This window comes from Pleurodeles waltl, chromosome 6, assembly GCF_031143425.1.
Source record: "Pleurodeles waltl isolate 20211129_DDA chromosome 6, aPleWal1.hap1.20221129, whole genome shotgun sequence".
Taxonomy (NCBI): domain Eukaryota; kingdom Metazoa; phylum Chordata; class Amphibia; order Caudata; family Salamandridae; genus Pleurodeles; species Pleurodeles waltl.
The window spans coordinates 1,146,429,809-1,146,573,987 of record NC_090445.1 but is presented as its reverse complement, the minus strand read 5'-3'; the positions used below and the strand labels follow the sequence as shown (position 1 = coordinate 1,146,573,987).

The 144,179-nt window shown below is 43.8% G+C and overlaps 1 protein-coding gene across 1 annotated transcript; it reads right to left on the bottom strand.

Moving 5' to 3' along the window:
- Window positions 1–46,182: 46,182 nt before the first annotated feature.
- On the bottom strand, window positions 46,183–130,107 carry LOC138302107 (glutathione peroxidase 3-like). Its single transcript, XM_069242487.1, has 6 exons — window positions 129,934–130,107; window positions 129,377–129,547; window positions 109,831–109,924; window positions 94,015–94,145; window positions 79,430–79,560; window positions 46,183–46,507 (listed from the first exon to the last, which is right to left on the bottom strand). The coding sequence occupies exons 3-6, from the start codon at window positions 109,901–109,903 to the stop codon at window positions 46,417–46,419; spliced, it is 426 nt and encodes a 141-aa protein (XP_069098588.1). The 5' UTR covers window positions 109,904–109,924; window positions 129,377–129,547; window positions 129,934–130,107; the 3' UTR covers window positions 46,183–46,416.
- Between the last annotated feature and the right edge of the window lie 14,072 nt (window positions 130,108–144,179).

The window sequence follows — 144,179 nt, the reverse complement described above, 5'->3', positions numbered from 1 at the left end:
TCTTAGTCATGTTAAAAAGGTTAACCAGTTTAGAAGCAAGGTCTTCCACATAGGTGGCGTACAGCTCCATCAGAAATCTAGCAGTACCCGGTGTTCTCCCTCTAGCCATATCCTTTATTGCAGCTCGGATCTCAGGTAGTGTAATCTTGGGTTAGAGCCGGTAGTGTGAGAGGCATCAAAAATGTTTATATCTTGACTGTACAGCAAGTTAAGAGGCTACAATACAGTGTGTAATAGTACTTTTGAAAGTTTTTATTAATATCCGCCTGCCTGATTTGTTTATGGCCAGCATCTGATTCTATCTCCAATATGACTGATCCCTGTTTGGCAGGGTTTGCCAACTAAGCCAGTAGCGTCCCTGTGTGATATCGCTTAGCATGAGCCCTAGTCCACCTTTTCTGCTATGGCTTCCCTATCTTTTAATAGTTCCTCTTGCATTCCTGGAGTGTCCACTCTTTGCATCTCAAACTTCTGCAGCACCTCCTCAGCGGTGGAGATATCCTGAAGTAATGTATGTCTTACACCCTATGGATTCAGCTATGGACTTGCCTCTGAGAACCACTTTGAAAGTATCCCGCTCTACTAATAGTGAGGAGGCAGAGTCCTCATTATTGATGAAGTATTGCTGGATATGGCTACCTATACTCTCCCGGGATACTAGGTCTTCGAGAGATTTCAGTTTCAGCTTCCACAAGATGCAAGGGTGTGCTGTTTCCCACCTTAGTATCAATAAAAGTGGGTTATGATCAGACACTGTGTGAGATGGGTACTCCACCTTCTGCACAGAGCTTTGCACATTAGGGGTACAGAGAAATGTATCCAGTCACACATGAAGTTTGTGTAGTGCCAAAAAGAAAAAGTAGTCCTTTTCCTGTGGGTGAAGGGAGCACCAGAAATCCACTAGTCCCCACTGCGTCTGCCAGGCTGCCAGACTGTGAATGTGTGGGCAGGCTGAGTAATAGGAGAGTCATGATTGATCCCGGCCTTGATTGGCAATGCAATTAAAGTCTCCCCCATGATCTCACTACCCACCAAACAAGGGGCAAATACATGTGATCATTCAGTAAAGAACGTTTTTGATTGATGTTGAGGGCATAAATGCTAATGAGTGTGACATCACTACTATCTAACGGACCCATAAGCGCAACATATCTGGTCTTTGAGTCAATGATATCCCCAGTGTGTTGGATGGGAGTCCCATGTCAATGTGCCTCGGGCCAAGGCTGAATAAGTGGTATAATGTGCTTGTTACCTCCATCTGCGCTGCAGTGCTGCACCCTCTTTGGCAGTTAGATGGATCTCCTATAGAAGTGCTATCTGTAGTCCCCCTCTATTGAGGTTTGAAAATATTTTGTACCTCTTGGTCATAGTATGCCCCCCTAATGTTCCAGTAGTAATTTCGTAAGTTAAAGGTCTCTCCATCTTAAATGCATTGGTACATGGTATACTCTCAGGTGTGTCTTAAGCATGGCCACAAGCAAAGATGTCCATCTGTACAACAGTGTAGGAGGCTAAAAGTACACTTAGAATCCCCTGCAACCAAATGCCAAACACCCCACCTCCCACACCCCATAACAAGCAAGCAAACTCCTCCCATTCAAAACACAAATGAACGCTGGAGTACCCGTGGCTATGACATTCGGGGGGAGGGACGTGAAAGCACAAGGGAACACCCACTACCCATCCCACCCAAAGAAATAATACAATTCTGGAACAAAGCCTGTATCAAAATAAGTGTTTCCTGGGTCTCTGACAATAGAAACAGGTGGATAGTGGTAAGAGAAGGAGAAGAAAAAGGGGGTAAAGAATGAACAGGAGAAACCCCGCCCCCATCAAATACATCATCCGGTCCATGTTACATACGTTCATCAGCAATGCCAGGCATCGCCAAAGGCAGTTCAGCGTCAGAGTCAGCATGCGAGTGGGGTTCATCCTCTGATACCAAAAGATGATCAACCTCATCCCCCATAATTGAGGGCGGGCTCGACCCTCTACCACTCAACACTGCCACTACCTCCAAGGCTCTCTGCTGCTCCAGAAGAACCTCTTCCCCTAAGGGGCACCCCGCGAGGGTCCTTTTTCTTGGGATTCGGTCCTAGTCATCTCCATTTCGCCCTAGGGAAGACATGGCTGTGTCCAGCCTATGCGTGCTGATCAGTCCGTTCCAACACCTCTTGCGGAGTTTTGATGAACTGTGTGCCATCTGCTGTCACATTCCTGAGTCTAGCAGGGAACAACATTGCGTACGTTACTCCCACTTGACAGAAGCACCTCTTAGCTTCCCGAAACATTGTACGTTGTTTCTGTACTTCTTTGGTGAAATCTGGAAAAATCATTATTTTTCTGTTTTCCAACTTGAGCTCACCCTTCCGCCGAGCTTGGGCTAATATATGATCCCGGTCCTTGTAGTGTAGAAGTCTGGCCACCATGGGCTGTGAGGCTGCACTTAGCAGTAGGGGAACGCCTGTACTCTGTGGACTCTTTTCAAAGCATAAAATTGTGAAAGCCCTTCAGGGGCTAATTCATCCCTCAACCATTTCTCCAGAAACATCAGCATGCCACTCCCCTCAATACACTCAGGCAGCCCCAAAACTCAAATGTTGTTTCTCCGGGATCTGTGTTTGGCATCCTTCGCTCGAAGTTCCAGCATCTGAACCTTCCCCTTCATAGTAGTAAGCCTCTCATGAAGAGCTAATAATTCTGCAGGAACCTCAGTGAGCATTAGTTCAGCTGTCGTGACTCGCTCAGCCAGTCATTGGTCATTGTCTTTAAGGATACCTAGATCTGCACCTAGCGTGTAATTTTTAGTTTCTAGTGTTTCCCTGGAGGCTGTAATGGCCTGGAGGATATCTTGTAACATGGGACCTCCCATGGGGCTTTGTGACTACATAGGCAATCTGAAATCCATTGTCGGTAGAGTATCACCAATCGAGTGAGGCCCTGGAGAATCAGCGTTGCGTTTCTTAGTGACTTTGCCCATTATGCTATATATAGAGCAGTAATAAGGATAGACAAAACAACTCATCTCTCCTTACCAATGGTCTCCCTGAGAGGGCACCTTGCAATTCCCCAAAGGGAACACCCTCAGAAATTGGGTCACAGTTGGTACATACACTATTCAGCTGGGAAAAGTCCATCCTGGGTAGACCATTTGTCAGCAGTTCCAAATACAATTTGCAGAGCAGCAGTCACCCAGCAGCACAGGCCCAGAGATGTCTCAGCGTCAGCTCATAACAATTCAGCGCCCCCTCGTAGGTCCAAACAGCAAAATAGTATTCCCCCAGATTCACAAGCAAGGATTAGGCTGGGATGCTTTCCTCTAATGGGGGGGGGAGGGTCAAAAGCTTTAGTATGCTGCAGTACACAATCAGTTCAAGGTCCCCGTTTATGTAGGAGTCAGCTGCATGTGGGTTGTCACAACATTAAGAGTGCTAAGCGGGCAAGCAGCTCCAACATTCAGTGACCCGCTTTGATCTTGGTCATGGCAGAACTCTCTAGGTCCGTGGGAGCCGGGTCCGGCAGCCAATATAGCTTCAGGAGTGCCACATGGACAGCAGGATTCAGGGTTGTGTTAAGTCTCATTTAAGCAAAGTTTTAAATAGCGCTCTTCTCAGAAGCTAGATTGGGGCCCAGGTAGCTTTCAGCAAAGTTTCAGTATCTCCCCTATGGGTCCGAATTGTTGCACAAATCCAGGCCAATGTTTCATAGGGCCAATTGCATCAAGCCCTCCTCTGCTCTCACCTCAGGTTGGAGCATGGCTTTCCAATCACTGTCCCCCAGGGGAGAAAGTCCACTAAAGATTTGCAACAATTTCAGGGGGCCTCCATTGCGGGCGCTGCAAGTTGCTGGAGCAGGGGCTCTGCACCCTGAATAACATCAGCCCAGCGGCTTCCCCAGTAAGCTTCACAATAGGCCTGTGGACATTAGGTACGGCACCTCCACACACCGCCACTGTGCCCTCTACTTGCCCGGCTTCCTGGGCAGAAGCCCCTTGTCCTCGGGTCCAGTAGTCCGAACCACACTCAGCAATACAGCGGGCTTCCAGGCAGCCCCACCAGGAAAACGTTCCATCTCTCCTCTCTCTCCGGTTGCACCCCGACTCCGCACCACTCTCAGATGCCACCTACCACCACCACCACCATATTGCTCCCTGCTCATTTGGGGAACCGTGGCTCAAGGGATGCTGTAATCTGTTTTCAGAGCCTTCTTTGACAAGCTTGGTATCAGAAGTGGGGAGAGGAGGAAGGGATTGCTGGACGGTGGCCCCAGGCCTTATGTAATTTGCAGGATGGATTCAGATTTGAAGGGAACAGCAGGAGTTTTGAAGGGGCGTTCCTCACTCCTTTGTGGCATGGCCACGCCCCCCCATAATTCTCATCCTATGGCAGTTAATGTTAAAAGACAACACAGTGTCTGTTCCAGCACCAGACTCACTCGTTCTGACTCCCCATCGGTTTTTGGGTGATAAGCAGGTGAGAGTCGAGGGTTGATGTCCAAGTATGTTTTTAGACCCCACCAAAACCGGGAAATGAATTGCGGGCTTCTGTGAGAAATAATGACATCAGAGAGGTCATGCAGTCGCATGATTTGCTGAACGAATAATGTGGGGAGAGTCCTGTCATTTGGTATCTGTCTTAGAAGCATGAAATGTGCCATCTTATAAAAGAGGTCAACTACTACCCAATTAGCATTATAGACATTGGGCTTGGGTAAATCTGTGCTAAAGCCAATACTGATAGTATGCCAGGGGTGTTGGGGTACAGGCAGGATTTGTAAGGAACCCGCAGTGGCAGAATGAGACATATTGTTCTGTGAACTAATGGGGCGGGTCTGGACATATTCATGCACATCCTTAGACAGTGTTGGCCACCAAAACATTGAGGACAATTAGCCAAAGTCTTGTGAATCCCAAGATGTCCAGCTAATGGGGTGTTACCAGAACACTGTACATTCCGTTGCACTAACCTGGTATATGATCCTTACCCAGCGGGAGGGATGCTCACAGACAGTCCAACCACACACTCTTAAGCTACGCAAACTGCATAACTGCTGGCCCGGGTCATAATAAAGAGAATGGGACAAAATAATAAACACAATCTGGTCCGCTGCTTCACTGTCACCCTCCTTTGATGTTATTGGATAGCAGTTGCCCTCATTCATGTTTGTCAGGTGGCATTGAGGATGTAGTGACCTCTATAAGATAAGCATAAAAAAATACTACTCTGCTCAAAACTTCTCCCTCACTCTCTCTCCTGTGTACAATCACTCATTCCTCATTATTACCTCTTACGTGACCAGATCGGGATATAAACAATGATGTCTGCATATTGTCCATAATGTCTGCAGACCTTTGGCAACAGTTACTTCACTGGCTCCAGCTCCTCACAAGTAAATGTCTAAGTGCTTTGCGTACAAATCTTCTTGGCCATACCACTTGCAGCTGGTCATCTATCGTATCCTATGTAGATGCTGTATCCATATACCTTGAGACATTAGAAATAACACACTAGCAAACAAGTCTTTCTTGTGTTAGTCTGCATGCATGAAGGTCATTGTCTGGGTGTTTTTTTTTAAAGACCGGAACGACTGACAATATGCTATGCCCATGTTAAGTTGGAATTTAAGGTGCTCTGTTCTTGCAGTGGGATGCGTGGTCAGAGTGACCGGCCTCTGTCAGGAAATGCTCACAGTGGTGTACGACTTACTGTGGTCTTTGTCCTTACTCTTGAGTCTGTATGCAGGTAGGATCAGAGCCAGTAGGAGCGCTGAGCTCAACTGGGGGTACTGTCCTAAAGGCAATATGCTGCTTGACCAGCTGAGTGCAGAACATTCAAATGAACCAACGAGGTGTTGTGCAGCTTGATTGCCTAGCAAATATGTGTGCGGCCGAGGCATGGCTATTTATAGACTCAGTCTTGCCAAAATGGCATCTGACAGCTAATAGTCTTGTGCCCCGATTGCTTAGTCTTCAGGCAACCTCCTGATTGTTTACTCATCAGGCAACCTCCTGATTGCTTAGTCATCAGACAACCTTCTGATTGCTTAGTGATCAAGCAAATCATCAGGCAACCTCCTGATTGTTTACTCATCAGGCAACCTCCTGATTGTTTAGTCATCATTCTACCCAATCTAGGCACATTGAGAACATAGCGCTATACATACAATGATTTCATCAACTAGTACTGCAACTAAACAGACTCATACTGGTAGGGTTGCCTCATGTATACATGCACACATTAAAACATGTGTGTGAAATCGTGCAGCATCCATGAATGAACTATGTTGGTCCAGGAATTCATGGTAGGGCATGCTATATACTTCTCGAGGGAATCAGTGGTGTATATGCCCATAACAGTTGTCATGATACCAAGTCATAGCTTCTTGTCTTAATTCCTGTTGCAAGCCACTCACCTGAACTCCAGGTGGTTCAGATGGGGTGATGATAATCCCTGAATCCCAATGAGAACTGACAAGGAATTATCATGTACAAGGATTTCACTGGGAGAAAATAATTGGGCCAACTACTTCAAATTCTTCAGTAGTTCAAGAGTTTCGAGAGTTCAAGGTTCATATGCAAATATGCAGTGGCAATCATATTATAGTTCTCAATTGTCACAAAAGTCTTTAGAACACCAACTTCAGATTCTGATTGAGATAACACATATTGAAAACCAACTATGAGTACAAGACCTAGGAAGGCACAGGTATTACAAAAAATACAACTTTTCTGTAATGTCTTTTCAGTCACAAGATTGAGCCGAATATTATTTCTGACTTTAGATAAGTTCAATTAATCAGCACTGATCAAGATCCCAATTTAAACAGAAAAACTTGTGTTACCTTATTTAGGATGATGCATGTCTTTTTGAAAGTGCAATGTGAGAGAGGAATTACAAGCTGCCTGCCTTTTATAGGTACTCTGGTAACTGCGGAGAAGATAGGAAATACTAGGTTGGAACTTAGGAAGCACATTGCTTTGAGGAAAAGCCTGTCGCTGTGAAGGTATAGATGGCACTGCAAAGAGAGGACTGCCGCTACGAAGGGAAGGTTGCTGAAGACTGGAGACATGTAAATGTTGCTTCCAAGTTAAACAAGGCTAAATAGGATTTAGGCTGAAACGCCGGCTTCTATAGCTTGCCTGAACTAGGTGCAAGGAAACACATAGAGAAAACAGAGGAACTCGTTAGTCATTATTGTAATTGCACATGATTCTCAACTGTCTTTTTCCATTATGAGGATCAATTAAAGAACTGGCAGTTGTTGACAGTTGACATGTGCTTCCTGGATTACCCGGGTGAGGCCCAGGTGGCTGTAGAAACTTGACATATGCTTCCTAGATTACCTGGGTGAGGTACAAGTATTCAGACGTTATCTTGACAACAAACATTGGTCCAGATTTTGTTTAAACATTGGAGTTATATTAATAATTGAGTTGCCAAGTTACACAAGCTTTCAAAAGCATGACATGATTCAAACTGGTACTGTGATGAAAAGAAACTAGCAATAAGGAGGAATAAGGCATGCCTGGGGCATGACTAGCCCTCTCACAGCTGGGACATGACAGTTTCTTCGTAGAGATATATAAGGTGGTTTCATGGTAAGGGAGATCATTATTATAGATATGTATATCCTTGCCAGCTAACCAAGAGGCTAAATCTTCCTGACTCATGCTCTGCCTCAACCTGTTGAGGAATGATTATTTGCAAAGACCTATAATGCTTTCTGTAGCTGTGGTGGTTTGAGGTGTCTGTTCCTGAGGGTTCTGACCTGAGTAACCCCACCTAGATAACATATCGGCCTTAGTTTGTTGTGTGCCTGGACGATAGGTGATGATTGAATTGTATTCACTGAAAAACAATAACCACCATACTTGTATTGGAGTATATGCGTATAATGACCATAGGAACTAAAGATTCTTATGATTAGTGCATATAGTGATAGTGTGTTGAGCCACTCATAGATATTTCCACCACTCCGGGAAGCATAGTTTAATGGACAATAATTCTCATTTTGCAACTGTATAGTTCTTTTCAGCTAGCAACAATTTTTGGGGAAACAAGGCAACTGGGTGCATGTGTCCTGTTGTAGTATCGTTTTGTGACAGAATATCTCCTACTGCCACCTGAGAGGCGCCTGCCTCTACAAAATAAGGCGTGGTGGGGTCAGGGTGTCTAAGTACCGGTAATTTCTCCTTAAGTAAATTAAATGCATCATTAGTTTCCTATGACCACACAAAAGTTGTGTGATATGGCTTACAATATCACAACAATGGGTGATGAATCAGCTATAAAAAATTTAAAAGCCTATGAAACTGTCAACATCAGGACAGTGCGCACTCTACGGGCGACTAAACTGCAAAAACCCAGCCTTTATGCAAGAGCATAATTCATGCATTGTGTTTATATGTAGTATGTTAACTTTTTGCATTGCAGACGTTAACCTTGAAAAAACACTATTACTGATGTTTGCAATAACTGTTCATTTGCAAGGTATTGCTACAGACGTACTGAGTGTGTTAGGGTGTGGTCCCCTTCTAGGACCTTCTAGAAGCTTTCTCTGCAGCATTGACTGGGTGTGGTTTGTGGGCTGGGCCAGACTCTATATAAGGGAGCCAGCCCAGCCCCACGTGCTCACTATTCAGAAGTCCCGGTGCAGAGCAGCAGCAATTTCATGAGCTCCTGTTCCGAAGGCCTACCTTGACGTTACAGGCCTGCCCCGCATTATTCTGGTGACCCTTGAGCAGGGTGGTAAGGTGGAGATCAGGCTTGGCCCACCTCCCCGTTCTAAAAGACTCTTGAGTTTTGGGCTTACTTGTGAAACTTTCAGAGTACGAAAATCATTGCTCTAATGTAAATCTTGGTTTTCAGATCGGCAAGAGCTTGCGCGATCATTTCATGGCATTTACATATTCTTGTTAGAATCAGCAGTGTGCGCGATTCATTTTCCGTATGTAAAACTTGCTGTTCAGATCGGCAAGAGATTGCGCGATCATTTCATGGCATTTACATCTTCTTGTTAGAATCGGCAGTGTGCGCGATTCATTTTTCGTATGTAAAATTTGGTGTTCAGATCGACAACAGCTTGCGCAATAATTTCATGGCATTTACATATTCTTGTTAGAATTGGCAGTGTGCGCGATTCATTTTCCGTATGTAAAACTTGGTGTTCAGATCGGCAACGGCTTGCGCGATTCTTTCATGGCATTTACATATTCTTGTTAGAATCGGCAGTGTGCGCAATTCATTTCCCGTCTGTAAAACTTGGTGTTCAGATCGGCAACGGCTTGCGCAATCATTTGATGGCATTTACATATTCTTGTAAGAATCGGCAGTGTGCGCAATTCATTTTCCGTATGTAAAACTTGGTGTTCAGATCGGCAACCGCTTGCGCGATCCTTTCATGGCATTTACATATTCTTGTTAGAATCGGCAGTGTGCGCAATTCATTTTCCGTATGTAAAACTTGGTGTTCAGATCGGCAACGGCTTGCGCGATCATTTTATGCCATTTGCATATTTTTGTTAGAATCAACAGTGTGCGTGATTCATTTCCAGCATGTAAAACTTGATGTTCAGATCGGCAACAGTGTGCGCGATCATTTCATGGCAATTTGTGCATATTAAGTCCCTAGTACTATTCCTATTGTTTTTCCAGAGAATGTTTCAGATTGTATTTTGTCCTTATGTTAAAGATGCAATGTTTTGTTCTGAAACATTATTCTAGAAGGTTCTTGTATTCCTAGACATTATGTGACATTTCATGCATGGCTCATATGAAACATTGTATTAACCCATTCTTGATTTTTTCCAGGTACCTAGATTTTTTGAGGCCTAGTTGAAGTTTTGTTCTAGTTTCAGGGCCACACATGTCAAAAGAGAAAAAACGTCCTGGGGTCCTTTATAACAATGCGTTCAACAGTATTGGGAACGCAGGGTGACAAGGCGGAGAAACCAATCAATAAAGGGTTTGTGAAGTTGAAGCCACTAATATTGCACCAAAGGTGGATGTATCAATAAGATCAAAGGCCACGGTCTTTGTATGCCCATTCTCACATATTAGAGTTATATGGGCAGTTTCATATGTAATCAACCCAGATGAGAACTCTGAAACATCCACAACAGTAACTGATTCAGGTTCACGTTTCTTAACATGTGGTATATGTAACAAACTATCCAAGGCTAGGTCTAAGAAGTTTCTAGTAGCCCCAGAATCTAAGAGTATAGGTAATACCTTTCACTGTTGGGGAGAAAGAATTAGGGTGAATAGAATAGTAAAATATTGTGGAATTTAATTTGAAGTTTTGCCAAGTATTCGGGGCTCTCCTCTAGGACCACACCCAACTGGGTGATCCCTGTGTCAGCTGGGCTCTCTCATTTTCCTGGATTGAATCAGACATTACAGCAACGTTCTTTCGAATCCCTTTTGGTTTGACAGTGCACTCACGAGCAAAATGCCCTACCTTACCACAATATAAGTTTAACCTTTTCCTTCGGTCTTTTTCTTCTGCTGTCAGAGGACCGTGCAAGCCCCCATATGTATAGGTTCTGCATTATCTTGATTGTTGGACTTGGTCTCTTTTTGCTTGGGATGTAGTAGTAACAATTTAGGTTCTTCCTGAGGGTGTTCTCCCTTGTGTTACATTAACCCATGATCTAACTAGTGAACTAAATCAATGAAGTGGAGCAATCCAATGGGAGATCTACACTGCGCAACAAAGAATCTTTTAAATCATCTCAATATTGCCTGTAAAAGAGGAAAGTTCTTTTTTCTTCTGGCCATTGGGTTTCTGTAACTAGTCTACAAAAGATTGTAATGTAATCCAGAAGAGCCTTATTGCCCAGTCATGAGTTTAAGAACTCATTGTCACTGGCCTGAACAAATGTGTGTTTAAGAAAGAGATGGCACATTGTCTCTTTAAGGCTTCAAAAATAATGTAAGACTGGGTCATTATTTCAACAAGTGGGACAGCCAAGTTAGCAACTGTACCCCCAAGATAGTATATGATAGAGGCAATCTTAGCTGTGCCTGAAGATAACACTCCTGTTTTTAAAGAAATTACAACTGGCACTGACTCCAGAATGCATTGGATTTAATACAATCCCCAAAAACCCTTTCCGTCAAAGCCAGGGGCACGGGGACTGGAGTGGCTATAATGACATGAACCGGATCAACAGTTCTAGTGGGGGAAGTGCTTGTAGGATTGCCATATCACCAATATGTGTGGGTTTGAGAATAGAACATGTACTTTCGGGAATCATCCCTGCCCCTACATAAGATAACCAAGGTGAGTGGCGAGGGCAATATCAGACTATCTCATCCTTAAGCAATAGACTCTCCTGTCTTAAGGTCTGGACTTCACTTTGTACATCAGACAGAGCCCTTGCTAATTTTCATGCACTTGAGGTGTCTTCTTACAAGGCCTGAACTAAGGGGGTTATTCTAACTTTGGAGGAGTGTTAATCCGTCCCAAAAGTGACGGTAAAGTGACGGATATACCACCAGCCGTATTACGAGTTCCATAGGATATAATGGACTCGTAATACGGCTGGTGGTAAATCTGTCACTTTTACGTCACTTTTGGGACGGATTAACACCTCCTCCAAAGTTAGAATAACCCCCTAAGTCTTGAATATGTAATTGATCGTCCATATTGTCTGAGTGGTGGAAAGTGCTCAGCTTGACCTTCTGTCACACACTCACATAATTCCAACCGCGGAGATGCTGGTGGACCTCTAATCCCGCCTGAGTCAGAGAATGAAATCAAGTAACCACAATCTTAAATTACTGTCTCTACCGGGATGTGGGTTGGAATAAAGCAAGAACAAAAAGCACTTGCATCACTGGGTCCGCTCTGCTGCTTAACAACATTGCACAAGAAGATCTGTACTCTCTGGACCTTTTAGTGTTGATATGAGTGCAGAGACTGGGAACAACAAGAAGAATTGTTTGCTAACAGTTCTCAGCATATGGTATTTAAACAGTTATTTACAACAATACCACTTACAGGATTCATCACAAGTTAAGCTTGAGAGCAGATACAAGTTCAAAGGGATACCAGAGTTTTCTGGTACTCCACTGAATGTCTAAAACAATGTTTAGTTTGAAACTTGAAAGCCAAGATTGTGCACTAAAGTCTTTCCGTGTTCTTAATACAAAAAATTGTCATGAATGCAAGCATGAAGATCTTCAATTCTGAGTCAAATGAAGTTTGAAGCACCCACGAGGAAAAATGTCCAGAGGGCTAAGACTTTCAAAATGTAGAAATACATACAAGAATGGTTTTTTCTCCTTGAAAGAACTCAGGGGGTCAGTCTGACCCCGGCGGGCGGCGGTTGCCGCCCGCCTGGAGGGAACCGCCATTCGGCCACCCCGCGGTCAAAAGACCGCTGGGGCCATTCCAACTTTCCCGCTGGGCCGGCGGGCGCTACCTAAGGTAGCGCCCGCCGGCCCAGCGGGAAAGGGGCCTGCAACACAGAAGCCGGCTCCGAATGGAGCCGGCGGTGTTGCAGGTGTGCGACGGGTGCAGTTGCACCCGTCGTGCTTTTCACTGTCTGCTAGGCAGACAGTGAAAAGCATGCTGGGGCCCTGTTAGGGGCCCCTGCACTGCCCATGCCAGTGGCATGGGCAGTGCAGGGGCCCCCAGGACACCCGTTCCCACCATCCTGTTCCTGGCAGTGAAAACCGCCAGAAACAGGCTGGCGGGAAGGGGGTCGGAATCCCCATGGCGGCGCTGCTTGCAGCGCCGCCATGGAGGATTAGCCCAGCCGGGGGAAATACGGCGGGAAACCGCCGGAACTGGTTTTCCAACCGCGGCTTTACCGCCAAGGTCGGAATGGGCTTTGAAGCACCGCCAGCCTGTTGGCGGTGCTTCAGTCATCCGCGACCCTGGCGGTCAGAATGACCCCCTCAATCTTAGATAGATCTCAAAACGTAACTAAGAATTAGTGCGCATTAAAACAAGAATTAAGTACTTAGGTTAGTCTAAGTTTCTTAAACTGGAATCTGGAGAAAGGCTGAAGGCTGAGGAGCAGGAAGCCCAAGAGGAAGTAGAATCGTAGCTCTGGATGTGAAGACACTGGAAACATTGACGGAGTCAGGATGACAGGATCAACAGGAAGACTTGGAAGACTAGAGCGCTGGAGGGTCCCGGCGACTCAGAAGGTGTGTGAAGGGAAGATGCTTGCACAGGACTGGAACAAGTCCAAGCCCCGACTCTGGTTCAGAAGAGGTATTTATACCTGATGGGAAGCCTGTTCCAGAAGGGCACATGGCTCAGATAGAAGGCTGGAAAGTTCCAATGGAAACGTGGGGAAAAAACATGTGTTAATCTAACAGATGTGACCTTTGCTAATGGCAGGTACAAGAGATGGTTGGAATCAATTAAACAGCTGTTACCAAGAGCATTAGCCTAGGTCACACCAGTTGGTTCCCGTATCCAAGGCAGGTGGAAAAATATCCCCAAATGGTAACATGCAATAAGTAATGACGGATGGAGTTAATAAACTAGCAAACATGTGATAGTCATACAAGAGTGCAACCAGGGGGAGCAACGGTACAGGAGGTTCAAAGGGGTGAAGAGCTCTGGGAGGGAAACAGTGGTTTGCAGGAGGTTGTGATGTGCCACAGTGGAAACACAACATGAGCCCTGTAAGCAAAATACACAGTACAGAGGGCAGAAGAGAGGTTTGTGACAATGATTATGTCACAGTGGGCAATTGTTATGCTGATGAGGTCACCTGATATTTTGCATATGGGTCACAAACATTCAATGATGTATATGTAATTGAGTCTGAAGGTGAGACCAACTATAACCTTTTGTTGTAGACAAATGATACCTGGGAGGAAGTGAGGAGATTACAGGAGAAAATGACAGAGGATGAGCAGCAAGGTGCGATCAGAGATGGATGTGTGAAAAAGGATGATGATATATGGGTTTCTGTAGATGGCAGACCAGTGTTGAAGGCAGCATGCAATCCCCAATGGCAAGACATTTTCATGGACCCCCCCATATTGGGAGGGACGCCATGGTGCGGTTGTTTAAGCAGTATTAGTTTAAGCCATGATTTAGCCTGGTGACGTAAGAATTGTCACAGATGTGTTATGTGTAAATAGATGAACATAGGAAAAAGTCCTCCTGTGACACTCAGCCACATAGGAAAATCAGGGAGGGAGGATTCAAACAAACGCAGTTGGACTTCATTGAAATGCCTGTGTGTAACGGGCTGAGATATGTCCTCATGATTGTGTGCATTGCCTTGCCTTGGGTAGAGGCCAACCAGAGTAGGAGAAATGAGTCTCACAGTAGCCAAATTGTTGATGAGGGAATTGATACCTAGGTTTGGATTCACAACTTTGCTGGAATCAGACCAAGAAACTCATTTAAAAAATGAGGTCCTGAGAATGTTGTGTGCAGCAGGTGAATGGCATGTTGAAAGCATTAGCCAAAGTGTGTGTATAAACATCTCTGAAGTGGCCACACGCATTGCCTCTAGTGTTGATGAGTCTTCACACTGTTCCTGACAAAAAGATAGGATTTTCACCTCATGAGATAATCATGGGGAGAGCCCTGAGATTGCCTGCAATGCATACAAATGGGAAACATCACGTACAACGCAGTAAATGTGACGAGATGCATTTATCACAATGCCTTTACAACGCATATGCGTTTACCACGCATGGCTGTACCACAAATATACCTTTACAATGCATGCCTTTACAACTAATTCGTTGAAAAAGCATGAATGGAAACGGTGTATACTTACATACAAGAGTACACTGTTCCAGAACAAGGAAGGATAAGTCCACAGGGGCACTCCTAAAGTAGAAGCAAATGCCCTCACACATCCAGTCGGATGTCATGCTTCATCATATGGCTTGCTCCTCGTCAGACTGGCGATGCGATGCCTGACAGGCACCCTATAGAGGGGGCACTTTGCCAGAGATCTTTTTATCAGAAATATGTGCTGTTGTGTAAGCTATGGGGCAGAAATTCAACCTACATATAAGCAGACAAAGGGAGAGCAGAAAAAATGAATAAAAGTGAAAAAGAGATAATGCTCGATCACTCTCTCAACACTTATCACATAGGGGTGACCATCATCCCCTATACTAGGTCAACATGTTTCACGTCTAAGGGGTCCATATGGCTCCAGTGACGCTTCATCAGGACCAACTAACAAAGAAAAATATTTCTCCTCAGTATTACAAAAGAAAACCACAATGTAACTGAAGTGGTAAGTCAAAGTACTCCAATCACTTACTTATAGAAAGACCCTATACGATAACAAGCACGTCCTTGGAGTCCCCGGGGTAGGTCTTCAGGTGAAGGACTGGCGAGTTAAAAATATTATGCCAATCCTATGCTACGCAGCTTCCCATGGAGCCTTATCACCCCCATAAATGACTAAATTATCGTGCTTTTGGGGTGCATAAACAGTGGCCCTGGGAGGAAGTGGCAAAGTTCCAGTCGCTTCAGAGGCTCAGGGTGAGGCAGGCCAATGAGGACAAGGAAGTAGTGGGTGGTGTAGGAAAATAGGATGTTTCTGACATAGTTACCCCCACTTCTTGCCTGGTGTAGGTGTGTTTTGACTGTAGTACACTGGGACCCTGCTAGCCAGGACCCAAGTGTTGGTGTTTTCTCCCCTAAATTTAGTTGGTAAGCAACTTTTACACCCTACAATTGGCATACTAGTATACCCCTGTAAGTATATGGTACTTGGGTACCAAGGGCATTAGTACACCAGGGGGCCCCCATTGGCTGCAACATGTTTTTGCCACCCACAAGAGTACATGCAAACAGTGGCTACAGGCCTGCCATTGCAGTCTGTGTGAAATGGTGCATGCACCTTTCACCCCAGATAGGTTCATCTTATATCATGATCACTGCACTCTGACCATTTAAGTCACCCCTAAGGTAGGCCCTTCAACCCAATGGAAGGGTGCATGGTTCTAGGTGTGAGGGCACCCCTGCATGAGCAGAGGTGCTCCTACTAACCCCAAACTCTATTTTCTGGGTTTTGTAAGTGCAGGGAAGCCATATTAAGGTATGTAGTGGACACTGGTTATCACAAGATATCTCAACTACATAACAACTTCACCTAACCTAGTCTTGTTTGGTATCAAACATGTTGCAATCATGCAATTGCACCGATTCCAGTGTTAGTTGCATGATACCATGCATTGTGGGGGGTTCATTGAAGGATCCCCCTTGTCTGCCTGTGCAGCCTTGTAGGATCTACGTGCACCCCTGTGCGCCGCTGACCCCAGACACTGTTCAGCCATCCTGCTGCTGAGCTTAACACGGGCAGGGGAAGGCAGAACAAAGAATGTCCTGTAGAGGAGAGATGTTACCATCTCTCCTTTAGAAATAGGTGTGTCTGGGCCACATTGGGGGTGCTCCTGAGCACCACCAGACTGCTTTAAAGGGCACATTTGGTACCCTTCTTGCATTATCTGGTTTACTCCAGTGCAGGAACCCCTGGCTCCCGCTCTGGCGCAAAACCACACAAAGGACAGGGGAATGACCATCCAGGTTGAAGTTGTTGCCGCCACTCGAAGTCTGGAGCAGTGCCATGACCTCAGTCCTGCCCACTGGGTCTTGATGAAGAAGCACTTCGAAAACATCTCTTGAGCTTAGGTGGTGGCCAGGTTATCTAATTGACGAACATTGCTGTCAAGTGTGGGGGTCTTCCTAACTGGATTCATGCAGCCCAAATTCGTAGAGTGGAGTGTCTTCTTGAGGATGTGACATTAACTGTTCCTGAACTGCAACCCACAGTTGAGAGACCACAAAAAGAGGGTGCACAAAGTCACCACAGTCTGCAGGAGCCTGTGACTGCACATCCTCACCCAAGGGGTTCTTGATGCACTGACAGTTGAGGAGTCTTAGCCTGAACTGCTACCTGAGTCAAACTCAGAACCTGAGCAAGCGCCTAGTATTGTGTCACACAAACAGAATCTGAGGACAGTTGGCAGAGGAGGCAAGAAAGCTAAAGATTGCGATTTTCCTTCAAACGAGGACTGAGCACTGTCCCAGGGGATACTGAGGAGTCTGATCTGAGTGACACATTAAGTGAACAACCCGTACCAAGGAGATAAAAAAAAGCTAAAGTGCCATGTCAGAGGTTCTCAACCACTCAATAGACATGCTGTGCTAACTATAAAGAAGAAACTTGTCATTTGAAAGACCAAAGAGAAATTTCATTTGAGCCTCCGTTAATGTGAACTGCACCATGAATGGAACTTACAACTGCAGACTCATTGAACAAACTGAGTTGAGAAAATTTACTGATCATTTGAACTGAACTTTGATTTGTCAATAATAAAAAAAACATTGCTCAAAAGAATAAAAAAGGGTCCCCAGGTCCGAGGCAGCAGAAAGAGCGTAATGGTGTCATTTAGAAAAAGACGGAGTAGGGCTAAAGAAGTCTCACAAAGATATTGTACGTAATTTTGTTGCACATTGCATGAACTTTGTTTTGCCATTGCACAAGTAGAGTAGACTCTGTTTGCTGCTAATTTCTACTTAATGGTCTGATTCTAGAGAAGTTATGGAAACTAATAACAGACATTGACACAAATATGCATTAGTAAGAGTATTGTTTGTCGCTATTGTAGTACTAATTGCTCTTCTTGTAGGACTATTCTCATACACACCTTCCTCAGCCTAGTGTTACTACTTTGACCCTGAGTCCTATAGACAATAGTTTACACGCACTAGATGATAGAGAATTACATATAGAGTGTCAACATCTGGGCAGTGCGCGCTCTACAGGCGACTGGAATGCAAAAACTCAGCACTTATGAGATGACATAATTCATGCATTATGTTGATATGCTGTTGCTTAACCTTTTGCATTGCAGAGTTTAATCCTGAAGACTTATATTCAAGGTGCTTGTAAATACTGTTCATTTGCAATGTATTGCTGCAGGCTTTCAGAGTGTGTCAGGGTGTGGTCCCTTTTCAGGGCCTTCTAGAAACTTCCTCTGCAGCATGCCTGGGTGTGGTTTGTGGGCTGGGCCAAGACTCTATATAAGGGAGCCAGCCCAGCTCCACGTGCTCACTATTCAGAGGTCCCGGTGCAGAGCAGCACAACTTCCTGAGCTCCTGTTCTGGAGAACCTACTTTGATCTTCCAGGCCTCGCCCTTTCACTTGGCTGGGTGATTCTTGATCAGGGCGGTAAGACGGAGGTCGGGTTGGGCCCCCAATCCCGTTCTCGAAGGATTTTGAGTTCTTGGGCCTAATTAGTATGATAAATCTATTTGGCTCTTGGGCGTGTGAAAGTGCGCTTGATGTTTAATTACATTTACATGCTGACATTTGAATCGGCTAGACGCGCGATTCTTTCCTCGTGTACAAATCTAGATATTCATTGTGCACAACCATTTTCTGACATTTACAAGGGTGCATTCGAATCGACAAGGCGTGCGATTCTTTACTCGCGGACAAATCTAGATATTCATTGTGCGCAACCATTTTATGACATTTACAAGGTTGCATTCGAATCGGCAAGACGCGCGATTCTTTACTCGCGTACAAATCTAGATATTCATTGTGCGCAACCATTTTATCACATTTACAAGGTTGCATTCGAATCAGCAAGACGCGTGATTCTTTACTCGCGTACAAATCTATATATTCATTGTGCGCAACCATTTTATGGCATTTACAAGGTTGCCTTTGAATCAGCAAGTCGCGTGATTCATTTCCTGTGCTTAATTCATGTTACTTATTGTGCGTGCTACCATTTCTTGGCATTCACCTGGTGGCCTTCGAATCGGCACGACGCTCGATTCATTTCCTGTGCTGAATTCATGATATTTAGTGTGCACTACCATTTTACGGCATTCACACGCTGGCAGTCGAATCAGCAAGATGCGCAATTCATTTCTTGTGGTTAATTCATGTTATTCATTGTGCGCAACTATTTCATGGCATTTACAAACTCTTGTGGAAATCTTCAATGTGCGCAATTCGTGTTCTTGCATTCCAAGAATCTAAAGTGTTAGAATTCTGGATATTATATTCTATGTCCCTGTAAGGTCTTTAGTACAATGCCTATTGTTTTCCAAGGAATGTTTGGATGGCCTTTATCCTCATGTAATGAGGCCGTGTTTGTTCTGGGACATTGTTCTGGAAGGTTCTTGTATTCCTAGAACAGTATGTTTCAACTCATAAAAATTCCATATGAAACATTGTACTGACCATTTTCTGATTCTTTTCCAGGTACCTAGATATAGTGAGGCCTAATTAGAGTCTAGTTCTAGGCCATTCATGTTTCCTTAGTTTTAGGTATTATTTCATGTTTCAAGTATCACTGAATTCTAGACTTAACAGTGTGTTATTTCATGTTTCAAGTATCACTGAACTCTAGACTCAACAGTGTGTTATTTCGTGTTCCGAGTATCACTGAACTCTAGACTCAACAGAGTGTTATTTCATGTTTCAAGTATCACTGAACTCTAGACTCAACAGAGTGTTGTTTCATGTTCCAAGTATCACTGAACTCTAGACTCCACAGAGTGTTATTTCATGTTTCAAGTATCACTGAACTTGAGGAAATTCGATTTTTAATACGATCGTATCGACCCGCCATTTTGTGGCCCGCCGCCATTTTATGTTGCCTTCACTCAGGCAGCACAGCGAACGAAGTCCATTCTGCCTTTTCTGCTTATTCTGCAACATGGTGTTCAAAACAGCCTTCTGCCTCTATCTTTACAAGGCTGGTATTAAGGTCTGACCGAGTACACTAATCCCTGTCTGGTTTTCTAATCCTTGTTTCAACTATCTGTAGGCTCACACTATTCTCCGCCGATCTTATCTTATCGTCTGGCCTTCGCTGTCCTTTGCTAGTATTCTCTCATTTCACAACTGTCCTCCAAACGCACACAAACTTATCGCACCACATGCAACTTCGTTGTGGATCGGTTAATGAATTAGTTCAAGGGAGGGGTGACAAACACAGCTGGAGGGGAGGCAACCTTAAGTCACTTGATACTTTGTTTTCCAATTCCTTCTATTGGTGCTGTCTTGTTTTCCGACATTTCTATTGGCTCTGTTCTATCTTTACATTATTCTTACTGGCTCCTTTCTATGTGTTCTGGGAGTGTATGTAGTTAATAAATGGTTTTTATACGGTATATAAGATTGTGCGCCACAAAGTAAAGTGGCAGTCTCCTGAGAACATACCTTGTGTACTTCTTGGACAACTGTACTAGCTGCAGCTAATAAAATCTGATCTTTTACGCCTGACAGAGTGTCCCGTGTCTCTGTTAGTTGAGGCAGGTGAATCCAAGGAGATTTCAGGCGTACCCTGCGCCGCCAGGCCCATAAGGTTCTGGTTCTTCAACTGGCGCCCAACGTGGGGTGGCTTCAGCGGTACCGGTTCTGCCTGAAGGTCGTGAGGAACCCCGCAAGAAAATTCTGGAGGAATCGCGAGCCACGTCAAGCGACCCCTGTATGTCGAAGTGGTCCGAAGGTCTTTTTCAGCGCGGTTACTCCTTCCTGACGGCTACTGATGACTGCTGCCCTGACTGCCGCCCTGCCTTGGCCCTTTCTTTGATGATGTATGGTAAAGCGAGACGATAGACGGGCCTCTGTTGGTGTAAGAAGACATCCTTAGTTAAGTATTTGGTGGGTCGCGCCCACAAATTTTGGTCTTTGTTTTGTCCTTAGGTCCTTAGATTTGGCCATTGCAGTGGCCAAAGCCGAGGGGTAAGTGCATTTGTGCTGTGTAAACTGAAAGTTTTACCCCCTTGATGTTTGTGAACAGCCAGTAAAAATCGTGAGATGTCTGGTCTGACTAAGTTTGGAAAACTTTGTTGCTTTGGTTGTAATAGGGACTCCCAGCTTGAGGACTCCTGTCCGATTCCTTCGGTTGGAACTCCCACATATGAGCTCTATTCTAAACATGGTGTTGGTCCTATTGCCTTTAATAAGACATGGACCCGATATACAAAGAAAGATGGTGTTTTAAAATGGCCAGAAAATGGTAGTTTCGAAACTGATGTGCTAGATAATTTAGAAGCAACGTTATTTAAAAGAAAAGCCCGGCCGGCAATGTTTGACTCTTTTCGCCTTTGGCGTAAGGAAGCCAAACAGAGAGAAATTAAACAAGCGAAACGGGATAGGAAAACACAGGGAATGACGATTATACAGGCTGCTCAGCAATTCAAAGATGATGAAATAGATAATGCAATGGAAATTTCAGACAGACAGCATCGAATGGCAATAGATAAATGCTATCCGACGTTGCCTATCTCTTCCCTTGATAAGAGAAAAGATTTTGAGGAAGATTCCTTAATGTCCCACTTATTGAAATTGCCTCCGCCCTATGTACAAGGTGCTAATGCACCCCCGATGTTACAGCCTGTTCAGCCGACAGTTGTGCTTCCGCCTGCTCCAGCTTTTCCACAATTGCCTCCTCAAGTATTGCCTATGCCAGCTTTGCCTTTAACTCCTTTGCCTTCTGCTCCCTTGGCAATTCCTAATGCTCTTTTAGTTAATTCACCTAATACCTTGTCCCCTATCCTTATGTCAAATTCTCCATCTATGCGTAAGCGATTTGCAGATACTGTCTCTGGTCTCTTATCACCTTTCTTTGAAGCTTTAAATGTGTCTCCAGCTTTTTCTCGAAGACAGTCTCGTAGTCAATTCCCAGACTCCGAAGAGCGAGAAAAATTGGACTCACTTGCTTGTAGATGGATCAAGAAGGGTCCCCAATATAGTACGTCTGATATTATGTCCACCTTTTTGCAATGGAATGCACCTACGCAGAGATATGTTTTTAAAGTTATGTGCGATACTCTCGCTAAAGAATGGGAGGACATGAATTTGGGTTCGGTCCCACAGGATCTGTTAGATGTTCAGGCTGACTTTGACAAAGGACTTATTGTGGGTCCTAAGGTTGAAAACGCTGTCAGAACACTTATTTCTTTCAGATCCCTATTGTTCTCACAGACTTTTCCTGATTCTGATCCTTCAGTTAGGACAGCACTGAAAAACTATCCCATGAGAGAGGTTTCTCCAATATGGAAGGAAGAAGTTGCAGCAGCAGGTGCTAATCCAGCTATTCCTGCGCATTTTCAGCGCATATGGATACATGTCCCCTGGAAAAGGTCTGAAGTTTTAGCACTTAAACAGTCACTACCAGATTCACGCAAAAATCCTGCTGGTTACTATAAAGAGTTGTCGCAAACAGTTAATGCATGTACTATGAATCTAGCAGATATTGACATGTTGATGGGAAATGTAGTTCCACAGACAATATGGGCTAAAATTCGTAGAGAGGATCACGCTCAAGAATTAGGCGGCGATTGGAACGCTATTATTGCCGCAGATAGAGGTCAAGTAGGTGGTGCAAAGCCCGACGCTTTGATCTCAGAACTCCCTGGTAGGATTATTACATTAATGAAAACAATGATGCCTGCTTTGAGAGTTAATTGGGATAAGCTAGCAGCATGTAAACAAAAGAAAGATGAAAGTGTTTCCGATTTCTTTACCCGATTCGAGGAGACATTCATTGATCACAGTGGTCAAGATATGGCTACAGAAGGGGGACAGCGATTATTTGTGGATAAGTTCGTATATAACTTGCTTCCTGAACTATCACACAAGCTAAAAGACTCCGAGAGTTCATGGGCAGTTTCTTCTTCCGCCCAGATATTGGCTACTGCACAATATTATGAAAATAGAGACAAAGAAGAAAGGGAAAAACAAGAGAAAAAGACGAAAGAATTAAAAACTAAAGTTCTCTTGCAACAGGCTTATCCTCCTCGTTATGTTCAGCCTCAGTTTCAACAGCCTCCGCAGTTTCAGAGGTTGTATCAAAAGCCTGAACCATTCATTTCAAGACCTTTGCTAGGTCCCAATCAATGTGCTTATTGTAGGGAGGAAGGTCATTTTAAGAACAGTTGTCCGGCATTGTTGCAGCGTAATGGAGCAACATCTGCTTCACGAGGTCGTGGTGGTCCTCAGTCAGCAAATAGAGGTAGAGGTCGAGGTGTGTTAACCCAAGAGCAGCGTTCTTTTGTTCCTCCAAATTCCGGAAATTACTTTGACCAGCAAAATGTTAGGTCTACACAGTATTACAGTGAGGATCAGTATATTGAAGGAGGGAATGAAAGTCTTCATTTTGAATAGGACAGCCATGGACAAAGTAAGGGGGTTACGTCAATTCCAGTGGATCAGAATGGACCTTATGTTAATGTCACTACAATGGGTGTTTCAGAGCCATTTCTTTTAGACACTGGTGCCATGAGAAGCTCTATCATTCATTCTAAACTCCCTGGCGCACCTTTGTCTGGCTTAACGAATGTATCTGTAGGATTTTCTGGCGCCCCTGTTCGCAATCCAGTTTCTTGCCCTTTGCCTGTTTCAATAGGCCCTTATGATTTAGAAGCTCCGCTTCTTCTGACGAATGGTTGTGGTGAAAATCTGTTGGGTTTAGATCTATTAAAAAGAATGCATGCTACGATATATTGTTCACCTTCTGGTGTATACCTCACTCTAGGACAGAAAATGACTAGTCCAATGTACTTATCAAAAGATCAATTCCCACCTGAATTGCTTTCTCTTCCCGAAACGCTTTGGGCTACGGGTCCGAATGACGTTGGTTGTCTTGAGATCCCACCTTATGTTGTTACTCTTAAGCCCAATGCTGAAATGCCACGTATTCCGCAATACAGAATCTCTACTGAAGGTGAGAAAGCACTTCTGGAAATTGTCCATGATTTGATTCAGAAGGGTGTGGTTGAGGAAACGAGAGGAAATACATGTAACAGTCCTGTTCTTCCGGTTCTTAAACGCACTGATCCTTCTCAGCCTCCTGTTTATCGTTTTGTAATTGATCTTCGGGAGGTAAACAAGATTGTCGTACCGCAGTTTCCTGTAGTCCCAGATATCACTGCTCTGTTGACGATGATACCTTCTACAGCGACTTGGTTTTCAGTTATTGATCTAAAGAATGCTTTCTTTAGTATTCCCATCGCCGAAGAGAGTAGAGATATTTTTGTTTTTTCCCTCGGAGGCCGAAGCTTCCGGTTTAAACGCGCACCTCAAGGTTATTGTGAAAGTCCCTCTATTTACAGTCAAGCTCTAAAATGTCATCTTGATGCCTTTTCCTTACCGTCCGGTGCCGCTCTCATTCAGTACATGGATGACTTATTAGTTGCAGCTGATTCAGAGGAGATTTGCAAAAACGTGACCGTTGCACTGTTGCGTCATTTGTTTGATCTGAATCACAAGGTTTCTCCTTCTAAATTACAATATGTCTGTCGCGAGGTGACTTATTTGGGTCATCTCTTGTCAAAGGAGGGACGACGATTGACCCCCGAACGAATTCAGGCAATTGCACAAATGTCAGTGCCATCCACACAAAGAGAGGTACGTGCCTTTTTGGGCATTACTTCTTATTGTAGACAGTGGATTCCGAGTTTCTCTTTATTGGCTAAACCGCTGTTGGCGCTAACTTTAAAAGATACGCCTCAGCCTCTTCCGTGGACTGACGAGTGTCAGAAGAGTTTTACTGATTTGCGTATTGCTTTGTGTTCTGCTCCTGTATTGGGTACTCCTGATTACAGTAAGCCCTTTACGCTCTATGTCCACGAAAGAGAGGGTTGTGCATTGTCAGTCTTAACGCAGCGTTTTGGAGATCAACAGCGACCATGCGCATATTTCTCAGCTACGTTAGATCCAGTAGCTAAAGCATTGCCTAGTTGTCTTAAGGCAACAGCGGCAGCAGCAATTTCTATTCGACAGTCTGCTGGAGTAGTGCTAGATAATACTCTCATTGTTATGGTGCCACATGCAGTGGATACTTTACTAAATAGGACAAAAACGCAGCATCTTACGAGTGCTCGGTTGTCCGGATATGAGCTGACGCTTTTGGCTAGTCACATACACATCAAACGATGTAATACCCTGAATCCAGCTACTTTGTTGCCTCTTCCAGAAGAGAGAGATGTCTCTGAACAGCATGATTGTTTTCTCCGTACTGAAGAAGAGACTAAGGGTAGAATTGACCTAAAAGACACGCCATTAGTGAATCCAGATGGAACACTATGGGTAGATGGTTCTTGTTTCAAGCTCCCGAATGGAGATACAGTTTCAGCCTACGCTATTACTACTTTGCATACGATTGTGGAGACAGCACGCATTAGACATAATTCAGCTCAGGCAGCTGAATTGATAGCCTTAACTAGAGCGTGTGTGTTATCCAAAGAAAAAAGAGTAAACGTGTACACTGATAGCCAATACGCTTTTGGTGTAGCGTTTAACTTTGGGCGCTTATGGAAGGAAAGAGGATTCTTTACTTCCCATGGTACTAAGATACAACATGGTCAATTAGTGACTGAACTTCTTGAGTCACTTACAATGCCTACTCAGATAGCGATCGTGAAGTGTAGTGCACACAAAAAGATTGTGGACGATGTTGGTCGAGGAAATGCATTTGCAGATGAGGTAGCGAAAAAGACAGCCAGAGACAACACAAGTCGAATGTATGTTGCAGGTCCCGCAAACTGCGTAAGAGAAAAGGGAATGTGTGAAGATACAGTAGAGAGTGTGAAAACAATTCAAGGAGAGGCTACGGAGAATGAGTTGAGAAAGTGGAAGGAAAGTACAGGAATGTTAGATGAGATGGGATGTTGGGTTGAATTATCAGAACATCAACGTTGGCTGTTACCAGATGCTTATGTACTACCTGTAGTTACTATGGCACATGGTCCAGCTCACCTAAGTGCAAAAGGAATATGTAAACTTCTGGCTCCAGTGTGGCAAAATGAGGGGATCCCAAAGTGTGCAAATAATGTAGTAAAACATTGTATTGTTTGCTTGATGTACAATCCGGGAAAGGGAACCCCAACTCCAGCAGGTCATTTTGCTCCTCCAACATATCCATTTGAGGTGTTGCAGATCGATTATATTCACATGGAACGATGCAACAACCTCAAATATGTTCTGGTGGTAGTATGTGCTTTTTCTAGATGGGTAGAAGCCTACCCTCTGAAGGACAATACTGCTTTATCAACTGCCAAAATACTTTTGAAAGAATTCTTCCCTAGGTTTGGTTTGCCGCGCATTGTCTGGAGTGACAATGGGAGCGAATTTGTGGGTCAAGTCATGCAAAAAGTTTGTGCAGGTCTTGGCATAAAACAGAAGTTCCACGCGGCGAATCACCCACAGTCGGCTGGTTTAGTAGAATGCTACAATGGAACCTTGAAGCTTAAAATTGCTAAGGTGCAAGCTAGCACAGGACTTAATTGGCCTGATGCTTTACCATTGGCTCTTCTGTCCACCAGAACAGCAGTACACTCTCGTTTGGGGCTTAGCCCTTACGAAGTGATATTTGGTCGCCCAGCTAATGTATGGGGAGTTCCTCGCCCTAAGAAATACTCAGACTTGCCATACCCGATGTTGATTGACTACTTGCATGACCTTACAACTAAATTGCGTGTTCTACATCAACAGGTTCAGAGTGCTCTACCAGAGGCTTCCACAGACCCAGGTCATTCCATCCGACCAGGTGACTGGGTCTGCACGAAAAATTTCCAACGACAGAGAAATTTGGAGCCCAGATGGAGAGAGCCACGCCTGGTTCTTTTGACCACAAGAACAGCAGTTAAAGTCGAAGGAAAGAAAAACTGGGTGCATGCCGTGCACTGCAAGAAAGTGCCTTTGCCCTTGCCTTTCGATCAGTGGGTCCGTAGAGGCATCAGTGACTCTGAAAGTGAGAAAGTTCCGCAATTTGTACCATTCAGTGATGCGCGTCTAATTGGAACACTTTCTGAGAAAGAGGACGACGACATCCTTCAAGAAGCAATACCATCGCATCGTCGCTTGAACACGACAAATCCAGGAACATTGTTTCAAAACCAGACTGCCTCTGGACAGGAACGCTATAATTTGAGACCAAGACCAAAGAACTTGTAAATTTCTCTCCTATGTAGTACTCTATCCCGGTTGCAGGGTCACGGTAGGAGTCTTAGTTACGACCTGAGTAAGTGGCAATAGGCCTGCAGGACCTCACAGTGTCATAGGACGGTAGATAATCGTGACTACAGTGATTGAGGAAGATTGCCGTGAGCATCCACTTAGAAAGATGGAGGCTACATTAGATAAAAGAGAAAGTAAAAATGTAAAGAATAATTGTAAAGAAATATGTAGTCGTTGTAGTATTGCTCTATGCGTCATTATATTGTCGTGTATTCTTTTGGCATCTGTAAACTGGATCATTATTACTCTGCAGCAAAAAGTTGTCTCTTCTCCTACCTCTACATCTTCTTCTACTATCTCTCCGCACCTATTTCACACTCTTCCCCAGCATGAACTCATCAGAAGAACTGAATACTTTAACAATTCCTTCGTCCAGTTGTTACATCAACATCAGTTAGTGATCAATACAACTGACTGTTGGGTGTGTGGACTCATACCACATACGGTAGAAAAAGGAATGCCATATTTAGTTCTTCCATTCTCCTATGAAGGTTCCGCTTGGGCTTATTTTGTCATTTTCAATAATGCATATCAAAGTAAAATTAAACAACCTGTCAGTTCACATAGTGTTGGTTCAAATTTCAGTCATAGTTTATTGATAAAGGGAATGGTAGCTATGGCTAAAATCATGGAAAAAAGTGAAGCTTCCATAGATGAAAGAAAAGCATATAGCAATTGGAACATAACTAATTACATTTCCAGCCTCAATGATAAGGTTAAGCAAGGAAAATCTCCTCCGATACGGGTCATACCCCAACAAGGAAATTTCTGTCTGCAAATAAATGGTAGAACTCCAAACACCGGACAAAGAGAAAGTTTATGTTCCCATACATATGTTTATTCAGCCCTGAATTCACTGCCGTTAGTACCATCTCAAGGTACATACTTCGTTTGCCACGATAGGGCTTATACATGGTTGCCAGCTGATTTCTCTGGTACTTGTTATATAGCCTTTCTTCTTCCCCCTACATACACCGCTCCTGCGAACCATCATAAAAATAGATATGGCAGAGGGATTGTGGATTCGAAAGACACAGCAGGACAAGAGGGAGGAGATTTCCTCAAAGGATTTCTTCCCTTCTGGGGTCCAATGGCCAACAGCAGAAATATAAGGCAATTGGTTCGTGTCGTAGAAACCACCATAGACATCACTGTAGGAGCTTTAAGTAACATTACAGCTGAACTACAGGCTGATCGTCTTATGACCTTGCAGAACCGTGTTGCCTTAGACTTTGTCCTTGCGGACCGTGGTGGAGTATGCAAATTGATCGGATCAAGTTGCTGTATTTTCATACCTAATGACGCTCCGACAGTATACCAAGCTATCTCTAAGTTACACATAATCTCCGAGTCGATTCATCAGGACGAAGGAGATTGGTCCTTTTCAGAGTGGTTTTGGGGATTACTGTCCAAATGGGGTTGGAAGGTATTGACATTCTTTGGAGTAATTTTAGCTTTTATATTCTCTTGTTGTCTTTGTATGCACTGCGGTCCTGCCATCTGCAACCTATGTGCTACTGCATGTATTCCCAAACCCAAGTCACAAAGAGCAGAGAATATCAAAATGATGGTACAGCAACAGCTTGATGACCTCATGGCCATAGACATCGACTCAGATTAACATGAGTTTGTGTATCTTGCCTGAGTTCTGGCAAAAGGAGGGTCTGAGGAAATTCGATTTTTAATACGATCGTATCGACCCGCCATTTTGTGGCCCGCCGCCATTTTATGTTGCCTTCACTCAGGCAGCACAGCGAACGAAGTCCATTCTGCCTTTTCTGCTTATTCTGCAACATGGTGTTCAAAACAGCCTTCTGCCTCTATCTTTACAAGGCTGGTATTAAGGTCTGACCGAGTACACTAATCCCTGTCTGGTTTTCTAATCCTTGTTTCAACTATCTGTAGGCTCACACTATTCTCCGCCGATCTTATCTTATCGTCTGGCCTTCGCTGTCCTTTGCTAGTATTCTCTCATTTCACAACTGTCCTCCAAACGCACACAAACTTATCGCACCACATGCAACTTCGTTGTGGATTGGTTAATGAATTAGTTCAAGGGAGGGGTGACAAACACAGCTGGAGGGGAGGCAACCTTAAGTCACTTGATACTTTGTTTTCCAATTCCTTCTATTGGTGCTGTCTTGTTTTCCGACATTTCTATTGGCTCTGTTCTATCTTTACATTATTCTTATTGGCTCCTTTCTATGTGTTCTGGGAGTGTATGTAGTTAATAAATGGTTTTTATACGGTATATAAGATTGTGCGCCACAAAGTAAAGTGGCAGTCTCCTGAGAACATACCTTGTGTACTTCTTGGACAACTGTACTAGCTGCAGCTAATAAAATCTGATCTTTTACGCCTGACAGAGTGTCCCGTGTCTCTGTTAGTTGAGGCAGGTGAATCCAAGGAGATTTCAGGCGTACCCTGCGCCGCCAGGCCCATAAGGTTCTGGTTCTTCAAACTCTAGATTCAACAGAGTTTTGTTTTATGTTCCGAGTATCAATGAACTCTGGACTCAATAGAGTGTTATTTCATGTTCCAAGTATCATTGAACCCTAGATTCAACAGATAGTTTGAATTAATCTAAATGTGGTTTTGAATCAGATGTTGTGTTGTTTAATCTTTTGCTTCCCACAGGTCTCCTTCCCATCTGTCCCCTTCCTAATCCCCTCTTCCCCTCTTGAACTCTCTTAGCCTCTGTGATTCATCTATCAGAGTCTTGGAGCTGTTCAGTGGTGGACGTGTTGGGAACGTGCGCAGACCCCGAGGATCTGGTGACTCTGACACAGACACATATAAAGGAGATTTTTCTCCAAATGTTTATTTTAAATTACTTTATGAATACATTGCCGCTATGGATCACAGGATGGCCATATATTGCTATGTATGGTATGCAATTGCCTGTATCAGCCGCAGAGGGCATCATGTACCATCATATTCCTTTGACTTATGGTGTTACCTTGTAGTCTAATATTGAGTGTTTTGTATGGATAGGATCATTTTCAATATTATTCTTCAAATTATGATTTAGTTCTTTCAGAAGTTCCCATTCTTGAACATTTTAAACGTTGTCCTGTTCTTAAAGAGTTAAGGATAAATATGAGGGTCTTTAAAAACACCACAACTTTGAATATTGTCTATGCCCACCAAAACAATTGGGCTTAAATTTTGATAGTTAAGAAGAAATTTCTCAATTTAGTTGAAGACAGGAGGAGGGATTTGGAATCTAAGTCAAAGACAGACAAGGACCCTCCAAAACAGCATAAGTGGACTGGAGAACAAATTGAACATCAAGGGCCTGATTTAGAGCTTGGCGGATAGATTTATTCTGTCACAAACTGAATAAATATCCTGTCCGCCATATTATGGCCTCATTATATCCTATAGGAATAAAGATAATGTGGACAGGATATCCGTCACGTTTGTGACAGAATAACCCATCTGCCAAAATCTAAATCGGGTCCCAAGTGGCAGGAAATCAAGTAGCATTGACTTTGAATTGGAAACATAAAAGGAAATTGTGCATAACTAGATAAATCTAAAGAACATTACTGACCAGAAGGGAGATTTACATGAATTGAGAGATACAGGTATTTGGGAAGCAGTTGGAGATGGGTTTTCTAAGACTGGAAGATGGTTTGGAAACCTAGGAAGTGGAATAGTCGGTTGTTTTTAGAACGATTATCATTTTAGCATCTGTGCAATATGTCTGTTTATTATATTTAAATGATATAATTATATAAAGGCAAGGAGGGAAATGCAACAATTGAAAGGGTTGAATAGTACTAGAAGAGATACTGAAATTGAGGAGAATCAGTATAGATTCCATGATGACATGAAACACCTTGAAAGTACTAGATGAAAGTTGATGAGAACTTCAAGGTTTTGACTTGATCTCCCCTGATATGGATTCATAGGAGTGTTATTGTGATGGCTTACATCGCGATCAGAAAGTGGATCGGAATAGCGCAAATTTAGACCTCATCCTTTACACGTCATTGTTGCGCAAATATGAATTTATACTTGACATTATATTTACTGTTTACTTCAATATTATTTTTTAATTTCAAAATTGTTTTAATTAAGATTTTACATTTGTAGTAAAGTACAACATATAATGAGTGAACAGTTCTTGATAGGGTGTCATAGAAGGGTATGCATTCATCATGTTGAGGGAGTCTTATATAACTGCATGAACGTGTGTAGCAGGGTGTATGTGAGGTTAGTGAATTAGGGTCTACTGTTGTTTATGTGGTTGTGAGCTTAAAGAAATTTAGTGGATGAATTGTTGGACTACACTGGTTGGTAGCATAAGACAGATGGAAAGAAAGAGAGAAAGAGAAAAAAGAGAATAAAAGATACAGAAGAAGAGACAGGAAGGTGAAAGTATAGGTGGTGGGTAGGAATGGGGAGTTATTGTGGTGTTGGGGGAAGGAGGATGGGGGTGACAACTCATGAGGAGAAATGCTAGAGACAAATGAGTCTAATTTGGACCAGAATTTATCTTTTTATCCTTGAAGGTGAAGAACTGACCGCTCTGTGCCTGCTGTGAGTCTGTCAGTCCTGACTGTGAGCTTGAGAGAGATTGCGCTGGCCTGTGTGGCCAAAGTGTTGTGGGCCACTGTTGTAAACCAAATCCTGCCCTGGATGTCCCCACCCCGTATCCAGCTCCTGACCCCATAAGCTCCATCCATTCTTCCGCCTCCCTCTGATCCCACTACATGCCTGGCGCCACCTCCATGCACTGGTGAAAGGCTAAGTCATATTGCAGCCAACCCATACCTCCAAAACCCCTGAACCTCTCCTGAATAGCCTGATTGTACCTGATCAAGGCTGGACCCTGTTCCGGGTACCTCTCCAAAAATATGGCTGCTAACAAGGCAAATGCATCCAGCCAGTTCATAATATTCTCCTCTGGTATGACCCTTTTCCTATCCTTGCCCTCCTTGCCCTGTCCAGAACTTTTAAACGTATCACTGCCCCTCCGTGCATGCTCTAGTAAGGTGAAAATATCAATGAATTCTCTGTTCCACACTCTTTCCTTAACCCCTTGTGGAATATACCATGCAAGTGACCGCCTCCCACTCAATCCTAACACCCCTCCATCCTTGGGTGGTGCAGGAGTAAGTCTATTAACCTCTGCATGTGTGACAGGGGGTCCTCAGCGGGTGTCCTGGAGTTACCTCTACCTGTCCTCTCAAGCACATATTGAACTGTCAGTTTATAACCCCCATGTTCCTTCATCCCCACCTCCCACACATCTGTTGGGCTCCCCTCGCCTGAGTCACCTGCCCTCAACCCTTTCTTGCTGTTCCCCACCCCTGTTGTTGCATTTTCTGTATGCCCATTCCATTCCTTAAAAAATGTCATCATCATTTTTGAGAACTCACCCAAGTCACCAGCCTTTGGTGTTAGTGTACTTCCTTTGTTAGAAGGTTCTTGCTCGTCACCAATTGGCCGAATTGGCACTGGCACCCGCACAAGGGAGGTTCCCACCTTGTGGTCAATACTAACCCCCATTGCCAATCTATTCTCTTCTTGTGCCTTTTTTGTTTTCTTTGCTTTTGATGTCCCACTACCCCTCACCCTTTTGACCTTCCCCTTAGCCTCAGGCTGCTCCCCGTGTGGTAATGAGTACGTATGACCAGTCACTTCTACCATTCCTGCCAATAACTCCTCCTTGTCCACGGACTGTCCTCTTCCATGGGAGGTGGGTGCTCGCATATGGGCCATGACCATCTCCCAACCTCCCCAACCGTTGGCTTTGGCTGTTGCTACAAAGTTGGCCCAAAAGTGCTCCGATTCTCTCCATCCAGATGATTCACCTCCTGGGACACCCCCTCTAGCTCTCGCCTCCTCCTCTGTGGCCAAATCTATGTCAATACTGTGGTGTGCTCCATCCTCCACCATCCTTTCTCTGTACCGGTGTAGTGCAGGCCCCCTTCCCAGGTGACCTTGCGTACTTATCCCCAGGAGAAAGAGGGCGCGGTGCCAGGCACCTGCCATTAAATACCTCCCACCCCCCCAGCCACATTCCTCCCATTTAATTTATGACTGGGCTAGCCCCAGTGTCTCCCCTCCTATCCATACTTCTCTGCCTGCCTTACACCCCCCCCCCTTCATTCCTGACAAGCCCGGGTTCTGCTCCCTGGGGGTGGCCTCCACTAAGGCTCATGTTCCAGCTATGTCCCCCCCCTATTGGGTGGGGGCGGTACCAAGGGGCAGAGCATTGACAAAGACTCTTAGTGTATTCTCTATAGAACACCATTGCCACAGCCTCTGTCCAACGTATCACCACGGCTTCCAGGCCATGCTACTGTGGGACTGCACTTTTCCAGCTCATTGTCACAACACGCTTTGCAGGACAAGGGCCAGTTGAGTGAAGAGAACCGCTGTTTTATACTTCTGATGCTTATATACATGCCGCTTCCACCTACTTTCCATTCTTCGTTCTATATTCTTTTATTCCTTCCCAGTACTCCTTTACTCTTGTTTCTTCCTTCCTACCTTCTTTTCCTCCTATCAGTTTTTTCCTTCTCCTTTTCCTCCCTTTCTCCTACTTTCCTTTTTCCATCCCACCCCAATTTCTTCCACTGCTCTCCCCTCTCACTACAACTTTCATCCTCCCTTCCAATCTTCCTTCCTATTTACGTCTTCCTATGTTTTTTAGGTTTAGCATGTATTGTGCTATTCATATAAAACATGTTGTATCTATACATACATAACATAATACATTTACAATGAGACTTCAGATCAGCCCCATCATCCATTGAAGTGTTACATCATCAACCACATTTTGGATCAACACAGAGGACACTAACAAGCAATGGCAAAGTCAATAGGCCTTGCCTCTGGGAAAGCTATTTGCTTTGGCAATGTGTCTTAGCCATGTTGTGCACCAGTATGGCTACGGAACACCATGACTAAAAATTAGTGGGGTGGGGTAGATTGGGATAGATTGGGGTGGGGTATATAGGAGTGTGGTAGTATGGGTTGGATAATTTGGGGTGGGTAGATTTGGGTAGGGTGGGGTAGATTGAGGTGAGTAGATTGGGTATGGTGGGGTAGATTGTGGTGGACGGACTGGGGTGGGGTAGATTGGGGTGGGGCAGATTGAGTTAGATTGGAGTGGGGTAGACTGAAGCAGGGTAAACCGGAGCAGATTAGGGTAGATTGGGTTGGGCATATTAGGGTGGGGTAGATTGGTGCAGGGAAGACTGAGGTGGGGTAAAGTGGGGCAGATTAAGGTAGACCGGAGTGCAGCAGACTGGATTGGGGTAGACTGGAATGGCGTAGATGTGGGTAAACTGGAGTGGTGTAGATTAGGTGGGGTAGATTGGAGTAGGGTAGATTGGAGATGTGCAGAATGGGATCAATTGGGGCAGACTGAAGTGGGGTGGAGTGGGGTAGCAAAACTGCAATACTGAAAGATTATGTTCCACTGCATATCAGGGTCATTTCTTACTAGTCCGTAACTGCAATATCAAGAGGGCCGTTCCAGAGTCCATCTGAATGCCCAGAATGCCATCAGCTCAGATTGCCTGTTTCCTCCTTTTTAATTATCTTGGATTGCAAAGTCAAAAAAAGCACAAAAAAGTAAACAAAATGATGGCCTATTGTCAATAACTAAAAACATATATCCAGTTCATCGTTTTATTTCAATTATCATGTTGTTTACTAATTCCCATTTGAGGAAAGGTGAGATACTGCCTATGGAGCATGGGAGGAGTCACGTTACGAAAAATGAAATAGGATGAGAAGCTCTGAGATTTGTAACATTTACTAACCTAGAAAACCTGGTGTATCGGCATGAAGAATGTTTGATCCATTTTAAATGTTATCAAGCCTCTGCATGTTCTGCCCTGGTATTGTAATTGGAACTATATAGGCAAAGCATTGAAATTATCTAATGAAATGCCAATAATTTGTTTTAAACAAAATGTAATTTTGCTGCTCCATAAGCTTATGGAGGGGGACAAAGGATTAAATACAACAGAAAGCAAGCATTTGCAATGCAAGGGGTCTCGCATTTCTCCGAGTTAGAGCTATAAGCAGTTATAAACTCCCTACCAGACTTTTCCTACCACATTAAATGGAAAAAAAGAGCGCGATCGTGCTGCTACAGTTCACTCGTAGTGAAGCCTATAGGCAGAAGTGCAATTATCTACATAACCAGCAAAAGTGCAAGTACCTATGTAACAGGGTTGATGTCATGCAAAGCGCTCAACTTCTGCCAAGCGAGATCGTGCTGCAAAAAAAGATAAAAAGTAGTTCACAAACCGGATGGAAAACGGGGAGCCTTGCATGTTTTCAGTACTTGGTCGATGCGCTTGATGAGGGCTAACCACCGGAAAAGGCATGACATATGCATGCCTTCCACTAATGAAAGCAAGCAGATTTTAAAAGGCAAGCCCACGAACCAATGAAAGATACTGACGTGACATGGACCAGGCTCCGAGCCCTTTTCTAACTACTAAAGCATCTCGCAAGCAATACACATGCGCAAGCGCATGCGACGCAGGCTCGACCCTAAAAATGACTGAACTGAAGAGGTTGGAAAGCTGCTGTGCGGTTTAGTAGCATACATTTCAACTTTGTAAATGCAAGGCTAAACTCCCAATGTACACAATGCCAGTGGGTAAGAAGACTTTTTTGCACATGTGTCAAAGTACTAGTGGCTTTTGAAGTACTCCATTTATTTATAAATAAAGAACTGAGAAATTAGTGTGCATGAACATGGAAAGCTTCTACACAGCAAGCTGAACCTGAAAAAAAAATAGTATGACAGTCCAAATAAAATATAGATTTGTTGATGTTAAAGTAAAACCTTAATTAGTGCAAGATTGGGGTGTGTAAGCCACCCAATTTTTCATCCACAAGCCACAAGGGGGCACTTGTTCACCCTCCGTCTCTTTCAGCATAGTCTCATTCAGCCTCCATTACCCTAAAGTAATATACTGCATAAAATTAGACATCTTCATTGAAATCATTGACTCAGGTAAGATCACACGGAGAAAGCGAAAATGAAAAAGAGAAAGTGCTATGGAAGTGGCAGCAGCAGCCTCAGCAGGATGCTTAATTCATGTTAAAAGCAAGCACAACAGAGGATAAAGCAGGCATTGGGAATGGGGCAAAATAGAACTGAATCACGTCGGAAGCAGCGGACGGGCACTGAATTAAGTTGAATTAGTCTGTGCTTCGTCCGTGCTCCACTAGAAGCGTCGGAAATGATGTTTCAGATGAAGTATCTAATTAGGGATGCTGCACAGAAGAGTGATGCTGATGTGCACAAATGGTTAGTGACAGGCGGGCTCCAACCCCTTTTTTGTAAACAAGAGAGTCTCGCAAGTGCAAGTGCACGCACTCACAGGCTTCATCCTAACAAGCGAGACGCATGCACTAGCGCATGCACTCACAGGCTCCATCCTAACAAGCGAGACGCATGCACTAGCGCATGCACTCGCATGCTCAACCCTAAAAACAGAGTGTGCATGGGTTCTGCATCCTTCAGCCATTTGCGTGCTAGCCTAAATCACATTTGTATTAGCCTGTATAACAGCCGTTCTATGTTTGAAGTGTCCGGCAGGGTAAATGATGTCAGTTTTAATCTCTTACTTTGCCTCTGCATTACAAAGCGTAAACATCAGGAGGAAAACGTATTCCGCTTCGAGAGAAAGTTTATTTCTGCCAGGCTGTTTATTTATTCTGCACTGGCAAAAGGAGTGTGCTTTGGAGAAAGTTTCTTTATTCCAAGCCTCTCACTATGCAGAGTGACCGCAACCCCAGAAAATCTTAATGGTCCCTCAGTACATATACAGAGCAACTGACAGCCTCCACATCACCTCTACTGGGTGGCTGCTCATTCAAACCAGAGCAATAGTGTGCAGCAGGGTTTGCTTAGGTGATGCTGTCAGTTCCACTGATGCACAAACTTTGGCTGTGGAATCAAAGACGATGTGGAGATGGAAGACTGGTTTGGTTTTGGTTTTGTTTGTATGTTGATTATCTTTCTGCCTATTCTTTGCAAGTTATACGTTTCTATCTCTCTGTTTGACTTTCAGTTCATACATCCGTTTTATATGCCTGTCTGTATCCCTCTCTATTCACATATCTGTCTTTCGGATTATCTACATGATTGTCTGTCTGGCTGCATATTTATCTGATTGCCAACATGCTCATCTGTCTGCTGCTAACCACCTTTGTCATAATATCTACCCATATGGTCTAATGTCTCGCCAATCTAGCTTATTTCCATTAGAAGACTTTGAAAATCTTGCAGTTCGAGAACATAAAAGGAGCTTCATTATTTTTATTGCTGCCTGAGATTGTGGTGGCAGGTCAGTATTCTTTACCCTGCCCACTTCTGTATATATTTCTTTTTGAAACACAAACCTTACCATTTGCTCAGTAGGGTCAAAGAGTGACCCCAGTTGCGTGATCATCAGCAATGCACCACAATGTGCGCATATCTGTTTGGCTGGCCATATCGCTACGGGCAAACCGACATGCGCACTTTGCATGTTCTCAACCCGGCTATATTGCATAGCCTAGTGGAGAACATGCACAGGCTCACACTCTCAGTGCAAGCAGCGAAGCAGGCCACTCAGTACAATCACTGTTATTCTGGTGACAACAGCCTCGTGATTGGCTGGGAGCCTGTGTGCACCTGGGAACCGGAAGAGGTCGGAGAGGAGATGAACGGATCTCCCGTCGAAGGTAAGTGTTTTTTAAAACATTTTGTTTAACACCCCTCTCATCCCGTTGTGCGCCCTCCCACCCCGCCACCCCGTTCAGTGACAACTGCCACTGCCCTGGAGGAGGGCCGGGCTGCGAACCCAAAGCAACCCTGGCAAATGTTTGTCAGACCAGCCCCCGTAGGGTGCAAGGCAAGCAAGTCTGACCACTACAGTGGGGCTTAAGGGGCTCTTCCCCACAAAGGAAATTTGGGAAAAATGGCAAAACATGGTGCATTCTACAACACATTTTTTAATTGATATTTAATGGCATTCGTTTTTAAAGCATATTGAACGATGACCTTAAAGTGCACAGGATACTGCAATCTTTACTGGAGTTCTTCAATTATTCCTGCTCCATCACCCTCTAACAATGCCTCTTATCTCTCAATAGCCCCTCTCACATGTATTTCATTTGTTTTATAGCGTCCCTCTTACCAGCATAGGGGGTTGGAGCACTTTATATCACACAAACATACAGAAGCAGTGAGTCATATATGTATAAATCAGTGTATACAAAATGTTCACAAATGGAACTCCAAGGTGTAGGATTCATGTCATCCATACTGGTAGGCATTTTACAAGAGTGCTTGGTCTAGGGAAGCATGAACTCAGGATTCAGAATGTAAAACAGTGTTTGGGGTGAACTTTCCTAATAACAATTTATATCTACCCAAGCAAAACCTTTTTTTTAAAAGTAGGATAATCAAAGTCTGGGGAAAAACATAACTGCCTAACCTGTACCATGCAGTTGCATGCAGCTCTTTGATGGCAGCGCATAGCTCACTGTGCTAGTTTATGATTGTAACTTATGAACTGCACAGTAACAAAGGGAGTTCTGTGACAAAAGCAGTATCCAACTGTCTGAGGCTGGCCTGGTTTGTAGTGGTACCAATGGGTACTTACACTCTGCACCAGGTCCAGTTATCCCTTATTAGTGTAGAAGAGGTGTCTAGCAGCTTAGGCTGATAGAAAAGGGTAGCTTAGCAGAGCAGCTGAGGCTGAACTAGGAGACGTGTAAAGCTCCCACTATACCACTGGTGTCATATGCACAATATCATAAGAAAACACAATACACAGATATACTAAAAATAAAGGTACTTTATTTTTATGACAATATGCCAAAAGTATCTCAGTGAGTACCCTCAGTATGAGGATAGCAAATATACACAAGATATATGTACACAATACCAAAAATATGCAGTAATAGCAATAGAAAGCAATGCAAGCAATGTACAGTCACAATAGATTGCAATGAGAGCACATAGGTATAGGGGCAACACAAACCATATACTCCAAAAGTGGAATGCGAATCACGAATGGACCCCAAACCTATGTGACCTTGTAGAAGGTTGCTGGGACTGTAAGAAAACAGTGAGGGTTAGAAAAATAGTCCACCCCAAGACCCTGAAAAGTGGGTGCAAAGTGCACCTAAGTTCCCCAAAGAGCACATAAGTCGTGATAGGGGAATTCTGCAAGGAAGACCAACACCAGCAATGCAACAACGATGGATTTCCAGACGAGAGTACCTGTGGAACAAGGGGACCAAGTCCAAAAGTCACGATCAAGTCGGGAGTGGGCAGATGCCCAGGAAATGCCAGCTGTGGGTGCAAAGAAGCTGCCACCGGATGGTAGAAGCTGTGGATTCTGCAAGAATGAAGAGGACTAGGAACTTCCCCTTTGGAGGATGGATGTCCCACGTCGTGAAGAAGCTTGCAGAGGTGTTTCCGTGCAGAAAGACCACAAACAAGCCTTGCTAGCTGCAAGTGTCGCAGTTAGGGTTTTTGGATGCTGCTGTGGCCCAGGAGGGACCAGGATGTCCCTAATTGCGTGAGGAGACAGAGGGGGCGCCCAGCAAGACAAGGAGCCCACTCAGAAGCAAGCAGCACCCGCAGAAGTGCCGAAACAGGCACTACAAAGAAGAGTGAACCGGAGCTCACCCGACGTCACAAAAGAAGGTCCCACGACGCCGGAGGACAACTCAGGAGGTCGTGCACTGCAGGTTAGAGTGTCGGGGATCCAGGCTTGGCTGTGCACAAAGGAAATCCTGGAAGAGTGCACAGGAGCCGGAGCAGCTGCAAATCATGCGGTACCCAGCAATGCAGTCTAGCGTGGGGAGGCAAGGACTTACCTCCACCAAACTTGGACTGAAGAGTCACTGGACTGTGGGAGTCACTTGGACAGAGTTGCTGAGTTCCAGGGACCACGCTCGTCGTGCTGAGAGGGGACCCAGAGGACCGGTGATGCAGTCTTTTGGTGCCTGCGGTTGCAGGGGGAAGATTCCGTCGACCCACGGGAGATTTCTTCGGAGCTTCTAGTGCAGAGAGGAGGCAGACTACCCCCACAGCATGCACCACCAGGAAAACAGTCGAGAAGGCGGTCGGATCAGCGTTACAAGGTCGCAGTAGTCGTCTTTACTACTTTGTTGCAGTTTTGCAGGCGTCCAGAGCAGTCGGCGGTCGATTCCTTGGCAGAAGGTGAAGAGAGAGATGCAGAGGAACTCTGATGAGCTCTTGCATTCGTTATCTAAAGAATTCCCCAAAGCAGAGACCCTAAATAGCCAGAAAAGGAGGTTTGGCTACTTAGGAAGGAAGATAGGCTAGCAACACAGGTAAGAGCCTATCAGAAGGAGTCTCTGACGTCACCTGCTAGCCCTGGCCACTCAGAGCAGTCCAGTGTGCCAGTAGCACCTCTGTTTCCAAGATAGCAGAGGTCTGGAGCACACTGGAGGAGCTCTGGGCACCTCCCAGGGGAGGTGCAGGTCAGGGGAGTGGTCACTCCCCTTTCCTTTGTCCAGTTTCGCGCCAGAGCAGGGCTGGGGGATCCCTGAACCAGTGTAGACTGGCTTATGCAGAGATGGGCACCATCTGTGCCCATCAAAGCATTTCCAGAGGCTGGGGGAGGCTACTCCTCCCCAGCCCTGACACCTTTTTCCAAAGGGAGAGGGTGTAACACCCTCTCTCTGAGGAAGTCCTTTGTTCTGCCTTCCTGGGCCAAGCCTGGCTGGACCCCAGGAGGGCAGAAACCTGTCTGAGGGGTTGGCAGCAGCAGCAGCTGCAGTGAAACCCCGGGAAAGGTAGTTTGGCAGTACCCGGGTCTCTGCTAGAGACTCGGGGGATCATGGAATTGTCTCCCCAATGCCATAATGGCATTGGGGTGACAATTCCATGATCTTAGACATGTTACATGGCCATGTTCGGAGTTACCATTGTGACGCTATACATATGTCGTGACATATGTATAGTGCACGCGTGTAATGGTGTCCCCGCACTCACAAAGTCCGGGGAATTTGCCCTGAACAATGTGGGGGCACCTTGGCTAGTGCCAGAGTGCCCACACACTAAGTAACTTAGCACCCAACCTTTACCAGGTAAAGGTTAGACATATAGGTGACTTATAAGTTACTTAAGTGCAGTGGTAACTGGCTGTGAAATAACGTGGACGTTATTTCACTCAGGCTGCAATGGCAGGCCTGTGTAAGAATTGTCAGAGCTCCCTATGGGTGGCAAAAGAAATGCTGCAGCCCATAGGGATCTCCCGGAACCCCAATACCCTGGGTACCTCAGTACCATATACTAGGGAATTATAAGGGTGTTCCAGTATGCCAATGTAAATTGGTGAAATTGGTCACTAGCCTGTTAGTGACAATTTGGAAAGAAATGAGAGAGCATAACCACTGAGGTTCTGGTTAGCAGATCCTCAGTGAGACAGTTAGGCATCACACAGGGAACACATACATATAGGTCACAAACGTATGAGCACTGGGGTCCTGGCTAGCAGGATCCCAGTGACACATAACAAACATACTGAAAACATAGGGTTTTCACTATGAGCACTGGGCCCTGGCTAGCAGGATCCCAGTGAGACAGTGAAAACACCCTGACATACACTCACAAACAGGCCAAAAGTGGGGGTAACAAGGCTAGAAAGAGGCTACTTTCTCACACCCACTGAGCTATTCACAAAAAATACTGTTTCATCATCTGCATAGTAAATGGTCTTTGCAGCAGACATATGAATACCCCAATCTCTCTCCAGCAGGTACATTAATCACCAGAGTTATCTTGGCACTTTTATTGTTGCCTGAAAACTGTTGGATATACAAGGAACCCTGAGGTGGTTTTAAAACTGCGGCACTGCTATAAACCCAGACCCAGTAACAAAACCCCCGCCCACCCCACCCCCATCTCAAGCCTCCTGGGGCAACGTCCGATGCCCAGTACGACCAGTCGGGCCTTGCCCTAGAGTGAGTGGTCCCAAATTTTATTTCATGACTGTAATACATGTGCCTTGGCTTTGAAACCACAAAGGATGCCAAGGTGAAAAACAAGTTTATATTAAACAAGCATTTACAAAGCCAACAGGTCTCACCTTCAAGACTATTGGCTCTGGCTTTTCCTTTTATTCCTGTGGACTAGAATTATTTGGTGGGGAGGGAAATTATGTGGTGTTGGATTATGTGGTGTTGGGTGGAATTAAGTGGTGTGTTGTGTGGAATTGTGTGTCATGAAATGCTTACATTGAGTGAAATTATGTTGACTGTAATTATGTGGCATGGAGTGGAATTATGGGGAGTGGTGTAGAGTGTCATGGATTGGAATTATGTGTTGTGGTTTGGAAATATGTTGTCTAGGGTGGAATCATGTGATGTGGGGTGGAATTATGTGGTTTGAAGTGGAATTATGTGGACTGGCATTGAATTGTGTGGCACTGAATTGTGTAGCGAAGACTTGTGTTGTACTGAGTTGAATTTTCTGAAGTGGAATTGTGTGGAGTTGAATTGTGTTGTGTGGGACTGTGTGGCTTTGAGTCATATTATGTTGAGTGGACTTATGTGGCATGGTGCAGAGTGGAATTTTGTGGAGTTCAACTGTGTGGTGCAAAGGGGAGGGGAATAATGTCATATGGAGTGAAGTGGATATTATGTGGTGTGGAGTTGAAATATGTGTAGTGTAAATGTGTGGCATGGCATGAAGTGGAATTATGAGGAGGGTAATTATCCTGCATGGTGTGTATTTACGTGGAGTGACATGGCATGGAGTGGGATGGGGTGGAGTGGACTTTTGTGACATGATGAATTATATTGGGAGGATTGCAATAATGTAGTGTGGAGTGAAATCATGTGGGTTGGAGTGGAACTGTTTGTGGTGGAATTGTGTTGCCTGAAATTGTGTGGCTTTGAATTGTGAGGCGTTGAGTGGTTATGTCTAGTGAAATTATGTGGCATGGTGTGCACTGGAATTAGGTGGATAGTAATTATTTGGTATTGAGTGAACTGGACTTACGTGGAGTGAGATTGTGTGTCATGGAGGGTAATTATATGAAGTGGTATTGTGTGTCATGGAGTTCAATTATGTGGCATGGTGTTGGATTATGTGTTATCGATTGGATGTATGTGGCCTGTAGTATTAGGTGTTGTTAGAATTATGTGATTTGGCGTGGAGTTGAATTTTGTGGTGTGAATTTGCGTAGCTAGAATGAAATAATTTTGAGTTGAATGGTGTGTCATTGTATGGAGTGTATTTAAATGCTGTGTAGCATGGAGTGGATTAATGTGGAGTGTAACTATGTGGTATGGAGTGGAGTGCAATTATGTGGATCCTGATGTATCAAGTTGTCAATAACCTATGGAATGATGAAAGAGAAACATACCAGATCTAGTAAATGGCAGATATGTCTTGCATAGCCCAATGTAAGAGAGCAAATGCAACAAGGGGCATTCTTGGTAAAGTAACATCTTGTAGAGTGGATGATGTGCCTGTCCAAAATCACGGATATCTATGTTAGAATTTTGAATTCTTAATGACAACTGATTTGAACTCTGCACATAGAATGATATGCCAACATAAACAAAACAAGAAAGAAAAAAACTAGAAATAAAAGTTTGAGAAGATCACATGTCAGAAGCCTAAAATTGGCTTTAGTGATTCCGAGACAGAACTGCGGATAGAGCTAGAGCATTTTTATCTTCCCAGTATGTCATTAAATAATAAAAACAGAGATGCATGTTCTAGCGGTTGACTCCAGGCTGCAGAAAACTAAATACCAGAAAAGTAGACATCAGCAATGTATATCAGTACTGAAGACTGCGATAAAAGGCATTTACAACCGGGTCCCAGATTACTGCTTTCAGCCGCACAGGAACTGTGACATGTTAGATCAATTCAATATGTTTATTGAACTTCTATAGTGCTAATAACAGCTGTTACTATTAAACGGGGCATGAACAAAAGAGTAGGTTTTGAAAAGGCACAGTTTATAGCTACGAAGCAGAGTGCCTTGGCTGAACATTATATGGAAAGAGGTCAGTCCACAATGTGTTTGAAGAAAGCAGCGATGAGGAGGGGGCGAGGTCACGGGTCAAGCTTCGAAGCAATGCGATCAGAAAACAGCGTCTGACATTTGATCTTGGCCTTTGAATGCACAGCAAATGTGACAAGATAAGAACAAGATTTACAGGTCTGTTTACAAAAATGGAGTGGGGTTCGGAGGGAGTGAAAACAGGATCTACCATGTGAATTGCTTATCAACAAAGAAAAAAGTAGTCCTTAAACAAAATGGTAAAATGTTGACTCATGGATTGATATAGTACTTGGTCCCTACTCTCGGGTGAGGGGGGGTAAACACAGAAAGAGGCATGACAAATGCACCACGAACAAATGCGGAGAAAGACTAGGAGAGCGACAATGGAGCCAGAAAATAGAAAGCCTATGGGCAGGCTGAAGCCCACAAAGTATATTCAACATGCCTCGAAGAAACAGTGCAAGCACTGTCTAGCCGAGGCCTAAAAATGTGTACTGATAGACCACATAGATCAATAGATCACATTTATGATTTTCACTTTCCCTTTATGAACTGGCCGTACAGATTCATGCAAAACCTTGTGTATGGTTGTTCGATGTAGACAAAACCTTGTCTTTTTTTGGGCTGTAGTTTCAAACTTGGGAGTCATAATTAGTTTCTTACATGATTAGCCATTGATTTAATTGGAATATTCATACATACTCCAAATTACGTGTTAACTGAATCTAACTTATGATTCTATCTCAACATTTCCAAGGGCAGAGCAGAGGTTAGAGTTAAAGATATGCATCGAAGAGCACCATGCCAACATTCAGTTGATAAATCAGCAATGTAAACTGACGCAGTTTGCGTCATAATCAAGCTGTATGTCAGTAAGAAAGCAAAACCATTGCCATCATTGTGGTGAATCCGTATTCATTTTATTGGGAAGCAAGAGATTAGCTTAGCTTAATTTTATTATTTCTTTTAAGATGGCTGCTATTGTTTACAGTTAAAGAAATGTTTTGATTGCAGTTATCATTGCCACTCTGTGAAGGCGTAACAGTCAACATCATAATCAATTGATATATGCAGGTATTTACATTATGTCCCTTTCCCACCTACGTGTGACAGGAACATAATGTACTCTTGGATGGAATTGTTTACAAAATTGTCGCCAGAAGGCTGCCCCCTTATCTATTGTTTGGGAACATACCTGCGTCAGGGGTCCTACATGATCTATATAAATACATCTCACACAGACAAGGTTATCAGGGGGATTCCTTCCAGATGCCATCTAGGCCATCTATGCTGCACGTCACCTTGCTGCAGAATTCAGCCTTCGTGTCACCACCATGATCTGCTCAACACTGACCTTTCTCAAGTAAGTACAGTTTCATTGAATCTATCAGACAAGAAACCACAGTAGGAGAACACATCACCTTAATACACACATAGAGTGCTAATGCCTCGTAAAAGCACTTTCTCTGAAAGAGGTACACATTTGGGCACAGCCCTTTTAGCGTCATGATCCTTTCACAGATGGTGTTTGACTGGCTCAGCCAGTCTTTACTACCAAAATTAGGAGAATAAGTCTACATAGTGTGTTCTAGAAAGCCATTACACAAATTCTGTTTAATTGTCATACATCCATATGCCTGCTGGAATTATGTCTTGGTTTCAAATCAGGTTTGCAAGGCCCTACACCCCCACTCCGAAGATTTTCCCAGGTGCCCACCTGTCTCATTCATTCTTTGGAAACACTTTCCACATCTTAATGACAGCACCCAAACCTTCCATTCCACAGACTGACGTCACAAGCCTCATTCCCCCCCAAGGACATCCACAAGAGAGCTCACTTGCATCACACATCCAGACCGACCCACCAATCTACCAAACTGTAGACTACACACCTTTTAATGCACCAAGGTTCTTGCTATTTTGGTCAACTGAAAATGAGCATAAGAGGACAATTAATTTGTGAATGCTGCACGCAAAAATAGCATTATATTATTTATATATATATATATATATATATATATATATATATATATATATATATATATATATATATATATATATATATATTACTTTTTGGGAAGGAGTCTGGGAACAATTTCTCTATTGTAGCCTCTAGAATCTAGACCAATAAAGACACATGCTTCGGTAGGAGTTGAAATAGTCTAGGACATCTCACTGAGTCATATTGTTTTATTTACTGTTTTGTGAAGTAAAACTCGCCGATCTGATGCTTTAATCCTTAATGTAGTCTACAATAATCCTTTTAAGAAGACGATGCAGAATAAGATTCTCACACCTCGTCGGAAACCACCAGCTGCTGGTACACAGCTTTTACTGGAGATTCTTCATCGAGTCTTCAGGTAAGGACAGTCTAGGATTTCTTGCAGTCTAGTTGGAAGAGTCCGTTGAAGCGCTGTCCTTTTTAAGAAGCATGTGGATGTCACTCTCAATAACATCAAAGGATGTCTTCAGATCATACCTGGAAGAGAAGCAGCAGAAGACACTAAAGACAATGAAAAACATATAATCTAGCAGTTGAACTGTAGGGGAATTAAACCTCCTGTAACTATAAGTTGCAAGTCATTAGTCGCTTTCCTTAGATCAGCAACATCACGAACCCTTTAATTTAATGAGTACTCTGGTGTCATGATTGTGAAGGCCATTGAGCTTACCTTTATGTCTCTATAGAGGTGGGTAAGTCAAGCAAGACTGAAACCTGACTCATGTCACGTCTGGATGGATCTTCGCCCTTGTCTGGTGGAGACTGGTGAGCAAAAATAGAGTGAACCGAGCATCCCGTACAGTACATTTTTGCCTTCCTAGCGCAGTTTTGACATATGAATCCTGAAAGTTCAGGACAACTGATAGCACATCTCAAAAGGGGTTTTCTGACTAGACTGTGTCGTCTACAGCTGGGCTACAATTTGCATCCTTCTTGGTGAAGACCTGTGAAGGATAGCAAAGCCAGTAGCCTGTTATTTTGATAATGAATGCAATGGCTGTCATTGAGGTGCAGACCCTCTCCCTCTTTACAATTTTGTTAAGTTAGGGATGGCCATTATATATGGTATAACGTACCCCCTGCCCAACAGTGTAAGGATATTCTGAATCACCAAAGAGATCTGTTACCATATAGAGGAACAGTTTTGAAGGCAGAGCTCCTTTATGAGGATATGGAACTCCAAGGCCATTTGCAATATCATTGTACCGTGTGGCAGGGGGTACATTGTTCCTTATAATCATGGTCCCACAATAGCCTTTCCCTCAAACTTCTAAAAGGTTTGGTGTGCCGCACTTTCATATGAAAGAGAAAGGATGTTTGCAAAAATGAAGAATAAAACTATAATCTCTGGTGCAATATTTAACACACCAAAAAGAAGTTAGATCTTTGTTGCATAAATATATTAGAATCAGTTTAGAACAAGTCATATTCTAAAAAAACGCTGTAGTTCAGAATGTGTAGATAAAAGGAAAGAGATTCTGTTTTTCCAATATTTACCTAAAGCGTACAAAAATAAACCTCTAGCCATAAATAGGTAATCTTCTAGTTATCACTTTTCATCTAGACAAGCAGATCAGAAAAAAGAGCAGCTAGGTTTAATTATGCTTTGTCCTTTCCCCTTGGCTTCTAGCTCTGGCAGCAAAGATTGTGACTTCAGACCTCAACTAATTATTACATTTTTGCAGCTATGTCATTTTTTTATTACAGGCGACTAGAGACGTCATAAGTTGTCAGTAATAAGTGAATGAGAGACATACTTTTATTCAGGTTTTGCGGGCTCGAATCTATTATTATAAAATAAAAATAGTCAACTGCCTATTGTGTACTAATTTATGTCATGAATTGAATGCAAAGTGTTGTCCAGTGGTAAAAAGGAGGGAGAGAAGATGAAATTAATCAAGAGGTTGAATTGCATAAGATTTAACAAATTATGGTCTTCCCACTTGACCAATTGTTTGATCCTGGGTAAATATTTATGTATCTGTTTCTTTTAGTTTTCTATAACTTGAACAAGACCCAAAGGTATCAGGCACTTGAAGTATGTAGCAAGTCACACAAGTACATAAGATCTTACAAAGGTAATAAAAACTAAGCAAAGTATGCACTGGAGGAAAATTAAATTTTGAGGCGGTCAAGAATGATTGTCTAATGGAATCAGTATAGTCTGTTGAGAGGGGGTCATGAGTTGTTCACATAACTAGCTAGAGGTCAACGTGTTTTAGAATATTCTAGCGGGTAAAGTGTTTTAGAACAGTGGTTCCCAACCTGAGGTCTGTGGACCCCTGGGGGTCCGTGAAGCCTCCTCAGGGGGTCCGGGACTGCTTAGAAAATTAAATATTATTAACAGTTTAGGTCCCAGCAGTCAGTGTAGGGGTTCCCGGATTCTAATAATGAATCAATGGGGTCCCTGGGTTCCAGTAATGATAAAGTGGTGGTCCACAGAAGTCAAAAGGTTGGGAACCACTGTTTTAGAATATTCATAAACAGCTCAATTGTTCTAATCTCTGAAGGAATGGAATTCCATAAGTACGTCCTGGGACCGCTTGCAGCGCTCCTGACCTTTACATGCGCCCCCCTGGTGAACAGCAGCATGGGACTGCTGTTTACTCAGCTCAGCACTAATATTAAAAAGATGTTGAATTAGCAGGCAATCCTTTATTTGAACATTAATTGAAGTTCAAGAAAGGAAGCAACTAGGTTGTCCTGGATTGCTTAATTTTAGGAACACCTTCATTTTTAAAGACATCTTGCAGCAAAAGTGTAGAGTACAATAAGGTCTGTTAAAAATGTTAAAAGTGTTGTTCATGAACCTGCAGAACTAATTCATTTTAGCACATCAGATTATCTCAGTGCATTGAGAAGTAGTTGTTTTTAGTGTGTCAGATTGCAAACCTAAAATCAGAAATATTCATTCTTCCCCCCACCCTTACAAAAATGCCAATAGTGACCTAAAGGGCAACTCAGTTGTTATGTGTTTGTGAGTATCCATGATCTATGGCCATTTCCTGAGAAGGATTGCTTCTAGGAATTTGAAGTAGGAGGGTATTTGTTCTCCTTAACCTTTTTCATCCCCTGCGATGTGGGGTTTTCTTGCATGAAAGCTGGGAAAGCCTTCTTGTAGCAGTCTGTGGATGATACGGGCTAATTTGAAGTTTGATCTGGATTTGGTAGGAAGCTATTTTATGGTTCAAGTTTCATTATTAACTTTCAATATCAAAAAACAAAAAGGAAAAACTCAAGGGATGTCGCAGCACCCAACAAACCTATAAGGACAAACAGGCCACCAGCCATCACCCCCTCTCCCCCCCACCCTTCCCCTGCATGCACCAGCATATTGTCACATCAGCAGGATTAGGAGTGGGATCTCTGACATGGCTACTCTCCGGTCCTCACTCTAGGGGCTCTCCCTTTCTTGTAAATGGAGATTTCCTCCTAGTATGAAGACAGCTTTGGGTATTCCCGTAGAATATGAGTACGGGTACCCAGGTCGCTGCAACCCCTCCAACAGAGGGATGATAGTGAGCGGTCAACTTGATGGAGCCGGGCCGGGATGAGGTACCAGGAGGTGGCGATCTTCAGTGCAGTCTCTGTTCTGGTTGTGCAGCATGCTGTGTAGCGCTCCCGGTAATAGATCGCCTCCCATTCCCCGGGTGTCATGGATCTTCCCAACTCTGTCTCCCAAAGTGGCTGACTTAGGTATCTGGACCGCCTATTGAAGCAGATCGTAGAGCTCTGAAATGACATGTTTTCTGCCGTGTTTGTCAACAGCCATCTCTCATATTGTGTGAGAGGTGTACATGCCTTCTCCCTAATTAAGGGATGTGTTACCCAGTGGTGGATCTGAGGATAATGCATTCTCTCTGTCTCTGGGAGATAGGGTGTCCTTCTTAAGTTTTCGAAAGGCAATATTCCCTCTGCGTCAAACAGATGTCCAATGGAGGGGAATGAGTGGGATGTCCAAGAGCGGTAGACACAGTGGTCCAAGCCTGGCATGAAACCTCAGTTCCCCACGATAGGTGTCGGGGGGAAGGAAAGGAGGCTAAGTTGCTTGTTTGAGCTGTTTGATCCCATACCCTCATAGTAGCTCTGGTGACGTGGGACGAGTACAGGCCCCATGGTCTATGACAGTGTGGTAGGAATGAGATCCCCCAGAGGGAGGTGCCCGCAATTGCATGGTACATAAACAGCCAGTGCTTGTCCGAGTCTGGTCTGGACCACTCCATCAGGTACCTAAGATGGGTGGCCTTGTAGTATTGCTGAACATCTGGGATTCCCAGGCCCCCCCTGTGCGATTGATTTCACCCTGCAATGCCTGGAGGGATCCGGTAGGAGGCTCAGCCGGCAGTGCCTGGAATAGAAACAGTGCCCTAGGGAGGACCGACATTTTAATGGCGCCTATTCTGCCAATCCATGAAATAGGGTGGTGTCTCCACTTGGCCAAGTCTGCCTTGATGCCTCGAAAGAGAAGCTGGTAATTCATCGTAGCTGATTCTGATACTGTCCTAGCTATCCGGATGCCCAGATATGGGATGAAGTCCTTCTGCCACTGGAAGGGATATTGCTGTGCCAGTATGTTCACCGTCTCTCTTGGGAGCGTAAGACTGAGTGCCTGGGACTTTGAAAGGTTTATCCAGAAGCCCGACACCGTTGCAAAAGCCTCCACCTCCTGCAAAAAAGCCAGGAGGGCCTTTAACGGGTCATTAAGTGCAACCACCACATCATCTGCATAGAGCGCGATGGTATATTCTCCACCAAGATAGCTCTAGTAATCTCTTGGCTGTCCGTCACCCTCTGCACCATATAAAGAGCAAAGAGTAGGGGGGATAGCAGGCACCCCTGGCGGGTCCCGTGACCCACCGGAAAGGGAGTGGATGTCACCCCATTGATTCTGACTGGCTCTCGGTTGACTATATGCACTCACAATCCAAGCTTGGAACCGGGCCCCAGGCCGAAGTGCTCCAACGTTGTGTGGGGGTGCGGCCAGTGATCTCGGTCAAACACCTTACAGCATCTATGCTGAGCTGCATTAGCTCCCTCCCTGCTCGCTGAGCCTTGTCCAGTGTGTGTAATATCCATTTGGTGTTGTCTCCACACTGTCGGTGTGGAATGAAACCCCCCTGGTCGAGGTCTACCAATCCAGGCATCAGCGGGTACAAGTGGGCTGCAAGGATGCCCATAAGCAGCTTGAAGTCTATGTTTAGCAATGAGATAGGTCTATAAGAACCGCACTCTGTGGGATCCTTTCCAAGCTTAGGGATTACCACAATAGATGCATCCAGCATACAGAGTGGCATCTTCCTCGGGCCTGTGGTGGCAATAAAAAGTCGGATTCAAATCGGAGCCAGGCTGTGCCAGAATGTTTTGTAAAAGGGGCCGGGAAGCCGTCTGTACCTGGGGATTTTGAGGCCTCCAATCCAGCTATCACCGAAATTACCTTCTCAATCATAATTGGGGACTCGAGCGGGGTGCCGCTAAGGGCATCAATATAGTCATGCGGGCCTGGTTCAGATATTGCTGCTTGGCGCTCAAGTCAGTCTGTTGAGGAGAGTAACGAGCCTGATAAAAACTACGGAAGGCTGAGGCAATCTGAGTGTCACTCAGTACCTCTGATCCCTCTGGTGGCCTTATTACTTCTACCGCCTCTGAGCCCTGAGCCTGGTTGCCAAAAGGCATCCACATTTATTGCCGCCCACGTAATAGGAGTGGCATAGTCAGAGAGCTGCATATTCTGCTCTGTCCATATCTAGCCCCGCAAGTTGGGTCCTAGCTGCACTGAGCTGTCTCCATACTCTCGGGCACCTGTCCTCTTGTGGATCCTCTCAAGTTCCGTCACCTACTGCTGTAGTTGTGCCCTTTTCTCATGTTGGATTTTGTTATTTGATGCTGATATTGAGATAAATTCCCCCCTTATTACTGCCTTCAGCGTGTCCCACCGTAGGTAGATTGGTGTGTCAGCTGTGTCGTTAAATTCGAGAAAAGTGGTAATAGCTTTAGTTATCTGGGCCACCACCTCTGGTCTCATCAGGAGAGTGGTTCCCAATCTCCAAGGGAAGGGACCCTCGGCCGGGGGGGGGACAGTGAACGTGAGGAATACCGCCATGTGGTCCAAAAACACACAGGGCTCGATATCTATGTCTCTCAGTGTCTGTTAGATTTCTTTATAACCCCAAAAAAGGTCAATGCGAGTAAAGGCCTTATCTGCGTGGGAGTAAAAAGTGTAGTCTCTAGTAGTAGGGTGCTTACCCTTCCAGATGTCCCTGAGAACCAGTTCCTCCAGCCTCCCCAGCCCCCACATGGATAAAGCGCCCATCCCACCATATCTGGAAGCTGACCTGTCCCAGTCCTTGTTTAGAACTATGTGATAGTAGCCCCCTATGAGCACCTGTCTGTCATGTGTAGTCATGACCTCTGCTAGCGCCTTGTGGATAAATTCTTCCTGTCCCTTGTTGGGGGCATACATAGACGCCATAACCACTTGATTGCTCCTGATGTGTATTCTATAGGCCAGCAAGCGACCGTGCATTTCGGCAATCTTGTCTTCCACCCTCCCATTGAAGGAGCACAATACTAAATATGCCACCCCGCCATCTTGGTCTCACATAAGGAAAAGTGTTGTGATGGGAAAGATCTGGAGTGCATTCTATGATGGTCGGTGGGATTAAGCGGGTCTCCTGCAGGAGGCATAAGTCGGCTTGCGTGTGTTCAAGATAGGAGAGGACCGCTCTGCACTTCATTGGGTTATTCAACCCCTTGACTATTTTAACAGTTGTGTGGGCGGAACGGATGAAGTATCGCCAGCAAGTGTGCGCCTATGCTTAACCCTTTATCCCCTCCATCGAATAAATTAGTAATAGTGGGGGCTCCGAACCCATCCGTGCGACGTATATAGCCGTATGTGAGTATTGCGCACCCAACCCTACCCAGAAACAAAACACATTTAAAGAACATAGTCAAACAACCCCACTGAATGGAGCCAGGACTGCCTGGTGTAGTCCTGAGGGTAAACCTAAGTTCAAGGAGCTAACACCCCAAGTGTTCGGTGTTCATCGGACACCCCTCTGTCCCTCCATACCTCTCCCCCAACTACTGCAGCTGCATGTCTTCTGGGCCCGTGGCCCACACCCCTAGTCCATGTCTGCCTTCTTCATGGACTGCTCTTCTTTCTGATGCCATAGTCTCTTGGTTGGGCTTGGGGCTCCCGTGCAAGACAATTTGCCAGCGTGTGCGCCTTTGGTTCTGCCTATTTTGCTTCAACGAGTGTTGACTCGCCTCCAAGGGCTCCTCCAATTGTAGTACATTGTATGCCTCTTTCAATGAGCATAGTTGGTGCAGTTTGGCCTCCCATCGGAAAATTAGACGGAAGGGGTGACCCCAGGAGTAGGGGACTTCCTTGTCTCTGCGGTGGGAGGAGAGTGGGCGAAAGTCTCTCCTTTTTGTAGGGTGATGGCTGCTAGGTCCTGATAAAGAAGCAGTGAGTGGCCCCGGAATTTCAGCGGGCGCTGTTCTCTCGCCATCTAGAGTATGGGTTCTTTCAGGAGGAAGTCGTGGATGCAGGCCAGGATGTCTGCCTGTGGTGCATGAGACGGCCTCGGTGGTCCCACCCTGTGGACCCTGTCTATGCGTACCTCCTCGTCCAAGGTCTCCGCTAGTATCTGGCAGAAGAGAGTCCCGACGTATGCTGATATATCCTCCTCTTTGGCCCCTGTAAGTGCTTCCCAGACGCGAATGTTGTTCCATCTTGATCGGTTCTCCAAGTCCTCTGAGTAGGCCTGAAGTTTGATTTGCTGGTCTTGTAGCCGGATTATTTCCTGCTGGAGTTGCACAATCTCCTTGTCTCTGGTGTTCTTGTGTTCTTCCAGTGTGGCCACTCTCTCGCCGACTTCATCCAGCTCCGGTTGCATCACCTTCAGGTCCTGTGACAGGTCTCTCTTCACGGCCTGTATATTATCCCTAAGCGAAGTGAAGAAGCCTTCAAGGAAGGTGAGCATTACAGGGGTTTCAGTGTCCTCTTCGGTCTCCTCAGCCCTATGCTTCCTTGTTACGGAAGTGTCTGCCTCGACTTTGCCCACTGCAGGCCTAGTCAGCATGTCCTTAACGGATCTATCCTTTTTAGGCTATGTCGCAGCCATCTCTTGTCACCCACTCCATTGGCCCTGTTGGGCTCCGCTCTACTCTCCTCTTCTCGGCGGGCACACATTTCCCACAAGGACCCGGCACTGGGGCCAGCTTAGGGACCCACACCCTTGCTTCGTCTCGTGCAGCACTCAGGTCTGGGGCTAGGCTAAGGGCCCACACCACGCTTTGTCTTTGTGGCCCACTGCACGAAGAGGCCTGATCATCCTCTCCATGCAGGCCTCACCATTCTCTGCTCAGCTCTTCTCTTCTCGATGGGCGCGTTGGCCCCGGCACCCAGTCTGCCGTGAGATGTGGGGGGCTCCCTCCATCTCTTCCCCTTTGAGCAAGGGACCTCCAATGACTTGGGTTCCCCCAGGCCTTCGACAATGGGGACAGAGAACCCCCAGCTGCTGCTGCCAGGCCCCTGTGCAGATCTCCGTGCTGGAGCAGGCCGGGGCCCCATCCTTCCTCACAGGTAGAGGCCCCAGCCAGGTCTTCTCAGGCCACTCCTCTGCTCCTCAGGAGTCGGCCATCCGCTGCCCTCTCCCACTTGTTCTGGCCTGGGTACCCCCCTCCTCCACCACCTCCGGGGCTACCGCTCACTACCCTCACTCTCTGAGCTGGTAGACGGGCCCCTCAGCAGTCTGACCCCACTCTGCCAGTCCTGTTGGAGGCCCCTGGTCACCCTGCTAATCTCAGCGCTCCTCCTGGTGCATTGTCCCCCAGGGGGGCCAGGCACACCTGCTCCTCCATCTGCTCCTCTGTCTGCAGGCAGTCTCCTCTCTCTGGGTCCCTTTGGAGCTTCCGAGCGGGGAACGGACCCTCCAGAACTGCTGCCGCCGGCTTCTTTACAGGCGCCCTGGAGGTGCTGCCATCTTGCGACGCCCTGGGGCCTTCAGACCGTGGGCTCCATCCTTCTCCGCTTGCCGTCTCCCGCGTCTCTCACCCCCATGTCATGCGGGGTGCGTCCTGGGTGCTAGGGGCAAAGGGGCCATGTATAAATTTGTCCCCTGGGGCCAGAGGGCAGGGGATTCCTCTACAAAGGGGACGGAGAGGCACGGTTGTCTGTCTTATCCGTCCGCCATCTTGGCTCCGTCCCCTAGGAAGCTATTTGAGAGCAAGGAGGGTCAGGGAGTCATGATCAAATTGTCTGGTGCCTGAGTCCAGTCTTGTAGCTGCATGCAGGTTTGATCTTATGGGTGACAGACATCTTTTAGGAAATCCTTCAAAAATAGTGTTGTAGTAATCCAGCCTGGAGAGGATGAGGGCCTGGGTGATTTGTTTCATTCCTCTTAATCGCTTGAGCTGGAACTGTGCACATTTTGTAATAAAGTTGATGAAATCTTCAAGGTTCAGATGAATGTTGAGGCTGAGGCCCGTGATTTCACTAACTCCACAATATTGGGAGTGATGTTTAGAAGAGTTAAATCTTTGAGCTGTGATTTTATTGGTAGTGTGCAGTTGGGGTTGGGGGAGTAGAGATAGATGGGGAAAAATGATGTTTTAGTTGGGTCGAGTTTAAGATGATGTGTGGCAGACCAGTAGTGGATCATGTTGAGGGCATTCTTATGTTCCTGGGTAGAAGGTTTTTATGTAAAGGTATGTATCATCTGCGTCAAAGTGGTAGTTGATGTTCAGTAGGCTGGGTTTAAGGGCTATTGGTTCAAGGTAGATGTTTAAGAGTGTTGGAGAAAGTATGATTCATTGGGGGATATTTTATTTCAGTGAGGACTTGTCAGAGAAGGAATTGTTGATCTTGGTTAGTTGTGTCTGGTTGTCATTGAAAAATGAGAACCAATTAAACACGACATCACAGTTGCCCATCCTATTTTTGAGAGTGGTTAGAAGGTATCAGTGACTTACTGTATTGAAAGCTGCAGACCTGCCATGGAGGACTAGAAACCTCTGCTAGAATCTGAATCATGATTGAAGATTATCAAGAAGTGTTTGAGTTGCACTTCAACACAGCCTTCTAGTAAGTTTTACCATAAGGGAAAGCTAATGACAGGTCGGAATTTATTTAAGCAATCTGGAAGTGTTCCCTGTTTGTTCAGTAATGGGAAGACTTGACCAACTTTGGGTCTGGGGTGATCTCTCAATTCAGAGAGAAGTTGATGATCTTCATCCTTATTGGTGCTTTTGTGTCTGTGGTATCAGCATGTATGTTGGAATGAATTCCAATGAGTGGGAAGAATGTTTGGTTTGCTCATCAGTATGATGTTGTTTTGGGTAATCTGTGACTTGTTGAGAAAGTGATCAAAGTTTCTGAATTTTCCTTTGATTAAATTAGAGAATTGTTCTCATTTATCTTTAGAGACATTCAATATTGTTAGATGGGTTCAAGTGAGATCCTACTTATTTAAAACGCTTTGTAGGTCAGTTTCTTGCTTGGTCAAGCTCCACTTTGATGAAATGTGAATTGTCTTCAAATATGTGCCACATGTAAGTTCTTCTTGGTGATCTCAGGATATTTAGGGTAGAAGATGAAGCCACCATTTTTCCTTCTGGCAAAGTACTCTCCTTTCTTTAGAAGAGCCATACTACTCATTATTTGCATTTTGCCTCTTTAAAATTCTATGTGCGAAAGCGTCTGCAGTTGCTGTCACAGATTTGTTATAGTTCTTGAGAGGTACATTGGTGAAATTGGCGAAGGTAATTCTTGGTATTCCTGCTCGACTGCAGCAGCTAGACTGGTCTTATCCAAGATGCTGAGGTCTCTGTTTTCATATGAACATTATTATTGATTTCCAATACAACCATCATTGTGGCTCTCCCAAATGAGCACATTATAAACAGGGTGTTACATAGCACCCCTGTCAATCGCATAAGTGTACTATACACAGTACCCTCCACTACTCAGGTCCTCCTGCTCCTTCCAAATCGTAAAGGCCTGCCATTTGTGCGAGACCTTGCCATATTTGCAGGGACACCTGCATGCTGCATATATAGGGGCAGATTCAAGGAAAGTGGTGCAGCGCCACATTCCTTTCACCCCTTAGTGCCCACCTACTGCCAACATGTGTGTGTAGTATTTAAAATATGGCACACCATGGCACAGGGTAGGGGGGCAAGTAGCGCCAAAATGTTGGCGCTTCTCCTGCACAGTACATAGGGGCCCATTACAAATAAGTGAAGCCCCCTTTTAACGCCTGCTCTGAGCAGGCCTTAAAAGTGCTGAAAAAAAATGACCTTATCCAGCATGGGGGGAAGAATCACCAGCCGAACATTTCAATAATACCCCACTGGGAATGCGTCTAGACCTGGGGTTTTACATGTATTAAGGTCAGACAGTGCCTATCCCACCTCCTCAAGTGTTAATGGTTGGTCCAGGTCATCTTTGTTGGTCTGTGACAGGCAGGGCAGCGGTATGTCCGCAACATGGGGGGCTTCACAAGACAAGCAGTCTTGTTCTGCATACAAGCTATCATAGTAGTGAGCGAAGGCCAATTTTATCTCAGTGGCTTTCCACAATAATAGCCTAGTCCCATCTGACACAGTGGGAATGATTCTAGTTTCAACATCTTTGGCGGTTAACCTATAAAGCAGTTTACCAGATTAATCTGCCATTCGTAAACCCTCCTGGTGGAAGCCATCTAGCACTTGTCAGACATAGTTGGCACAGGGAGGCCTTGCCCAGTGCCAGTCAACACAAAATTTGTTCCATCAGATCCCCCTGCGCCTCACGCTCCTAGGACAATATAGATGCCTTGAGCTCCCTAATCCTCACCAACAGTTTGCAGTCCTGACCCTGAACAGCAGGCAACTTCTCGCATGGAGACCTTACAGGCACCTCCCTTGTTGACTTCTAGAAATGCTTTGGGCTCCACTTCCAAGTGGGAGGTAAAGCACTCCTTTGTCAGGAAACAGGCACATAGACCCCACACAATCCTTATTGTGCAAGATCGGGCACAAAAGTGTGCCTTCACATGTCCAGATACCCCCAGATGGAGTATAATCTGGGCCACTGGAATTATGTGACTGTGCGGCCATGTGGATTTCAGCCTAATTAAAGATTTGACACATTTGCCTCATAATCTATAATTTCCTGCATAATCTGCAGATTTTAACAAAATTAATTTTGTTTCTAGCTCAAATGGTTCAAAAGCTACTGAAAAGGCAGTGGCAAGTGTTGCAGCACAGTGGACGGCCCTTTGCAAAGGTTGACTAGTTATATTTTTGTTGGTTATTTTTATGTTTGCGTGATAAACTAATACTAATAAGGATCAACCAATGCCCAGACAGTGTTACCAAGTTTAAAAATGACAAAATAAAGAAATAATACTATCACTAAATGTGGTGCATTATGCTGCATAATTTCCCTTTTCTTGGCGCATAATGTACTCAACCTAGCTGCAGAATTTGGCCGTCCCATGTCTCATAATTCCAGTGGCCCTGAGTATAATGGAACTGGTAGTATGCAGAAGGACTAGGGCTGGGACCAAGAAATAATGACTGTGGGGCAGCGACCCAGATGCCACTAAAGTAAGGGTGTAGCCCCGGGAACCAGGATTCTACATCCTACATACGTCGCTAAAACACAGACAATCTGTCAGCCTTTTACCCACCCTCCATGAGACCGCTGTGGGCCTAGGCCATTTACAGTCAGACATAATTTCATTGAAGTTCCCACAATGACCCTCATCACCTGGGGTTCAGCCAGTATGAGTGCCCTAACATTTTCTAGTGTAAGCTGGGCCATTGCAGGCAGGACATACAGACATACCCAATTATAGAGGTTGCCTTCCAAGGAGCCCTCCAGTATCACAAACCTCCCATAAGTGTAATTAGAAACCCTGGAAACCTTCAAAGGCAAGTGTTTATGAAGGAGTATCGCCACCCCAGAACTCCTTGGAATAACCAGGATGGAACACCCTCTCGTACCCCCCCGGCAAGCTAGAACAGGACAGTTGTTTCCCATTCCTGAGGTCTATTAACTAAGTTTTTGGTCTTGTTGGTTGGGCATTCAGAGTAGTAGAGACTGAGGGCCTGGTTTAGATCTTGGTGGAGGAAGACTGATGTCCTGTCCACCTTATTACGATCTACATAGAATATCATGGGATCGTAATAAGATTAAAGGGATATCCGTCATGTTTATGACGGAGTATTTCTCTCTGCCAGGATCTAAATCAGGCCCTAAGTTCATTGAGAAAAAGAAAAGAGAAGGATCTGGCCAGTCCACAGGTATGCATTAGTTCAATTTTACTCTGTCTTTCTGTGCAGTGATCCGGTCAGGAATAGCTCATTTGATGTGGGTCAGAGATGTGCAAAGTTGACTCAGAGATTTATTCAATGAAGGTTGGTAAAATTGAAGTTGTAGAGTCTGATTGGTTATCTCAGTGGGTGCTAAAGCCTCCTGGTTAGATGTTGTTGTTCGAGTTGATTTTAATAATGGTCATAAATGATCTGTTTTGTGAGACTGGGTTGGTATCTGATGGGTGGTAGGGGGTGTACATGCACAGCTGAAGTTAGCTTGAAAGAGAGATGCTCAAATGACTGCATTTGTTCTTTTGTGATATTTTTGCATCCATGAGAGTCTTTAAAGTTGCTGCTATGCCCTACTAAAGTTTACAAAAAAGTAATGGATGGAATGCTTGAATTAATCTCAGCCACTTATACTTACTTGGGCCACATTCCAGTATATCATTATTTTGCACACCATGCCACCTCAGTTTGGTCTCTAGCCATGTTCAAATGGGTCTGATCCTGCTCCAATCGGAAAAAGCCAACCTGAACTGCCAGACCAGCTCGTCCCTGAACCGGAACACAAGCTACCTAGATCTGGTTTGTCCTAGTGGGCAAGGGTACACTAGAGCAAAGCTACCCCTGACTGAAGAGTCTCAATTAGAGTGCAACCGGTTTTGATTTGCTTGTGTTACAGTTCAGAGAGGATTTGGCTTTGCAGTTTAGGCTGAACTCTTCCCATTGGAATAGAAGCAAGGCTGATTTGTTTATAGCTGGGTCTAATCTGAGGTGGCGTGGTGGGCAAAAGAATGATGGGTTGGAATGCTACCCCAGCGATTCCCATTAGTTAAACTTGTTGAAAGCATCATCCCATCACCTTTTGTGTGTTAGATCAGTGGCGGCTCCTCCGTATGGACAGAGCAGTGAGGACCCCTGCTGCCAGCAGCGGCAGCTGCAAAACCTTTTAAAGAAAACTATAATAAACAATGTTTTTTAAAGGGGTGGGCCACGGGGTGATGTGCACCGAGGGGGAGAGCTCAGCACTTCCCCTCAGAGCGCATGTGTGTTTGGCTGGCCGTCTCGGGCTGGCCAAACACACATGCGCTGTAGGCTGTCTCAGTTGCAGGGCTGGAGAGAGCCTGCACAAGCTCCCAGTCTGTCTGGGAGCTCCCTGGCTGGGCGCTCCCAGCCAATCCTGACGCTGCTTTTGGCAGCAGCGAAGAGGGACAGAGGAGCGCGGGGAAGAGGGAGAGTTTTTTTTTTTAAAACGTCATTTAATTAAAATGTTCTGTCATCCCTCTCCGCCCCCTGAGCACCCCCTACCCTCCACCCCTTTCACGGCTCGCGAGTCGCCACTGTGTTAGATGCTATGCCCTGATCTGCCCTGTTAGGTCTATTGAGGAATATGATGGCATATCCTAATGGAGCTATTAGCTGTATGGCTGTTTATGAGTAGTCTCTTAACTATGATTTCTATTAGGAGTGTTAAGACTAGACCAGACATTTTAATGCTGCAATTTACTGCTGATCTACAATTGTAGAGGGGGCATTTAAGGAAGAAATTAAACTGAGAGGGTGTCAGGATGTTGCATATTTCTATTTTGCTTAGATTGTGGATATTAGCCTCCTATGCACGGGATGGATGGTATATCATCCTTCCGCTGGGTGGGATAAGAGAACTAGCACAATGCTCACAAAGAATATTCTGGTCACGTCTGAAAAAAATGAGGAATATCTAAGTTCTTTGATTTGTTTTATTGTGTTTTTTTGTCTTGGTCAGTTGTTTTGGTAGGAATTTGTCTGTTTTTATATTGAAGAGGGGAGGGTTGTTCTTGATTCTGTGGTTCCATTATTTTGGGATTTGTGCTTAGCATGGTGTGTATGGCAAGGAAAGATATGCCTGACTTGATATCAATGGGCTGTTTCACACCCCAGGGTATTAATATATGCTTCTCGTGTGGATTTAGGTGGATGAACATCCACCAGGATTATGGTGTATCCTCAGTGAATAAGGGACGGGAGGTTATTCAAAAATGCACATGATGAGTTAATTTTATCAATATCATTTTGATGGCTCTGTATTTGCATGGGTAAAAAAGTGATCCAAAGAGGTCTATTCATTGCAGGCTCCCACTCAGTGAAATATTCAAACCAACAGCACACTGTAGGTATAAAAAACCACCATTCCTTCACTAAAAAAGAATCTCGTACCCCCAGAAGTGCTCCCATGGTCACCTGTTACCTAAATCATGATGATGGTGATGAAGCTTGGCACTGGAGGATTGTGAGGGTAATTGTCATTTTTAAAGAAATATCTTCAAATGGGGAGTTGATGAAGAATTAGTCCTGATGTCTTTTAGGTGTTGTCTCTGGGAATGGGATACCATACCCTGACTTATGTATTTGTGCATCCTAATAACGTTTGAGGAATGCATAGTGGTCAACACCCTTGAGCTAACAATGCCCCAGACAGGTTTATTTTGACACTTTTATGTTGCTGCAGCCCTTGGCATTACGTTAGACTTGGCATAACTGTGGCCATCCTTGGCATAATGGCATAATTGTTGGCCTTGCGTATTGTTGTCACCCTTGACATTATGGTTTCTGCTACTGACATGATTGAGGTTGTGACAGACATATTGCAGCACGCCACACATAACTTTTGCCCTTGAATAATGCTAACATTTAGATTGTGATGGCTCCAGTGTATTGTGACTCAGACTTTTGCACGTTGGTTGTAAGCCCTGCTACATTGTGGATTCCTAAACATCACAATGGCCCTACAATAATGATAGCCACTCTCAATATAACAGTGGCCACTCTTTTGCATAGAAATGGCCCTGGCTACCACATTGTGGCCGCATCAGGCATATGATGGTTCTTGAATACTGTGATCCCCTTGACATTGTTATACTCCTGATTAGTGGCATAATAAAAGCCCCTGCAGCCCCTGTGGTGTGGGGGGCCTCTGAGCTCCAGGGGGGCCCCATCAGCACAGTCCACTGTGCATGGGTGTCAGGCCACAGACTGGGACAAGGGGGGAGAGGGACTCCCTCCAGTTATTTTGCAGGGGATCCCCACAAGTTTTGTAATGCCCCATCTCCTAATTTATTATACCTCCCATCTTGAAATAATGGTGGCCTGGCATTTTGTTTCCATTTCTGGCTTAATGGTGGCACTGAAATATCATGGTCCAACAACATCATTTAACCGCCACTTGGGATAGCAGTGTCTGTGTCTTGGCACCAAGACAACCCTGGGTGTTGTGCTGTACCCACATCTGGCAAACGTGTATTTCTTCTCATTAGGATGGCCAGAGCATTATAAATCTCTTTGACTTTATGGTCATCATCCATAGCATTTTAAGGAAATTCGTGGTATAAAGGTGTCTCTGTCATAATGTGGTTCCCTAAACATTATGGTTACCATTACTTAATAATGGCCACCTAATGAAAAGATTGCCCTGGTTGGCATGCTGTGGCCAAACCCGCCATAATGATATTCTGGAATATTGAGTCTTTCTTGACACTATTACGGAACTGATGTACTATGGGTCTGAATGAAGTAATGGATGTCACCTCTGGAATAATGGGGTCTGTTGAGTTTTGTTGTGATTCATACCATTAAGGAGCCCTGGCACATTCTGCCCTCCGAGCATTATGGTGACACTGACATAAAGACACCACATCTGGCATTGCATTGTGCCCTATAGAAACATGGTGGCAACACCGTACCTTTTGGTAGCCAGTCTTGGCAGATGATCGTGATGCACTGACATGCAAAGCAGAATCGGTCAAGTATTGGGATTCTGCACATTTGTTTATATGACTTTGTGTGTGGGAACAAAGGTTTAGTTACAGACAATATTTGGGGTAATTGAATTTGTATAGTCAAAGTACAATGATAGCATATGGGAATACAATGTGTGTTTTTTTCAGAAAACAGCAAGTTGCAATAGAAGAAAAAATAATTAGCTAAAGAAAAGGTTGTATTTAAGGGCAAACATGATGTTTTTAAGAATATGGTAACTGAGGGTGGGACTAAAGTTAGTGCATTTCCATAGTTTATTTAATGCTAATATTAAAATAATTAGTGCAGTGTTCAGTACATTTATTACTAGTGGACTAACTAGTACTAATAGCTGCTGAAGCTGCTATTCAATGACTTAAATGGAAACTTGACATCATTAATATAGCTATGTTGTGGAAGTCTTGTTCTGGATAACCCTTTTATGTGTACATAAACTCAAATTTGCATGTGATCATTCTGAAATGTCTCTATTGTGTCCTGCAGGAGGTCCATCGGGGTGGCCTGCTTGTCTTCATCCGAAAGAGAACTCAGGTCTGCCTCCTATAATCTTAGGAGGCAGTGAATTGATCTGGGAATGTAATCACTGAGAAGCAGTAGAGCCGTAAAATATTTATGTTTGTTCATCTCTCCCATTAGGAGCTTAGCTTCTAGCAGGCTGAAACTTTGGAGACCCTCCAAGCCATTTCATATGGGGATAGGGCAATGCAGTGCTGTAGGCATTTGAAAAATATGTTTGTTGTGTCCAAATACTACTTGAAGTTGGTGAATACGAAGAGTATTTCATGGTTTACTATATCCCCTAATTTGGAGATACATTTGGTGTTCAGTCCACAAACCTCTGTATAGTATGTCCCTGCCCTCCTGCTATCTCCATCCATATCAGGATTTCTTGTGAGAATCTACAGTGCCAAATGACAGCCTTGAGGAAGCCACACAGCAGACAGAGCACCTGTTAGTTGCATGAGGGAGGCCATGCCGGATGGTCCCTACATAGTAAAGTATAGTGAGTAAAGTTTGTCTATTATTCAGCTGCATTGGTGGGGTCAGGGTGTGACACATATTTGCATCTGTTTACCACTACCAGTTGTGAGACACAGTAATATGACATAATGTTATCCTTAACTAGGCCTCCATCGATTAGGACTTGAAGCTTTTGGTAATCACAACTCTAGGGATACACTTGTCTCCTCCGAAATCTCCTCATTGAGGAGTTGAGTCGTGTGAAGATATGTTGGCGAATTTGTGTAGTCATTTCTGAAGTTTGGGGTGGGGTACCATTTTTAATATGACATCAACTGCAGGAGAGAAGAGCAATATGTTATGCTATTCCATGGACAGTCTATCAGTGGGCTATGTTGCCCTCTCAGCTTCTATTATCATCCACCAATATGAATATGTATAGGTACATAAAGCTCCACTCTAAATTCCCTTCCCCAATGTAGCTCCTCAGTCAGCCCTTTATGGTGACTTTGAAGGCCTCTCCTAATCAGAGCATTCATCTGAGCCCTCATTAGTAAGGAAATATAAATATGCTAGCATCTTAAGTAGTGCCGGCAACAAAGCGTTAGTCAACAAACAGACACTGAGGGCCACATGTACAAAGAATTCTGTTTGTAACTTCTTAATTGCAAAATGTTGCAATTCGCAATTAGGAAGTCACAATCAGCGATATACTAATGTGTCTCAGACACATTTAGCGATACATTTAGAGATTCCCAATAGGTCACAAATGGACCTATCTCATCAATATTCATGAGGTAGATTGCAGTTTGCAACCAATTGGGAATGGCCCAAAATCACAGGGATGGTGCTCGGATCAACAAACCACCATGTCTGTGACTGCTTTTTTAAATAAAGACGTTGTTTTTTAAATGTAGCCCGTTTTCCTTAAAGGAAAAAGTGATGCATTTCAAAAACAAAAATGAAAAGTTTTCTATACATTTTTTAAGGGTAGGTAGTGGTCCAGGGACAGCTGCCTACTCTTAAAAATGTTTGCACCCACATTACCAATGGGTTATCACCAACTTGAAGTCAACTGTAAACCGTGAATGTTTTGCGACCGCTTTAGAGTTACAAAACATTCATACATCACCCTGCCAGTTGCTATGAGAAAGGGATGCCCTTAACATGCCCCTTCCTAATACCGAATCACAAACCTATTTTGCGATTCGGTAATTGGTCACCAAATCGTAAAATATGGTCTGTACATCCCTAAATGGGTTTTAATGGTGCGATTCGGACTGTTTGCGACTGCTAAAACGTTTGTACATGTGACCCAAAATCTCCACCTCCCTCAGTCCTCACTTCCTGCTGAGGCTACACTTGCACTGCACCACCAAAGCAACAATCATAAAATTAACTAGACCTGCTCACAGAGTACCATGGTTCACAGTCTGACACCAGTTTGCAGTGACCACATGATTTTGAGAAAATTGTTGTTTTCTTTTTTCATCTTTTTAAATATTATTATTAACAAATTGTATTTTTATTTGTATCTGTCACCTCCTGTTATGTCTCCCTCCATTGTTTATTTTACTAAATGTATGTTTTGTTTTATGGGTTTGATTTTAATCAACGCACGCATCTTTGAAAAAGGTCCAGGTCTACGCCACAGAGGCGAAACACATGGTGGCTGACCCTTTGTCCTTTTTTCTAATAGGCGTTTTTAATGCACTGACTAAACTAAGTGCCACAATAATAAAATATACACTCTTGTTATAATAGAAAACGAAAACACTTTTCCTTTATACTCATTCACCGAAGCAGACTGAATACCTTAAGAGACAATACTCGTTGTATCTGATTGACCTATACCTCTAGACACACTTCCTCTCACGAGGAGAGCAAAGTGCCTGATGTTTCCTATATCTTATAGCTACAAAGGTTTGTGTGGCTGCAGCAGTGTTTTAGTTTTGTGATCAAGATAATTAAGTGAAAATAGCTAAAGGTTTCCTTATAGCACAGAGTATCATCTAACTACACTCTTCACTGCTGAACACAATGGCAGCTAGAGAGCTTTAGAAAGTGGAGAGGCACCAAATTGCACTGAACAAGCGAACCAGATTTCCTTTGCTGGAGTTCATTAGGGTTCAATATATTCTCGTTTTTAGAGGTTTGAAAACAATCTTCCAAAAGAGTGAATTTTACAGCTAAGTTGTCATACATATTTGCACTGAAGTCATATTATGAAGGGGTCGTCGTTAAATATTTCAATACTTTCATGGTGCACCAAACAAGCCTGACTCTGTGTCAGAGTATTACAGTTTCACCCAAGAAAATTTGGATTAATTGGTAGTGACAAAACTGTGCATTTTTTCTGTACAATTGCCCTATTAAAATATCTAAAAACTTTTGGGGGGGCGATAGTTCAGAAAAAAACAGTTTCAAAAGGCATACAGCTTTTCATAACATCTGTCTTCACTTCTAAGTTCCACTCACTACCAGTGCTTTAAATGGGCCGGTACTGTCCGGTACTGAGTACCGGCACTTTTTTATTTTGAGAGGGAGAGTACCGGCACATTTCAAGAAAAACGTAATACTTTTAATAGGAGAGTACCGGCACTTCTCAGGAACAAGCAGGTACTCTGGCACAGAGTACCGGCACTTTAATTTTTCCATTTCAAGCACTGCTCACTACCTTCAATTTTCCTTTGTGCCCTTTCCGAGTTGTCAAATGTTATGACAGAGAGACTCCTGGTGAAGGAACAGGGTGGAGCAATAACATAATACACAAAAAGCAGAGCACGACTGATTTTACAGGCTCATACACCAGTGAACACTGTGGTTATAAAGACCTGACAGGCAGCAGAGGAGTTTCAACAATCTTACATACTACCATTTTTTACTGCAGTAGTGATTGTTACTCACATTTCAGCTCTAAATATATATTTGGGAATGAATCACTTGGCTCCAAAACATTACCTTTTCATTTCACAAAAAACAAATAAAAACACATATATTGATAGCACATACAAGCTTTTTATTTTGAAAAAGTAAACTTAATATCATAAACAAAAGCTTATTATTTCAGTTAACAAATGAATGCTTTGTCCTGTAACACCAGCTTATTTTGTGACGCAAATACGTCGGGTGTCATTCATTATTGTGAGCTTTTTATTGTGTACACATAGGTATTACTGAGACACCGTGAGTATGTGGGTATGCTGATCCGATTTTAAGTATACTAGTCTGCTATTTTAACTGGTTTACTCTGAAATTGTGCAGGGTCAATTTCTATTCACTGTGACTTTTAATATTGGTTTTTGACTTTTAAATTGTTTTTTTAATTTCTTTAGGGGAACTGATAGACTATTACAATCTCTGCCTTACCCGGTGGCACACGCTCCGACTGGCTCCTCTTTCCGGATTTAGGGCCTGTTGGAGCCCCCCCCGACCGGCTTAGCGGGAGCCATTTTGGGGGTAGGAGGAGGTGGGCGGTCTAGTGGTTGCTTGGCAAGCTCAACCTGCCCGTTCCCCTTTCCGCATTTAAGCAGATGGGGACGCGACCGCGCACAGCGGGCGTGCCTAAGGCAAGCCCGTCTGCGCCTGTCTGTGCCCGACTGGGGCATGGGGCCAGACATTCTGCCCCAGGGAATTGCGCTCCATAATCTCTTAAATACTCTAGACAGCAGCTATTGGCCTTTCAACCCAGGCTGACACACATTTGCTGTGACCATTCTGATCCAGACCAATTAAGGGGATGGAAATGTAGGGTATTGGCGTGGCGTCCTACAGCAAAACTACACAACGTTAGTCAAGGACCTAAGTCACAAACTGTCTCTCGGAGTAGCAATCATGGAGGTACCACTAGGCCAAATATTATCTGCGGGTTAATTAATGCCTGTTCTTTGGGCAAGCACGTGCTAGAAATAAGGGATTTGATTGAAGCTGCTAATCTTGACTGCCTTTTCATTACGGAAACTTGGGCCAGAGAAGATTCCAATCCGGACTTCCTAGAGGCTTACCCCCGGGCTACTCCTTCTCCAAACGGGACAGGATGGGGAAGAGGGGAGGTGGGATTGCGGCAATTACTGGGAGCAATCTCCAATGCACATTTGAAGATTCAAACATTAGACCGACCGTGTGTGAAGGGACATATTTTAAGATACGCTTACAATTTTCTATACTTTTTGAGGGCCTTCTAATCTATCGCCCCAAGAATAACATTCTTTCTACATGGCCGGCCATAATTGAACCCATTGCCCTGACCCCCAAAGCTATAATATTGGGTGACTTTAATCTCCATCTGGAAGATAATATGGATCCTGCCACAAGTTAGTTCTTAGGCCTGTTGTTAAGTTTGGATTGGGATCTAGCTGACCGAGCCCCCTCACTCCGGGCTGGACACACACTGGATGGGATTTTTATCTGGCATGATAGTTTTTCCAAGCTAGATAACATGGCCTTGTACTGTACAGACCACCATCTGCTGACCTTCAAAGTAGCCAGCACTTCGATGGCCACCAAGGTGCCCCTTGCTACTAGGCTCAGCAGGCCATAGCATAAAGTGGAGGAGGAGAGCCTGGCCAGGGCCCTTAAATCAGGATGGAAGCATGCAAGAGCAGGGGGCTTCCCCAAGCTGGAGGCTTTTGAAAAAGGGCTCAGAGTGGCTATCGACACACTGGTTCCCCTGGTGAAATTGGGTCCCAAGCTGCGACGGCTCCCCTCCTCTCCTTGGTACTCGGAGGAACTTAATAATTTACAGAGTCTATACCGCAGTCAGGAATGCAGATGGCAGGCACAGAAAACCGATGAGGAGAGAGGCAAACTTAGGGCCTCCCTTGAGAACTATAAATTAGCTATTAAAAAAGCGAAAACAGAATACTTTTCCCCCAAACTTAGGGAAGCACAGAATGTATCGGGGGAACTTTTCAAAGTGGTTCGGACCCTAACCCTTCCGCCTTCCTCCTCTGGACTGGAGAATTCCCCCTCCTTCTGCCAAAGAGTGGCTGACTTTTTTAAAAATAAAATTGTTCAACTGCATGCGAATTTTGCACAACTCCCCCGGAATGGGAAGTAGGCGATAAAGAAAGGACTCTAGCCTTTAGACCCCAGTCCTAAGTTGACCGGTTTTTCACCCTTATCGGCCAATAGAATTACCGAATTGCTGGAAAGAGTCAAGTTCGGCTCACCTAATGACCCCTGTCCCCCCCGGATACTAAAGCTAGTACCTGAATTGCTTTCTATAGCTTTCGAACCGGTATATGCTGAGATTCTCAGGGATGGGTGCATTCCTCCCTCCTGGAAGGAATCTATTGTGATCCTGCTTATTAAGAAACCAGGCTGGGAACCTAACGATTTGAATAATCTTTGACCCATTTCCTTACTACCTACCACGGCTAAGATTCTGGAAAAACATCGGAATACCGAATTGGCTGACTTTCTACAGGTCAATGGAGGACTCGATCCCTCTCAGCACGGGTTCCGGCAAGCTCATAGCACGGAATACGCTTTGATATCTTCGGCCGATATCATTTGAAAAAGAGTGGATTGGGGGGAGGGCGCTATCCTAGTTTTATTGGATCTTTCCGCGGCATTCGACACCATATCCCCTCAATTGCTGATCCAAAGCCTGCATCAGGCGGGTGTCAGAGATAGGGCACTTGATATTCTCAAGTCTTTTCTCACAAACAGATCCATCACAGTTTCATGTGGAGAGCATAGGGCGACGCCGTTTCAATTATCCTTTGGGGTTCCACAAGGGTATTCACTTAGCCCTTCCTTGTTTAATCTCTACATGGCGCCACTGCCCAGATTGATACGTTCATTCGGCTTCCAAGTGGTGTCTTACACAGACGACACTCAGTTGATCATTCCGGTTTCTCACAACTGGGAGGAGGTGGCAGACAGAGTCCATCAATGCATGAGCAAGATCAACAGCTGGATGAGCCGCAATTGGCTTAAACTGAATGGGAAAAAGAAAAAAAAAAAAATTCCGGCGTAGACACTAACTTATGGGGCCCCCGCTGCTGGCCAGAGTCCTGCAGGGAGCGCCCAGTCCCGTGCCCTTCTGCCAGAAACCTGGGTATGCTGTTTGACAAATCCTTATCATTTGAGTAACAAGTCAACCAGATGGTTAAATGTTGTTACTGGTCATTGAAAATGCTTAAGAAAATGTTTCCCTTTATCCAGGAAGACCTGAAAATGGTGGTGGTCTTGGTGCTTGTGATTTCTAAATTGGATTATTGCAACTCCCTTATGTTAAACATCAGCAAGTCTGCACTCCATAGACTACAGCTAATTCAGAATGCGGCGTCCCATTTGGTCCTAGATCTACCGCGCTCCTCATCCACCAGTTGGAGTCTTAGACATCTCCACTGGCTTCCTGTGGAAAAACGTATTAAGTTTAAAACACTCTGCTTAACTTACAAAGCCCATCATCAGGGCAATTGCGATTATCTTAGGTCGGCCTTGCAACCCTAGTAAGCCCGCCTGGCTGCTTAGATCCTCTACCCGGCAGCTCATCGCTGTGCCGCGCTGCCATAGGGGAAGGTCGGGGGACAAATTCTTCTTGGCGTGGGCAGCGAGACTCTGGAACGCACTCCCTCTTGCCATTAGGCAGGTAGAGTCTTATTTTTGCTTTAGAAAGAAATTGAAAACCTGGCTGTTCTCCCTTTAGGGAGTCGTGGGACTCTTGGACGCCCTTGGCTATGGTCCCCTCTCTGCTTCGCATCCCCGTAACTCACCGACTCTCCTCAGCGCTTCGATGCTACGGCCGGAATGCGCTTTACAAATACAAATACATACATGGATTGATTGCCTTGTATACCTATGAATTACTAACAGCAAGAATGTACACTCCAGAAATTACCACCACTGTTACGTAGCCAGCACTCTGCCAAGGATGGGCATCATTCAGGCGTGGCTCCTCCGTTAGGGCGGAGGAGGGTCTCCCCCCCGCCAGCAGCAACACCTGCAAACCTTTTAATACAAAACAATAATAAACTATGTTTATTATCATTTTGTATCAAAAGGGGCAGGACCAAGGCTGTGACGCGGACCGAGGGGGAGTGCACAGCACTCCTCCCTCACTGCGCGTGTATGTTTGGCCAGCTGTCTTGGGCCGGCCAAACACACATGCGCAGTAGGCTTGAGTGCCAGGCTGGACAGAGCCTACACAGGCTCCCAGTCTGCAGAGAGCGCCCCGGCTGGGAGCCTGTGCCTGCAGGAAGGGGGGAGGAGCGGATGGGGTGGAGCGACGTGGCATTAAGGTACGTTTTTTCTTTTGTTTTTTAATAATTTTATTTCTCCCACCTCCTCAGCCACGCGCCGCCACGCGCCGCGCCACCACACCCCTTTTCCCTCGCACAAGCTGCCACTGGCATCATTAGATCAAATATGTCCACAATAAGCTAATAATGGTCTTGACCAGCCCAGCTTTTAGACCAGGGAAGAGAACCACCATCTCAACAAATGTCCTAGCTTTACAACCGGTATGCCTGGGCATCATTATATTGTGGGTGGTGCACCATCGTCTCCTGGATGTCCACACTATATCAAGAATTACCACTATCATGGCAGTGACAAAATTATGTTACAGATATGCACCATCATGCTAAGGATGCCTATACAATGCCAAAAGTCACCACCATTATGCAAGCCCCAAACATTTTTACAAGGGTAAGGTCCATCCACCAGGTAAATATTCACAATATGCCAGGGTTTTGAACCAATATTAGAGGGCTAGCACTCTGTGTGTGGTGCGGGCACCATGATACCCTGAATGCCACAATATGCAAATAAGTACAACCACTATGCCAGGACCAGCACTGTACCAGGCATCATCATATCAGATGGTCCACAAAATGCCAAGAATGACAACCATTATCTAAAGTCAATATTATCATAGGGTTGAGCACATCATACCCACCCTGACCTCTCTTTCACAATCCACACGCGCACATGGGCACACATATACCCACTCTCCACACAGTATTCAAGACTTTTCTTTACACTTACTCTGGCCCACCAACTGCCAACTGCAGCTCCTCACCCAGTTTGTGTTTCTTTGCTTGACTCCTGGTTGCCACTTTTCACTGTCTGGCAATCTCGGCGGAAACACACAAACCGTGTGATTGTGAAGAAGTTGTAATATAGCCATCACCATCTGGCTTTATAGGCATGGTGAGTGACTGTATAACTGGTCCTAGGCCTCCAATAATAATACAGATGTAATACACGGGTACAGTACGCTTTGAAGCATTGCGTACAGTGCCCACTATTGGTCAATAATGCAGCTCCCAGTTATCTCACTAGTGAAACTGTGTTCCAAAGATCACAAATGGTACATGTCCATCCAAGCCCAGCCCATCACACATGCTTAGATTTTCCCCTCAAAGTGGGAGGGAAGATACAAGTGGTAGAACATTCTTGGGTTGGGCATTTACAGTGAATGTGTGTGGTTTGCTGTCTCTAATGTGGGGGTATCCAACGTTAGGCCATGAGGTACAGACTAGTACTTGACTCCTATGATATAATCGTTGACAAGATTACATACAACATAATTATATGGCGGAGAAGACTGATCTGCAGCCACTCCAAAGATCTGAAACATGTAGAATGTAGGCAGTATAAGCTTAAATCCAAGGACAGAAGACTCCTTAGCTCACATTTGTGAAATGAATCAGCTATGGAGTTAAATAACTCTATCATTAAGATATTTAAAAATATGATGAAGACACTTCACTTTTAGTTCTTGTGCATTCATGTCTGTGGAAGTATGTGGCTAGTTGGTAAAATATTAAATCTGGGTCCTGAAACTCGGTTCAAATGGCCTAATGCCTTACCCTTAGTTTTGAATGACAGCCATTTCTAACTCAAGAAATAAACTCATTAAACGTTGAAGTGGAATACACCTGTTATTTCCTTCCACCCTGGCAGTGAATGCGGCTTTGCATAATATAAACTTGTTTTGTTAGGTGCTGAAATATTTCAGACACCTGATCCGGTCTCAACAGCTTCCATTCTCAGGTTAAGGAAGCCCTTTTGGCAAGCTTGACTAACGTACGCCACAGTCAGTAGCTCGGAGGCTGGTTACAAGTTATTGTGGATCAGTGCAAGTCATTGCTTCAGCCATGGTGGTGTAGTCCATATCAAATGTTGCTTAAGCAAAGAGGACTTCCTTTCTTGCTCCATGCATCATATTGCAAAAGAGGACAGAGCCGAGAAAAGGGGATCTTTCCGAGTGAAGTGCCCTTTTTTCTACTGACGAAAAACAAAGAAGCCAGAAGGATGCAGCCACCTCTCTCACTCACAACTTCAATCTGCAACCTAGTTAGCAGGTGGTGCCCTGTCTATTTTATTCCTCGCTGTGTCTGGCCAGCTCTCTTCACCACGAATTTAATTCATTACTTCATTGCATGGCTGCGCTCTCACGAATGAGTGGGTGTGGGCTGAACAATGAAATGAAAGAGTGTTTGCCACCCAGACCCAGTGCCCCACAGGTTCAGAGGGACGGCCTATCAAGAACATTAGTTTTTGCAGGTTCTGCATCATTATAAAAGAGACCTCAGTTTAAGCTCTGATTGGCTTTGCTCTCGTACATATACACTGAAAAGGTGCACGCACTTGATCTCATTCCTATAAAGGAGGAGTGTGCTGCGCTGTTTTTGCATGGCCATAATATTCCAGAATGTGAGGGAAATTAGACCAGTGTCATCATAGATGACATGCAATTGCCAATTTCTGATCAAGATCTGCACCCCTACCATTCATCCAGATGCTACTGCAAAAGGACTGGATGGTGAAGAAGGGAACGGCAGCAGTATTTATGTGGGTTCCAGTGAATGCAACCCAAACTGAATCAATACAGGAAGCCCAGTGCCATACACTATTTACACTCAAGAAAGACGTCAAACTACCACCTTCTCAGAAGTTCTTATTGCACAAACGAGTGTCAGCACTAGAGCTGGAATATTCTACATTAATGAAAATAAGTCAAACTTGTGGCTACGTAGTACACACTTTCAGGCACTCTGCATCTCCTCTTACTGACTTACAAAGACAAGGGAAAAGCAAAAGAGCGATTTCAGAGACATTCTAGGTTTTTATCAATTTTGTTTCCAAGCTATGGAACTGGGCTGCCCATAGAGGGAGTTAGAAGGGTGGTTGAGTCATGGAAGAAATGATAAACACCACTGTTGGTTCTCATGAAAGTATTAATATCGAACTAACAGCTCAGAGAGCAATCAATCTACAGACTTAAAGACCATAGAGTTGCAATTGAAGCTACAAGCGATGTGTGGGCATTTACTGGAAATGTCAGTTGGTAATATTCATTGCCCGGTCAGAGAACTATACTATTAATGATTACCCAGAATGGTAGTAATGCACATATCTGTTGTATAGAATAGAACGACTTTTATAAGAACATTGCCTGTTTTAGAATAATGGATGGCAGTCCAGCATGTTTGGTGATTTAAACAAGTAAAATGCCTTACACATATTTACAGAAATCGCCTGGCTGTTGATCCCACACAAGGAATAGTCCATAGATGATGAAGGGAAACTAAATTGTGCAAGACAGTGCATGGTGGGAAGGCTTATTGCTTTAGCTTCCGCAGTAAGTTAACATGAGTTCTTATCCTCCAGTCTCGTTTTTAAGCTGCATTGTTTTGCGGCAGTCTGCAGCTGAGGCACAGAGACGCATAACACCACTCCAGTCCACATTTTGTTGGAAGCGATACAGAGACGCAAGATTTTCTATAGACTCACTCGAGTGATAGGTCCATGATTGAGCTTCTATGTTTACAATGGAGTTTCTTTTAATTATACCCCACTTTTAGCGGCGCTTATCTTAAATGACTATGGCAAATGCTAGTTGAAATTATTCCAACACAAACACACTCCTGTCTTCTTGACCTTGCAACTTACCCCGGCCTGAATTTTATGTCTCATTTGGGTACAGAATTAGATGTATGATGGTACTCGTCGAGTTAACCAGGTGGTGGAGTAAAGCTTTTGTACTTTAGGCTTGTCTAAGCACTGGGTTTAAATTGTTGGTATCATATTTATTTTGTAGGTATGTTATGGGCCTAAAGAAGGCAGTTACAGTAGCTTACCAAAACGTGTTGCCCCTCATTTGTGTGGTCTTCATCTCTCCTACTGTAGTCGTCAAAGGAAATGGTGACCACAATGAATTCTGCATTTCAATCTGGGGAAACAGGCGACTTTACCGGTAGCACGTAACGGAAATTTAATTCAGAAGCGTGTTGATTGTCCAAGACTGAACTCCATCAATATGAAATGTATTATTGTTAATAAGAGGACATTGTTCGCAAAGTATAAGACGGTAGAGTTATGTTATGGTTTGAATAGTATGAATCACTCCAGTAATGATATGGATGTAAACAACATGACTTAATGGTTATACAGCATGGATTCTCAATGTTGTGGTAGGAGTAAATGATACACGCACTTTATAAAATTCAGGAAGTTGCTTTGTCATAAAATAAGGCTACAAACAAGATTTTAGGATATATTCCTGGGGAGGCAGTTTAAGAGCTGACTACTCCCCCATTGAAGATTATCATCCCTATCTTTTGAATAATTTTCCTCTTTTTTCACACTACTGATTCCTACGGTTTATATGTGGTAAGTGGGACCTCAGATTATGCTCAAGAGTGTTTGCAAGTAACAGCCAGAAAGGACGCGGCTACAGGATGCAAAAACACACAATGTATTTGGGTGTCTCTCAGTGGCAGACAAAGTATGAAAGCTTTTGCCGCAGAGTGCACTTAGTGAGAGCCCGCCGTGCAAAGGGGCATTGCGCCAGCACAGATGTCATGCACAGGATCACCTGAGTTTGCAGCTGCCTCAGAGGAAGGGCTCGTTACATGCAGCAGACATGGCGAGACGGTCAGCCATTAAAGAACTAGCGTCTTTTGTGCTTTTGTCACTGGTACCTGCAGCCAAATGGGACAAGGGGCAATTCTGTCCATGGAAATGGCACAACATGCCATGTGCGCACCGAGCATGGAGGGAATAGCAAAACACGGGCCCTTTTTTCGTGTGAATCACTTGGTAGGTCTATCTATTTTTATCAGATAGGTGAAAGGGTAAATTTGTCATTCTATATTTAAACCTGCAACCCGGAGGGTACAGATTAATAGCTGTTGCATTAGCCAAGATTATCCAACTGATATTATACTTAGATGACTAGATGTAACACTTTTTGCATGATCACCCCGTATTGGACCGATGGTGTTTGTTTTTCTAGTCTGTACAATGGGTTGGGACCCTGCTAATCCGGGCTCATTGCATGTGCTCAGATTCCAAAAAACTTGTTGAATTGCTTAAAGGTCCCAATTGGCAAATTTAACTTTCCAATAATTCCCTAGTGTATGGCACTCAGAGTACCCAGGGCCTGTAAATTAAATGTCACTAGAGGACTGCAGCACCTATTGTGTTACCACTAAACATGTCTTCAGGCCTGCAACTGCCGCCTGTTTGTGCAGTTTTGAACATGCAGATGGACCTGGCACAAAAAAACTTTTGCCGGTCCTAAAACTTCCTTTTTAATACTTATAAGTCACACCTGAAGTAGGCCATCAGTGCCCATAGGGTAGGGTGCATGGTATTTAAAAAGTAGGGCATAATTACTTACGTTTTAAAAGTTCTGGCAGTGAAAAATCTCCAAAGTTGTTTTTCAGTGTGGCAAGGCCGAATTTTCCATACAAAAGCAGTGGGTTACATTATAACACCTTATAAAGAAGGCATTTTCCTGCCTAAAACCTAATATAGCCTTTTCAGAATTAATCCCCATTGTTCACCTGGCAGCCTGCGTGCGCCCTGCAAAGAGGTGTGAACGGTTCTCAGGAAAGTGGATGAAAGGGGCATAGTTGGGAGGAGGTGTGTCCTCCTCCTGTCAGGATGCCTGGGGATGTGCCCACCAACTGCACAAACTTCTAAGGGGCAACCCCTGTCACTGACTGATATAACTCACAAGTAGGTCTACCCCTGCAATTGTCCCGGTAGCCACAGTTGTATCAATCCCGGGGGGTAACCTGTTCCAGAACTGGGTTAGAGGGGAGTTCTTCATTTCCCTAGAAACACCTCAGGGTTGTGCCCAGAGCACTGACCTGGAGAAGAACGTTCCTGCTATGTTGGATTTTGGTGGAACAGGGTACTGTGGGGTTGTTTAGGGCCAAACCACCAGGAAATGATGTCAAAGCTGGTAGGGTTGTCCCTGGGAGGTTTTTCGCTACTGGCCAGGTAATTGACCCTACCAAAAGCTAGTACCAAGCATAAAAGCTGCTCCCCTGGATACTTTCTTAAGAACATCTCTAGACCTGTGGAGACAGGAGAAGGACTAACCTGGGGAGAGAAACCCCAAGATCTGAATCAGTTCCCTACTTGTACCCAGAACGTAAGAGTGAACTCTAAGGGCTATTTGGCCAGCCTCTTGTAAAGCTCCACAAACACAAAAGGTGCAAGATGTCCAAGACTATGCTCAACCTAGCTGACCAGTGCCACTTGAACTTGCCCTATACTGCTGTTGGATTCTGGGAGATCGAGTCCTAACCCCAAATTGGTGCCCAAAAGGTCCTGGACCCTAGACTGGTGTTGGAATGTACTATTTTCCCCTCAAAATCTATAAGACTGGACACTTGCAACTTTTCCCAAACTTTTTGCAAAAATAACCAGAGGCTACTACTGAACTGCTGTCAACATCAAACAACTGGTCGAACTCAACTTGCTTGTTTACCCCACTAAAGCAATCTTTACTTCCAAAAAAGTTTCTAAGTCAAATGTAGAGGACTTGACTGGGACCAACGCTGAACAGCATGCCACCGACACCTCCTGGCGCTGATCTTTGGAACACCGAATATCCCACTGAAGTCCTGCAACACAGCTGGCTGCTGTCAAAGAGTCTGCCTTCAAATCCAGATAAAACCCATCCCGATGATGATCTTGTTGATGTGGAGTTGCTCCAGAAGAAAGACTAAGTCAGAAGGTAAACTTTCCACTAGAATGAACCTGATTGCTGTAGCCGGCCTGCCTCCATTGTGATAAGCCTTAACTTTTGAATAGTGCGACCAGATATCCACGGTCGGTGATTTGCTCTTTTGGGCGCTAGAAACGCTTAAAACTTCAGCAAATCATAGCTCTAGTTCTCTACATCTAATTTTGATTGTTTTGGTGCCTATTTGCTCATTTTCACTCATTAACATTTTCTCTATATTAATAAATTGGAGTGGGATTTGTATTGTGTTGTGTTTTCTACTTTTTAACAGTTTTGTTACTGATAAATGCATTATAAATGTCTCCTAAATTAAGCCTGTCTTCTCTTTGATACAGCTACAAACAGTTGATCTCAGGTTTTCCTTATTGAGACCAAACTGGACCTAGTAAGTAACAGCGACATTATTACTTGAAGAGGAACCTCCTTCAATCGGTGGATGTCAGTATTTTCATGTGCACAACCTCTACGTACTGGGGACATTGGAAAAATGTGAATTAACAACAAAATGGATATGCATAATCTGATTTACAAAAGTATTCATTCACGTAAGTGATCTTGCACTGTCAAAATATACAATTTCTGCTCAATAATCTTGAATTGACAAACATTTGCATCTGTATAACCGTAAAAATATTAAAAATCCTCAAACACTCCAAATGTATTTGCTTTTGTGTTACTAAAGAAGTGTAAATGGACTCGACAACACAAAGGAATCTCCACCAAAATGTTAACTTTATGGGTGTTAGTAAATATATACATTGAACCTACCACATTTATTCATTTATTGCACTTTAAAAATGCACCAAAATAAAAGTTTCTATAACTTGTCCATTTTTAAGGGGTTTAGTGGGGAGTTAAAGAGTAAAACCGTGGTAGGGCTTTTTAGAAATGGGTACTAAATCAATCTGGCACATGTGGTGTAAGTGGTACTAGAGTCGTATGTTGCCGAATGAGTTAAAGCAGTGGTTCCCAACCTTTTGACTTCTGTGGACTCCCACTGAATCATTACTAGAATCCGGGGAACTCCCACTAAGTAATTACTGAAAGCTGGGGACCTAATCTATTAATATTATTTAATTTTCTAAGCAGTCGCGGACCACCTGAGGAGGCTTCGTGGACCCCCAGGGATCCCTGGAGCACAGGTTGGGAACCACTGAGTTAAAGTATTGGTACAGATTACTCGACTTCAGGCACTCAATCATAATACAGTCTGTTTTAACAACGTTTCGGATGGTGTGGAATTGATCTTTTGCTGTTTTTAAGACACAGACCATTTTGCAGAAAAATGTTTAAGCAATGCCATCAGCTTACTGCCCTGGTGTGTTCCTCACCTCCTTATGGGTATGCCATCTGCATCAACAAGAAATTTCTCAAAGTTCCAGCGCACATCACTCACTTTCACCGGGGACCAGTGCAGCCTGTGTGTATCACCAATGATGGTGTTCACAAAAGGGCAGGATTCCTGGAAAGAAACAAGAAATACAAGCCACCATTGTACTTTTTCTAATTAAACAGAACATTTATGATCGATTTGCTTGCTAACTGCCTAATTTATAGCTGTAGGCCAAAGCTGGGGCTTTTTATTTAGTTTTTTTGGACCTGTTAAATGTCTATGGATATTTAAAAGATTATTAAATCTCTTGGCATTCAAACCACTTTGACTAAGTCAGTTCAAATTACATATAAAGATATGCCTCTTATATAATGACATTTGAGGCTTTTAGTGATCGTTTGATCCCTTAATCTGTTTTTTTCCGGAAGTGCTTTCAACAAAAACAAGCCATTACCCTACTTGCGAGATGGCAACTCAAGGGCTCGAAACAACTTGAAGTCCACCAAAAATGGAGTGTTCCGTGAAACTTAAATCATCCTACCTTTAAGCTGAAATTAATTCTTACACTTTTTGAAACATCGCATGACCTTGGAACATTCAAAGGCAACACAGTATTATGAATACTTTATACTATGTGATTGTGAACGACCCATTCTATTTATTTAATTAGGTGTCCGATATTTTCCTTTTTGACGCTGCAGCTGATATTAGCAGCCTGTAATAACCCAATAGAACTCCAGATTTCAGATGACATTCTACCAGGACTGTTCATTGATTCAGAATTTAGTGGTAATTATTTGGGGGCAAAAAAATCAGACTATTGAATTGCTGTGTATTTTTGCTTTAAGTCTATATTTATACATATGCGGTAATGTTTGAGTACTACTGCATGTGTCTGGTGTATTACAATATACCACAGGCTGTTAAAAGAGATCAAAACATCAGTAATGAAGTGCAGTAAACGCTTTAAACAGGATTTGCTCTAGTTCCTAAAAAGGCCATCGCTTCAATAGTCTCTTAGTAAGAACACGAGTGACTAACTGTCACTTTGCGATTTCATAACAAGTTCCTTTCCGTTTTAGATTTTACTCAAATAACTTTCTTTGAAAATGCACATTCATTAGCAGATAAAGGTACTCTAAATAATTGCTAGGGCTGGCAGACTGCTTTAGTGATCATGTGCAACATATGTACTATATGACCCCCATCTGCTGGTGGTGTTTGTGTCATTTTCAGACCTGGCTTTTGACAAAGCAGTTGTCCTATTGCTAACAATACCCAAAGTGAGCTTTAGTTTCCTCTCTATAAACCATTTGCTTGCTTTAACCAGCATTTCAGGTAGTGGCTTGACACTTTTCTCTCATGTTTTGGCTTGGCCCAGTGGAGTATGTGTTTCTCACCTAGTACTATTGGCTGTTTGACTGTATACGTCAGCTTTCAATCAAGTGCTTGCATTTAACAGTACGAGGGAATACTTTAAAACTCCCGCTCTTTCTTCCAATTCCTGCTGATGTTCATGTGTTTACCTACGTGTTAGCTTATTTAACTCAGACCTATTCACATTTCTTATGCTTGTTAACATAGATTAGCAGTTGCTTCATTTTAACCATCATTCCTGATGTGCAGAGTTTTGCCATTGCAATAAGACAAATAGTCATTAATCATTTGCAGTTTAGAGATAAGTTCAAACAGAGAGTGGGGTACTATACAAGGCATCAGCGTCAAGGGATGTGTGGTATCCACCGGAATAACGATGAAAGGGCATTACTTCAAGATGTTTATTGCATGAAAATAGGAGCCACCTTGCAGTTCTGCTCCTTCTCCAAACCCCCCCTCCTGAGTGCGCAGCACTCGAATCTCCTTTACATTTTAGACCCACAATCATATTCTAGGCCCACATTCTGAATTCTTTAACAGTCCTAATAACTTACTTAACTACAACATTACCTTCCCCTTTTTTTTTAAAGCAATTAAGAAGACAAAGAAAAATACAACAACAACAAAATATCCTAAAACTAAAAGCCTAATTACAACAAAAAAAATAAACTGGAAACCTTGTTTCCATTTCCATGGTAAAAACTTCACACAGGTAGAAAATCATGTTTCAATTTCCATGGTACAAACTTCACATGGGATGAAACAGTTTTCATTGTCCTCATCTATATCTACCTTGTCTGTATCACAAATAGGCAGTATAGATAAGAAATCAGCTCTTACATTCTCTTTCTCAGGAATATATCTTACATCAATGTCATACTGAAAAAGTTTTGTGGATAATCTAGCAATGCGTGGTGTAGTGTAATTTATTTTTTCACATTTCGAAATATACACAAGAGGCGTATGATCAGTTTAAATCATGAACCTTCTGCCCCAAACATAACTCCTAAATATTTCACTAGCCCACACACATGCTAATAATTCTTTCTCAATGACCGAATAATTCCATTCGGCCTCTCTCAGAACCCTTGACGCATACCTAATAGTGGCTTCACCATGTGTGGATTCTTGTTTCAACACCACACTAAGACCATACTTGCTGGTATCAAAAGTGATCGAACACTTTAAGCATGGATCATACGAGCACAACGCCTTTGCATTCATCATTTCCAATTTTACCAATTCGAAAGTATCTTGACATTCTTTATTCCACACAAACTCTATCTTGTTTTTAAGCATATTAGTTAAAACTTCATCTTTGAAGCATAATCTGGAATGAATCTGTCATAGAACTCACACAATCCCACAAAAGAGCCTAACTCGTCCTTGTCCTTCGGTACAGGACTTTCATTGACTGCCCTGACCAAACCCGTTCTAGGTTTGATGCCTCTTGTGGACATCAGATGTCCTAAGAATTCAATATTTGTTTTCCAAAACTCACATTTTTCTTTCATTACAACTACACCATTATTTAAAAAAATATGCAGAACTTTCCTGAGCACGACATCATGTTCATCTAGACATTTTGCAAAAATAAGAACATAATCTTGAAATATTAAAGCTCCCTTAATATCTTTAAGAAGTTGAACCATAATTTGCTGGAAAGCAGATGCTTCAGAGGCTAGTCCAAATGGCATCCTACATAACTGGTAACTGCCAAATGGTGTTTTGAACACTGTGAAATGCCTACAACCTTCTTCCAAAACAATTTGATGATAAGTGCTGCTCAAAGCAGCATCAGGATTGACTGCAGGGCAGGCTGGGAGAAGAGCTGTAAGGTGGCGACGGCAGCACAGGTAAGTTTAAAAAAAAAATGTATTCCCCCCTGTGTGTACGCTGCTCCTATTTACCACCACAAGCCACTCCAGAATTCTATGACTTGGAATACAGTCCTACCCAGTCGCACTGTGACACACAATATTGGCTTCCTCCATGCAGTATCCCAGCGAAGAGCTAATATCACACGTTGCATCAAAAAAATGAGCTGAAATCCTCTTCAGAGAGTGTGTTTCAAGGTCATGCTTGGGGTCCCTGCAGAGTCAATTACCATTACAGGTGTGTAATTCACCCAGGACATCCTCTGAATTCTCAGAAGTTTTTTTTTAATTGCTGGAAGGCGGGTGGATTTGTCTCACTCTGTGCTGTCCAATAGGCCCGCACCTGCCTCGCACATGGTGAAAAATTTTACAAGTTGAGAAGTCTGCAATATTATGGGATTTCAATCTGTAACCCTTCAATAGTTGTCCATGAGAGACCTCCAAAATACTTTGTAAATATAAAGTAATCAAAGATGAACATTCATTAAAAATAATTATGGTGCATGAACAAAGTGCATTTCTCAATCTTGTTTGTTTTCAATAGAAATTTACTTTACTCAAGTAAATACTAGGTCAAATAGTGCTTGTCTTCCAGATTTCTTACCAATGTTTGAAGATTTAAGGTTCAAGCTTGAAGCAGTGCTTAAACACAACTTCTTTATTTTGATGTACCGCCAAAAATGTATGTGTAATGATTCAAATTCATGCATTTCAATTGGAATTTGTGTAGGGTTAAAAAAACTATTTTTGCAAACATACATCAACCAGAATTGGTGTGCAAAGTGGGGATTATTTATGTTTAAAACCTGCCAAATTGCTGCTCTCGGATACATCATAGACATAGCTCAATCTGAGCATTGCACAAGCCAATCATTTAGATGATTTAACCCTTAATCGGTCAAAATCTCCAGTTACACACAGCAAACAGCACCACCATATTTACAACAAAACATGAGCTCAAAATATTAACCACATTGACACTACATTACTACTATTACTACTAAAACTGACGACAGACTATGGGTTCTGGTGGACTCCTCAAGACCAGGATGCGCAGGAACTTAGAGGCTATTCTCACAACAATATAGCACTATAAAATATTTGTTAACATAGCATAAAATGTGAAATATTAGTAAACGTATGGAGAAGAAATGCTCGGCTTCACATGAGTGTGCAACGCGGTAAAGGGTGAAAAACGATGCTGAATTTTGCAGAGTTTCACCTTTTCCACCCACCTGTAATGACAAAAAATTATTTCCCAAGGAATTCTAAAAATCCATAAAGAGGTTCCATTCTAACTTGTTAGGTCATCAACCTTTCATTCAGGCCTAGTGAAGGCCCTGGAGAAGAAATAAACATTCATGTTTGTATGTGATAGAGTATTGACTGTCAGTGAGTGGGAAAATATGTTGTGATGCTCAAAACGGAACATATTTTAGGAACCTCCAAAGCCACCATAAGGAATGCAAGAATTCTAACCTCTAGTTAATTTCAAAGTCATAGCCAAAGGAATTTCACAAAAAATATTAGGTGCATGTTATGTTGAGTAATTCCCTCCTTAGTAATACCTTGTAGAACCAACTGGTTCAGGTTTCTGCCATCGTTGGGAGTGTGGATTCTATAGCAGAACATTGTCTAATTTGGCTTGTGAATCTCTATCATGATTGGTGCATTTGTGGTTCATTTTCTGTTTTCAGTAACCAAATCATATACATTTCAAAACAACTCTAAACATACCAACAGTAATACCACCAAAACTATACTACCCACTTAAATAATACACTGCATGAATGAATTTTTACAACAAATAAACCTAAGATCTATCTAACCAACGATTTAAATAGGAAATAAAGATTAGATTTCCTAGACAAGCTCCTTTGGGTTGAATCAAATACTAACAATACATGATATACATGATACCTACATTACATTAAATTTAAATTCAAACAGCTATATGTTAGGAATGGGATCTCTAGTTGGCAGTGGTTTGCACCCACTCTAGTCAGGGTAAGGGAGTCACACAGCTAGGATAACCCCCACTCACCCCATTGGTAGCGTGACACGAACAGTCAGGCTTATCTCAGAGGCAATGTGTAAAGTATTTGTGCACACACAGTAACACAGTGAAAACACCACACCGGTTTAGAGAATAACCAGTATTGATCTGAATTAAACAAGGCCAAAACGACAAAAAGCCCAAATACACAAGCAAAGATATGAATTTGTAAAGCTTAAATCTCAGTAAGGTGCTTAGAAACACAATAACTCCAACTGGAGCTATCAAGATGTCTTGACGGAGTCATTCCCAACAGTCCGAGGCCACTCGCATGGGATTGTGGGCTGTTAACGGAGCCGAATGAACCTCAGGCTTAGTACCTTTGAAACCAATGAGGAAACAAAGACGTTGCACAGAGTCAGGGAGGTGAGGAGTTGCTGGAACAGGTGCGGTGTCAGTTCCTTACTGCTACTGCTGTTCCTTTCTGCTAGGCAGGGGAGATGAGGCGTCCTCAAGACCTCAAATGCCATGTCTCTATCTGCTCCCAATGGGAAACTACACTTAGAAGATATTTAAAAGCAGTCCCCATATGGGAGAGATAGGTCTTGCAATAGTGAAAAGCGACTTTGGCAGTAATTCACTATCAGGACATGTAAAACACACCAGTACATGTCCTACCTTTTAAATACACTGCACCATGCCCATGTGGCTATGTAGGGCCTACCTTAGGGGTGACCTACATGTAGTAAAAGGCAAAGTTTGTGCCTGGTATGTGGGTACACTGCCAGGCCGCATTGGCAGTGCAAGACTGCACACACAGACACTGCAGTGGCAGGTCTGGGACATGTTTACAGGGCTACTCATGTGGGTGGCACAATCACTAGTATCATTTATTTACAGGCCCTGGGCAGCCACAGTGCACATTACTAGGGACATACTAGTAAATCAAACATGCAAATCATGGATAAACCAATCATCAATACAATTTAGACACATATGCACTTTACCACTGGTTAGCAGTGGTAAAAGTGCTCAGAGTCCAACAAAAAACTGGTCAGAAAAATAGGAGGAACCCACTGTTGCTGGCAATGGAAACACCAATTCTCCACCATAGGAAACATACTGTGGAGAGTCATGGGGATATAATAAGCCATCCAGAGAAATAGGAAGGGAATTCTTTTAAAATTAGTGGCCCTCAGTGCCCTTAGTGCCTTATGGCTTAATATGAGATAGAATTTAGTTCCACGTCTATGCGTTGTGTGGACAGGCTGATTTTTTCCAAAAAACTTTCCAACTGAGGCTTATCCCCCTGTCTGTGGAGTAGTCTATACCTGTTACCTACTCCCTTGAGTTTCAACCTCACCAGTGATTGCATGACAGGATGGGGATTTAGTCTAAATTCCGGGTAGAATTCTTTCAAAACAAAGAGTAATCTGCTAGAACCCCAGGAAGAACAGCTGGCAGCTATCTCCACGTTGAGCCTGCATTTTCTGCCACGTAATACACTTTTCACTTAGCAAAAATGGCTCAATTCTTTAAATCGGTTGGCATCCAGAACCTTACCTGATTCTATGGCATTGACAACCCTGCATACCTACACTCCTTCAGCGTGAGATTCTTGATGCCTCCTGAAACACCTTTAGATAAATAGAATAATTGGAGATAAATGCTCATTTTTAGCAATACCTTGTATCTAGTTTTCTTAGCCGGCATGGCTGTTTTAATAAACACAGGCAACTGTGTCTCTGCTTACCGGATCATTTTATCTACAATAAAATGATCAACCATCCTTTCCCGATCTATTGATTTTACTAGCAGATCTAGCAGGGCAGCTTCGTAATATGTCTGGATAGGGGTAATGCCACTTCCCCCTGGTTGGTATCCAACTGAAGTACCAGATGTTTTAGCCTTGAGGCCTTACAAAGTGTCTATAAACTGCTTCTATCTCTGCAAAGTAGCTCTTTATGATTTTGATGGGACATTAATAAAGAGAAATAACAACAAAGATATAATTCATATTTTAATGAGTGCCATTCCACCCACTAATGTTAAGGGAAGAAAACACCATCTCTCCAGCAATCCCCTGATCTTCTTGAACATTGCCACATAGTTCAAATGGAAGAAATCAGAGTAATTATTTGTTGCAAAGATCCCCAGCTAACAAATTGGTTTTAATAAGTTGGCTTGTTGCTGCAAAGAAAAAGAGAGCTCACTAGCTAAAGAACTGAATAAAAGTAATTATGTTTTATTCTGGTTAATCGTGTACCCCCCAATCTCTTAAACTGTTCAAACTCCTTAACAGCCTCCTGGATGATCTGCTCCTCTGGCCTGATATTGTCAGAAATAAGGCCAGACGCAGTCCAGGTCTCACCCAGAATTCCACTGCGCAACTCTGTGGCGCTTTATGCGCACCATTGGTCATCCCCGCTTGTTCCAAGAATGGCCATCAGCGTTGTCTGCCCTGTGGTAAAGCTCATGTAGTTGCAGGTTCAGGGCATTGGTGGTCAAGATGCACTTATCAGTGTAATCCTATGAAAGGACTACATTTCCCATGTTTTTAGAGGCAGCGACCATCTTGGGGTGTGGCAGGCCTATAAAGCCCAGCCACACCCAAGCACATTGCTCACTATTTTGAAGACTTTGATGCAACCAGACCTCATGGAGGTTTCTCTAGAAAAGTACAGAGTTTCTGAATGGCAGAGTATCGTCTAACCAGAGTCCATGGTGCATCCAAAAACGAGTAGGTCGTACCAATAGCGGTAAGGCCTTGTTGAATCCAAGTTTGGAGGAAGTTGATACTTCCAAGAGGTAATGCACTTGGTGCACACGTGATTCATGGTTTTTCCGTTCACAGATGTAAAGCGCTCTTTTGGCTCAGTGATTCAAAGCGATTCAGTTCACAGAGATAACATGCATAGTGCAATAGTAATTCATGGTGTTTCCTTTCACAGATGTTAAGTGCTCTTATGGCTCAGTGATTCAAAGCGATTCAGTTCACAGAGATAACGCGCTTAGTGCACATGTAATTCATGGTGTTTCCGTTCACAGGTGTAAAGCGCTCTTTTGGCTCAGTGATTCAAAGCGATTCAGTTCACAGAGATAACGCGCTTAGTGCACATGTATTTCATGGTGTTTCCGTTCACAGATGTAAAGCGCTCTTTTGGCTCACTTGATTCAAGGCGATTCAGTTCACAGAGATAACGTGCTTTGTACACATCTAATTCATGGTGTTTCCGTTCACAGATGTAAAGCGCTCTTTTGGCTCAGTGATTCAAATCGATTCAGTTCACAGAGGTAACGCGCATAGTGCACAAGTAATTCATGGTTTTTCCGTTCACAGATGTAAAGCGCTCTTTTGGCTCAGTGATTCAAAGCGATTCAGTTCACAGAGATAACGCGCTTAGTGCACATGTAATTTATGGTGCTTTCCGTTCACAGATGTAACACGCTCTTTTTGCTTAGTAATTCAAAGCGTTTCAGTTCACAGAGAAAACGTGTTATGTGCACAAGTAATTTAAGGTGCTTCAGTTCCCAGATAAAAAGCGCTTCCTGGTTTTATTAAGTAAGGCGCTTTAGGTTTTGATTAGTAAAACCTTTTTGCCAGTTATTATTATGAATGTGAAAGTATTTTGGAGATAAAACTAATCAAAGTTTTCATTGATCCTTGAATAATTTAAGAGATGAAAAAACATTTAAGTCTTTGAGATTTTCTAAGTCATGATCAAAGGTTTATGATGTGAATACATAAATGTTACAGGATTGATTTTCTGTGTAAAATCATAGTTCAATGTTCTTGCCATCTCTTGAATCTGAGGTTGTGTTTTCACAAGGGGCCTCGCCCCCATTTTAGAAGAGGTCTCCAACTGATATCTCGGCGACACATTTAGTCAAGAGTCTATAAACGATTTACGTTTTTCTATGAATGAGTAAATGCATATTGTTCTAACCTTTCCTTTTCAGATCTCTCTCCCTGCTGTTCCCTTCCATAAATTCCCTTCTCCCGACTGGCTTCAACATAACTCTGTGCTATAATAGCTTTCTGAGTTTGTGACGCCGGGAGGTGGCCCTTTTGTTCAGTAATGTGCAGATCCCGAGGGAAGGACCCCGTGACAGATATATAAAATGACGTCGTCCGCAAACATTTTTAATTTAGGAATACCATCAACTGGGGTGATGATTTCCTCATTCTCCCAAATGCTAACAGCTAAGGGCTCTATTTAAAAAAAGTAAATAAAATTGGGTTCAGAGGGCACCCGTGTCTCACACACCGATTAATATTTACCACCCCTACCGGATTAGCATCCACATAGACACTCGCTTGAGACCCTTGATACAGATTCTGCAGGTTCATGAAGAACATGTTGGGAAAACCAAGCCTCACCAAAGCATAAAAAAGCGTGTCCCAGTTCACCAAGTCAAATGCTTTTTCCGCATTGACAGTTATTACTGCTGCACAAGTCTGATTAACGGAAATGTAGTCCAATGTCTGTACTAAGAACCCTGTGTTTGCCGGCATCACCCGACCCACACAAACCCTGTCTGGCCATGATGTATTAATGAATGGGCTGCAGGGGTTATACGTCTAGCCCAAATTTTCATTAGAAGCTTATAATCCGTATTTAATAAGTTAATTGTTTGGTAGAAATTGACATCCTTTGGATTCTTGTACTTCTTTGCAAAACTAACCCCTGTGAACTTCTGAAAGGAGTCAGGGACTTTGCACTGATCTTTTACAAAGTTAAATAGCTCAGTTAAAAAAGGCATGAGTTCACTTGTGAATACTTCCTAAACCTCAGTCCCTAGTATATTAGAAATTAAACTTTTGGCCTGAGTGGATGACAGCTGCAGTAGCCTAATGGATTGAAATTATTCAGATATATTAGCTTGCAGGATTAAATACTTGCTTTCATACAGGGCCTTATAGTGCTGCAAAAAAACTTGAGACTCTGCTATCGTATCAGTGAGGAGCTACCCAGAAACTGGGTTCTATAACTGACTAATAAACACATCTTTGCGCTTCACACAAGCTGAGAAGGGACGACGTTTCCCAATCATGTGACTTTTCTCATATCCCCACTGCTGAAAAGCTTTAAAGTTATTAATCACGTCCATAACAAATAATTCCTTTAGCTTGTGCTTTACTTCAATCAGATGAGCCTCTATACATAGATCATGCCCCTGATTCCTGTTCTTGTCCTGTAGGGCAGCATTAACTGCATCTGAAATCTTAGTTATACGCTTTGCCTGCAGCTTTGATTGCTGCGCCTTATAGGTAATAACCCACCCTGAACAGTGCCCTTAAATCCTTCCCAAACCAAAAAAGTGGTACTATTCCCTTATTCCAGCTAAAAAAAATCTTGGATAAGCATTCTCATATCTTCCACCCATTCTTGGTTTGTGAGGCGGTTCTGATCCAGCTGCCACTTGGGCCTTTGCCTTCATACAGCTTTCAACTCAAGAGTAACAATGGTGAGAGAATGATCAGAAAATCGATTCACCCAGATGTCTGAGCTGACCAATCTAAGCGAATGAGAAATTAAAAAATAATCAATATGAGAAGCTGTGTGAAAGCGGTGTGAAAAACAAGTACATTGTGACAAGGCAGGATGGTCAATTCACCAAGTAATTGAGACTCTTGTTTCAGAACATCAATCACGCTTTTTGTATGAGGCTTCAATTGTTTTTTAGTTTTATTAGATCTTTCCCACACCAGATCCTGGATTAAATTAAAGTCACCCCCTAGAATTATAGTGCCAACTGCGCCTAAAGCAATATTATAGATCTGCCCTAATGGATCAGTCTCATTGAAAAATGAAGCATAATAATTGACTAAATTTAAGGGTTTGCCATTCACATTGGCTTCAAACCAGATCCACCTTCCTTGGGGGTCCCTAATCATGCATGAAACCTGCTAATCAAACCCTCTACCCAGATAGACAGCTACTCCCCTCATTGCCAGACCAGCTGATGCAAAGTAAGCTTTAGAAAACTGCATTGGGATAAACAATTCGGAAGAAATATTTTTCAGATAGGTTTCCTGCAAAAATAGCACTTCTGGTGAAAAAGAAGTCAACCATCTAATGATCCCCCCATACTTATGCTTATTAAGAATGCCATTAACATTGCATGAGATGCATTTTGCTTCAGACACCATCGTCCCAATCGTCTCTTCATGAATAGAAGCATTGCCCCACACATTTTATTGACAAATTGGTTGTCAGACATGATGCTGCTCCTTTTCACTATATATGCTCCCCTCCAGCACCTTCACCCCTCACTCATCTCAACCCCACATCCCTCAACCCCTTGAGAGGTGAATTGCCCACCATACCCTTCTCACTGTGTCACTAGCTACAATGGGTGACATGACACTGCACCCTGTCACACACGTGCCCCCCCCACATGAGTCGAAATCCATGGAAAGGGGGGTTCAGCTGATCACTACATATTAGGCAGAGGACAGAAAAAATTAAAGAAAAGTACGACTTCAATCGATCCCTTTGGTCGCCCATCGATCCTGACAACAGCCCAGCCCCACACAAGTGCCCTGTAGTGATAATCCACATTATGCCATACTACACTTTGAAACGATTAGAAATCTGCAGTAGAAGCTCCTGAGCCTCGGAGACATCTGCAAATAAATGAAACTTCCCCTGAAACAACCCTTTCAACTTGGATTGTTGGACAATAGGCACTTGTAAACCCTGCACTTGGAACGGATGCAGCATTCTTACAAACTCCTTCCGACTTCTTGCTGCTGAGACGGACATGTCTGAGAAGGCATAACATTGAGGTACTTCAGATGCAGAGAACAGTTTCTGTTAAATTGCCTTAGCTAAGACCAGTTTCTTAATTCGATAGTCCAAGAAATTGGCCAAGATGGTACATAGAAATTTTGAGCTGGAGGAACATTGCTCCGGAAACCGATGTGCTCTTGTGATTGTAAAATCACCTGAATGCTCCGGAAGAACATGAGTTTTTATAAATGTGTTGACCCATTGGAGAATTTGTTGATCTTCGCATCCCTCAGAAACCCTAACTATACAAAGATCACTGCGTTATGAATGATTTTCAAGCTCCTCCATTTTATAATCAAGTGAAGGTTTTAGTGTATGGAACTGACTAACTTGTTTCTGCATAGCAATGACTTGAGCTTACAAATCCGAAGTTCTGGACTCCACCTCCTTCAATCTCTCTGGAAGGTGGGCCATCGTTTCTTCGATTCTTGAGAGTCTAGCATGGACAGCAGCGATTTCTGACGATTGTGAAGCCTTAAGTTCTCTGATGTCTTCCGAGATCAGATTAAGTATAATTTTAGCATCCCTTTGCATAGTAATTGACTTAGAACACAGATTTTGCTGTTGAGCCTCCAGCTGCACCTCTCGCAGAGGGCAAGAGGGTGTTGCAGAATCAGCCCAACTCTTCTCCTTGGCATGGGTAGTAGGCTAGCAACAAGCTAGCCAGTGACCCTCAGCTGGTAAATTATGCACAGCGCACACAGAGCACGGGTGAGAAACCTGACATCTAAGTCCACTCACAGTAAGTCCAGAAGGAAGCCAGAGTCATTCCCAGCAGGGCAGAAAACAGTAGTGTCACCTGAGCCCTCCAATTGATGCGCCATTTCCCAGACCAACATCAGCCTAGGAGCAACTCTGATCACCACTGGCTCAATAAAGCAGGAGCAGAAATGCAACACCAGCCGTAAGTTTCCCAGCAGTCTGCCGCCAAGTCAGTGACAAGTCATCTCCAAATAAAACACAAATGCTGTCACTGAATCACAGCACCTGCGTCGCTTTCCAGTCTCTCCATCTTCCCCCAGTATCCCGTTGTCTAGGATTGGGCTGCAAGTGCTTAACTGCGGATCATGTAGAATCCACCTGCGGTCCTCCCCCATCACTGACTTTTTCTTTTGAACACCTGGCTAAAGATAATTTTGGGTCAAAGCTAAAGTGAAAATGGTTGCAAGAAACTCAAAACTTGGTACCTTTTGCCAAAATATTAGAACAGTTTTTTTAACCACATTTTCTACATCAAGATCTGTAGGCTAGTAAATTTGAACAATAATGGTACACCTCTTTATCAGACTGTGAGATTGAATTTTGTAAGCCAAAGATAACCCTAATAGTTATGTCCTTGACATCCTGGAGTGTAGAAGAAGAACAATAGCATGCTTTAAAATATTTCTATGTTAAACCTAACATGGGGTATATCTTAAAGAGAGTAGAGTTGTGCATGGACAATTTTTACTACTTGTATTATATGAAGCCATTTTTATAAACATGAGCTTTAAATATCTACTTAGTTATCACAAATTTGAGTATTTCATCATGTAATTTAATATTGCAACAGAAGTCATTTAAAAAGCAAAGTTGTAAATAAAGTCTAAATTTTTCTGTAGTTTTCATGCCATGAAACACTCTTGTACTCTACCTCAGATGTTCTTACCTGTGGTCTGAAGACCCCTCAAGATCCAGGACCCCTACACAGGGGGTCTGTAACTGCTCAGAAAATTAAATATTAATAGGGTGATAACGTGTATATAAATAATGAAGCGACATGTAAAATTGAAAATTTTAAAACACGAAGGAATGAAAAATTGGAACCTAAAAATATATTGGGTTCATGATTGATTTGGGGGAGCTGTACAAGTACATCAAACAGAAAATAGTAGGGATGGGTGCCTTCAGTTGAAATTAGAAAAGCTCTAACCTTCCTATTACAATTTTGATTTTGTTTATATTTTTTTGTGAATTAAATACAATATTTCATCATTCATGTATTTACTTGATGGATGCTTGTTTCCGTAATTTTGTGCATTATCTTGCTGTTCAAATAATTGAAGAGTTTAGGCAGATTACAATAAGGATTAGGGGGATAGGGAGATTTGGATACCAGTAGGGATTGAGTGGGGGTCAACAGAAGTCAAAAGTTTAAGAACCATTATCTAGCTGAAAAGCTAGAAGCATACATATAAACCACCACCTCTGAGCATTTGTTATTGTGTACCTTCCCCTAATTAACGAAAGTGAGACAAAGCCAGTAATCGCCATGAGGCACAATATGAATGCTGTGTTTAGATCTTAGTGGAAAATGTGTGTGGGGAGGGGCCTGCAGTAACAATGTCCCATCTGATTCAGTTTTCATGTAACTACTGTGAATTACTTTTAGCCTCTTGCTGAGGTGGTGACAGAATTGCCCCGCAGTGCAACAATAATTTCATTACTGTGGAAAATCGCCAAGCACTACAACAAAGCAGATAAACAAATCTGCACACCTTCTCTGAAGAATTTTACCTTCCTCTTTAACATTTATTTTAATTTCAGACCTCTGTACCTTCAGATATGCATAGAGAGGATGCTCCTTGTGTCCGTTCACGTCAACTTTCGCAAAAAGTGGAAAATTCGGAAGAAATCCTTGCCCTGGTCTGACGTATTGTAAAACACTTAAAGTTTCTTCATTCTCTTCTGAAATACAGAACAAGAAACAATTCGTTCAGCATTTCCAGGTGTGTGTTCAAAGTGGGACTTTCATATTGAAAAGCATAATGCATTTGTCCTTATTGTTAGTACATTTTGCGCAAGTTTCACAAAGATATTTTGCATAGGCAAAGAAAGCACAGCTTATTGTGTAACTACAAAGTACTTCACAAAAAGGTGCACTGTAATTTGCATGCTGTTCCGAATCGCAGTGTTCACCGAACCGGCATAAAGAGGGTGACCTATCTCCCTATCACTCATTTATGGATAGAGTGACCCCCGAACTCCAGGACAGAACCCATTGAGTCCAGTCCTGAACTTTTCATCCACAAATGATTGATTTCATGTGTATTAGAGTAAGTAGTTCATTTGAAGACAAAGAAGCCCACAACATCCAGAATGCACAAGAATACAACATCTAGAATGCATTGGGCAATCATTTAAGCCCAGATCGAAAGACACTCTGGAGACAGTGTCCGTAATCACCTGGTCCGGAGATGGCCAACTAAGTTATTCACAAATGCTTTGCCACCACCCCACGGTTATTGACTAATAAGGTGGTAACATAGTTGCAAAATCGGAGCACTCTGCGAGAGGAAGCTGCAGGCACTGGGAGAAGCATGCAATGGTTCAATTAATCTCTGAAAGTTGTCGATGCCCCATTCACAGCTGCCCTTTTATTGTGGCATTGTGACCTCTGGCACACTGTAAATTTAGATGATGCGTCAGAGGTCTACTGTGCCATTCAGGCCTCCCTTCGAGTAGTCCTTGCTCTGCACAGAGGCAGAAATGACATTGCTACCACATTCATTTTAATGACATGGGCATTTTACTTCTAGTTGAGCACCTTCCATTTGCACAACGAAGGATCAATTCCTTGCTCTGTTCTAGAGAAATGATCAACATTTTACCTCAAAGGAGTAGGCCTGGAGATGCTAGTCAGGTGGAAGCAGGTACAGTAGTCGGAGTAGGTTATACAGCTGCAGCTTGCAGCTGTCAAAGTGTAGCTTGGAGTTCCCCACTTCAGGGTGAGGCAGATTATAATATCTTTGAGGGTATGGGGAGAGGGTAGGGTTACCACTGGCATGAGCGATAGATCGTTTCCATTTTCATTCTGTTGAGTTTTAAGCTGTGTAGGGTCTCTTTTTGAGTATATCTGGTCGTCTGCCAGTGAATCTGGAATGGAGGTGCGCAATAGCGGGCAAGTAAGATGATAAAAATATGTGCATTATTTGCTGAACACTGATGGGAGAACCCACAATATACACTGAAAAATATCACGACTTCAGAGTGAGAAAATTACGTGCAAGGTGTAAAGAGAAGTTTTTATAGATTTAGGGCCGTATTTATACTTTTTGGCGCACAACTGCGCCAACGCAGTTGTGCGTCAAAAAATTTAACGCCGGCTAACGCCATTCCAAAGCGCCATGCGGGCGCCTTATTTATGAAATGACGTTAGCCGGCGGAGCTGCCTGGTGTGCGTAAAAAAAAATGACTTACACCAGGCAGCGTCGGCGTAGGGGAAAATGGAGCTTGGGCGCCAAAAAATGGGGCAAGTCAGGCTGAGGCAAAATTTTCGCCTCAACCCGATTTGCGCCATTTCTTTTTACTCCCAACCCCCATTGAAATGACTCCTGTCTTAGCAAAGACAGGAGTCATGCCCCCTTGCCCAATGGCCATGCCCAGGGGACTTATGTCCCCTGGGCATGGTCATTGGGCATAGTGGCATGTAGGGGGGCACAAATCAGGCCCCCCATGCCCCAATTTAAAAAAAAAAAAAAATACTTACCTGAACTTACCTTAAGTTCCCTGGGATGGGTCCCTCCATCCTTGGGTGTCCTCCTGGGGTGGGCAAGGGTGGCAGGGGGTGTCCCTGGGGGCATGGGAGGGCACCTCTGGGCTCCTTCCGAGCCCACAGGTCCCTTAATGCCTGCCCTGACCAGGCGTTAAAAAATGACGCTAAAACGGCTAGACGTCATTTTTTTTGACCCGCCCACTCCCGGGCGTCATTTTTGCCCGGGGGTGTAAATACGGCGCACATGCCTCGGAGTCATGTTTTAGACGGGAACACCTACCTTGCATATCATTAACGCAAGGTAGGTGTCCACGCTAAAAAATGACGCAAACTCCAAGATCTTTGGCGCTAGACGGGTCTAACGCCAAAGTATAAATATGGAGTTAGTTTTGCGTCGGAATTGCGTCAAAAAAAACGACGCAATTCCGGCGCAAACAGAGTATAAATATGCCCCTTAATTTGGCTACCACTGGCCTGCGCCAATTTTAGCACTTATTTAGAACATCCCCTCTCATCGAGATTGTTCCCCAGGGAGGGGCTTCCAAACCAGAGCTTCTAGGGCAGTGAGGTTAAAAAATATGAGATGTTGACACCTCTAAAGCACAGCTCAGGAGGTAAGTTTTCCTCCATAGACAATATAAGACAATTTACTTTGCACCTTGCACATACATTGTGTTGTAGATTGGCATTGCTTTTGGATGTTTGAGTTTGATCTCATGGGTTTTCATGCACTAGGATTGCCAATCATAAATGTTTTGAACATGTAGGATCTTAGTTCTGGCAGGAAGACAACAGTCCTCTGTTGTACTGTGTTATCACCAGGATGATCAGGGACAGTATATGATTGTGTGCATTGTTTAACCGGTCGAACGTTCTTTAAACACTATTGCTATTAAGTCCTGTTTTCACTTGCAGGAAGGTGCCAGTTTTTACTATCATTTAGTGGTCACAAACAGCATACAGTTATAAACTCCTGTGGATTTTATTATTGTCACTGTGCATTGCACGTTTGTATTTTTTTCATTATGTGAACTCCCATTTGCACTATAAGTATATTTATGTGTTTGAGCAATTATTAAAGTGTTGCATGTGCATAATTGTGGCTGGACGTTCACATCTTTGTTGCAACTATTTGTTGTTTGGTACATTGATCAACCTACGCCACCTTCCTTGATTCTGGTCTTCACTCCTTGTACAATTGGGGTGTCAAATAGATTTAGGCGATTATTTTATATTGGGTGAGTGCGGACTGTGGGCGCAAGGGAGGACCGTACGGCTCCAAGTGAGTAAACACAGTGAGCGACCTCGACTCTTTTTAGGCAGGCCTGTTTCCACCAAGGAAAGTTTGAGAAAAGTAGTACAAACTGTTGCATTTTACAGCATGATGTTAAGAAAATTGAGTTAAAAACGTCGTGTTTCCCAGGGTTTCCTTCTTTATTCTTCTTTATTTTTTTATTTGATTCCTTCTGTCCTTATCTTTCTTTCCATCTTTTATGCCTTTTATGTACATTTATTTCCTTATTAGATTATTTCATTCGCGTTTCCTCTTTCGTTCTTTTTACTTTATTCATCTTTTTTATTTCGTACTTCCTTTTTTCTTTTCTTCTCGTCATGGTTCTTACCACCTTTCTTCTTTTCTGCTTAACAGTTCTTACCACCCTTCTTTCTTTCTACTTTCCCTTCCTTGTTTTTTCTTCACTTCTCTTTCCATCTGCCATTCCTGTGCTTCTATTCAATCTTACTGTATGCCTTCATTCCATTCGGCCTCATTTCTTCCTTTCTTTCCATTTTTCTGCACGTTCTCGGTCCATTTGTCTCTCATTTGTTATTTTGCCATTTTCATCATTCTTTTTTAGGGTTGAGCCTATGAGTGCATGCGATTGCTTACAACACTGTTGTTCTCAATAAAGGACCTGCAGCCCACCAATTGCTGACGACTTGTTGGCTCCAGTTTCAGTCTTTTTTTCTGCCTCCTTGCTGGTCAGTCAGCCCAAAGTCAGTTCCATTTGCCGCGGTGGAGCAGGGGCAGATTCATCAAACTTAAATAGTGACCATGCGCTGCTCCCGAAGTGATTCCAGTACTATTTCTTCAACTCCTCCCCTTGCCAATATTTTTCTGACCTATTTCTGCTGGTGTTCGAGCTTTGTGCAAAGTAATTCGTAAATGTTGTAAAGTGACACAATCAGACCTACCAGACTAGTGATACCAGTGCAAAAGATACTGAATAATGATTAAGAAGCCCAGCTACCTTTCAACAACAAAATATGCTTATAAATCTACTGCTGACCATTGTACAGTCTGCGATGTCGTACATTAGTCAGTAAACACAACGCTGGTATTTTTTTAAGCAAATTGCAGCAGGTGAGACCGCCTGGCCTCTACATATAGCGCCTTGATGCAAACTTGCTGCTCTGACTGCCTGTAACAGTACGGATTGCCAGCTGTAGGTGGAATGGTTGCTATACCTGCGCGCCCTAAGTAATGGAGAGCGTGATTGGCAATGCACTTAATTAGAAGGATGTAAAGCAGCGCGGGCCTGCCGGGACTCCTACACCTTTTAGACAACTCGAGATCTCTGCACTGGATGCAGTAGTCCACTGAGCTAGCTTACTAACAAAGATATATGTGATGAGTCCCTGCACATGCCTCTACTCTTTTTGGTAGAGTTAAAGCAGCAGCACTTGGGACTTTTTTATTTTTTTATTTTTTATAAAACACCCTTTCAAAATGTATTCCCCATAAGTGTTGGTGAACAATGAATTCCCCTTCCATGTCCCAAAACATCTCATGCGTATTTGTGGGCTGGCAGGCAAATCACTGTTCTCGTTCATCCCATGTGAGTGACTCCAGATTTGACTTGATTTGATGGGTCTAACACACAGCGCAAAGTAACTCGTTTCTAGGCCCAATAGTGCGAAGGGAAGTCCTGGCCACAGGACGGGAGAGGCTTCAAGAGGGTCAGAAAGTTCTTAAACGCGGACAGGTGGAAAGCAGACAAGTGCAAAGCAGTGGGAGCTTTTACATTCGCAGTCAGTCTTCTTCCACTTATTCTCGCATGTTCCAGAGAAGAAATTCAGCAGGTCTCGTATGTCGCATCTTTGATAAAGTTGCACCGCCACTTTAAACACTAAAAGATCCGGCAGATAATATAATTGGCACTTTGCTTATATTTGAAGTCCAAAGTTCTCGTATGTTTGTTTTCTGAACAAAAGTGTGATACACTTGCTGACCAAAGCCCATATATATATATTTATATATATGTATATATATGTATATATATATATATATATATATATATATATATATATATTTGTGTGTGTGTTTGTGCATTATGTATGTCAAAAAAATAGAATGATGTCAAAGGCCAGACCTACCAGACCTAAAAGTAGATATGGTTGATTCAATACATGGGAGAAAGAACAGGTCTTAGTTCCCAATCACATTTATCACAATATCTAAATTACTACAAACCAAAGGGAAGAAGTAAATTAGATGATAGACAAAGACAGAGAAGCCAACACACACACCACCACCACCATGATCAGCCACACGCACACAATCAAAAAATACACCTAATTATGCTTAGATTAGAAAAAACACATCAAATACAATGACCTCCTTAAAACTTCATGTATCAAGTTAAAAAGAAAGAAATTCCATTTAGTACATAACCTGTAAGAAGACTTTTAGTTTCTATGTAAAGTACTATATGATAATCTATTAATATAAAGATCTGGCTTGCTCTAAAACAGCATACAGATGTTTAATGACAAGAAACAATTTATTAGTAATGATACCTGAGATTATAAAAGCATGTTAACACCTATAACTACAGATTTCCAGATTCAAAAGAACAACACTAGTTTACCATAATTTAACTATTGAAGTAAGAAATTTCAAGACTGATGGGAATAGTTGTAATGATCACAAGTAATCTCTGTTTAGTACCTCTGTAGGCTCATAAACCTGGATTCGCGCTTGGTGGTTACAATATTGACAAATGTAACTGTTACCTTTGCCAACTCTTCCAGTTATTGTACTTTCCTACAATGGCCCAGTTTTACACATAGCACTCTAAGTCACTCCACATTGTGACACTATACTCAACACTGCACCACTACACACTATGGCACTCTATGCCACTGGACTCTACTCTACACCACCCCACTCTATGCCACTGCAGCTCTTTGCCATTGCACCCTACACCACTTTATGTTGTGCTGCTGCACTCTACGCCACTCTACTGTGTGCCACTGCACTATACACCAATGTATTTAACACCCCTTTACTGGAAGCCAAGGCTCACTAAACACCACTTTAGTGAAACCCAAGGTTCCCTAAACATCTTGACATTCTATGCCAACTGCCAACTACTCCGCGCCACAACACTCTATGGCAAGTACTCTGTGCCACACCACTCTGTGCCAACTACTCAGCTCCAAGACACTCCACAACATGACGCTCTACTCTGCATATCAGGATGTATTATTTGTCCCCCTTTATTCTGTTTTTTGGATCCCACATACTGTGACCATTGTCTATTTTATTTATTTTGCAGTTTTAGTAGCGTTATAAGGTATGCACCATACCCAATGAGTGGCAGAGCACTTTTTGGATTTTCAAGTCATTGCCAAGAAGCATGAGGGGGTAAGTGACTAGAGTCTGAGAACTTAAAACGTTACACAGGAGTTTCAAAAGGAACAATAAATTATGCAAGTTGAACACTTCTGAGCTTTTGTCATGGATAAGAATATAATAGGCTTAACATGTTTTGACAATAATTACAAAATGAGGTATTACAGCTATAGGCTAATTAAATGTTCATGAGAAGTGATCCTCCCATGCTCAGCCACTCCTACACATACAAGACATTTCAGCGCAATACAATCCAGCTTCTGTGTGCTTTGTTTCAAAAGTTCACGTTAAAAAATGTTCCTGGAACAATAGTCTCTTCATTTCCCTTTTGAAGGCTTTCTGGGAGGGTTGGTTCTGATGGTGGGTGGGGTGGAATTCCACAACTTAGGCGCACTTCAAGAGAATGATTATTGGAGGGTCCTTTTCCCTCTGCAGACAGAGTATTTCAGCATGAGGGTGTCTGGGTGTCTACGCCTCGAGGTTGTACCTGACTGCCTGAGATGACCAGTTTTTGTATAGTTTATCCATATTTCTATCTCTAATTTTGCTCAAAAATTTCTATTAATGGTTAGATATAAAAGTGGTCTCACATTTAGAGGATATAGATCAAAATCGATATTTCGACTTTATCTGGGAAATAGCATTGGCAAAGGCAATAGGCCTAGCTTGCATTTTAAAGCCTATTTAAAACATTGCCTGCTGCGTTCAAATAACTACAGAAATGATTGCGTTCTGTTTATGATGTATCTATGAGTTAAATAATTTAATGTGTGGTGATTCTGTCTATTGTGAAATAGTCCTTCGTGAAGTGGAATTTAAGGACCGTAGGATAATGAATGATGCGCCAAACAGACATTAGCATAGCTAAATGAAAAATACTTCTCTGGGTGTAGCCTCAACCTACTTCAAGTATATTTTAAAGAACTGTTAACAATAGGTCATGTAGTGGATGCATAATGACAGCATTGGATGTTATGTTATGTTTTATTTAGTTGTTCCAGTCCTATTTACTGTGCAGCACGTGCATCCTTAGTGCTGCTTGGGCCTCTGACTCTAGATCAGATCACTCGAAGGCACAGCTCAAAGAGGGCATTTGTTTCGTTTTTTTAATGTCCTGAACAGCAGGTGATCATGTTATGACTGGAGGGTACCTTTCAAGCTGCTCCACGCCTGTAACCTTTGAGCTGAGAGTGCAACGTCATGCTTTAAACATGTTTAATCTAATCTTACAGCAGCCAACTGATTTGTAATTGAAGATCCCTTCCACTTGGGATTCCTAATGTTCCAGTTGATAAGGTATGTGGACTGGCATTTTAGTGAGGTCTACATATGGTTGGTGTGTGTCCCTTTAAGGCAGAGATTTAGCAATCAAAGCATTTTGAACATGAAACCCGGGATTGAGGTCTACTGGGCCTCAGACCTCTTTCTCAGCATTAGTTACCATTAGCAGGCAGAATCTTGTCTCATTAATACTATTGTGAAAGGGTTTCTGCAAATTCTTGATGATATCACTTTACGCTGTCTCAACACAACTCAAGAAGAACACAGAGAAACAAGGTGGCCAGGTTCCAGTGTGGCGCTGTGAAAAAGCAGGGTCTGAGTCATGGCCCTTTCCTTTGTATATCAGGCTCCAATTTTTCTACATGAATGCTCATTCTGTGGCTTTCAAACACACTGTCTATTTCTGGACGTTTGTAGAACCTAACTAGAAATCAAAAGCCGCACTAGCAAAACTGTCACACCATCCCCCGATGCGCCAAGTGAAAAGGTGTGGTGACCCCCACCCGTCTACCAGATAACTTTGACGAGCCTCCTCTCACGATATTGTAAACATATTATGGCCTAACAGTATAGTTTTCATCACATTATTTAAAATATAATGGTTACAAAGCCATCTGTTTGTTGGGATCTAATCTAATATGAACAAGTTGTTGTAGCATAAATTTTAGTTTTGCTTTAGTGGCACAGAAGTCAGCACTAGGCGACTATATGTTTGCATTAAGAGCTCAACTTATATAGTTGCACAAATATGTATTTTGAAAATGTACACATTTTAATTGTGGAAGACATTGTGCCTAAATGGCAGGCGCTGTGCCTATCATATCCTGATATAATGTTAACCTTATTTATTAAGTTTGATTTATATTAATCATTAGAATGAATTATTATGAGTAGAAATGAACATGATTTTTGTTGATTTATGATTAATTAGTTTAAAGTTACACAGGTGCAGAAAAATAAACGCACATCTCTGTCATATCTAATGTAATGCGTTAGCAAAGTTTGCAATTAATATTGACATGTTCTTGCTTATTTTATTAAATATTATTAACTATGAATTCATAACTTTGCATAATATGGGGGTCATTACGACCCCAGCGGTTGGCGATAATGTGGCGGTAGAACCGCCAACAGGCTGGCAGTACTTACCGCCACATTATGACATTGGCGGGTTGGCTTCACCACTCTGCCCCCACAGTGGTAGCAGCCGCAGTGCTGGAGATATTCATCTTCAACCCGGCAGCCGCCATTGTGTCGCCTGCGAGATTATGACCCCGCCTACAGCCATGGTTTCTGTGGCGTTGGTAACGCCACAAAAACCGTGGTGATAGGCCATATCAGTGACAGGGAATTCCTTCCCTGTCACAGATAGGGGTCTCCCCCCCACCTTTCCAGATACCCCTCCACCCCACACCTCTCCAAACCCCTATCCCCCTACATCCACACCCTTCAAACACACGCACACACACGTATACACACACTCATTCACACGTATATACATGCATGCATACATCCAATCACACACACGTCCACGCACACTTCCAAACATATATGCAGACATGCATTCACATTTCACAACATACACACACTCCACGTCCGTACATGCACACGCACATTCAACACTCAAAACACACCCGCATTCACTCACACACATACATTCACACACCCCCACACACACACAACACACCCTCCCCTGTCAGAGACCCGACTTACCTGGATCCAGGGGGTCATCCGGCAGGAGACGGGACGGGGCGCTGCTGCCGCCAGCAGCACCCACCAGCAGAACACCGCCGGACCGTATCATATGTTATGATACGGCTGGCGGCGGTCTACTGGCTTGGCGCTGCGGGTGGTAGCAGCATCACCTTACCGCCATTCGCCAGTATGGCCACAGACGGATTTCTGCCATTCTTGTGGCGGAAATCTGGCTGTGGTCATATTATGGCTGATGGCTGATAGCCGTGGAGACGGTCGATTTTTACGGCCGATGTTGTAATGACGGCCTATGTGTTTTATTAATAACGATATTAAGCATTTCATTTCTTGCATTAGCATAATTAGGCCTGAAGTTCTTCATATTGCATTATTATGAAATGGGGAGTCAACCTTTTTCTTTTAACATGAATTTTTCCATTAGTCTGTTTCATATGAATAGTGAAGAGTTCTATTGTATTATGTGTACGTTTTTCATTTATTGACCTTGAATGTGGTACATCGAGAGCTGGAAATTCTGAATTAAAACAGATCTTATTGTTTAATCATCAGGGCTTGGGCGATGACTGGAACTGTTGTGAGCCATGGGAAGATGTTGGAAAGTATCAAATAATGAACAGACTTGCTAGTTATTGCCGGTGTCTCACAGAAGGAGACATGGCTTCACGGAGACCTGGGAATCTTCGTTGTTGTTGCAGATTCATCTTGTGTTTTAATTTCAATTGAATATTGCCCATTTGCATAAAAGTGGACCCATCGGATTAACCAAACAAACAGTTCAAAGTAATTTAGTACAGGGATGGACTAAGTTTTGGTTAGTCCTTTCTTGAGTCTTGTCCAGAGCAGAGCCCCTTTGCATCTTGAACTGTTAATTAGTCCCCTTGGACTTTTCCTATATGAAGCCCCTGTTCTTCACTTTTCCCCGGATTGTGCATCTAATGGAGCTTGCCAGGGATTGACTGTTTTGTCGACAAATCTGAATTGTATGCTGATCCGAGTCGAGTTATATTCAAATGCAATGTTAATTGTCCCCTTTGTCCTCTTTATTGAGTTAGTATGTTAAAGCTTGCTTTTTATTTTTGTAGTTAGATTAACTTAGCTTGATATGATGACTTTTCCAAATTATTTTTGTCTTCTTTTTCTTTGTCTTTCTGCCTGCATGTGTTAGCCTGTCCCCCTCTAATCTGATACAGTTGATGTGTAAAATGTGCTTGACTAATGTCTTCAACTAATGATTTGAAATCTGTTTCTATTGCACAAACTGTTTCTTTGCTAGTATGTGTAATCTTGTTTAAATGCCTAATGATTTTGATGTTTTGCAGATTAAATTTGTTTCATAGATTTGGTCAGCCTATGTTTTTCATTTATTTGTAACCTGATTTTGCGCACAGTTTACTTTACTTTGGCTCTGTGGTTGTATTAAAGCTGTGAAACTTTTCACAGATTGGAGGTTTGTTTCCGTGGCCACATTGGTCATGGTGTTTAAATTTGTTGTTGTGGTGATTGAGACTGGAATGATTGTGTACGGTTAACCATTCCCTTCACTGGGTGATGTGTGGCGCATGGGTCACCCACACGACAGCGAATACTCATTCTACTCCCCTGTACATGACCTCCATACTAGGATAGATATCATATTTAGCTTCACTAACAACGGACCCCTCCTAGATCACTCAGAGTACCTAGCAAAAACACACTCAGATCACAGCCTACTGACAGTGATACTTACTTGGGGTTTACCGCGACCCTCCATACCTACAAACGGAGGCTTTATTGGATCCTCTGTTCCGGGAGTCGTTATCGCAAACCATCCAACAATACTTCCTAACAAACGCTGGCTCAACCTCTTCCCAGGCGATAGAATGGGAAACTCATAAAGTGGTAATCCGAGGTCACTGCATGGCTGCTACCTGGGAAGTTAGCGGCAACTATTGCGTGACCTCTCTGATAAAGAACGAGACTTACGTCAAGTAGAAATACATGATGTGAGGCGAACTGTATCGCCATCACAACTCCGTCAGCTCTGCGTTCGTCGACACAAAGCAGAATCCACCTTAATTCACCACGATTATCGTACACGAATGGCTCTACAACATGCCCAAAGAGATCGCTCAGGCAAGGTGCTTGCCTGGCTTCTCCGCAAGGTGCACTGTGGTACACCAGCTATGTCAATTAGGGCGCAAGATGGCACAGTAGCCACTTCACAATTGGCTATCAATGACACTTTTTGTAATTACTACCGATAGTTATATGAGAAACCGGCTGACCTGGACGTGGGCTGTATACATGATTTTTTGCGAGGCGTGTCCCTCCCTAGACTCACAACCCACAAAGTATTATTATAGAGGAACCCATACAATTAGAGGAGATCAAAATGGCTATCACGCAAATAGCCTGCAACAAAACGCCAGATGGCTTACCATTGAATATTATGCTACGTACTCCACCATCCTTACCCCTCGACAATTGGAGGTTTATCACAAAGCATTTGAGCAGGGCTCCCTACCACACTCTTTGCGCGAGGCCCTGATTGTTGTTTTACCTAAACCGGGGCGTGACGCAATGGATGTACGGTCCTATCTCCCTTTGTCCTTACTCAACTTAGACTGTAAAATACTAGGAAAGATACTAGCTAACCGAATGCTCCCTGTGATGCACACATTAGTACACAATGACCAGTCAGGCTTTATACCAGGTCGCACCACATTTCTTAACATCAGGCGCCTTTTACACTTGATCCACAATACGCCAACCGGGGACACACATCAAGTGGCAGTCTCTCTAGACATAGAGAAGGCCTTTGACACTCTGGGATGGGATTTCCTCTGTGCATGTCTAGAAAAAATGGGATTCAGACCTCATCTTTTACGATGGGTTAAAACGCTATATGGAGAACTATTGGCTAGGGTGAAGACGGGCCGGGTGATATCGAGCTGTTTCAACAACGAGGGACATGACAGAACTGCCCGCTGTCGCTGCTCCTCTTTGCCTTGGCCATGGAGCCCTTGGCATGCTACCTGCGTAACCAAGCTGAAGCCTGGGGGATATGGAATTCGCAACGGTTCCACGTTGTATCCCTCTATGCAGACGAGGCTCTCATTTATATTAGATATGTACGCACTACACTATTTGAGCTAGAACAACTGCTGACAAGTTTTGGGTAGATCTCGGGTCTCCAAGTAAATTGGCCTAAATCATGTGTGTTCCTGTTGGCACTGTGCCGCCCTCTCAACAGACCTACTAGGAGCAATTCCCACCTGCAATGGCAATACAATACTTTTAAGTATCTGGGAGTTAATATCTATCACACATCAAATGACCTTCTTGAAGGCAATTTACATAGGGTGATAGCGAATATCCGCTCATCACTTACTTTTTAGCAATCACTACCATTATCACCGAACGGTAGGGTGGCAATATCCAAGATGTTAATCCTACCCTGGCTGCAGTATTTTTTCTCGGCATTACCTATAGAGGTACCGCGCGCCTTCTTTAAAACATTGGATAGCTTGCTTTTAGATCTGATCTGGGGGGGCAGACTCCGGAGAGTAGCCCTTTCCAAACTCCAAAGGCTCCTACAGGAGGGCGGACTGGGTGCCCCACATTTCGAGACACATTATACAGTGGCACAATTGCAATGGCCGACTTCGTGGTTAGTTTCCCCACTAAACCTGGAAACACGAGACATACAACCTCACCTGGGGAGCGTTGTGATATACACTTGGCTAACCGATACCAATAGATCTGATGGCACTATTACCCCACAACTGAAAGTTGCACACACATGTTGGCACCGTTACTTATACTTCAAAGGGCCTCACACCCCCTACTCACCGGAGATCTCAATATGGGAAGTTCCAGGGATAAAACAGAACACACAAGCCCATGCCCGCGCCCATTGGATGGAAAAAGGGGCCACCCACTTGGGACACCTCTTTTCGGAGGGTACGCTTAGATCCTTCCCAGAAGTGATCACAAACTACTACATTGCACCGGGACAAATTATCACTTGTCATACTATACTACAAGGGATGCGCAGCTTCTGGGGTACAGTGTCTACTGGACCACCCACATCTCCTCCATTACACTCCATTCTATCAACCAGGACAACTAAACGCACTATCACCACCCTGTATACAGTGCTGCATGCGCCAGACAGTAACCTCTTACAAACAGCACATGAAAAATGGAACACGGCGCTGCCACAATCACTGACTGCACTGGATTGGGACACAGCGCTTCACCCAGTAAGGGAAATATCCCGTAATGCCAGGGTCAGGTTCACCCAATTTAATTATGTACATCACGCCTATCTAGATCTTCAATGCCTCTATCACACGTACCCTACACATGAGCCGGTTTGTCCATGTTGTACCTCCCCCTCTGTTGGTTTTTACCATATGGTGTGGGACTGTCCAGTCTTACAGACTACTTGGCACAAAATTACCGAGTTGATATTGGAAATGAATGCTCATCCTCTACCTGTGACACCGACTTCCTGTTTCCTAAGCATTCACACAAAAAAGAAAGGAGATAAATACCTTCACAGGTTCATTGACTTAGCATCTGTGCTATTCAAACGCAGGATAGCCATGTCATGGAAATCTCCGACTCCCACTTCCATATCGCAATGGTTAAAAGACTTATTGCTTTGGCCTAAAGCAGAATCCTATCATCTCCGATGGCTCCAAGCCGGGGGCATCCTTTACACGGGAGTAGAATGCTGGGACTCCCTGGTTCTGAAGGTGGAGTCCAAAAAACGATTTACATCCACCCTGAGACATGTGATCATCACTGGTACACACATTACTACTCCACACCTGTATACCCATTCAATTGCCAAAGGTGAATACTTGTGCTGCCAATCCCCTCTTCCCTTGGAGACTCCACAGGCCAGAATACACTGCAATCATTCTATCCCATAGTATTGTATACAACTATATTTCTCTCGTATGGTTAACAGCTTTAATGTTATATAAAATATATGTTTGTACACTAATATGCTCTTTAGAACACTAAGGAAAACTCCATTACAATATTTTCAGAAAATATGTAATTTGTCATTACCCGCAGCACTGTTAATTGGAACAACGGAACATTATTTTGTATTGTATCACTCAAAGTTTTTGAAAATCAATAAACAAACGTAAGGGAACCATGCCCTTCACTGGGTCCAAAGATCCCATCAACCTCGGGGTTAAGCGTTTTTTAATACTGACCGGAAGGGGAAAACGCATTAGTAGAATCTACCACAGTAATAATGAATGAGGAACACTACTTGTCCATAGCAGGGAGTCATGTTGTTATTTATGAGAAAACTGTACTCCTGACAGAACAAGAACCCATTGGCACCATCTGATAAGAGATGTTTTATTTAAGCCATTCTTCTCTCAGACTGAATGTAAGAAGTTGCACAGGCACTTGCTATGCTGTCCATATATTCCAAATGACACTGGGTACTGCAAGGGCATTATACTGTTAATAGGACAGTATGTATACAGAGGTATAAGGATTTAATGGGAAGCAAATATTGACATAACACCAGAATTCTCTGTGCGACAAATATAGTTATAATGGACGTATAGAGCACTTCTGGGCATCAGTGGCATACTCTGATTACGATCGTCCTCCCCTGCAAGTCGTCATACTTTCAGTGAGAGTAGGTAACCCTACCTGGAAGGCTGAAAAACACTTAAATCTTTAAATATTACAAGTCAAAATCCCAATAATGAGTGTAACAGACAGGTATAGTAGTCCGCTCTCCTTTCAAAGACAAACTTCATTTTTGAAATTTGATATTTTTATGATAACATGAAAGTGATAGAGCATACCTCACTCCTCCTCTCCACACTTCATGCTCTTTCCTGGTGTACTTGACAGTGCGCCATACAACCTTATGCATGCAGCTATGCTAATTCAACTTGGCCTTGTGATTGGAGACACTTCAAGAGTGTACAAAAGGTGTGGATGACTGTCCTACCCAAACTATACCATCCATGCGATGGTATTAATCAGTTAATGGGATTCCTGCCTTGGTCTTAACCAAGTGTGACCAACTCACACAATAACTTCCTTGCCATGGTCTTAGTCAAGTGTGGCCAACCTGCACGGTACCATTCTTGGTGTGATGATATTAGTAAATACTGTTGAGTTCCCAACACCACAGCAAAGATAGGTATACAAAATCTTTATAGGTCATTTTGTTTTTCTCTGCGCTGTGAGATAACTGCACATTTTGACCCACATACCTGGTGACTGGAGTCCAAACTGGTTGCAAGGAAAGCCTAGGATAGAGAAGGACGCATCCTTGAAGGTGGTCATCAGTCTATTCAACACAGGAAACTGGCAAAGATAAAAGAGTATATTTATTTGACAGAGTTCACACTTCAGAAAATAACTTATGTCGTCTAAATATCTGAAAGTTATTCAAAAGCATAAAAGTTATGCAGATTAGTCATGTCAATTTGCTACACTTTCTGAAATGTTACAATACAGAAGAAACATGGGTTTGGCTGAATTCTACAGCAAAAATTTGACTTCCATTGGATGATATGCAGTTGTTGTTTTGATTCCTGTTCATCAGCAATAAAAATGTAATTTTCAAGACAGTTTGAAAATGGAAACCCATGAAAAATGTTTCTTTTTCTAGGGGCAATGTATGTTCTTTGAAGACCCACACTCATTCTAATAATTTAGAGGAATGTTGTTGTGGCAAGCACCTATGAGGTAGCTTTTTAGATCTGTCTTGACAGCACATCTGTCACCACACCTTATGTGTTCAACAAAAAGAGCTTTCAGAGTACCATTGAGAGTAGCTTAGGCTCCACACACATGTTGCTTCCTTGAATACAAGATTTGATTGGGCCAAAGTTCTGTGCTTCCACTGAAAACAGGGCTTACACTGCACCTTTTGGCTTGCGGCAAAGCTTATATTTATACAGCAAAGCAGAGACTGTTGTGGAAACTCAAAGATCATGTGTAAAGGCCAGATCTGTTTATTATGAAATGTTATGATAGAGGCAGTAGGCCAGTCCTATATATTGTGAAAAGTATAGGATAACATCAGGTCACGTAACAAAGAAGCCCCACAGCCCCCAAAGTGCCAGGGACCACTTCATAGTTTAGAGAGAGGCCCCTCAGCCCAGACAGACTGGCCAGTTGCTAAAAAAAAAAAAAAAAAAAACATCAACATTGTAGTGAGTGAGGATGGTTGAATAGTCTGTCTATGTTCTGGGCCCCTTTCACTAATGGGTTCTTATTTCTCCCAATGACTGCCTGTCCTTTAAGGCCTGCAGACTGCCACTTGCTGAAGGTACAGTAAGTATGACCTCAGGACAGTAGATTCCAAGAGCTTTTCTCCTCTCCCACACAGACCCAACCACACCTATACTTGCAGCACAAATTGGCTTGGTGAAAGTGTTTACGTTTATTTGGAGTGGGCTGGGCTATATGTGGCCTGGTATGCGCGTTCCGGTGTGCATCACCCTGCTTGCCCAGCCGATGCCCTTACACAGTGATGGCTTTCCTGCCTCTCGCCCACTCTGCCTACCGAACTCTGTTCATTTCTCGGGCACAATTTATTCCAGGCCGTTAGTAGTACTATAGCTGGTAGAACATATGAGGGTTCAAAAGTGCCACCAATGATGACCGTATGCAGCAGGGACGCTATCAGCATGGTCTGCTCCATGTACTGAACTGATTCCAGGCATGGGCCTGTGCTCCCATTATATTACTGATGCATTTCTCAAATTTTTCTCTCTGTGCCCTGCTGCTGTCTCAGAGTTCTTAGCAGAGATGTTTGACACTACAGAGGAATAGCCCACATGTCTTGAACTCTTTACCAAACAGCTGGTAAAGTTGCAAAGACATTTGTAGTGCAGGATCACGCATTGGTCAACTGTGGTGCTGTAATCATGAAGAAAACAAAACTCAATACCCAGCAAACAAGGAATAAACTTAATAATGCATATTAATAAGCCAGAGTTCAAGTACTACAATATTTGACAGTGAATTTCGTTCAGGAATACTAAAAGAAGGACTGGAATGTCGATTGTGAGTAAGTGATATCTAAGCATTCTTAAATATTTCCCAGTGATGGGACAGGACATGCCTTTGGGTACTTTCCCTTTCGCTCTGGACCCCCGCTCAAACTAAAAAATGTCAAATTAATGACGCAATTTAGTAATAATGAATTAGTAAGTGATTGCAGATAAACAGCAATATAAAACAAACTGCTAGCTTTGCATATTCATGCGTGCTAATGATCATTTCACTTTTCCTTACAAGGGTGTTCCATTCATTTAAAAATAAACCTTTATTTGAATGTTTTTTTTAATTGCTTTACTGAAGTTTTCAAAATTATAACAAACAAAACATGAACTTATATCACCATAAATGTTTGCAAAGGCACACCAATTCTCTCAGTTATGTAGGGATCGAAAGAGTACATGGCTCAGATCTATGAAAGCTTCACACTGGCCCATGAGACAATCTCAGAAGAGCCAGTTTATGGCATATTGCATAACGGAGGACAGAGAGAGCACACCTGGCAGCCGCCACGGTCAGCTGCCGCTATGGAGACGAATGCCTCTTGCTTCTTGAGAGCTACTGACCAGTGGTTCCAGTCTCCAGGGTATCCGGCGTTCCCTCACCCAACCCAGCCAAATTCTCAGTAGCATCTTAAGTATCATTTTTTAGACGTAGGTATGACAAGACTGGCTCCCAGTTATCCCTGGGATGGGATCGAGGTGGCATAAATTCCCAATAATTATCCAATTGTCCTTGACTATAAGACACATCTTCTAACCATGCCTTTATGTTGAGGACTGGTTTCCTGCCCGAGTGCATGGCCACTCTACGTTTAGCCAACAGTAGCAGAATGGCAGTGAGTTTGCGAACCCGAGGGGGTACATTTGCGACATAGCCAAGTAGACTGATCAGAGGAGTGTATTGAGGCCTCGCTTCTGTCATTTCATGCATTATGTTGTATACCTTCATCCAGTAGCATGCCACTGGGGGACACTGCCAGGCAAGCTTAAGGAAGCTGTATTGCACCGCAGGCATCTGGTGTCGGGGGAAAGTCCCATCTTAATTAGTTGTGTGGGTGTGCGGTACAAGCCGGGAAAGAATTTAAAGTGTATAAGGCGTGGCCTATAATTTGGTGAGAGCATTGTCAATTTATTACAGAAGTATGCCCATATTTCTTCAGACAGATGGTAATCTATGTCTGTGCTCCACACGTCCTGTGATCTTGGGGTCACAAGTGGGATGTGGACATAAAGTCTGGTGATCAGTTTGCGTGGGGAGGTGGACATGAACACATGCTAGAGTGCTACGAGAGGCGTCGGGGGTCTGGGAATGTGTCTTGTAGCCCTCAACATGTGGCCCGAATCTGAAAGTAGAGAAGGGTTTCTGAAAAGGTAGGCCGGGGCCCTGTCAGGTTCTGAAAAGGCAGTAAGAAGTGGTCATCCAGGTATAGATCGGAGAGTGTTGTAATATTTTGCCATTGGGTGCGCATAATGGTATGCATATTATTTAGTGGGGGGAGTGCAGGATTATTAGCCAGTGGGGAGGATGGGGCATAGATTATTGTCAGACCAGCACTCCACAGCCAATCCCAGGCCCATTTCATGCACTCAACCGTATCTATTTCACCTCTAGGCATCTTGTATGGAAGAAAGAGGGTCATTGATAGGGGACAAGGAGACGAGCTATCAGACTGGATAGCCAAATGCGTTTGATATGGAGTAGAGTGAATCCAATAGTGCAAGAAGTGTGGCTGCATACATATTGCATATAAGACCATATCTGGAGCACCCTGTGACAGCAGCAGTATCAGAGCTTGTTAAGAGATTTGCGCTTATTTCCCAGCCGAGTACAGCGAAATCAGGTTGGACCGTAGCCTTTTGAAGAACTGGGCCGAGAGGGGGAGCAGTATGTTTACAAATAGGTATAGCAGTTTGGGCAGCACAATCATTTTTGCTATTGGAATTCGACCCACTGTGGTTAATGAGAGTCTGGACCATATGGACAATCTGTCCCCAGGCCAGTTCAGGGCTCGCTGTGGTTGACTCTCCATATTTCTTCCACATCCCCACTATCCAGATGCCCAAATATCTGAAGGACTCATTTGCCTATTTCAGTGGATATTTACATTGAAAGGGTAGTGTGGAGTATGTAAGTGGAAAAAGGATAGATTTAAACCAATTGACAGAGATCATGGAGTATTGCACCACCTCCCGGATAAGAGGACTAAGGTGATCCCTGAGGTTGCAGACGTACAAAGTGACATAGATGGTGTACATAGAGACCACAAGACCCCTGGAGGTGAAACCTATGCCTCTGTTGGCATGGTGTTGACTGAGTCTCGCAGCTAAGGACTCCATTGCAATAGCAAATAGAAGGGGGGATAAAGGATATCCCTGCTGTGTGCCATGGGAAGGGGTAAACAGACCTTATAGGATTACATTTAGTTGCACCTGTGCGACCGGCCTCGTGTACAGAAGTCTAATCTGATTTATAAACAATGGACTCAACCCAATGCATGCGAGGAGGGAACAAAGGTAGTCCCATTCTAGGGAATCAAATGCATTAGTGGTGAGAGAGCGTAGATTATATAATCTATATTACCATGAAATGTTTATGAACTAGTATGTGATAATGCCGCTTAGAAATTGTATTAATGTATTTTGCTTAAACGTGCACTTGAAATGTGACCACGGGGAGTGGCCGCCAATGTATACGGGGACTAACAGAAATGACTAATGCTTATGAATTCTGGTATTAAAGTATGGTTTTATACTAATTATTAATGATTATGTTATTACAGTTATGCTAAATAAATCTTGTAGGCCTTAAGTTAGAATGAGCCGAAGCCTAGCTGCCTGGCTCTCATATTAAATGTGTTTTTCTAAACGTGCAGTGTGCTGACTCGCAAAAGGACATGACCTCTTGTTTTTCTCCAACTAGAAGCTGAATGTAACCATAGTGGATCCGCTCTCATGAAATTCATATTGCTTGTAGAAATGTTTAGTTAAAATGTAACAGTGTAGATTAGTATAATGTACAAGGTCGTTCAAACCGGTACGGACAATGGAGCTACTGACCAAAAGATGTGCAAAGAATTACAGAAGGATGAAATAATACCGGACGGGCTACCTCTGAAGACGTCAATCATATGGACCAATAAAATGTCTGTAAATTAATATGGGGTGAAAGATTAATGACATAATCTGTTTTCTAATAGGGTAGAGATAGTGGGGTATAACATTCAACCAATTAAGTTTTAGGGGAATGTACAACGAAAAAGGGATAAAAACCCATGAGACAGGGAGCCGTTTAGAAGGTGTTAGGGAATGCTATTGATTTTATCCAGAAACTTTGTCACTTTGTTTGGTGATTTATTGGGATACTTAAAACCTTCCTTTCCTTAGATTGCCCATTTACACTTTACCTCCTTATGAGGGAAGTGCCCCTTTTTGGCCCAGAGCTGAGTTTTGACTATTGGCGAATCGACTGATGTCCTGAAGACGAAGACTGATCCTGAGTGCTGACCTAAACCTTGGAGGGTAACTATGACAATGAAAATGTGATTTGTCTGTTTGCTTTTCTTTTCTAGGTACCAACTGCTTACTTTTGACAGAGACCATAGCTAGATGTTTTCCAAATTGGTGTTCTAAATTATTTTGTATGAAGCCCAACATGCTAATGCCAATTAGTGGATAGGACAGTTGCTCACTAAGCTGACGCAAATAGACAAACGACTGAATCTATGCTTTGTTGAACTGACGCGTTAAAGATACTCTGCTAAAATTGATCTATGTTCACACCGTGTTATGTTCTGATGTTTGTGATTTTTGCTTTAATGAAGTCTTATCAGAGTTGCCATATTGTGACCATGCTATTTTGTTTCTTGGTTTTGAGATTAACACATCTGCTTTTAGAATTGTAACTAATAGGGAATAAAACTCATAGAATCTTACTAAACTGGTGTGGTTATTCATGACTGCAAGGTCATGATGGTGTCTTGAATTGATTAATGTCTTTGACTAAAGTGAAATGCATTGTGGTAATAAATACTGATTACATTATTGACGTATTGATTGACTTATTGATTAGCTATCTCATCCTAAGGTGTCTCTCAACTGGGTCAAAAGATTCATTGGCCTAAAACGAGTCCTAATGTGTAATAAATTATCATAAAGGGACGCGTTAGCAGTGGCATCCAGCAATGCTGTCAGCGCAAAGACTTAAGGCACTAGGTGGTGCATGACCGCAAATATAGCGTGGAGATTATGGGAGGTGGATCTTCCTGGTGTAAAGCCTGACTGACCTGTGCGGACAATCAATGGTGTCAGAGGGGATAGACGGTTTGCCAAATATCTTGTTGTCGATGTTGATGAGCGAAAGGGGCCTATAGGAGTCACAGCACGCGGCTGGTTTATCCGATTTAAGTAAAGTAACAATGACCACCTCTTTCAGAGTGAGTGGGAGTGAGCCCTTGGCCAAGGAGTCTTGGGGCATCGTCAGTAGGTTATGGGCTAAGAGAGTGCTATACTCTTAATAGAAATATGTGGTCGATCCATCAAGGCTTGGAGCTTTATCTCCCGGGAGTCTCTTAATTAATTGAATGATCTCATTGACTGTTATGAGTGCATCTAGATACTCACGATGTGCTGGGTCGAGCCATAACGCTTGTGTAGTGTTGAAGTATAAGCTCAACTCAGATGGGTCTAGTGAAACTGTGTGCTGGTAGAGGTGAGAGTAGAAGGCAGATGTCACCTTCAGAAGCTCAGTCAGGGAAGACACTGGCTGTGAATTGGAATCTAGTAATTGGGTGACATAACTGGATGTATGTGGTTTGTGGAGGAGCCCCCCTAATGTCTTACTTGTGCGCTCACCTTCTCTGTAGTGGTGTGCACGTATTTCTTTAAATAAATAGCCTATTTCCCTGTGTACTTCTTTGCTATACTGTGAAATTTTCTTGCGAATGTTGGCTAGTGTGGAAATATCTCCTGTTTGGAAGTATTTCAGTTTCATCTCGTGTACTTCATGCTTCAGCCTTGTCAGCGTGGATTGAATCGCTTTTAGGACTCCAGATTGTAGGGTTATGCGGCCCCTTGAATCACTACTTTAATTGCTTCTGATAGCATGGAGGGATATTGAACGGAGTTCTTGCTATGTTCAAAGTATTCTATTATGGCAGTTCTAATCACTTCGCAAAACGCCCGACTCCCAGCAACCCGGGTGGCAGTTGCCACGTGGATGCTCTCGACGAAGCATGTGGGATTTGCAGCATTAGCTTAACTGGTGCATGATCTGATAGAGTATGAAAGAGGTCAGAGACTTCTGTGACCCAGATAGAGAAAATCTGGGTTGTCTGTGTTTGGGCCATATTTGGCAGTGAGTACCACTGGATGTCTGTATAGTGTCCCGGCAAGAATGTTGAAGCGGCCCTCTCTGTCAACTGTGGAGCTTGTGAGCTGCCATTGTGGTCCCCTCCTTAGTAGGATAGACACCCCTCTAGCGTAATTGGAATATGCTGCTGTGTATGTTCTACCACCGGCCCTTCAGGCTGGGGTCTATCGCAGTAGCCCGTTGAGTCTCCTGTAAAACACAAATGTCAATTTTATGTAGCGTGAGATATGAGCGTACCAAGCGTGTCTTTCTGCGGTCATTGAGGCCACTTATGTTCCACTTAACGCATGATATTTGAGTCATGCTACCTGCCCGCTCCTTTATGTGTACAGGCCTTAAAATGTTGCAGCAAATGAAATAGGTGGAGTTGTGTTTGTTTAGCGCAGGTGTCATGACTTAGATAAATGTGGCGATTCTCAGAAGGGAACAACATAGAACATGAAACATTACCCTTACCACATCCCTTTCCAGCAAAGAGCCGAAACAATAACTGATGGCAGTTTGGGAATCATCCCTGGGGATTTGGATTGACCAGGCATGTCTCGTCTCATATTGGTCAGGTGGCTGGCCCTAGGATGCATGGGCCACCATTTTACCAAGCTCCTTGTGGGTAGCCACATCCCACCAGGCTGCAGCGGCACCTCCATGCAGGCGTTTTGTTTCATGGCTTTTGCACACAGGTGGCATTGAATGGGTGAGGGATGCTCCCATTTGAGAAGATGCTGGAACCGAAAGGCGCAGGAACAGAGGAATTGGGTCATTGTCACCGAGACCAAGTTCATCAGTACTGCACACCAGAACACGAAGGGCCCTTGAGTTTTTCATGACAGTTTTGGTGAATTTCATTGCTGCTTTGGTGTCAGTGAAGTGGTGATGTTTGGCATACAGAGTGATTTGAAGTTTGGCTGGATATAACAAGCCAAAGGGGATGGCAGGAATTTGCCCTGTGCTGTTTGGACTATTAGGGTAAAATCCAGAAAGAAAACTGCTACCCTTTGTATTGTAGAGGACTGCACTGCATAGCATGTCTGAGCACCACATTGTGATCCTTGTAGTTCAGTGGTGTGGGCGCGTTCAACAAGGAGTACAGTGGAAAGTTCTTCTGCAAAGAGGTCTCTAAAAAGTGTTTCAACAAAGTCTTCCATCTTCGAGGTGGCCGTTCATTGCGGTATGCCAATGAGGCGGAGATTGTTGCACCTAAAGCGCGCCTCCAAATCTTCAGTCTTGGCTTTAATTAGTTCCAGGACCCTGCCCATTTTTAAATGATGTTCATTGCTGTCCGCTTGCATGTCATCCACATCCAAGACACGGTTTTCGAGTGCATTCAGCCAATTTTCATGTTTTTGTACCTGCTCCAGCTTGCTTGTTAACATATCCAACTTAGCGTCTATGGCCTTAAGGCTGGATTTGACATATACAAGAATTTTTCTGAGGCCAGCCTCTTGTTTGGAGTCTTCTGCAGGGGATCAGTGAGAAGGGTCTTACCCTGAATCTTGCTCAACCTGATGGGCAGCGCTTTATTGATCAAGTGACAATTTGGATTGTTTAATATCATGTTTGCCCATATTGCCAGTGCAAATACTGGCCCATCTGTAGGAGCTTACCATGCAAACAGCTCCAGCAGTGGTTGAGGGGAGCCAGGGGCTTCGGGGATGATCACTTGGTGAAGGCTCACCACTTCGTACGGGGTGCGCCGCCCAGGCCCATGTGCTGCAGGGCACATGTTTTTCCATCAGGATCTGTCCTCATCCTGGTGCAGAGTCACCTAGGGGACATGTGCAGACGAGGGAAGAGCAGAGTCGCTGATGGTGTTGAGTGGCTGGCCCCAAAGCGTCCTGCCGTGGACGCTATGTCTCCTCAATTTGACCCCTTGTGCCAAAGCTACTCAGAATTGTGTACAGATGCTGCCGGGCGGTGCCCCAGATACTGTATGTCCATCTAGGGCCTACACAACCCAGGTGGCGTTAGTGAGCTGGCCAATGGTACACGTAGTACATTTCAATATGTAAGCTGTGATGGGGACGATCATCCTTGGTCACCGAGAGTGTGGCAGTTCGGAGGATTGCTGGGCATATACTCTGGGAGAGGCCTGGTGCAGTAGGTATTTTAGGTAAGGGTGAGCTTGCTCAATTTTGTTGGTGGACATGGGGCATGGGTAGCGAGCAGAGCGTGCTTTTGTAATGCACAGGGCCCACTGCCCTGCTGGGAGCACCGGAACCGCCGACTTATCTATTGTGCTGGCTGCAAAGCCAGTAACCCGGTAGGCCGACAGAGGCGAGTGAACGTAACTCCCCTGACATGGCACAGCTTGAGGGCACGATGCGGGCAGCTCAGCCCCGAAGAGAATGTCTTACAATCAGGAGCCGAGGCCACCAGTGCACACACTGCCCCTGTCCTCCGGAGAGATTTTAATCCAGAGGCAGTCTCATGGCGCGGTCCTTTTTGTTGGTGGGTTCTCTCCACAGGCTGCGCCAGTAATTGTGTAGAGTGCCTCCGGGGTGCCATCAGTGTATGTGATGCACATGGCTCCAGGGGTGCTTCAACAGAGTCCTAGGCCCAGCATCTGCTCATCTCCTGTCACCACACGTTTTGGGTCTGTCGGCCCACCTGGGGCTAGCAGCCACAGCAACCGACTCACTCCACAAGGGCAACGTGGCTGGCCATTGACTTGGATGGAAGGATCTTCAGCAGTGCAGGGCTGTGGGCTGGTTTAGGTGGGTCGGGCAGCACCAGTTGAATGGATTGTGTCGGATTGTCAGTCCAGCCGGCACAGCCGCCTGAGAGCTCGGTCAGGCCACACACCCTTTATTTGAATACTGAGGGGATTAATCAGCCATGTGTCAAGTGTTTGAATTATAGCTACACCCATTGACATTGTTTAGGATGGAAGTTCTCAAACCGCATGGCCTATTAATTGTCTCTGGCAGATTTCCCTTACTGTCCATTATGCCAATTTTATTCTGTATTTGTGAATTCCTGCTCTCATCCCACTCTATTCGTGTTATGTTAACTTCTACTTTTAGTTTGTGTCAGAATGTATGGCCACTTTCCCAACCTTCCAGAAGTGCTTCAAGGACACAGAACGTCTATGTAGCACTGTACACATGCAACAATACCATACAATATGTTGATATATGTAACTGGCAGCATTCCAACAGCCTGATATGTCAGCTTGCTTGGTTTGCAACACAACTCTGTAGTCTAAGGGTTGCTTACTATACCACCAATGGATATTCAGTGTGGGACATTTCTATGTTTCTGGTGACGCACTCAAACATAGTGTGCCCCATGGCAACACAAGACAAAGTGGCAATGAATAAGTATTGCCGGGGAGCTCAGAGGAGGGATATGCACATATTGCTGCATTTTCATTTACGTATTCTACACATAAATGTAATTGTACACTATATCAGACATGAAATGTCATAGGGATATTACATGGGCTCTGAACACTTTTTATCTCTCTGTTTAATATATAAAGAAAATTGCTTTACTTGCTGAATTTGTCTTGAAAAATTGCCGGTTGAACTGTAATCCATGCCGTAGCACTTCACCAAACCATGATGTTGTACTAAGGAAAGTGCCTCATCTCCATGTGCCTGAAACTATGAATATCTTTTATTGTGAGATAAAATCAACACATGAGGCCACCATTACGTCTCCCACAATCCACATCACAGTGTCTGATTCTTGTTTCAACCCTGCCACAAATACCATAGGGTTCTATGTACACCACATTTAGAGAATGTATAGAAAAAATGTTGGCATGTAATTTTGCACTACTAAGTATGATGATTGATGCTATCTTAGGGTGTATGCCTTATGTGGGCAGATGTATGCACATATGCCCTTGCTCCCTGAGGGTATTGAGGGCAATATGATGATAAATACTGGAAAATGGGGTCAACAGTTTAATGTTTTATTTATTGCAGATTGCAGATTGAAGAGCATTTCGGGTTTCTAGATTCCGAATTTCAAAGGACCCACAGACAGACAGTAATGGGTGTTGGTAAAGGTATAAACCATGAGTCCATAGCTGAGGGTCTGTGTTCAAAGTAATGTCTCCTTCTGCCAAAACATAGGGATAGGGGTCATTTTGGGCCATTTCATATCATCCCTAGCAATTCTCAGTGGCATACACCTTTTTGTATAGGGTATTTGCAGACATCCTGAGATAATATATGATTAGTTCCCAAGCACAATAGTGGTAAAACTCTCCAGTTTCAAGCCGTGTCTGCTTACAAATCTCTGCTAAGAAAATATTTGGCCTGTTCCTAAGCACTTTGGGGTAAAACTATCCAGCTCTATTGTGTCTGTTTACATGCCTTCCCTTATTAATGTACAGTAATTACAGGCATACAACTATGCAGATCTCAGGGTATTGGTGCTTTATATAGTGCCCTCTTTAAATAAACATTTCTGTGGAGCAGTATAAAAGTGCTATGGATTCAGAGTGTGTAATGAAAACTAACTTAGATGGAAATGATTTTCTGGAGTCCTAGGGTGTCATTACAATAACTGTCTTTAAGGCATAGTATTAAGAAAAGTATAATATATTCTTAAGGTGCAGGATACATTGAGATGACATGACAGGGTATTCAGTGTAGTGAGAGTGATGGAATGGAGTAACGGACTACAGTGGGATGATGGGGGGACCACTTAGGTATTGTTCTGCCACTGGTTACCATCAATCCATTTAAGGGTGGAATGTTATTACTCTTGAAAACCTGCAGATAATAATTTTGTTACATGGAATCTCACAGATTCCTGTAGTAGGCAAGAGTTTTGATGTTGGTTACCCCCTGTGACAAAACATGGATATACAAGATTTAGGCCCTCATTACAACATTGGCGGTATTGACCGCCTACCGCCATGGCGACGGCCGCCAACATACTGCTGCCATGGCTACCAGCCGGCAAAGCGTATTATGACTGCCGACGGTATTCCTCCAGAAATCTGGTGCGCACACCACAGCTGGCCATGGTGGCGGAAGGCGGTAAGGCTGCGCTGCTGACAGCAGCACCGCCACGCCAGCAAAACACTGCCGACTGTATCATGAGCAATGATACGGTCAGGCCGTGTTTTGCCGGCGGACACTTCTGCTGACAGCAGCGCCGCGGACCGTCTCCAGCCAGAGGTCCCCCTACCGGAGAGGGGGGTGGGGGGGGGATGTGTGTATTTGGGGGTGTGTATTTTTTGGGATACGTGCATGCGGGTGAGAGTTGCGTAGGATGCATGCATGAATGAGTGATTGTGAGTGTTGTGTGTTGTGGATGCATGTGTGTGACAAGGTCTGTTGGTGTGTGTTGTGGTGTGTGGGTATGTATGTGTGCATGCGTAGGTGGAGGTGGGTATGCGTGTGTGCATGTGTGTATATGGGTGCACGTGTAGTTGTGGATATGTGTGGGGGCAGGAGCGGGTGGGGGAGGGTGGGGGAGGACTCTGGGAGGGGGGAGGGGCAGGGGAGACCCCTATCAGTGCAGGGAAGGGATTCCCTGGCACTGATAGTACCTACCACCATGGTTTTCGTGGCAGTACAGAAATCATGGAAACCATGGTGGTAGGCTGGGTCATAATCCCGAGGGTGGGAATGTGACGGCCCCCGGGCTGGAGACTGAAGTCTCCAGCCCAGCAGCCGTTACCACCCTGGTGGTCGGTGTGTTAAAGTGGCAGTGTTGGATGGCGGTAACTGCCAGGGTCCACATACCATTTTTTTTACTGCTGGCCTGTTGGCGGTATTACTGCCACTTTAACACCGACCGCCAGGGTTGTAATAAGGGCCTTACTCTGCAATCATTATTTCAATCCCTCTTAGGTGAGATGGTAGTTTATGCAGAAACCTGTGGTTTTGTATACCTTTGCTATTTTTATGACTCTGTGCATGATGGTTTTCTTGTGGGAAATCTTATGCTTAAAACAGTACACCTGAGTTGGTTATACGAGCTATAGGCCTGATTGGTACATTGTGAAAGGTTATATATGATACCATAATTCAGATCTGCTGATTATGAAAAATTGTGACGAAGGCAGTAGGCCTGTCTTATTTATTGTGAAAGACATTTGTTTAATTAGTAGGCCTTTCACAGTGGGTTGTTATCACATTATGTAGCAGGTTGTAGACAGGATTTGTTTGTTACATGTAATCTGACAGTAGTAGGAAGGGTTTTTGCTGTTGGTCTCCCACTCTCATAAACACTGAGGGTTTTCACTTTGAGGATCCCTGTTAAGCACTTTTAAAATGGTTTGTATAATGTTTTGCAAACTGTATTTTTTTTCCATATTTGTAATTGTATAACTATGCATGAGGGTTGGCAGTGTATATGAACTTGAACTGGTCTGTTCTTCTTGGTGTCAAGTCAATTGTTCATGGAAAAAGTTATGCTACTTGCCAATAGGTTTGATCTGTTTATTATGAACGTTATGACAAAGCCAGTCAGCCTGACATATATTGTGTAAGCTTGTGTTCTAAATGCAAAAGGGTTTTAAGGATAGATTGATGTTACACTGTGCTATAGCTTGTTGGCAGGCATTTTGATACATGGAATCTCACAGGTTACTGTAAGAGACAAGCGGTTTGGTGTTGGTGACATACCTGAATATATCTTGGGGAGAGAAGGTTAGGCTTTCTTTTGTACATATCTGTACTTTTATTACGGTACACCTCATGGTTCCCTTGTTGGAAACCTTATGCCATGTACAGTAGTAGATCTTAGTTGGTTATAGTGACACACAATAATAAAGATTATAGGCCTGGTTCTAAGCTATTAACTTTTATGATAAAGGCAATGGGGCTGACATATTTATTGTGAAAAGCGTGTTAAAGTCGATAGGCAATTAGGTTGGATTGTTTTTACTCTATTAAAGCATACTGATAGATGTTTTAGTATATAGGAGCTCACATTTAACAATAGTAGGCAAGGGTTTTGGTGTTGGTTACCCCCTACAGAAAAAATGTGGGTATAGACAGGGCCACTGGAATTATAGGACTGTGCAGCATAATCCTTCATCTGCTGCATAATCTGCTGATTTTAACAATAAAAAGTGTTTCTAGCTCAAACATTCATATGTTAGTAAAATCGCAGCAACAGAAGCAAAGGTTGACTGGTGACCCGTCTGTTGCTTATTGCTATATGTGTGTGTTAAACTGAGGTGCCCAGACGGTGTTAACAAGTCTAAACATGACAAAGTAATGAAGAAATTAGAAAATGTGCCACATTAAACTGCATATTTTGCCTTTTCTTGCCACATAATCAGGGCCAATGGAATTATACAGCTGAGGAGGGCAAAATTATGCAACAGGGTTGACTATATTATGCAGCAAGAAATGACAAAATATGTGGCATAATGCAGCACAGATTGTGATTGTATCATTTCATTATTTTGTCATTTTTACACTTGTTAACTTTCTCTGGGCATAGATTGCACCTCATTGTTATGAGTTTAACACATAAATATATAGGAATAACCAATAGAAAGGTGTCCAGTCAATCTTTGAAAGGACCTTACACTGCGCTGCAAAACTTGTTGCTGTGTTTTTAGTAACTTTTGAACCATTTGAGCTAAAAAACGTTTTTTGCTAACATCTGCAGATCATGCAGCAGATGATGGATTGTGTACCAAATGCAGCAAATCCATAATTATGTGACAAATCACAGTGGCCTCACAATTGCATAATTCCAGTGGCCCAGCACATAATTTAGACACACCTGCTGCATAATTTGGCCCTCTCCTACTGCATAATTCCAGTGACCCTGGGTATCGAATATTGGCATTGTTAGAATCCTTGTTAGACCCTCTTAGCAGAATTACCATTTTGCTTTGCAAACTTTAATTATGTATACTCAGTTCACTAGGCCTGAGTCACTTATGATGACAACCGAATGATAACAGGTATATGTCTGCTTTGTTCACTAGCAAAGGTTATTCCAGATGCCATAAATCTGATCTAGTCAATTGTGAAAAGTTATGACAAAGGCAGTATGCCTGATTTATGAGGTCTTACCTAATTGAGAAGGATCTATTGTGGACTTAGAGCTGGCCCATTGTTTACCATTGGTTGGCTTTATGATCACACTCATTTGCTCTTTTCCTATTCAATGGCTTGCCTTCCTCTTCTTCTTTTTATCCTTACACTGCAGCATAGCCTCTTTACCATCCTTTTGATTGGTTGGCTTGTAGACTTCCACTGCTCACTTTTAATTTTTACTTTTTTTGTTAGGTGCTCAAATAGAGTGCTTAGGTTTTCTAGCTCTTACCCACACACCAAATGCTGCTGTCCCCCTCATGGCATTCTCCCCTAGCCTCCTATGTTGCTCTTTCCTTCTTGGGATCCACCCTCACAATCTGTGTTGTTGTCACCCTCATATGAAGCTGCTCTCCTCCGGCCTTTATGTTTGTTTTATTTAAACCCCCACCTTCTTTTCCACTGCCCCTCCCACACATTCAGTCCTTTTTTTAAAATATTATTTTCTGGGAGGGCTGGCAGCTAATTGCTGCTGGCCCATCCTCCTTAAAACACATAAATCATCATGCATGCAAGCATTTATATAGCAGTGTCATTACACTTTTTTAGGTTTTGCCTGCACGAGCGCTTGTGTGCTGCTTGCGAAATCTATTACTAATTTTAAAAAAAACTTTAAAGGGGCTTAAAACCAGCCCCTTGCTTACCTGAACTTACCACTGGCTTACTCCAACGTTGCTCTGATTTACGTGCTTCTGATTGGCCAGTACATTGTCTGCCTGCCACTTCCTGTTGTCTTCTTCGTCTTCTTTGCTGATCTTGTTGTCGAGTTGCTTTTGGGCCAAGTACTCCTTCCGGTCACTTCCCATTGGATACTGGCCAGAGTCCTTCCTCCGACTAAGACACTGAAAGTACTTCTTTTTTTTCTGCATGCCGCCTTTTTGTTTCTTTCTTCATTGCCTTGTTCTTTTTTCTTTCTGCACATCATCTTCTTTTTTTCTACATGCTGGTTTCTTTCCCCTTTCTTCGTTGCGGTCTTCTCTGACTTCTTTTTTCACTGCTGTCTTCTTTCTTTTTACCCCATGACGTCTTTTTTTGCTGTCTTCTTTCTTCTTTACTGCATGCTGTCCTCTGTTTTCTTTCTTTGCTGTCTTCTTTCTTCTTAACTGCATAAAGTCTTCTGTCTTCTTTCTTCTCTGTCTTCTTTACCACATGCCGTCTTCTTTCTTCACAGTCTTCTTTATTCTTTGACGCATGCCCTCATGCCAATAAGTTTCGCCTTTGTTTATTCTCTCAATCGAACTGGATTAAAAATATTAGAAAAATGTTATAATAATGTGATAAACCATTATTGGTTTATCAAATTTAAAACAAACATTATTACAACATGTTTCTTATATTTTAGAATCCAGTTAGATAGAAAAAAAAAAAAAAAAAAAAGGCGAAACATATTGGCTTTGCCAATGCTTGTTATTTTCTTTATTTTTGTCCTTTGACCATTCTGGACAGCATCACCAAAGGCATTAGCAAAGCCAAACGATTACACAAGTGAGAGATCTTGACGTTGCCAATTTGTATTTACTATATAAGACATATATTAAAGCAAATAGGCCTTAATGGGTGAACTGTCACACACTGTGTTAAAGTCTGCAGTTGGATATTTTGTAACCTGATATCTCGTTGATTACCTTTGTGCAGAAGGCATGGTTCACCACATTTGACAAACCTAGTGAGTAGAAGATCTTCCATGAAGTAGTTTTGCTAGAATCTCTTTGCAATGCCTGACATGCTTCGCTGTCTACCAGGAACTTATAATAAAAAAGTGAAATAATAAATACATCCATATAAATACATTGAAGGCCTCTGGGCGAGATCTCATCGACTTTTGGTCTGCATGAGTGTCATTCACACTTTCATCTTCGACAGTGTGGGTAGGGATTCAGTGTGCATAAGCCACTGGGTGTCTTGTCTTGTGAATGATGAAATTCTCATATCACATGAACACCACCTGTAAATTAGTGTGCTACAGCGTCAGGGCATGTTTATCAGTCCTTTATTTTTCAAATTCCTTGTTTTACAGTGTCCCTTTAATTTATGTGCCTCTTCTTTTTTTTAATTTAAATGTTTCATCTACAGTGCACCACATCCTGCGTTGCCACTTTCCTTTAACCAGTTGACCATTATGAAAGGCTGTTGTGCACCATTGTTTTACTATTCCATGATGGCCAGCACATTGGTTCTAAACAAGGCATTAATGCTGGAATTTTACAAAAATAGACTATGCACAATACTACTGCAAGATGGACACAAGCTGCTATGAGTTTTCAAAATAAAGACATGCACCACATTAACATGCCAACAGTGTAATATTTCAGCATTACCCCACAGATAAAATACACAGTTCGTGTGGTCCTCATGACCAGGCATCATGGGGGGTGAGTAGTTTTGTTATAGTAAGCATATTGCCACTGTGCTTAGAATGCCTCGTGCTTTCTTTTTCCATAACTATATTCTTTGAATGTATTTTTATATATTGTTGAGTGTATGTGTGAGTTATTGCCATCTTGACATTCGGTAGCACCAACAACTGGTTGGAAGGTAGTAGTGTACGAGCCATCTTCATTGAGAAGCCTAAGGCCTGATACCGAAAGTCAAGCTTTGGGGTGGGATGGTATTAGTAAAAGAAAACATATACAGCAATTGTCCCAAAAGGTGTGAGATATTTCAGTCGTCAGTGCTATGATTATCTGCATCAGTTCTAGCAGTGATATGTTAGCTTGGTTAAACAACTGGTCATTCATCTAATTTCAGTTAGTAGGTGCAATGACTATTAAACTCTCGTTTAGTTCTACTTAGAAATCATGAAAGCCACACAGTCCCTGCATCCTGATCTGCTAACTCTAACCATTTGTGCAATACATCTGAGTTGATGCTAACTTGAATAGGAGCGGCTTCAAAACCTATTATGTATGGTTTGTGGAAGTGTTTGCGGGATCTGAATCAAATTCTCCAACTTTATTATTATATATTACTTTATGCCAGCGCCTAGCTTTGGGTGGTGGTCACACACCGTTCGATGGATTACACCCAGGGTCAGACTGGTTTGAACGGCAATTAATATGGCAGTGCCAAAGGGCTTGTCTGACAGGTTAGTGTGTGGACCGGGTTTCTAGAAGTTTGTGGGACGGTTTCATTGTCGGGTGAATTGGGTTTTACTGCTGATTTCCCTGATATTACCACAAGCAGTTTCTGCAGCAAACACAAATGCAAACTGTCGCCCATTTCTCGCAAAATACCTATTTAGCGTTTCTTTACAAGTTCAAAAACGGCCTGCTTTTCAAATATTGGTCACCTTTATTTGGTTTGCTAGTAGGCACAGCTTTTATTTTGGTGCCCCGAACTACTTTTTGTCCCAGTCCCACCCCGATTATACCAGCCATAATGCCTCTAGAAGTCTTATCAACTACACTAATGTTTGTTGTTTATTTTCCATCGATGTGTTTTGAATGAGTTCTGTGTGAACCATGCGACTTGATGTTTATGAATCGCTGAGTATGGCTCATATATCACCGAGTGAGAGTCATTATGGCTGGTAAAATCATGGCCGGACTAAGACAAAAAGTAGTTCAAGGCACCAAAGAAAAAATGGCGCCTATTAGCGAACCGGCTAGCACTCTGAGAGTGCACTGCTACCACGCGTCTCTGTCTCTGACTGGAGGACTCCACCCTTGAGCTGATCCTTGGCTCCCATAATACAGCTACGGGAATGTTTGTGGCAGCAAGGCCAAATCTGGCTGTGCCGCCCCAAGCTTCTACGAGCGTCCCATTGTGCACCGACTGCTCTGCCTTCTCCTCTGGAGCCTAGGAGAGACCATGAAACTGGGACACAGTGCGCCACATGAGGCCCAACCTCAATAAAAGGACCCCTTTTCCGTACTCCTGATTGTACTTTTGAAAGCATTCCACTCACAGCTCTGCCACTCACATGAAGAAGAGAGACTACTATGCTGTTGTCAACACTATAACTTGTGTCTAGTAATGCTATCCACGGGAAAATGTTGATAATCAGTGGTGGCTGGGCCTGTTTGCGTTTAAATCAGTAAGAGTTGTAGCCTAAGCTACTGGTAGCTGTATCAAAAAGACAGTGCGGGTTTTATTATTACCATTATATATATATATATGTATATATGTCGATATTATAAATGATTGTTTCGTTTTTGTGAAACAGTTACAGTCTTTTAAGATAAAATATTATATACACAAGGAAACCTATCAGCAAAGCTCCTCTTTATCATCGGCATCATCACCCCGAAAGCAATACCAGATCTTTAACAAGAGCATCAGCCTTGACGTAAGCACTACTTGTTTTCTTACTGACACGACGGTGCTGCATTGAGTGTAAGAACCCGTCTCTTACCTGCTCCAAGGTGGACCCTCAGAAGGTCGCCAGGTTGGTGACCAGCAGCACGACGCCACTGTACCTGTCGAGGGAGACATCTTGGCCCAGCAGCCCCTTGACTGTGAACTCATGGACTGATCGCACCATCGCAGCCACGCACCAGCACGCGCTCACGAGAAAGAAGAGAACCTGCCAACGACATTGGACATTGCTGTCACAGCCTTATACTGAATGGGCATGTCCCCCAGAAACTACCCTCGTCCCTCGCAACCAATTAGAATACGCAGTGCTGTGTCCATTTTATCGTTTTTGGGTCTCACAGTGTTCTGGTCACACGCCCAGCATCTAATTCCAATTGCAACCTGTCTGTTCGCAGAAAACACACTTCTGCCCGGCTATGTAAACTGATTTCTGCTTGGCGGCTTCCCCTTTTGGATCTCCAGGCTTCACTTGACAAATTCCTGCTATTCTTCGGGGTAAGTATGTATTCCTTGACGTTTGGCACTAACTTTTCCAAGTGCTGCTGTTCAGAGTTAAAAATAGCCCCTCACCCCGATGCCCCAATGCCCGTTCACCTTGCGAAAGAATTATGTTTGTATCTCTCGGTGCCTTCCTATGTTCTGAACTCCGCGATCATCTGCATCCCAGCCTTCTGTTTTGATTAATGAAAACAGATCCGGTGCAGCTAACTTTAGCCTCTGCTCATAATTCACAGAGAAACGCTGGAGCCTGTTCTCAAAGCCCGCTCCTTTTCAAGAGCGCCTAGTTGTCAGGGCTCAGCAGATTCTCTGCCTGGGTGCCTCCGTTATCCCTGGGCTGCAGTGCTATGCAAATCTATTTCACAATGGCGGCGTTGGGAGGGAGGCAGCTCTGTGGGGGGATATGCATTTGCAAATCATGTACAAGTCTGCACTTCTCTTGTTTCAGTTCCAGTGACTCTTTGTCCAAAGGACACCTCTGCCTTGACAAATTTCACCTAAAATCAGTGGCGCTGGAACAAATTTCAGAATGGGGGTGCTGCCATCAATGTTACGTCCCTGTAGCCTGAGGGATTGTGAAAAAATCGAGCATCACACAAAGTCCCAGTGTGACAAATGGAGGCCTTATAGCAGGAGAGTGGTAAGGATGTGATTTGTAGCTGGTAATGTATTTTGGAGCACACTGTTGTGCTCCAAATTTTGATCCAATTAAAGTATTTTTTTATGTCACACTTCAAAGTTACAGAAGAAAGTACTTTGTTTGTGCTTTCTCAACCGATGGTGTATTTCGAACTGTTTGTATAGTTCGCTTTGTTGTGAGTTAGAAAAAAATAACTTCCTACATCCATTTCTTTCACACACAGCAAGATTGTCACATAGTTCACATTACAAAATCTCCCCGTGTTTGCAGTCAGAGAAAGAAAAGTAAATATCATTTTCATTGTTTACAGAATCAACAGCAATTTGTCAGAAGACATGGCCTAATATTTGAACTGGGTGACAAGATAAAAACAATATTTAAAGTCATCTTTATTATAATCTTTTACATCTTGCCTAAAATCCTTTGACCCTTGCCTGATGTACTCACCACAGCACTGTGGTTTAATATCCACCTACAAAATTATTGGCTCCATGATCTCAGCTATCACTGTTTGGTCAAAAGAGCTGCTGCCTATCTTAGAGTATAATACTGGCCATTTGTTACTGTTTTCAGATTGTAAAAAAGCAGCGCCTGAGAGATAACTTCAATTGTTTGTGAAATTATTTGTTTTTTGGGACAGAAATGTCACCTGCATGATGTAGAGTGGTGTCCTCTGTTCTGCATGCCAGAAAGATGAGAATCCTCGTTTTTGGATTTTTGTCATTGCTGCATACTAATATAAAGTGTACAGGAAGGCCTAGGCTTGCCCTTGACTACAATAGGTTCTGGACTTGGGTAACCCTGGAGGGGTGCATAAAGCAATGCCTGATTATGACAAATGCACTGCTGTCTCTGGTTTCATTGTGTAGCGCATGTAGAGGCAGTATACCATGTGTTGTAACAATTACATGACCAGGCCTTTATACCTATGTGATATGAATGCAATCCTATAGGCTCATTCATCGAACAGTTCTGCTGCTCACGATGAACCTGGAATGCTAGTTGTTAGACTTATCATCCTTGGTGTTGTCTCCCTTAACTTTTTGCCTCTGTTACCCAGGTTGTTGATGTGTGCTGGACTCTGATTTTGCTGTTTTTGTTACTCTGGGCACTTTACCACTGCTAACCAGTGCTAAAGTGCAAGTGCTCCTTTACAAAATGTGTATGTGATTGGTTTATCCATAATTGGCATATTTGATTTACTAGTAAGTCCCTAGTAAAGTGCACTAGAGGTGCCAGGGCCTGTAAATCAAATGCTGCTAGTGGGCTGCAGCACTGATTGTGCCACCCCCATTAGTAGCTCTGTAATCATGACTCAGACCTGCCATTGCAGTGTCTGTGTGTGCAGTTTTACCTGCAAATTCGACTTGGCAAGTGTACCCACTTGCCAGGCCTAAACCTTCCCTTTTCTTACATGTCAGACACCCCTAAGGTAGGCCCTAGGTAGCCCCAAGGGCAGGGTGCAAGGTAGGACATATAGTAATGCGTTTTATATGTCCTGACAGTGAAATATTGCTAAATTCGTTTTTCACTGTTGCAAGGCCTGTCCCTCTCATAGGTTAACATGGGGGCTACATTTAAATCCGATTAAAGTGTAGATTCCCTTTGGGAGCGGATGGACATGTGGAGTTTGGGGTCTCTGAGTTCACAATTTAAAAATACATCTTTTAGTAAAGTTGATTTTAAGATTGTGCGATTGAAAATGCCACTTTTAGAAAGTGAGCATTTTCTTGCTTATTCCATTCCTGTGACTCTGCCTGTTTGTGGATTCCCTGTCTGGGTCAGTTTGACAGTTGGGCTGGTTGCACCTCACACTAGACAGTGACACAAAGGGAGCTGGGGTGTACCCTGCATACCCTGATGAGCCATCTGTGCTAGGAGGGAGGGGAGGAGTGGACACTCGCACCTGAAAGGGCTGTGTCTGCCCTCACACAATGCAGTCTCCAACCCCCTGGTGAGTGTCTGGGGCCTGGCCTGGGCAAGGCAGGATTTCACATTCCAAAGAGACTTTACTTTGAAGTAGGCCTACTTCAAAGGAGAAACTGGGTATAAGAAGGGCACCCAAAACCACAGACTTTAGAACACTTCTGGAAACAAGAGGAACCTCTGTCTGGAGAAGAGCTGAAGAGCTGAGGAGAAGTGCTGCCCTGCCTGTGCTTTGTGGAACTATCCTGCAGTTGCTGCTTCTGCCAGAGTAAGAGGGCAAAGACTGGACTTTGTGTGCCTTCCATCTTGTGAAGAAATCTCCAAGGGCTTGATTCAGAGCTTGCCTCCTGTTGTTTGAAGTCTCAGGGACAGCAAAGACTTCTCTCTGCCAGCACCTGGAGTCTCTGGAGAGACTCCTGCTCTGACAAGTGGTGCCCTATCCAGTCCCTGGGCCCTTGAAAGGAAAGCTGGTGGAAATCCAAGGAAATCGACTTCGGACGACTTCGGACCGACGCTGCTGCTGAATCCGGTGACACCGCCTGCACCCGACGCCGTGACCTTCGCTGGAACGCGACGATCTCCGCAGGCCTGACTCCGCTGCAGACCCGCTGTTGTTTCAGGGCTGTATTGCAGCGCACCACCACTCTTGTGTATGCATCTGAAGCAGCTCTTCAGCATGCCAAAGGTCCTCTCCATAACGCTGCGGGTTGTCCTGTGAGCAGCATTATACCTCCTTTCGGCTGGCATTGCAGGACTCAGGTAGGGCGTCAGTATGAATGACCGCACGGCGGAGGCACTGTCTCCTGAAATGACAGGAGAGTAAAGTGAGTAACTGTTATCTGTGACATCACATATACATCAATGCAACATTGTCAATTATTGCATTACCCAGTAGGTATCCTTCGCCATACTTCCCAGTAAGCAGTCTTGTGTAAATTCCACTGTGCCGAAAGATGTAGGAGTCATGTGTGCTACCTGGGTATCTGTCCACAAGATTGGTTATAATGTTGGAGGCATTGCTAATTACTTGTATGTTCATGGAATGTGAACTTTTATGGTTCCAATAAACATACTCTGTGGCCGATGGTGGACAGATAGCTACATGTGTCCCATTGATGGCGCCTATTACATGTGGGAATTGGGCAATCTGGTAGAAATCCAATTTTGTCTGTAGTAATTCCTGTGGGGTGTTGGGGAATCTTATGTGCTGTTGTATTTTGCTCAGCATGGCATTGAGAAATGCATTGACAAATCTTGAGAGAGCACTCTGTGAGACCCCTCCAGCTGCTGCTATGATCTCTTGATAGCTCCCTGAGGCTAATAGGTGCAGGGAGCATAATACCTGCACATGGGTGGGTATACTATTGGTCCTGTGTGTGTTGCTCTGCAGTATGGGCTGTAGATCAGCTATCAGGTCAAGTATCATGGCTGAGCTTAACCTGTACTTATCATATATCTCCTCCTATGTCTGGTCAAAAAGGGTAATGCACACTCTAAAAATGTGCTCCTGTCTCCTCCTCCCTCTCCCCAAACCTGCCAGGATCCTCATCCTCCTCGCCATCATGCAGCGTGCAGCCATTGTGGAAAAGAGGCTGAGTCATTCTGGGCCTCTTTACATAGGTTACACCTGTTTACCATTTCACTTTGTGGTAAATTGCATGTGCAAAAGGCCATTCTGCGAATATTTGCTATTAGCAAATTGTTGATGCATTGCATTGCGAGAATGATTTTGTGGGTCGCATTCTGCATATCACAAATAGCGACATGATTTTGCGAATCGCATTTTGCGATTCGCAAATCTAGGTTGCAATTTGCGATTCACTGAATGCGATTTGCAAAATCATGACGCTATTTGCGATACGCAGAATGCGACCCATAAATTCATGTCACAGTTGCAAGGAATCGCTATTTTTGTGATTCCTTATGTTTGCACTGCGATTGCCTTTCATACATCGTGGAAGGCGATTTTGCATTCGCAAACAGTGAAATTTACTGATTCGCACCGTTTGCAAATGAAAAATCCTTTGATACAACTGGCCCTAAGACTCCAGGTGCAATGTGCCTAATTGGTAGGCCGAACTAATGCTGGGATAAGTGCCTGGTTGTGGCACCAGCTTTGGTGTGCCCAAGAATATGGACCATGAGGCACTACTAATCTGTGCTCTCTGGTTCCAATCAGTCCCAAGGAGTAAAGACTACAACACCTGCTCCGGGTTCCCCTGTAATTAATTGAGGATGCTGCACTACCCAGAAGTGCCTCAAAGTCACCCTGCTCAGAAGATTCGAGGCTGACCTGTTGTAACCATACAATGTATGTGTATACTCGTTATTTATTTATACTAACCTGTTTTATAAATATTAATTTAGGTAAATTGTTGAAACATCTATTTCAGTGTATAATATACATTTCACATATAAATACTAACTTAAAGCATTAGTGGTATAGTCCAACAGCTCCTAAGAATGTTGGGCATTGGAATGCCCTGGAGCTTGCCTTAGAATGTTGGTGAAGGACTGTTCATTGTGGAGTTGGTGAGGCGATGTGCGAGGAGCTTGTTGATTAAACTGGATATGTCAACACAACTGTGCCTGGTTTCCTTGATTACTTATGCAGTACTACCTGTGGAACATAACATCTTTGTTGGCGACGAGGATGGGATACCTGTGCAGGGGGCAGTGAGACTCTTCACCCCTGAGTACTTTCATCGTCTCTGTGGGATCCCCAGGAACTCCAGTGAGGTGTTGGATGCTCGTTTTTTCAGAGCTCACCGTGTGGAAGGCTGGCGGTGCAGTAACCGTTTTCCATCCTGAAGGAGGCACTTCATGTTCGTGAGTGTTTTTGTACTGAAGGTACGTCCCGGCGCTAAGGGAAGTGCGGCGACTCTAGTCCCAGAGGTGCAGCGAAGAGAAGCCTTGTCGGGTGGGCGGACCCGGCTCACTTTGCGGTGTCACGCATCGGCGTGGCGTTGAGTGAAGGAGGTGCGAACCCTGGCATATGGGCGTTGCTCCTCGATTTAAACAGTGTGACGCGGGAAGGTGGAGCCCGGCGCCGCCTCTCAGTGTAACTGGCATCGGCGTGTGGAAGGCGGAGACCTGCATTCCTGGCATCGTATTTTCTGGCGTAGCGTTACCAGGAAGGAGCTGGTAACCAGGGGTAACGTGGAGCGTTTAGAGACCCAGGGCACACAACACGTCGTGGAAATTATACCACACGGCTGTACTAGTGTTGTGTGAGTACGAGTACACGTTTCAGACGTGCAGGGAAGGATTTTGTGAGAAGCTACAGGTATTTTTTTTTTTTTTGTTGCAGCAAGTGAGAAGGAGTTTCTTCAGGAAGGTTCCTTTCCCTATATGTTGACTAGTGACTATTAGCATTATATGAGACAAGAATTCTGAAAAAAAAAAAGAAGAATAACAACAGTAGACGCTATTAAGTTTAGTGTAGAGGTATTCAAATATTTTTAAATTTCAGACTTATCTTGGAACTCAGTGACAGCTTACCAAATGGCGGCAACTGGCATGTCACAGCCTCCACCATTTTTGAATGAAATTAGTGAACCAGTCCTACCCTCGAAGGAGTGGGAGAAATTGTTTGAATCCTACTTAATTGCAATTGGTGGGGAAAAATTCTCGGCGTTAAGAAAGCAGCATATTCTTCTACACAATTTAGGAGTACATGGACGAAAAGTGTATGAAAGTTTAACAGACCCTGATGATGTAGTGGAAGGTGAAGGGGATGGGGATGGCCTGAATGATTATGAGAGAACGGTCAGAAAATTAGAAAATCATTTTGGCCACAAAGTCAATGTAGTCCTCGAGAGACATAAATTTTTTAGTAGAACACAAAGTAAGGATGAAAAAATAGCCAGTTACATTGCGTGTTTGAGGGGAATGGCCAACACATGTGAGTTTGGGAACCTTGAGGATTCCTTAATACGTGACCAGTTAGTAAGATGTACCAATAATATGAAAATTCAGGAGAAGTTATTAGTTCACAATCCTACCTTGAAGGAGGCTGTGGATATAGCAAAAGGAATAGAACATACGGTGGAGTGTATGAAACTAATGAAACATTCCCCGGGGGAAGAAGATGTCAAAGAGGTTAAAGCTTATCCCAAACGAGAGAATAGTGCACCTAACCTAGAAGAAGATTGCAAAATTCACGAAGTGTCCCTCAAGAAAAATGCCCAGAGTAACATGGAGGGGATTAAAAGTAAATGTTTTAGGTGTGGGAACAGCAGACACTTGGCCAACAATCCTATGTGTCCGGCTCGCAACTGTGTATGTCGGAAGTGTGGAGCGAGAGGACATTATGCGAGAGTATGTAAGAATGATATGTGTGAGAGTATTGAGAAGAAGAACGTACATATTATTGAAGAGACCCAAGGTGTAAAGAACAAATTTGTGTTGCAACTGAAAAATTTGAGTGAGAGCGGTAAAGGAGGTACTTTATACCCTACTTGTGTTATCGAACTGGATGGAATATGTGTAAGAGTATTTGCAGACTCCTGTTCTCCATTTACATTTATGGATTATAGCGTATTTGAAAAGAATTTTAAGGATAAGGGGTATAAACTACAACCGGCAGACATTTCTCCTGGAGGGTACAACAATGACCCTATACCTCTGAGGGGTATGTTATGTCTCCAAATAACCTTTAAGGGACGACATACTAAAGGGAAAGTGTACTTCACAGACAAAGGTTCCAACCTTCTAGGGTGGAAACACCAAAGGGATTTAGGAATCAGACTTGACCCCAACAATGACGAACCAGTAACAAGTAAGTGAATCCCAATGTGGCATGAGTGTTTGTGAGGAATTTCCAGATTTGTTTGGAGACAGATTGGGGTTGCTCAGGGACTATCAACACAAGATAAAGGTGAAGGTGAATGCTATTCCAAAAGTCCATAAGGCCAGACCGATCCCCTACCTAATGCAGGAGTCTCTTAAGCAAGAACTGAACAAACTTGTGGATTTAGGAGTTATAGAACCTATTGAAAGTTCAGTATGGTTGGCCCCCATTGTAGTCACGAGTAAGTCGGGTGGAAGAGGAATCCGTTTATGCGTTGACCTAAGGGACCTCAATGCCAACATATGGGTGGACAGGTTCCCCCTGCCCAGGATTAATGAGATGTTGAGCACCATGGGTCCAGCCAAATTCTTCAGCGTAATAGATCTGTCCTCGGCATATCACCAGGTAGAACTTCATCCTTCCTCTCGTTCCCTTACCTCTTTTATCACCCCGCATGGAGCATTCAGGTTCTGCAGAATGCCTTTTGGCTTAGCCTCGGCGGCGGCTGTCTTTCAGCGTATCATGCAGAGCATACTGCAGGGAATAAACCAAGTAATGTGCTTCCAGGACGATATTCTCGTTTATGGTGTTACGGAGAGCGAGCATAATGTTACCTTGCGGAAGGTGTTTATGGCGCTGGAACGTGCTGGCATGACTATCCGTAGAGATAAATGCCAAATTGGAGTGGAGTCAGTTGATTATTTGGGCCATAAAATCACAAAGGATGGGGTGGAACCTAAGTTGGATTTAGTGGTTGCTGTGAAAGAGGCACCTGCACCTACCAACAAGCAGGAACTAAAGTCTTTCCTAGGTTTAGCTGAGTACATGGCTAAGTTTGTGCATAATTTTTCTGAGCGAACGGCTTCCATGAGAGCTTTGTTAAAAAAAATGTCCCATTTGAATGGAATAGGGAATGTCAGGAAGCTTTCAATGAGGTGAAGGGGGCCATTGTGAAATCTCCCAACCTAGGAAAATTTGATTTCAAAAGAAAAACATGGGTCACTACTGATGCCAGTGGAAAGGGTCTTGGAGCAACCCTTTCCCAAGTGGTAGAGGGACAGGAAAGAATCATAGCATTTGCATCCAGGTCTCTGACAGCTGCAGAGGTGAACTATTCAACCATAGAGAGAGAAACCTTGGCATGTTATTGGGCTATCACTCATTTTAGTTTTTTCCTATGGGGTTTACCCTTCACCATTAGAACCGACCACAAACCCCTCACTAGTGTATTCACTACCAAGGGAAGAGAGCATACCACCCCACGCATTGCAAAGTGGATTTTAGGATTGGAGGGATATAATTTTGGGGTGGAGTATGTTCCTGGAAAAAATAACGTTGTGGCTGACTTCCTATCCAGATCACCGAGGGGAGTTGGAAGGGAGGAAGGAAGTGACGATCTTGAACCTGTACTACACATTGAATTGGCTGGCCTTACCAGAAACAAATGGATAGAGAAAAACTCAAATGATCGTGTACTAGAAATGCTCCGAGAAAAAATAGTCAAAGGGTGGCCAGAGAAAGTTAGATATCTGGAAGAAGAGCTCAAAGGATATTGGGAAGTGAGGTCAGAACTCCACATATTTGAGGACATGGTAATGAGAGGTGAGAGAGTAGTACCTCCAAGTGAGTTGTGGAACAAATTAGTGGGTCTAGCCCATGAAGGGCATCTGGGGAGGAACATTACCAAGAATAGACTTCGTGCATCATATTGGTTCCCCACCATGGATAGGCTGGTGGAGGACGCAGTAAAGGATTGTATCACTTGTGCCCAGAGTGACAAGACAAACGTTACGAGGAGGGCACCGTTGTCACCTATTTCTGTACCACTTAAACCGTGGGACAAACTGGGATTGGACATTTTAGGACCCATATCACAATTAGGTGTCAAAGGCAGGTTCATATTTGTGCTAGTGGACTACCACTCGCACTGGATGATGTTCAAGATAGTGAATCAGGTGACAACCAAGGATGCAATTGATTTCCTATCGGAAGCATTCTTGAGGGAAGGAATACCCAGCACCCTGGTCACCGATAATGGTGTGCAGTTCACGTCAGAAGCCATGAGAGAGTTTTTGACGAAGTGCGGTATACACCATTTTAGAACAGCATTATACAATCCCCGTGCGAATGGCCTAGTTGAGAGAGCCAACAGGATGATTAAGGAGTGTTTGCAATGGGCGTCAACAAGTCATGTACCATGTGAAACAGCTCTCAAGCAAATGTTGTGGTCGTATCACACCGCACCGAATTTGGTTACGGGAATATCACCATTTTTTTCACTGAAAGGAAGGCACCCGGGTACCAAACTTACTCCTAATTGGCTGAAGGAAGGGGAACCGTGTAAGGGGCAGTGAGAGGAGGTTGCAGCTAAAGTCAGGCATCATCAAGAGAAGTACAGGAAGTGGTATGATGATCGTTTTCGCACCCGAAGGAGACCATGGAGGGTGGGACAATGGGTTAAAGTTAAGCTTCCGGAATCCATAAAGAAAGAGGGCAGCAGGTTTTCTCAACCACAAAGAATTATCAAGGTGCAAAAGAATGTTGTAACGCTAGAAGATGGTAGGGTGTAGAGTATGGACAGAATATCATGCAGCAAGGAATCTACTGGGGTGCCCGGTCAGGTTCCTGGTAAGGAAATGGGAAACATGTGGGAGCGCTATTATCAAACCAGACACGCCAGGACCACTAAGCGCCCGACTTGGCACAAAGACTTTGTTTTTGAACAGTAAGGAAGGGAGATATGTTGTAACCATACAATGTATGTGTATACTCGTTATTTATTTATACTAACCTGTTTTATAGATATTAATTTAGGTAAATTGTTGAAACATCTATTTCAGTGTATAATATACATTTCACATATAAATACTAACTTAAAGCATTAGTGGTATAGTCCAACAGCTCCTAAGAATGTTGGGCATTGGAATGCCCTGGAGCTTGCCTTAGAATGTTGGTGAAGGACTGTTCATTGTGGAGTTGGTGAGACGATGTGCGAGGAGCTTGTTCATTAAACTGGATATCTCAACACAACTGTGCCTGGTTTCCTTGATTACTTATGCAGTACTACCTGTGGAACATAACATGACCCTCATGGCAGGATGTTCTGATTATAGCGCCTGGCAGCCGAGGCACCAAAGATCTTGGGGCCAGATGTAGCAATTTCCGATTTTGCAAATCGGAAATTCGGATTCGCAAAATCGGATGCAGTACAGTGTCTCAGACACCGACTGCGAGTCGCTATGGGGTCACAAAGACCCACCTCATTAATATTAATGAGGTGGGTTTCATTTTGCGACCCCATAGCGAGTCCCTGCACTCACAGGGATGGTGGCCTGCTGAAGTCAGCAGACCTCCATGTCTGTGACTGCTTTTTAAATAAAGCAGTTTTTTTTAAATTTTGCAGCCTGTTTTCCTTAAAGGAAAACGAGTTGCAAAATACAATAAATAACGAAACCTTTTGGTTTCGGTTTTTCAGAGTAGGCAGTGGTCCAATGGACCACTGCCTGCTCTGAAAAACCCTTATTGGCAACATTCACAAAGGGGAAGGGGTCCCATGGGGACCCCTTCCCTTTTGCGAATGGGTTACCACCAGTGTGACATTGGTGGTAACTGTGAATTGCTTTGCGACCACACTGGAAGTCCCCAGAATGACTGCTTCTGTGAGACTCACCAGAGTAGCAGGGCCAGGCATTTAGGCCGATCCACATTGACCGACATCGATGGTCAGAAGGCCATCCTGAGACTGAGTGAGAGAGAGAGATAGGGGAGAGAGGGAGTGAGAGATTGGGGGAGAGAGAGAGAGAGAGGGAGAGAGAAAGAGTGAGAGAGAAATAGTGAGAGAGAGAGAGAGAGAGAGAGACAGAGATGAGGCAGGGGGTTATAGTGCCTAGAGAATCAAGTATTCCCAAATGATGTAGTTTTTAAACTGTATATGTAATAAAGTACTGTTTTTATAAAGGGAAACACTTGGCTGGACAGTGACCTCATTGCACTGCTGGGTGTGATGTTGAATCCTGAGCCTGAGCAATTCCACACTAACCTCAGTGTGGAACTTATGACTACTCACCATTGCTACCACTGAGAGTCAAGTGCTGAAAGGATGTTCTTGGCCCAATTTGCAGAGCCACAGTAGGACAACTCACAGCACCATAGCTGTGGCCAGTGGCTCAGGCAGGCCTAGTGACCTCCCCAAAAGCGTCTGACAATGCTAATATTTAAGTTAACAATTCTGGTTTTGTTTGCTTTAATGATTATTTCCTCATAGTTAAAACATCTCTCAGTTTTGCTTGAATCTATATTATTATTATTTTAGTAAATTCAAAGTTACAGTACAACATATTCTGGAAACGGATAACCTGTGCATTACAAGCATTTTCATCACATAGCTGCATTCCAAGGTAGCGATTCAGCATAACTTGTGCGCAGTAACAATACAAATATAATACAAAAGGTAACAACTTGGAGTCTGCCCCGGCCAGACACACCCATGCTCCCACCCCCCATAGTTACAGCACATTTTGCTCGCCCAGCACCCATCTCCACCAACCCACAAGGGGACTGGCTCCTTTCCTGTGAGCAGGGACCAAGGCAGTGCATGCGTGCCTCAACAGGTGTAGTGGTCAGCTCTTGTGCATGAGCAGCTCATCCAGTAGGTGACAGTGTATTGTTGGCCGCAGTATTATCAGTGTTTGGCCGCTGCCCCACCCCCCTCAGCTCACCCAGCATCGCATCCTAACTGGTTGCCAAGGGATATTTCTGGAGACCCAGACTGTCCTCCCTACGCAGCTCCATCCCCTCCGCCTCCGCTCACACCGCAAAGGAATTCTCCCATGCCGCTAACACGGACGGGACCGTAGCTTTCCAACTCCTAGTGATAAGGAGCTTGGCAGTTAGGAGTCCAAGATCGAGAAATCTTGACGATTTATCGTATCTGTGCCAACTAGTTCTGGTTCTTGGTCAGATGTGACCAGCAGGTCTCCTCTAGCTGCCACATTCCCTAGTGCCTGTTGGCATTCCAGTATGATCTGCTGTAAGCCAGGGGGATGACGGGCATCTGGAGGGGGAGTGTTGCGTCGTTTGCGATTCCTCTGTCTGCGTGTGTAAGAGTTTCCTTGCATGGCACTCCCCTGCCTCCTGTCGGCTGCCCAGGTTTGTCGATTCCAACCAAACCCAGGCATCGTTCGGGGTGCAGAAAAAGTGCGTTTTGTCATGGTACACCACACGCAACTTGGCCGGGAAGAGAAGAGAGTATGTTAGGTGTAGGGCATGAAGTTTACGTTTCATCAACAGGAAGGATGCCCCCTGCTTTTGTACAGCCATGGCTTAGACCAGGAACAGCATGACTTTCATGTTGTCGACCTGAAGCGTCGGGAGTGCGCGCACTTCACACAGTATAGTGTCTCTGTCTGCAAAGTGCAGTAGTCGGATGAGGAAAGGGCGGGAGCCCAGCCACGTATCTCTCGTCAGGACTCGGTGGGCTCGTTCCACTGAGAAAAAGGGTGTCAGCAAGCCATCAGGGGCCACTGCTTGGAGCCAGTTCATGGCATAGGCCACTGCATCTGCCCCCCTACACCCTCTGGTAAGATTGTTCCTTCTGGAGCATCCCTCAGCATCCTCCGCATGGCGCTTCAGAATTGTCAGTCTACTCAGCACTGCTTGCATGGAGGTCTCCAGTTGAGTTGTTTTGGGGGCAAGTTCATTGAGGCAACCCTCCAGAGAGCAGGTCTTGTCCACTAGTTTGTGGTGGTCGGCACGAAGCAGGGTAAGATCACTAGCCACCTCATCTATTTTACCCTCCAAGGAGGTCGGGGCCTTATCCAACGAGGCTCCAACACGCTCCACTACCGCCAGCATGGCATCTATGTTGTGACCGTCAGTGTCCTGAGGCCTGTCTTTGAGTGTTGGTTGTTTGGCCCCCGTGCCAGAGCGTAGACCGTCCATCTTGTCTGATCCAGGATCGTTGCACTTGGGGTTCATTGAGTCGTTACAGGTGGTCGTGCCCATTGTGATGTATTATTGACTACCAGGTGCCCAGGGAGGCCCGCTTGCTTGGGCAGTGCACAAATCACAACTCGCAGCAGCATGAGCAGCTCCCCCTTAGATGATAACAGGCTGTGGTCTGTGCGACTGCCCATCACATCGCTCTTCAGCATATATTTTGGCCTGTATGTTGTGGCAGAGATTTCCTGAGGGTCTCTCACACGTGCTCCCTCAACTTAGTACCCCCTGGCACGCCTTGAACCACACCGGCGCCTGAGTCATAGGGCAACAGCACAGCTCAAATACGAGGCCACAGCCGCCTCAATGATGAATCAGTCATGTTTCCTGGGGTGGGGAGGCTAGGCAGGAATGAGGTCTCCCCCCACTCCCTCAACGCTGCCTCATCGCGGTTGAGTGTTCCCATGATTAACCCACTGGCAGCGCCAGCGTGGGGGAGGATCAGCACGCCTAGGCCCTCGCATGTGATCCACCCTCCCACGCTGCGCTTCTCCCGCACATTACCTCCACACACATCAGCCATGCTCCTATGAACACAACTCTGCCCAGAGCCGGCCGTTGGGTCAGCGCTGGGCGCACACAGGGCTCGCCGGCCGCCTCTGGCCATCTCAAGTCCTGCCTCACCACCTCACCTGCCGTGTGGCGAAGGGTCGCCTAGGCCATGACGGCTCCAGCAACCGCTCTCAGCGAGCCCCTCCGGTTTTCAGGCAGTACGGCCGGCCCCTGCCGCTGTCCGCACCTTCACACCTTGCGGCTCTGCCACTCATCCGCCACCCAATGGTGGTTAGGATAACAGGAATGGGTCCCCACTGCGAAACTCCTCTAACTTATGCCCGCCATCTTGGCCGGCCAAGCCACGCCCCATATCTCTCAAATACTTTCTAAAGAGATGTTTTCACATTTTTTCCTGTATGAAGTTTACATTTCAATAGGCAAAAATACAGGAATTTGCAGTTTTTTCATAAATGTTAACTGGCTTTTACATAA

Coding starts and splice junctions, on each gene's coding strand:
- LOC138302107 (XM_069242487.1), bottom strand. CDS start 109,903: ATGACCACCTTCAAGGATGCGTCCTTCTCTATCCTAGGCTTTCCTTGC. Junction 94,146..109,830: donor GTTTGGACTCCAGTCACCAG/GTATGTGGGTCA, acceptor TCTGTATTTCAG/AAGAGAATGAAGAAACTTTA. Junction 46,508..79,429: donor GATGGCATACCCATAAGGAG/GTGAGGAACACA, acceptor CTTCTCTTCCAG/GTATGATCTGAAGACATCCT.